The 122,474-nt window shown below is 40.9% G+C and overlaps 3 protein-coding genes and 1 pseudogene across 3 annotated transcripts; 1 reads left to right on the top strand and 3 right to left on the bottom strand.

Annotated features, from left to right (window-relative positions):
• Positions 1–21,351: 21,351 nt before the first annotated feature.
• LOC119731334 (ras GTPase-activating protein-binding protein 1-like) lies at positions 21,352–52,473 on the bottom strand. The gene is made up of 11 exons (XM_038204494.1): positions 52,269–52,473; positions 43,045–43,245; positions 40,598–40,679; positions 39,059–39,160; positions 38,272–38,443; positions 36,949–37,054; positions 35,674–35,876; positions 31,400–31,488; positions 30,193–30,487; positions 28,926–29,053; positions 21,352–27,247 (listed from the first exon to the last, which is right to left on the bottom strand). Exons 2-11 carry the CDS (start codon positions 43,233–43,235, stop codon positions 27,071–27,073), a joined length of 1,545 nt encoding a protein of 514 aa, XP_038060422.1. The 5' UTR covers positions 43,236–43,245; positions 52,269–52,473; the 3' UTR covers positions 21,352–27,070.
• Positions 52,474–54,661: 2,188 nt separating this feature from the next.
• On the top strand, positions 54,662–62,162 carry LOC119731282 (trichohyalin-like). The gene is made up of 3 exons (XM_038204416.1): positions 54,662–54,895; positions 56,907–57,055; positions 61,677–62,162. The coding sequence occupies exons 1-3, from the start codon at positions 54,803–54,805 to the stop codon at positions 61,861–61,863; spliced, it is 429 nt and encodes a 142-aa protein (XP_038060344.1). The 5' UTR covers positions 54,662–54,802; the 3' UTR covers positions 61,864–62,162.
• A 7,079-nt stretch (positions 62,163–69,241) lies between these two features.
• On the bottom strand, positions 69,242–81,664 carry LOC119731160 (solute carrier family 15 member 4-like). The gene is made up of 8 exons (XM_038204206.1): positions 81,248–81,664; positions 76,379–76,586; positions 76,087–76,256; positions 75,672–75,889; positions 72,831–73,017; positions 71,599–71,799; positions 70,727–70,858; positions 69,242–69,616 (listed from the first exon to the last, which is right to left on the bottom strand). The coding sequence occupies exons 1-8, from the start codon at positions 81,630–81,632 to the stop codon at positions 69,360–69,362; spliced, it is 1,758 nt and encodes a 585-aa protein (XP_038060134.1). The 5' UTR covers positions 81,633–81,664; the 3' UTR covers positions 69,242–69,359.
• A 7,549-nt stretch (positions 81,665–89,213) lies between these two features.
• On the bottom strand, positions 89,214–121,166 carry LOC119731159 (annotated as a pseudogene).
• Between the last annotated feature and the right edge of the window lie 1,308 nt (positions 121,167–122,474).

Here is a 122,474-nt window from a genome sequence, read left to right as displayed (position 1 = left end):
GCAACAACAAAAAACAGTTCAGTTTCAACACAACACACAGTAACAATGTTGAAAACTAACCCCTTTTTCTCTGGTGCCTACCTTTTATCGTATTTAGACAAAAACTACACAGTAAATACAGTCTTATTTTTTTAAACAACGGACACACGGATCTACTTGACAGCATAAGTTCCAAATAAAGCTCTTTGCGAAGCTAATAACCCGAGTTACAAATGATTACTGGACAGTTCCGGGGGAGTCCCATGCTTGAGTTACCGATAATTTGCCAGCACAGTCGTTTTCATCGCCAGTCATTTTCTCGTTAGGCGCTCCCTATAGACGAGGTGCGATGTTCACATCGCGTGAATCAAATAACGATCAGCTGACGCCTCAGCTATACAATGAAACAAAGAAACTCCACACACCTTCAAGGCATTCTAATAGCCTGCAGAAAGGGAATCCACATTCCCAAACGACCAATAGTATCCTGGCTTTGTCCCAAAAGACCAATAGTATCTCGGCTTTGTATTCGTTATGTGTTTTTAATTTCGGATTTTCGGTCTACATGTATTTAGAATGCACTGCAACATCCTTGATTTAAGAACACCGGCAGCTCTAACGCACAGTAAAAAAATAACTCACGATTATATAGAATTTGGTAAGATAGCTACCTTTCAGGAATTGTCCGCGTTACCTTAAGTCAGGAGAAAATTTAAACCAATATGGCTGTCATTATAATAATATTACGGAGCCTCTTGCGACAATGCATGCCATTGGAAAGAGCTGATATATCAACAAGACACTGCAGGCACGACGCCAGATTTCCTCGTTCTATCGGCCATTAATTCCCTTTTTTGGTGTGTGTTTCATCAGCGCGTCTGCTATCTACTGCGGCTCATACCATTTAACACCCGGAACCGGGCGGAACTCGTCAGTGTTTTTAATTCAACATATGCGGAGCGCGGGAAACGGTTGACGCTAATCGAGGAAGGAAAATTATCACCGGAAAAGGTCGAACATCTGCCTGTAAGTGGCAACACGGAACGATAGAAAAGGAAGCAATCTTCGTAACAAAACAAAAGAATCGAAGGGTATTGTTGAATATGGATTCAACTTCAATTTTGCTCGTTCCATACGAAGGGGTCTCCCACATTACCGTTAAAACCCTTCAAAGTACCACATTATTGAGTGGAGGCATTATAACACACACACCGTAAAGTCAAGGGTACTGTGTATGGTAGACTTGACGACAAGTCGTTAGATTGTCGTATTTTGTCCGTGAACCTTAGTCGAACTCGGATGCGCGGCTTGTATAAAACTAGTGCGTAATCCCCCGGGTTGCGACAAATCTAACGACATGACGGTTATGTTCTCACACCGTTATTCATATATATGAATATATATATAGTGCATTTTTGCGGTGAGATCCAATCGCTCACCGCTATGCAAATGAGGACTCATTCATTCCGTTACATGGGGAGTTCTTCTCAATACACCAGGGACATGATTGCAGATCTGGCGAATAACGATCAATACACTCAGCTTGGTCAATTGTGTATAGAAATAAAATGTATCATTGGGATATACTTGATTTATTTGAGTCGTGTAGCCTATGCCCTACACTATAATGAATTTTGTAATGTTACACAACACAAAGTACAAACTATCGAGGCAATGAGAAAGATCTTCCGATCCGTGGCGGCCTTCAATACACTCTGGAATCTGAACCAATCAGATTGCTCGCATAGAATTCTCTAGCGATTCAAATAATGTTGGTTACAAAATTGAAAATGTTGTCGCCAAGTCGGTAAGTTATTTTCAGGCATATTTTGCGTGCGTACAGCCAGTAACCGTTCGAAAAACAATTACCGACTTGGCACCAAGTCTATTTGTAAGGAGGTAAATTCAACACACCACATGCAACTATTTGTTTTAAAGGCCAGCATTTTGTCATTCTCGCTCGGCTTAGAAAGTGCATCTGCTCCTCTCACGCAGAGAAAAGTTCAACTAAGTGCAAGGCGTTTCGGAAACAAACGGAAGAAAAGGGAGACCCACACAAAAAAACCTCTCGGTCACAGAGAATTGGGGTATGATCGGGTCAAGCAACTGTATTAGGGCCCGACACTTTGCAATTTGTATTCCGAGTCTCGACTTGTGATCGCTCATGGTATGGTCGGCTCTCGGTCTGTTTCTACCCCGCTGCAGTTGTTGCGAAGTTGACAGGGTGTCTTTGCAACCACAAAGCAGACAGTGTGTTTGTTTGGTATTCCCTGTGAATTTCCCGCCCTTTTTAGTGCGCGGATATCAAAAGGACTGCCGTACATTACCACTTCCACCATACAGGGTGAGTAAAAAAAATTAAAAACCCAAATGTTGGGACTGTTGTTTTAGTGAATTCTGCATGTAGCACTTTCAAAATCTAGGATATGAAAACCCAATTTCATAGGCTTTCTTTTAGTACAACAATCATTCAAATCCGTCATGTTCTTTTCAAGTTACGGAATTTTAAACACAACAACCGTTTTAAAGTTCTGTCCACGGATCAGAAAAAAAAAATTCGCGTGTTCTTTCAGCAAAACGAAAACAATTCACATGCATCCCTATATGAGAATTGTTTTCGTTTTGCTGAAAGAACACTTACTTTTTTGTGATCCGCGTGGACAGAACATTAAAACGGCGTGTGTGTTAAAATTCCGTAACTTGAGAAGTACATGAATGATCTGAATGATTCTTGTGCTAAAAGAAAGCTTAATGACTGGGCTTTCATATCCTAGCTTTTGAAAGTGCTACAGGCAAAACGTCATTCAAAATTTGGTCCTGCCATTTGGGATGCTTTGTTTACTTACCCTGTAGACAAATGACCGCAAGTTTTGAAAAATCAGAGAGTTGTCAGACACAAAACATTTTGTTTCTGTTTGCGATCATAAACCTCTGTGACGTTTACCAGCCAGTAAACTCGTCAGAAATTATAACGAGTATTAAATTGTTTTATAGTCATTCATCAATGGCAATTCTTTTTATTTATTTCACCTGGCAGAACGCCAATTTTTTGTTTTGTCCACGATCGCCAACAACCTTGCAATTGAACAAATATTAATTAATACAGCAACAGAATGTTCTTTATCGGCAAGAGCACAATGGCTCTGTTGCAGCACGCGCACAGAGGCTTCAATGACACCGCACTCTGTTTCTTCAACTTTACTGCCAGTAAGGAGAGCTTATCCAACGTAATGTTGTAAGATGAAATTATCATCAGATTTTGAGAAACACTAAACAGCAGAGCGAGTAATGACAACAACATCTGTAGGTAATCTGACTTTGCCGTGTCTTGGCATAGTACATTCACTAGCGATCAGTGATACATGCACTTTTCCAAGTCATCTGCACTTTTATGATCGTGCACCGTGAACTTTTTTTCTTCTTTCCCATGCAACAAGCAGGATTTAGGGCCACTGAATCAGCGAATTCCCCGGAGGAAAGAATCTATCACTGCTCCAAATTAAGAAAACCGATCCTTGGCAGCGGAACCAGTACATGCGTGCGCTCATTTTCTCACATCCTGACAAATTCTTTTGCTAATTTCATGAAACTTAAAAAAAAATAAAATATGGCAATTCCAAAAACTGTGTACCCGCTAACTGATGTTGAGGGTGAGTTTACCTGTCAAACTTCAACAGACTTATCTTCCAATTAGAGTAAACAACATCTTGGTAAAATATAGCAATGCGTTTGATCTTAGGAAATTGAAGAAACGCTTTCTTAATGACGGAATGCTCTCAGGGTTTTATTATCCAGATTTGCCGTTTAAAGATTGATTGAAATAAGGCATGACTGATTTGACGATTTTCTGGAACTCATAGAGACTTATCATAGATAATGTCCCAAATGTACAGAATTTCACAGTACTTAGCGCACTGTGGATTTCGTCTTGCAGGGGCGGACTCCAGGTTTTGGATCAAGAAGGGGTTAGTCTACCAAGAAAGTGTGTGTGTGTGTGTGTGGGGGGGGGGGGGGGGGGGGGGGGTAAGCACGCATTTACTATGATTTCTGCTCGATTTTCCTAATTTTTTTTTGGGGGGGGGTTCTCACTAGAGGGGAAATAGACCCCCCCCCCCCCCGGCCCAGATCCCACCAACGTCTTGCTAAGTTTTTTTAGTAGGCCATTTTGATCATGTTCGGTCAGTACATCTTTAGATTTCGATGTTTTCCTTCGGTTGAGGCCTTGATATGGGTAGCTTGGAAGGTCAGATCGAAGCAGATGTAAGTACGTACCTCTATAATTTAGGTGTTTTAATTAGAAAAAAAATCTAAGCAAAGGAAGCTCGGATCGAAGCTTCCGATACACGTCGCCAAAAAGACAGGACTTTTGTCAGCTCGGATTGCACCAACACGGCACCATGGAACTATTAATAGCTCCAAGATGGAAGGTTGGGATTCCCAACCAAGGGTCTCACCTCCGCGACTGTCCCTTTTGCACTTGCAGTATCAGGGGGCCGACCCGAGCCGGGGACACGGTGTGTCTGGGCCGCGGCGTCCAGACGACCCTTCAATTTACCCTAATGCAATTAAGGCTCGTAAAGCCCTTTTCATTGGTCTGCTGTACAAGCCGTTGATTAGGCCACCAGATGCTGATACACGACACGGGAGGAATAATCGATGACTTCCTGGCTGTGATTAGGTGATAATTACGGCTGGGGACAAGACAATCGATCGGAATGTCCATCCGTGCTCAACTCCATTGGAGCTGAATATATGAAGAAAGACAATAGTTTTCTATAAGGCTTTAAAAAGGCTTTAAAAAACATGAATTTAATTGTAAAGTTCACACTTCATTTTCATATCTGTACAAAAAAAATGTATTTTTTCCAACCCAACCATGAGGTCTCTAGGGTTGAAACGAGTGCCAAACATTCAAGAATTTACTGACAAATACACAACTCATGTGGTTCGCATAAGGATATTAAAGTCTCGAACGATGATTCAAAGAACTGATGTGACGTCACAAACGGAAGACCACTCGGCAGCCAGCTGTTCAAACTGGCCTCAACAATTCTGAAGACTGCCCGTGTCATGCCTTTAACCTTGGCAAGCAGCCAGTTGACCTGCTCAAAGGTGACCTCGTATCATGGGGGCCAATAAACAGGCCCTGTTTCAGCATCGGGGCTTCCTTGCTCTGTGGTTTCCAAAAGAAAAGCCCACCGCAGCCATCGTAGCATGATCTCAAGTCCCTTCATTTCAGAGGGATTTAGACTCGCAGCAAAATACCATCTTCCAAAGTTCCAGATTGCCTTAAAAAAAATGCCTTTAAATACAAAGCATTACTTCCCAATCCAAAAAGATCCATTGGTTGATGCCACATTTATCATATTTTCTGTAAGACGCACAGACCACAAAACAGCTTCCAAAATTTGTTTGCATATGGCTTATCCGGAAACAATACTTCTTATTAATTAAAACACTTAATTTAATCAGACAAAGATTCCACTTTACCTCACTTGGTGTCACACAAATTGGTTTGTGTATTACATTTACCACGAACGACAAAAGTCATACCAGTTGAAATGTTGTTAAAACATTATTAGGGAAACGTAAGCAAATTGGAAAAGGTATAGGCTAATGGCGAGGGTCCTTTTCGACGCTATGTCTGTTACGTAGCCCTTTGTTTGGTAGTACAACGGCACGATTTTCAGGCTATTTTCCAGACTTTTCGTTCGGATTTGTCCTTGGCCATTGGCTTCAAGTCGAGTGTCATCTCTATAATGCATTATCGCCCTGCATGCAAGGGCCCAGTTTATGCCCCTCGATACCAGCAGTCATCTTTATGCATAAATCACGTCAATGATTCTACCAGGCCTGTGGGCCTGGGTCATAAATCAAGCTAGGTTAGGAAAACTACAAGGTCTGTTCTGAAGCTACTCTTTTCTACCACGTGTATATGTACTGAAAACGAAAAATAAGAAATGACGAAAGATTCTGTAAAGAGAAAAAAAAGACCGTCTCGCGAAGATAGCAAGCTGTAACGTACACCATGCATACACCCAGGATTTGTGTAGAAACTTCAACGTCTTGAAGAACTATTAAGACAGGTCAGGAACTAAAGCAACGACATGGCATCATCCTTGACTTGGCCCCTTTAATAGCTGAGGTTTTTTTTAAGTTGGACCGAAAACCACAGCCTTGCGCCGAGTTGTGCATGTGTTGCTTGAGTCTTGAGCACATTAATCTTGGGTTTACATGAAGACACTGGAGCGGACAGCCAATTTTAGTATCATCGAAGACCTAACGATTTCTGGTCAGTGCCTTCGTTTCATTGTGGATTGCTGACCAAAAAAAAGCATATGAGGGCATGACAACACTAGAAAGCACTCAGAGAGCGCAAACCTCCTCCAAGGATAAACAATTCCCCACCATATTGTCAGTACACCCAAAAGAAATACTCGCATAAATGGTGAAGAATCCTCTCTTTTTTTTTTAAATCCTGGATCAAGGCCCAGATCCGGATCACTTCCAAAATCTAATCGATTTGTACTTGTACCAAGGACCACCCTACAAAAATCTTTCATGCAAATCCGTCCATAACTTTTGAGTTATCTTGTTAACAGACAAATTATTGGTTTTAATGCAATCCTAGAAAATGCACCTTTGTGTCCCATTTAACCTATTTCCAATTTTAGCTTTGCCATTTTCAAGAGTTTATTGGTGCCTTTTTTTTTTATGCTAATGCAAATTTCCATGTTCATGAGCAAAAGTGTGATGTCACTTCAGGCAGAAACCTCCATGTTACAGCTATTGCAGCACCAAAAGTTGCAAGAAGTTTGGATATTTGCCATCGTGAGCTTTCTTTTCTTTGGTGATTCGTTGTTGTTTCAGTACATGGCAGTAAGCCAATGATCCAACTTTTCTCACAAATGCTTTCAATGAGCAACTTGTTCATAATTTGAACAGAAAACCCCCTAAACTGAACAGTGTCTTCATCAAATAACATCACAGCAACAGCGCCCCCACATCCGAAAAAGCATTTAAAAAAAAGTTAAATGTTTCAAGAAATGCACGTTTCAATATTTAAATTAACCAAAAGGAATGTCAAATAGTTTCCATGCATTTATATAAGAGGGGTAGTATATAAAGTAAGGCCGTATACAAGAAAGTTGCACAAATTGTGTTTTTCAGAAAAATAAATCATCTCATGAAACCTTTAACTTCGTAGCCAAACACTTTTGGCAGACGAGCGAATGCTCGTCAGTTGCCTATGCGTCCCTCGATTCCCGCTTCGGGTTAGCAGCCAAGCCTCTTGTTTACACCATACAAAAATAATCTATATCCAGATCCTATGTTTTCGTATTGAACGCACAGCTATAAATAGCTCCCTATTTTGCTAGCCTACACAGCGGCTATACAAATGACCCGTAGGACAACGTCTTGGAAGTTGGACTAAACCAAAAAAGATACTTTGGCACCGACTAGAACTTAATAGATAGTGACACCAAGGAGAACCGCCAACATAGGGCTGGATAGCTCAGTTGGTAGAGCATTGGAACGGCAATCCGGAGGTGGCAGGTTCAAGTTCCACTCCACTCCACTTCATTTCTTTGTTCAACTTAAAAAAAATATATCAAATACAAATTCTGTACAAGGAGAATGCAAAGACGTTCACAAAAGGAGGGAACCACCATTTTTGGACAGGATAGCTCAGTTGGTAGAGCGCCGGTGCGGAATTCCGAAGTTCGAAGGTTCAAAGTCCACTCCAGTCAATTTCTTGTACACCATTTCAATTGACAAAAAAAAAATTGTTCAAACTCGACAGCGTATCAGCGCCCGCAGTTAGCCATATTCAACCTTTCTCGCTGGAAGAATTTTGGCTGGATCTCCCAATTTGCTTGGTGGGACGGCAAGCCACGGGGAGGGATCCAAATTGGTCCGACTCCTGTGCAGCCCTTTGGGCCTAGGGTCGGGGCGATCGATGCCTAATCGCACACGGGTATGGGCCTTAATCCGCTTTGCTCTCTCGCAGAACAAAAAAGTGTTCTGCAAGTTTCCGACCGCACGGTGTCACAACCGCTTTCCCCAAATGTTGCACTTTTGCTGGGAGGCACTTGACTTCGTGCGATCTAAATATCCTCCTCCAGAAAGACAAGATGCTGTTACCATTAAGTTATCAAACAAACATGACGAAGGCAAGTGGCTGGTCGTTTGCGGTTTGTGGCATGACAGGAAAGAGGCGTAATGGAATGTCGGTGGGGCTAAGAAGGTGGCCACTCATCTCTTTTTCCGTGTTTGAATCGATCGCAAAGTTGGGGAGATTTGCGCTGATGAGCGTGAACTTACAACGCAACCTTCCTTTAAACAAAATAATAAAACTGGCGGATGGATATTCCATTAAGAGTTTCTAGGAAGTACAACTTCCAGACGGTTTCCTGCGAGCGCCACACCACCACTTAACCCGATTAACTCACACCAGATCACGCTCTAAATCATTCAGCCGTTTTACAGCAAAAACAAATGTCACTGAAATGAAAGTGCATCAGAAAATAGAAACTAACAAACAAGACGAATTAAAAACAAGTGCGAGTGCCCAACTCTGGCGAAAAATGCGACACCAATGGCACATAATGGAACACCTTCCTTATGTCAATTTTCGGGACAGACAGACAGAACATCCGACCGACCGACAACTAATTATGTACAAGCGCCCACCGCCCACCTTTTGAGGACATTTCCTCCTTCTGGATACCGTCCAACCACTTCACAAAATGGCGTCCACATTGTTCGAGGAAGATGTTGTACAGCGCAAGACTATGAGTGCACAATAAGCTCTGGCCGTGTTGCAAGAAGTCTTGCATGGAAGTCTTGCATGAAATCGATGAAAATGATCCCTGCCAGAGCTTCAAAATACGACGCCGAAAAATGCGACACCGAATGGCACACAATGGAACACCATACATAATTTTCGGGTACAGACAGACTGACCGACCGACCGTCCACCAAGTGACACGTAGAAGCTCCTGCCAGAGCTTAAAAAGGTAAAACACCTGAGAGTTTAGTAACTTATACCAAAGAAAGAAAATCGGTACAGCTGGGAATTAACATTCCGTAGAGGTACGTTTTCATCACCGGACCGTCTGTATAAACATCCAAAATTGAGGAAAATAATTTTTTTACCTTTTGATGAGAAAAAAATCTGATTGACACGGAGGTTCTCAATGACCCGTGCACTATGAGTGACCCGGTCACCGGGAGACACCCCGTGGGGACCCCGTTGGGGGGCTGGAGGGCACCGGGGTCACCTTGTTTGATCTCCTTCCCGACCTTCTATGCTCCCTAGCGTGGAGATGAAAATCAGGATTCGCAAACTGAAGGACATCTTCCGTTGGAAAAAAAATCTTAGGAAGTATATATACGTATAAATACGAGGAAAGGATTAGTAAGCTTCCATGTTGTTAAATGTAAAGGTTTCTTATAGCAATGGGTTTGACATTCACTTACCCACATTTCTGGATTTCTTCTAAATGACGCTAACTAAGGCAGACAGAATCATCATTTCACGGGCTGTTTAGTACCAGTACGATCTTTAATCCAAGTGAGCTTTTTGATAATAATTCGGTAGGTTACTTTTGGGATAAACGCAAAATGATCATGAATATATGCCTTGAAGAATACAACACGGCAGACGATGACAATAAAGACCCACATGATAATTTGAACAGAAATCTTACCTTTTAAGTTGGGACAAAATAGTTTTGAACACAGCCGCATTGGGATAAGTTTGATTTTTTAAATTTACTCCGTGACTCCGTCATCGCGACATTCAACAAAATTAACTTTTGGACGGTGCATCAACTTCCATCCAGTTCAAATACATAGCCTAACATGTGCCCAGGGTCAACAGATGCATTGTTTGTTAAACTCATTCAACTTTATCGTATTACTTCCTCTGAAAAGTTATCAATTTCCCATTTCGCAATTTTGATGGTAAATACTTGTGTGCACTTTACAGTTTACTGTTTCATCTATAACAGGCTCGAAATCATCTAGGAAGTCGCAGGCCAATGCAAGTGTGTTCATGCACTATGTGACGTGATGTGCCATGTAATGTCTATAACAAGGAGTAGGTTTTCAGTGCAAACATCAGGTTTTTGACCCTAGGACCCAATTTTCCAGGACTGCATAAATTGGTAGGTGGTCCGTGGAGACCTATTAAGGAGAGACGAGGTGATTGATACATTGCAAGGCTGTTGCTGACGTTTGTTACTAACTAACTTACCAACCAACTAACAGAGAGACATGAGCATTTGTTGAGCTGCGATCCGCAGCTAACAACAATCAATAGGACAGTATAGGTACAGAGCCCTATATTACCCCATGCAAAACGTAATAGACCGTATATGTATATAGTAGGCTTATACATGTATACAACCTGATTCGATACGCTTCATTTGACGCATTGTTTAACCATAGTTCTACTCTTTCATGCAAGCGTCGATGCTAATTGTGTACGGTTAATTTACTGCTAACCACATGACCAGAAAATCGTTGGCCTTTCCCCAGGCGTCGATGCATTGCATTGCCCACACAGGCTCACTGTTTTAATGCTATGCGAACACACCGTGGAGCAACTTGGTTTGGCCATGTTATTCCAAAGTCTATAAATTTATGAATTCATCTCAGGAATTTCTTACTTTCAGTCCCTTGGGGAAATCGCAGCAGCTGCCGTAAAGACTGCACCTGACGAGGAATAAATTATAATTTGTCGACCTTATGACTTGGCTTTCATGGAGGAGTTGAAGTTAAATAAATCTGGGATCTAGGGCCTGAGTGCACATGGAACAATCGTGTGACAAGGAACGGCAAATTGACCGAAAAGTGGGCACAAACTAGCCTTTGGTATACATGTATGCATTGGGCATGATCGCCATTCCAAATACGCTCCAACGTTATCGTTCACTTCATTTTTTGATGTTTTTCCACAAAATGTTATTATCGAAGATGAACGATATCTTCGCCTTTAGATTTGTTTTGTTACTACATAGTTTAGTTGGCGACTTAGAATGTGAAAAAAAAACAAGTCTGCATGTGTGTTTAAGTTCCAGTTATCCGATGATATTATAAAGACATAATTAGCAAAAAAGTGCACGACAGTGTCAAACGGCGGTAAACTTGACCTCCAAGTATAACTGATAAAGCAGAGTGTATGGTGCGCATGCGTTACCAACATACGGGGATGCCATTATCGGTATCAAACACATTACAAAGGTTGACACCATTTAAAGGTACATCTCATCTACCTTGTAAATTCACTCACTATAATAAAGGTTATTGTTACTCCAATTATGAGGACCGCCGCGTACCAGGGATTCCTACCTCCATGCCCCAAACTAGGCCAAAAGCTAACGGACACCAGTTGTGTAACTTTCCCAATACGAACTTTTCCAGCAAGTCAGTTCGAGCAGATAGTTTTGTCTAATGATTCTACACCAAGTATTTTTTGTATTTTTCAGTTGCTAGGCCTACATGTCTTGAATTAAAAACAAGATTGATGCGCACAGTACGTGAAAGAAGACAACTTTAGACTTCTCTCGAAACGATCTAGTACTACATTTCACGGCCGGCTTGGTATAGTCTTTTAATCTGAACTGTTTAATGTCTTTGGCTCTTTACTACGGCCCATTTAATGCACAAGGACTCCGATGCAACAGCTGTGCAATTTCACCGCAGTAAAGATAATTAGACCACACAAACAACATCCCACGGAGGTCTGGTGTTCAGAAGCCTTGAGATCTGGTGCAGTAAACTGGCACAGACGTTAAAATCCACGCTCCCACATTTTCACATTCCCACATGCATTTTGCTCGCGCCTGTGTATCAAAGTCTAAAAACAATTCACCTGCATTTTACTCACCCCCTTTAACCCGTCCAATTGTCGCTGTCAGATGCAACCACACACTGCGGGATATCCAAAATACCACCAGCATACACGATACCAGGCACGCAAGAACCCAGGCACACAGTCAGGTCGCCTAAAATATCCGTCCGGACACCGCAAACTCACACGCTCACGGCAGAACCTGAGCAAGTATCCCGCGTGAAATATTGACGCCACAGAGCTGCACGACGTATTCCTGTATGCAATCCGTTTGAGCTTGATATTATGTGGCACAGCTGAGGCATTCTCAGGTAGAAAGAGCAGGTCGGAGCTGTCCGCATTAAGTGCGAGTGATGTGGCTGACTGTATACTGCACCTGACTACAGTACACGATGATCATATGTAGCTGCTGACTTCTTTCTTTTAGTCAGACCATCTGCGCGAGTGATTAAGCTCTGGGGCTGAACACGGGTTGTTGCTCCTAGGCTGCGCTGTTGACAAGTCCCATGCAGCTCGACAGGTTCATCGTACCAATGTGCACTTGTTGTAATTCCCTGTGACGGTGAATACAGTCAAGGGCATGTGACCTGGCAGGCCTACCAGTATTTCCTACCGCTTCGATCCTTATTTCGTCTTTCTCGTGAGCGAAATAAAACAGAAGGTGCTCAGCTCGGAACTTGCACGGGTGTGCTGAATGGTTGTGCACGGCTGGCGAGATGGAGCCAGCTGTTGGGTTCGGATTTGTGGTGGTGTTAACATGCTGGATCAGAGTGACCTTTTGGTGAGGTCAATATCTGCGTGTACAGCGGAAGCAAAAGGTGACTAGGAAGACTCACTTCCTTGGTCCTTGCATGGAGGTATTGCCCATGTTATCTAACGAGTTTTAATACTACTTATCTACAGACAAACTCGGTATAGGATCTGTACTTACTCCTTACCACGTGATCATACTACACCTCTCCTTGCCTAATTACACACTCTTACCCTGTCTGATATGAATAAGCTTCAAATTGGCATTTTCGTGTTCAAGTTTACTAATAATCTCCTTGCTGATACGTCTTCCTCTTTCTTTGCTCCAGTTAACGTCATTCACCACTATCACACTAGATAACACAGCAACCTATACAAACCTTTCACGCGCACATCTCAGTACAAGAGCACACTTCGTTTCTACAGTCCTAGTCTTTGGAATAGCATTGACCAATCAATTAAGTCAAAAACCTCCGTGGGCTCTTTTAAAAGCTGTTAAGAACACAATGTTGTCTTTTGCATTCTGTTATGTATTGTTCAGTATGGTAATAAAATGTAAGATTGAATTGAATGGAATTGAATTGAATTGAATTGAATTGAATGGAATTGAAATTCGAACACTAACATTTAAAGCGAAGATGTCTCGCGCAGCCATTAAAAAAAATGCAAGCATTGTCGATTGCGAAATTCGATAGTTTTGCTTATATATTTCCCGACGTCTCACAACATACCAGACTGATACCATCATTTACGTTTTATTTGTTTAATTTGCTGAGGTAAATTAATTGATGTAAGGTAGCCCTCTCCCCCATTTACCCGATTTGTGTGTGTGTGTGTGGTGTTTTTTTTTAAGTAGAGTTCATATTTGAGAGTCTATTTGAAAACGTACATGTTTTATGACTATACTAGCGATATTGAGCGTGGGAGTCTGGCGGGGAAGTCACTTCTTCGATCGGTTACAGCGAGCGGTTGCTATCTACCCCAACTTACGCTTCGCTGAGCGGCTGATCAGAAGTATATACACGCCAAGAGCTATCGAGCTAGAAGCTGGCGCTAGGTAGACGTCCCCTAGAATGACGTCTTACCATGGGCTAGGAAAGAAAAATACAAACATCATCTTCCCCAACAGTGAGAGCACAAGTCGGAAAAGGTGAATAAGATTTTGAATGCAGACAATCATAGCGATGCCAATGGGTTTGTAGAGTGGCCGCGCGGCAGGTGCGTGGTCGGTTAGTTACAGTGTCTATGTGCGGAGGAATAATAAGCCGCCGAATTAACATCACACTTTCCTATTCACAAGCTTGAAATTTACAATTGCTATAAGCAAAAGTGCAAGGAGAACAGATATTATAATCTTACCTTTTAGTAGCGAAGTGTTGTGGTCCGTTCTATGAATCTCGTTAGGAATGTAGGCCTAGGCAATGAAGCGACATCAAGGGCACATCCGTTAGAGGGGTGGCACTCTCGTGAAGTGTTTCTTGACACCGATCTGCCTAGATCTTCCGAATCAATGTACGAGTAAATGGTACGGCAAAGGAGTCTCACTTATGTCCTAACTGCCTGTGTTAAGTCAGAGGGTGGCACCCCTGTATAATGACTCTCATATGGTTCAAGAAATAGTAAAACGTTGGTTGCTAGGATGCCAGATGTCTCTTATTTTCTTTACATTTATTTTAACACAAAAACGTGAACCGTTTCAACTACACTTGGAGAAATTGATTACACCAAAGTGTTTTCACCGAACTCCACAAAATTGTGCGACGATTAAAGACAACAGGAGCAACTATGATGTTACAGAGACCATATATTATAGACACCGCTATTGTTACATTGGCTGATTGACATCATTACGCCATCATTACGACTACGTCCAATCAAAATCGCTCCCATCAAATCTAGATGCATCTCATTGGTCGATATTATCGACTGGCTGCCCCAGTGGGGGAGCAGTTGGTTAATCCCGTCGGACTACGGGGAGCTCTTCATATAGTTCCGGGGGTTTTGTTTTGCTGTTGGAAATGGTGAGATGAAACAAACAATAGAAATTCCATTTTTATAGCTTGGCGTCTGTGAGCTTTCACACTTCAAGGACTTTGCAATCGTCTAATTGCGGGAACACCTTCAGTAACCGAAAGAGGAAAACAAGTGTAGTTAACACCTTGTTTTCAAGAGCCTTTTGGGAATATGAATGCAGCGGTGAACGACTGGAAGATCGATAGAGTTGCAGTCTTGTTTTCTTCAAGAGTCCGCTCCTTCAATAACGATGACATTTTTGTTCGTGAGGTTACAAACCTCACCAAGAGTCGATAGCCTTCGTCTGCCGACGAAAACATGCAACGTACTGAATAAATAATGATTGTTGGTCGGGGGAAGAGGACAGGGCCATGGGAAGGGCACAAGGGACGCAGTTGGAAAGAAGCAAATATAAGTTTTAAAAGGGAGAAAATTGCAATTCATCAAAGTTTAACGGCCAATCGATTCGAAACGGCGGACATCACTGCGAGGTTTCCACGACTCACGAAATTACTTGCTTACAACAATCGACTTAGGTTTACAAGTAATTAACCACGTCAAATGCCCACAGTTGTTGGAACCCATAGAGGACATCCATCGGAACATTAAACAATGCACGACAATTAAAACATTACCTTTGGTAATTATGGTTTGCTCCGAATGCATTCTTACTTTTATTAAAACTGAAGTAAGGTTTACATGAATTCATCTCATACAATGTTAAGCAAGGATAGTTCAAAATTAACGCGAAAGACCATTATCATGTTGCGACCATCACCATCGTGATTTTGTTCCCATTCAACTCAACGTAACCCAAGCGAGGTTGGAAGGAAACATAGTCTGGCTCCTTTTTGCACAAAAACATCATCATTCATTACTGTTATTGGATACAGGGAACATGACTGAAATGGTGGCAGCATGATAAAGGGTCTATAGGGGTCTAAGTGTCGTCAAAATAAACATACAACGAAACACACAAATAACAGTACAAATTAATCCAATTTATAACAGTCATGATGAGTTGTCGCACGAGAACCGTGTAAATGTAAAACATTGTTTGAAACTTCCTTCGAATTCGTCAAAAGCAAATTCGTGGCGCGTCACTGTCTAAAAATGCGACCAAAGTTTTAATTGGTCATCCAAAGAAAAGACATCCGCTGGCTGTCGGTCTTTCTTTGATTTTAAATTTAATTGATTTGAAATTCCGGTCACATTCTCCGCTTTCCGGCTTGGACGAATTCCGTACATTCCCCGTCGCCTTTGGCGCGCTTGTTCTTTCATTGTATTGTTGTTTCTTTTGTCAACCCAACAAACTCCGCCCCTTTTCCCCACCCACCAGGCTCTAGCCAATGGATCGATCGCTAAGGAATGTCGTGGGCGTATCAGTGGTTCAGAGACCCTTTGGAACAACTCATCTCATTGGTCAATTTGGTTTCGAATACTGAGAAAAACAACTCTTTGTAATTCCCAGAACAATTTAGTTATTTCAAAGATTTTTTTTAAAATATTTATTTAGTTCTTTCTTTATTTTGATCTTTTGGTAGAACTTTCTCCTCATCAGATACACATTCTTTCTATTATGAAAGAAAAGAATGCATAGAGTAATGAGATTTCGAAATTCCGAAAAGTTAGTAATTGAATTTTTCACACGGTTATATATAATGCTCTAGACCAACGTTAAGCTATTGTAACATACACATTATTGTATAGGCCTCTAGAGCAATTTCAAAAAGGACTCGAGTTCGAAGAATTAATGAACATGAAATGAGATCGAAAAGTCCACCTTTTTGTGGTTAGTCTCTATCTTTCTTTCAAAATTGATCATTAAAAACGATAATGCTCATATGCTAGTTTGTAAATAAGTTAACTGTTTTTATATTTTGTTTTTAATTCAGCATGAACACATCACATTTCTTACGTGTAACTTGATTGAACGGAAAGTAAAACTACCCACTCTTAAAACAAATGCTAGTGTACACTAAGCTCTGGTCGTCTTCCATCAAAATGATCCCTGCCTAAGAGACTTATAAATGCGACGCCCAAAAATGCGATGCCGATGGCACATATGGAACACCATACTTTAGATGTGACCTAGATTTATAGCGATTTGTGATAGATACCACGTGATGATAATATTACTGCACATATTATGCCTCCATTTACACAGTTTTCATAAACATCTTTCTCAATTGTTACACCCCAAAAAATGCTTGAGTATTTAATTTAGTTTGTTTGTTTATTTTGAAAAATTAAATTTGGTAGTGATATTTTTGGGGGAAACTTAGGGACTTATTTTGGTCAATTTTCCGGGGCTGACAGGAAGACAGACCGACCACCGAGTGACATGTAGAAGCTCCTGTCCTGCCAGAGCTTTAAAAATGAGCTGACGGTCTGTGATCTTTCAAAAGGATTGTGAAGTGGCCAAAAAAGAAACTCAGGAAGGTCTTAAGAGTTTTATCGTCTTGAAAGGACATGTTTACGGTTTGTCATCAAAAGCCTACCACCTGTCGTCCAGTGTTTTCACCTTGTCCAACACTAATACCCTAATCCTAAAGCATTCTTCTCTTTTGGTTGTTGGTTTAGTTCACTTCCGTGTTTTTGAGTGAGATCTTCTAATCGCCTGTAATGAGTGAAGTTGCTTCGCCGAGCGCCCGGGGCGTCAACTTTCACGGTGGCCGTAGGTCGAATGAATTGAGTCGATTACATCGGATAATCTCTTTAACTCCCACTAATCCACCCGTTGACATTATGAAGAGTCTCCCCCTCGATTTATAGTCCTCGGGTAACTTTGAAGTGTCGGTGTCCAGTGTATACAAATGGGTATTCTGTGTTCTTGTTCCTGTGCTTGGCTTCATATAAGGCATACACCCCAGTATTAAGAAAAAAACGTCCGCCGAACTCATGAATAAAAGTTATACAGGGTGTTAAAAAAGCGGAGCCCAAACTCCCAAAAATATATCTCATATTTAAAAAAAAAATTTAGAACCAAAAATAACAATGACTAGAAAGCCAATTTCATAAACCACTTTTAGATGGAAAAAATACTAAAATTGCTCAACCGTTCAAAGTATGTCACCATTTAAACGCGATGACTCTAAAACCTCTCTCGTCCAACAAAAATTCAAAAATCGTCGTCACAATATTGTTTTCAAACATCACCAGCGATAAAACCTTGGTTTAAAAGTTAAAAATATTAAACAAAGTCCCTTTGAAAGCCCCCCCCCCCTTTTTAAAGTTGATTTTATAAATCATATTGTTCGACTAAGCAGGGTTGTTAAAAAAGCTATTATGTTCTACAGTTGTTGACAGTTGTTGAAACAGTTTTCAGTGTCATTTTCTTTGTTGTTCCGAACAGTCAGAACACACAACAGGGTTCGGTTCATTGCGTTTAAATGGTGATATTCTTCGAAAGAATTGAGCAACTTCGGTAATCTTTTCATCCAAAAGTAGTTTATGAAATTAGCTTTCCAGTCATTGTTATTTTAGGTGCTATATATTTTTTTAAATATGAAATATACTTTTGGGGGTTTGGCTGCCGCTTTTTTGACTCACCCTGTACATTCAAATTATTCTGTATTACAGAGATTTGTGATCTATGGAATTAGGGAATTGAAGACATGCACTGCAGCTCTGGCCCGGACTTGGAGCTTCCAATTCTGAGCATTTTGGATGCAATTGGGTCCGAAAGTAGCGCTAATTAGCAGGTATCCTTTGTAAAATTGAGTTTGGGAAATATGATTCGTTTGGTGACTGCTCGATGTTTCGACACACCTATGTTCCGACAACCCTCATCTTCCGACTGCTCAACCTATGTTCCGACAAACCTATAGGATAGCGTTAGGATTAGTATTAGTGTAAGGGTTAGGGTTGGGGTTAGGGTATTATTTTGCAGGCCCGTAGTCCGTATCAGTGGCGTAGCACGGTCATTTTTATTGGGGGGGGGGTAAATTTTTTTGAAAAGGGCACTTGCCCCTCCGTGGTGAAATGTAGACAGGTAGACACTTGGCTTCCGTAAAATCAAAGAGCGGGGGGGGGGGGGGGGGGGGGGGGGGGGGCTGGTACCGTCTGTGGATGGGGGCGCTGTTCAAAACCGACGATTATGCACACAAACGGCCAATATATGGTGCTTTTCAGGGAGATACATGTGCGAAATTCAGAAAAAGGCACCCAAGACGGCAGATGCCACAAAAAGGGCACCACCTTTTTTTTTTACAAAGGGCACTTGTTCAGACAAAAAGGGCACTTCTTAAAAAAGGGCTCTCTTTACAAATTATTGGGGGGTAAGTCCGTTGAAAAAAAAAGGGCATTTGAATGGAAAAAGGCAGTCTTTACAAAATATGGGGGGGGGGGGTAAATACCCCCCTTTTACGAACATAGGTCTGGAGCTAGATAAGTCAACGTAAAAAAAAAAAAATCCCGGAATGTCACGCGCCAACCTATATAGCATCAACCTGTTTTCAGGTTTTTCATTTGAAAAGTGCTTCCGAGGTAATGAAAAAAAAACAATAGGAACTTAATGAATAAAAAGTGTCGGGATTTCCGTAAGTATATCGCGGGAACTTTATCGCGTAACTCGCGCATTATTTTCAGAAGGGAGGCCATTGCTTGTCAAATAGTTGCTTGTTTTATCAGTATCTTACTTCCTTTGCTGCAACCATCTTCTGACTTCCCAGCAACCCCCTTAAAATGAAAACACCTCATGCAATTTTGGAAAATTCTAAAGTAATCTCAGCCAAGCTGAATATGAGAAAGCAAAGACAGCTTTGGTAGAAGGAGAGAGAAGTGGCGAAGACACACATCCCACCTGAAGTCTTAAAGAGGTGCGGACTGGACGACACTATTCTTGGATTCTGCAATAAAGCACTCCTGACAAGGAAACATGCCCGACCAGTGGTCTGTCTTAGACATAGTCCCTATACCAAAGTCAGGCGATATAGAGGTATCAGTTTGAGCTCCGTAGTTGTAAAAACCTTCAACAGGACGATTCTCAACAGAATACTAAGACCTGAATCGAAGTTGACATCAATCTGAGAAACAAACAGAATGGCTTCAGGGTTGGAAGAACTACCGTGGGACATATACTGGCACTTCGAAGGATCATAGAAAGAGTAAGAACCAATCATCTGAGTGCAGTAACAACATTCATTGATTTCAAAAAGGCCTTGGCGCCGTCCGAGGCAAAATGTTACAGATTCTCAGTGCCCATGGAATGCCTAGTCAACTTGTAGAAACGATTGGACTGACGTATTTGCTCCGTTCATAAGTACCCCCTCACCGGCAAAGAAAGTACAGTTGGGGTGACCGAACAACGCCATCTTGGGCCAAGTTCGCGCAAGGACTATAGTTGACCATATGTTAACCATAGTTCGACTAAAGTTAGCCCGAACTCTGTCTAGTCGACGATGGTTGACTACGCTAGTCGACTATTTGGAACCAGCATACTGGGCCTGGTCGCACCGCTGATTACCAATAGCCGCGCGCATTCATAACGTACAGCAGGGAGCCAGGATCCAGAAGTTTTGCGATGACATTTTGACAAGCGTTTGACTAGAGAATTTCGCACGTTGCTATTAGTACGCAGGCTACGGTACGTCACAAATCAACCACTTGTCATCTAATCATCCTTGCCCGAACTTGGCCCTAGCTGGCGTCCTGCAGGGAGACACTCTGGCACCCTATCTGTTTGCGATTGTGCTGGACTATGCCTTGAGAATGGTAATAGACGGCAAGGAAGAAGCATTGGGATTCCACCTGGTAAAGAGGCGCAGCAGAGTCAGTAGTGACTTGGACTTTGCAGACGACATAGCTCTCTTGTCAGAGGAAATTGACCAAGCTCAGGAGCTAACTTTAAAGGATAAAACATCTGTGGAAAAAAGTCGGTCTGAAAGTGAACGCCAGAAATAAAAAAATTCATGACCTACAACCACAAGCAACCAGTCACCATCAAGACAAATAACAGTACAAAGCTTGAGCAAGTCGAAGTAGAAGACTTCAAATAACTAGGGTCATGGGTGGCTAGCACCGGAAAAGATGTCAAAGTTGGGAAAGCTGCAGCTTGGAGAGCTTGTAACAGCCTAGGTAAGATCTGGAAGTCAGCTCTACCTTAGAAATCAAACTGCGGGTCTTCAGTGCAACAGTGGAATCTGTGCTGACATACGGTTGTGAAGCTTGGACAGTCACCTCCAACATCGCTAAAGAGCTTGATGGCTGCTACATCCGTATGCTCAGGAAGGTGCTCAACATCCACTGGAAACAACACATCACAAACAAGGAGCTGTATGGAGACCTTCCAAAACTAACCGACATAATTCGCAAAAGAAGAACACGCCTCGTTGGTCACTGCTACAGGAGCAAGAACGAACCCGTAGCAAAGCTGATACAATGTAGTTTAGAAACCGAAACACGGCTGCAGGAGCAAAGGTCGACCTTCCACCACATACATCGACATACTGAAACAGGACACAGGGCTTGAAGCATCAGATCTGGGGACTGCCATGCAGGACAGGAGACTCTGGTGCACTGTCGTGACTCGGAAAGACTACCCGATATAAGTAGGTACATGTACATCTCGGGTGTATTTTGTTTTCATGAAGTGCTGGGCACCCTGTAAAACTGGAAATACATAGCAACCCAATTAGGTAAAAATTTAATTAGTACAAAAACACACACAACTATTTCAACAACGGAAAAGAAAGCGTTGGTAGGCCTACCATATTCTTCACCGCAGATTTAAGACAGACAACACAGTATTAATGTGTCAATAGATGTCTAATAAGGGACCTGGTTTATTGTTTATACTATCGCAACTCAAATAAAGCACATATGGCATTACATGTCATATCAGTCGGTTCTACACAAAGCAAACACAGTGGAAAGTTTTAGCAAAATCTAACTTCAGATATGTAGCCATGCCAACACGATACTCTGATTTTTATAAGCCTGAACTATGACCCCCAGCATAGTACCCCGGCTTCTTTCCTGTATATTGAACACAAAGTAAGTGGAGTGCCTGTCTACTGGGAAAAGGTTTGATTTCAAAACAGGTCTCGGTAAAATGTCGTCGATACCAAAAACATTTTGAGGAACACACTTGATTTGAATTGGAGTACGATTCGAACCAACTGGAGAAAACAAGAAGGATTTCATGAAAACAAATTTTCCAGGAAGTTTCAAAGTATCGAGCAGACATGTTTTGAGGTAAGTGAAGTTAGTTGCCACAAAACCACCACTAGCCTCACGAGACTGTAACATCATAACTTTCCCCTGTGTTCAAAAAATCCACAACCTAGTGTAAAAAAAGGTCCGGGATTTACAAACCTTTTTTTTTTAAACTCAACTGCAGGAAAGAAAACATAAGTTCAATTTGGCCTAATTATGGATTGCATTAAATTTTAAATACAAAACAATGGGGGGATTTGAGATCAAACGAAAAATTCCACAGTTTCAGTTTTTTTCGTCAGCTTAAAAGGCATTTACAACAAAGAGATACCTTTGATAATGCTTTGTCCATAAAGTATTTCAACTTTATAATTAAGCACGGAATGTCACGGCAAAATAACTGTGATTATTTTTGTTTAGAATCTGCTTGGAAATTACGCCAACTTCTGTCTTTTGTCATTGCTTTCTCTTATATTTTTTTTTTTTAAAGAAATGTACAAGTATTAAATATCATAAAATTGTTGGCAAATTATTTTGGTTATGATCACAAATAACAGTTCCAAACTGGACTTATTCCGTGCTTGTTCAAGAATTGTGTTTTTCTTTTTCTCCTTTAATAACAACAACAGCTAAACAGACATGAGCTCAATCGGAACTTTGAGCTAAAACATTAATGTTAAACATGAAGTGGGCTCCAAAATGGCATCGTGACAACCACGGTGGCAGATCCTTACCATTTTCACGAACTACCCATGTACACATGCAAGTCTGATCATGATTGGATAGTGCTCTTAACCAAGTTTGAACATGTCCAATCATGTGAACTGTTACAAAAGACTGACAGTCTTCAGATGGATATTGACCAATCAGATACGATTGTGTCAGCTCTCATGTGATTGGCTGAATAAAAAACAAAATTCAAGATTTAAACCAATCATTATACATTACACATATGTGAGTTTGTGCTATTTAGTTAATCATTTTGATTGGTCCGTTATCTTCATGTACGCATAATTAAGTTAAAATCCCAACCAATCATTTACAGTTTCACATAACGGTATGAGCTGTTCATGTCCAGGATGTTCGATCATTCACCCATGCTTCACTGCCAAATTTTTCCCGTACTTACACCAGACCACAAAAACGTAAAGTAACAACAGAAATTTAATTATTTTTTTTTAAAGCCAGATGCACTGTTTTATTTGGAAAATGCCGGATGTAAAACAAGATTCAAACTTATTCAGTGTAAAACAAGTTGTTCTATTAAAATAGGACTCATGCTATGGTTCACATATAAAGTTAACATATGTTAACCATAAACATTATAGTTAACATATGTTAACCATGAACACTGTCTGCTTTAACATGTAGTCGAACTTCAGCAAGTTCTGAAGTTTCAAAATCAACACCCCTAACTTTTCTCCACCAGAATTATCGCTGATCATGCTTACAACTGGCAGAAGTTTACCAACAAAACCAGTGCAATTGGCTTGACTTTTCTTCATTTACGAGACAGTGTATCTATAAACAAGTATAAACGAAACAGAAAATACGTCTGGTCATCTTAGAAAGTGTGACAAAAAACAGGTTACTGGTGTTAACACGTCTGTGTGTGTATGCCATCGTTGCTAGTTTGAAGTATCTAAAACAGACTACAAACTTGCAGGTGTACAAAAAAGTCTGTTTTTTTTCTTGGTTGGTTGAAAGCTGTACACAACTGGTTAGGAAACCAGCAGTAACCTTCCAACCTTAACAAGATGTTGCCACACAATCACGTTAACACGTACACAGAATCAAGGCTTTAAAGTGCAACTATCTCATAAATAATATGTCGACCGACGAATCTCTGTAAACAATAAGCGTCCTCTTCACAAGCAACCCGAACGAGGTGGAACCTCACGCTGCACATAAACAGACACAGTAATACCTAACAAAATCACTTCCCTTTTTTTCTTCCTTTTTTTTTTTTTTTTTTTTACAAAATTTAGTGTTCATCGTACTAGCCCCCAAATACGTCTCACTTTGTGTGTCATTAATAACACAGAAGTCTTTACTATTGTCTCAATAGCAAAATGGTTCCCTGGAAACTTGGTTATGATCAATGTCCCAAGAAATACGTCAATAGCGAGATTTCTAAAGTGAAAGTGTTAACCTGACAATGCGAAAAAGTTTGATCAGGCTATAACTTGTTGCAGAACTTTCAACCGGATCATAACTTCCTCAAACCCCTCCAAAATATCCTTCCCTGCCCCGTTTTTGATAAAAAAAATCTCCCATAGCTAGAACACCCCATGACATCCATATCTGAATGTACAAAACTCTTTCCCATATTTTCGTCGATTTTTGCCAGTATGAACGCATACAAATTTTGCCACAAATTTACGTTTTTGATATTTTTCCCCTTGCAGCCATCTGACATCCTGCCTCCGAAAAAATCCTTTTTCTTTTAATATTAATTATCCCGCCCACCCCAAATACATGTACAAGACATACCCTCCCCTACCCCTCCCCCCCAAACCACCCTCACTCCTCTCTCAACCAAAAAAAAATAATAATAATAATAATAATAATAAAAATCTTAGGAAGGCAAAGATCACGCAACAGAATAGTTGCGAGACCTTCACATCCACTTACTGTATACTGTATTCAAAGAAATTGCTACACAATCAATTTCCTAAGCACCAGAAATGTTTCATTTGAGAAAAAAAAAATTGCAGATTCTGAACCGAAAACAAAAACAAAAAAAGGTTTCGACATATTTAAAGATAACTCAAGGATTAATTTTATTGTTTCCTTTTTGGGTGAAATTTTGAACTTTAAACCTAACTTCCCCCAACTCCACCGAAATCCATCCCCTGATTTTTTGGTGGATTTGGGGGACTTGGTCCTGCAGGCCTGGTGTGACTAAATTTGATTGAGTATGATGGGCTTGGGCCTGGAGGCAAAGCATGCATTGGAAACTAGTGATTGATGAAATTTGGTGGACTTAAACCGGTACTTCATAAAAGCCAGTAGGGAGTTAGGGTTAACCCTTCCACAACTGGGCAAGCTTTGTATCTTTTCGTGTTTATCCTCAATAATGTGAACTTGTAAATTTTAATAATAAGAATTTATTCAAGAAATCAGATTTCAAAATAAAAATATTGTAACCTTACCATTTGCTCGGAATTTTAAGTTGGGAAATTTTAATCACAAGAAAATTGTGGTATGACAAAATAAAACATCTTTTTGCCCTTGCTTTTAAAGCCTGGAGCAGATCTTCTCAGATCTTCATTTACAGAAAACGTGTTCACTTCTTTAACAGCTACCCAAAAACTGAAGAAAAAACGATGCTCCCATTTCAAAATTTTGGGGTTTGGGTTTTGCACAAGCAACTACAATTTAGTCAGCATTTTTCATAATCTAAAATTTACATTCCAAAACCAGTCCAGATTATACACGAAATGTTCTGAAAAAAACAAAAAAACAACTAGTTATAGAAAGGTCGGGAGTGGTTGTTGATATAAAAAACAGACATTTTTTAGTGGAAAAAAAATGATTATGAAATTGTAAGTAGTGCTCAACCATTAAAAAAAAAATGGTGAAAAAAAAGGACTTACAGAAAATATAAACAGATCTGCATGCAATTCTGAATGCGGATGAACAACAAGGAAATCTCTGATGAAACCGCGTCAACAAGTAGGATTATTACATATAGACGCTTGTCTTTTGCATTTAGAAAAATAGGGTTTTTGAAAAACAAAACGGGCTTTTAATAATGACGCCATATGCACAAACTGGTTCTGACAAACTGCTGATTTTGGCAATTTTAGACATCGCTGCTTAAGGCCTTTTCACACTAGAGCCTCTAAACTCGGGATGTATTCGACCCGGGTTGACTCGACCTGGGTTGAACTTGACCCCGGTTGAACTTGACCCGGGTTGAATTCGACCCGGGTTGAATTCCACCCGGGTTGAACTCGACCCAGGTTGAACTCGATCAAGGTTGAACTCAACCCCGGGCCTTGGGTCCCCAAATTGACTTTTTAATTTTCAACCCCGCATCGTTTCACACTTGTTTCGTGCAAACCAAGCTTATTTCACTTGGTTACTACTGTTTTGAACCCTGGCGAGAGTTTCAACCTGGGTCGAAAATCCCAACCCTGTTCTGGAGCAGGGTTGAGTTCAACCCGGGGCAAAATCAATCTCAGGGTTGATGTAGGGCTGAAAAATGTCAAGTGTGAAAGCCACATGTTTGCAACCTCGCGCCAAGATTTGTCTAGTGTAAAAAAAGCCTTTTGAGATCAAACTACAGAGGCAAAAATTCAAACGTCACCTTATTAAGTCCCCCAAAATGTAAAAATGTATAAATAAACAAATTGTCATGGCAAAGATTTCCGATCTACTTAGGAAACAATATGTCATTTTATGCCATGTTCTCATGCACAAATCACCAGTGTTTGCCGAACATGCGTCTTGTATAAATATTTTGCAGGTAAATCCATCGATAATACTATACTGGATAAAGAAGGCACTGGTTTTTTTTATGCGTTTAACTTACGGTCAATTTGGTAATTCAAAATAAAAAACAAATATTACACTTAACAGAGCAATTTTATATTGTTCAATCCATACTGTGTTGATGGTTTTAATGTTGAAATTGTGTAGAATAGTCGCTAGAAAAAATGGGGGTAAAAAACAAACTAGGGGTGCTTTCAGAATTGCATACAACAAAAACGACTTCACAGCACAGAATTTTTTCGGTAATTTTTATCCGTTGGTTTGGGCGGAGACCGGAAACGAACACATTTTTTCAACGCTATTTTCATCATCGAGTCTCTGTATTTTTTTTTAATTACCGCACTGTACAGCACAATAAAATAGACTGTGCACGTCGAGATAATATAGTATACTTTGTTAGTGTTCAGCTGCTACAAATGTACATTCCTTCCCAGGATTATAAAATTACACACAAAATCACGTCGTTTCTACAATTTGCTGTTGCCATCAAACTGTTCCTTTCTATAATTCAATGGTGCAATAAACTGTCTTGAAAAACTATTAATGAGTAGATAATAAATTGTTTTGCACAGCTTATAAATTTTTACATTTGCCCCCCCCCCCCGTTTGATTCCAGTCTCCGCCCACTGAACCAATCAATCAACACCAATCACTACCCTCAGTCTAGAAGTTTTGCGAAACCCCGTTTTCATTTCGACTTTGTCTCCAGCCCATGATTTGCCTGACTCTTGTTGAAATCAAACACAACGGAGCCGGAAACTGAAGTCGGGGACAAAGTCGAGGTTTCGTAAATCCCCTATGTACTAAACCTTAGCGTTGTGGGTTGTAACCACGCCCAGGACCACCTCCTTTGTTGATCCCGCCTCCCATGCCGCCTCTGGGACCGCCTCTTCCAGAGGCTCCGCCCCTTGGGGGACCCCCGCTACCGGGCCTCTTGGTCTTCTTTTCTTCCACGTTCAGACGGTGCTCGCCGCGAAGCAGGATGGGCTGAGGAAAAAAGGTTTAAATATGTATAATTATACTGCAAACGAAAAAACAAATTAAAAACTCCCGACAAGTCATAAAGACAAGTCAAAGGGGGATAAATGTCGAAAAGAGTTTCCTTGATGGGTTCATTGTCTGATAGCAACTCTGCAATACTTGGGCGAACCTTACAGGCAGTGTTGTAGCCGAGACAGAGATCAAGGCTTCGAGACCGAGACCACGACCAAGACCAGCTCTTTCAAGACCTAGACTTTCGAGACCGAGACCAAGAATTCCAAGAACGAGACTTTTGCAGGTGGGGACCAAGCATGAATATAAATGTATAATGTTGAATAAAGCCCTATGTAGATGGTGCATTTTGTTGTGGTCTCGACAGGTCTCGTGGGTAAAACCCCAGACCTTGGCATCCGAGACAAAGACACAGACCGAGACCAGCACTTTCAAGACCAGCCCCCCCGAGACCAAAATTCATGATAGGAGACCGAGACCGCAAAAAAAAAAAGGTCTTGAGAGGGCCATTAAACAAGGGTACTTTGGTGCCTTTTTGGTTTTTATGTTAATATGTGAATTTCCATATTCATCAGCAAACATGTGATGTCCTTTTCAGTAGAAACCTCACTGTAACAGCTATTTCAGCATCAAAAGTTGCCAGACTTTTGGACATTTCGCTGTCGTAAATTTTCTTTTCTGTAGTGATTCGTTGTTGTTGCAATATATGACAAAAGCCAATGGAGCAAACTTTTCTCAAAAATGTTTTTAATGAGCAAATTTCTGGGTTCACAGTTTGAACAGAAAACCCCCTTTAGCTGAATGGTGTCTTCCTAAAATGACATCACAGCAACGGTGCCCTTAATTGTCAGGAAAAGCATGGACAATTTTTAATTTTGAAAAAAAGTGCACTTTTCGAATAAACTTAACTTAAAGGGAATATACAACATTTGCAAACATCGAAAAATAAAATTACCAAGTTTTTACGAAATACCTTAATAGGATGTTGGTAAATGACAGTCTAAAGCATCCTGTAAAATTATGGCACCTGGTATACTGTCATTTTCAAGAAAAGTGGTATTTTTGTATCAATTTCCAACGCTGATCGGCCGATCAGCGTTGGAAACAACTGGCTTTTTTTCAAATACTGGCCCCAATTGACCATTGCACTTGTTTGCAATCGATTGCAAATCTATGAACGGGTACGAGCCAGCTAGACTGGTTCCCTGACCTTACAATTCCCCAATGTATGTAAACTGCTCTGTTTCTTCTTATATGGAGTCAGGGAACCAGACTACAGGAAAATGATCGTTTTTCTTGGTTTTTATAGCATTTTCGAACCCAAAACCTCCAAAAAGTCAGTGTAACTATATTTGCTTTATATTTCCAACCCCCCAATTCCATCCATTTCTGAAAATTACAGCAAAAGCAAATGATGTATATTCCCTTTAAAAGGGATGTCAAATAATGTTCATACATGTAAGAGGAGTAAAAAGTTGTACAAAATTTGTTTCCAAGTAAAATTCATTTTTGGTCACTTTAAATAACAGTGCACTTTACAAAACTTTAATCCAAAAAAAGGGCGTCTCATAGTTTTCACTACACAGAAATGGATATTTGCCTAAAATATGTTCCAGTGAAAAGATCACATTATTGCGTCTTTTAAATTACGTGAGTTGGAAGTGGGCCTTACCCCTTTCGTCTTCTGTTTCAGGATGGTCTGAACCGGAAGGCGGTCCGAGAACACGATGAAGCCAAAGTAGGGCAGAGGTTTGGGACCAGTGTTCCTGTTGATACGCATGTCCAACACCGTGCCAAAAGCTTCAGGTAAACAAACAAAAAGATAGTTTATCAATACAGTCGGCTCCCGTTATAACGAGGTCCGATGGACTTTCACAATACTGTCGTTAAAGCCGGAACCTCGCTAAAACCGAGGATCTATTCCTTACAATGTTAACACTCAACTCCTGAGCGCCCCCTATTGTTAGTTTGTAATAATCTAGAAACGTGGTACCGCAGTCGTAAGCAAACTTCAAACCTGGTCACGCTAAAGGGAAACCGCAGTGGGGGATTAGCGACTAGACCAGCCGTCCACTGCGCCGATTATCACAGTCCCATTGAATTTATTTGAAAAGATCGGCGAGATGAAATAACGTTGGGTTGAAGTCTTTACAAAGGTACATTGATGGGTGAAGCTATAAGTGTGTTGCTTGAATTGGAAGACGGGAGCATGATACCCGTTTCGGGACAAAAGGTCTGTCGTTGACAAGCTGCAATGCCCGTAGTTTTGAAAAGATGTCGTTGTAAATGGGTTGAGAACAATGCTTTTCCTCGCATTGGGTCAGCCAAAATCGTCTTAATAGCCGAAGTCTCGTTATGTCCGTGCACGTAATAACCAAATATTTCCCCATAGTAATGTACACAAATTGATCGGGACTGGGAGAATGTGCTCGTTACATCCGGGTTATCGTTATGACCGAGCTCGTTATAACGGGAGTCGACTGTATTAGGTTTTGCCCTTCACCAACGTATAAACACTGTTTACTCGGTGTGTTATCTCCCGAGTGAAAGTTGGAGAAAAATCGCACTGGTGGGACTCGAACCCACGACCTCCTGCTTTCTAGTGCAGACGTCTTACCACTCGACCACCGAGCTTGCGAGATCGTTTGGGTAGTTAGTTATTTTCAGTGTTTAACAACAGCAACTATGTGACCATTGGCATTTTGTGAGGTGTTCTGGCAAAATGAGACAGAAGTGGCAAGAGGTCGAAATGAGGGGTTGCGGGTATTAGGAAAGGGAATAAAATTGTCCTTATAGTACTGTTTGTTGCACTTCAATCGGATATTCTGTTGATAAGTTATGGCTGTTTGTATTTCTAGCTTTTTAACGAACTTCCCTAGCAGATTTTCTCTAGTTGAACCAAAAAAAAAAAAAAAAAAAAAAACTTTAGCCTTTCTTACTTGAGAAGAATTCTCTCAGTTCCTCATCGTTGACATCCTGGGGCAGATTCCCCACGAACAGCTGATGACTGTCGGGGTTCTGCGGCGCTCGCGGCCGGTTGCCTTGCTCCGGGCCCTCCATCGGTCTCCGTCCCCCGGTAGGGCGCCCCCGCAGGTCCCGCTGACCCTCGCGGTCACGGTCTCGCCGGGGTTCCCGCTGGGGGAGTGGCTCCATGCCCCCGCCCCGGGGAGGCCCCCCAGGGTTGCTGGCTTGGGCCGAGGGTTCCGACGGCTTCTGGTTTGGGACCGGTTGAGTCTGTTTGTAAACAGCAAGAAAAAATGTTTACTAATTGCACTTTCAAAAGCAGTGATGTATACAAGTATATAAGCCAAGTAAAAAAAAAAAAGTTTGTCATCCAGTTTAATTTTTCCTGCCAGTCTCTTTTTTTCACTTTTTCTTTTAAATTCATATACTTGCAATATATTTTGCAAATTTTGTCAGCTTTTTATTTGTTTTCCAAAATTTGTTTTGCTATGTAGAAAGGGTGACAGCTCCTTTGGACAAAATGCCATGAACAATAATTTAACCAGGTTTAACCCTAGCCCTCCTCAATCCTCCAAAATCCTCCTGCCGGTTTTGAATGATTTTAGAGGATTGAGGATGAATGGCAAAGATGTATCGCTATTTTTGTGGAGGATACATTACATCAAGCCAGTAGGCCGTATCCTGCATTGGTTATGTTCAGCCATGCATAAATCATCCCTGTGTTTTTCTCTTATTTCATCCGCACTGCTTCTAAACGCCATTTGCACTGCCTCAAATCATAGAAGTAACTGGCAGAGGATTTGGCATCTCACAACTTGGACACACAGCACAAGATGCACATACGCCACACTGGCAAAACCTTTCCCTTCTGGGTCACTGTCAAATTTCCCCCAGTTTTCCCTGAGTTTTGGTGTCTTTCCCAAATTGCCTGGGTTTTCCCTGACTGGAAAACAATGGAAACTCATATTCAAGGTTTTCCATGATTTCAAAAGAGACTGGGAACCCTTACATCAGGGTTAAACTCATGAGTGCCTGTACCTCCCCAAACAACCCTGACTATACACGCCCCTGACTCTATACCCCAGCATTGTACGCTTGTATGTATTCATCAGGATATAAATACAGTGTACTACAATGTAGTACAGTTGCTCATTGGTTAATATGGCATTTGTTCAGTCTTACCTGCATGGAGGGATAGTTGGAGCTAGGAGGAGTGGAGGCAGCCGTGGGGACATTCCGAGCTTTGTCAGCCCATGACGGCACCTTGGGACCTGCAAAATCAGGATCAGATTCCATGTTAATGTTGGTTACTGTTTGGCAAAATCATTTACCCGCGGTTAAAATAGTCAGCCCACACAATACAAAGGTTGCTTCCTGCCCTACTGTGTGTGTGTGTGCGTGTGTGTGACTCATGTATAGGAGAGGCATGGCTCATTGTTGATCTTTGCCCGGTGCTATATTTAGAACACCAAACGCACACAATTCTATGTAATCATTATGTATATCCAGTCATTCCAGTTGACTGCACTGGCCCGTGTCATGGACGTTATATTGACCCTAACTCCCTAGCGTCTTTTACTAGGAACTGGACCAAGTCCATCAAAATCCATCAATCACAGTGCTTCCAATACAAAACTGTACATGACATAATTAAATCCACCACTGACGCATTGGTTGACATTCATCGACTTGCTAAAAGAGGTTGTGGAATGCTCGAAGACATTTCCGTCATTTTTCGGGTATATGTAGCCTAGGGTGTGATGAAATAAAAACGGCTATTGTTTCTGTCATGAAATGAATACAAAAGGTACTTTTGAGAGCTGTTTTTCAGGTCCTGTTTCGACCCGAACGTGCAATTTGTGTAAAAGTCGTCGTTGGGGGCAGCAAACAAAACATAGTAAATTGTGACGTAATAAACAGGACTCCCGATGCAGCGTAGTTCCAGCGAAACTTTTTGCAAATCACTCTGCGCAACGACATGACTTTGTTTATAATTACGCTGAGCGACATTTTGTATGGGCAGCCACATGCTCCATAAATTCACTTTCTATTGATTATTCAGTGTTTTGATAGTTACACATCATTTTATTTGTAGATCGGAGATCATTCTTTTGTGTTTGCCCTAACGGCCAACCATAGTAAGAAATGTCTGCGTACATCAACATCGTTCGATCGTTCACATGCACATCGCATCACGCGTGACACGCGCTATGTATGTAAAGGTGGCTGGAAATTCACGGGTGTACTTGTGCCGCTGGCCCGGCCGCTGGGACCGTAGATTTTAACACCGGTAAACGGTGTTGGAATTTCAAAATAATTCGTTGTTGATACGTGTACGGGTAGCGAACGCACAAGGCCAAGGCAAACCTATATGCCTATAATTGTGTCAGTCGATGGCTGTAATCACACCACATTTTGTTTGCAATAAATTTCCAGCTTTCCCGTCCGGGTGTCAGCATAGCTGGAGGAATAAGAATCCTCCGTAGCCATGCAGTTTGTCCGAAGGGTACCGTGCGAAAACACGAGATCGGATTTCAGCCAAATTAACGGATAGAGCGCTGATCATGCACTGTACATTTCGTACAGCAAGAGTCTTCTTTTCTCAAGAGATTTGTTGAAATTGCATGGACAAGAAATAATAGAGATATGATTTGTTAATGATTTATAGGGAAGACTGTTTTGGACCATTTGTCCATTGCCAATCTTGAAGAACCGTAGACCCGTTCAAATGTATCCTCGACCCTCCATTATCTGCGCAGCATACGCGCACGCGTTGTCACACACAAATTGAAGGTAAATGCGTAGAAAAAAGGACCGCGTAGTTTTCCTTACGTTAGTGCTGATTAATAATGTGACGGGCCTCCATTTTCCCTAGAACTTCTTTTGATCGAATGACAAATTCTCTGCCACTGGAATTTCTTGAATAAAGTCTTAATTAGGTACTGAAAATAATGATAGTGCTCGTTAAATTTCGGGACCAGTGAATTTTGTTTTCAACCGGGATCCCGAACATGTCGTGAGTCAAGAGATTTTTGTTTTATGAACGGGGCATGACTATGATTTATGAATTGTACTTTTTTTTGTAGCCACGTTTACAGGCCGAGGTTTACATGGTCTCCTGGCGTTGTTTTACGGCTTTTTTGGGGTAAACAATAAAGTTAACAATTTCAAAATTCAAGTAAATTCGTAATTATCGTTTCAGGATGTTAAAACAAGGGTTAAAATTCACAAGGAAAGAAAAGAGAAGAGGACTATTTTTTTTGTGGCGAACGTATACATAAAAAGCACCAGGCAACGCAAGGAACTTGACCGGGGCCCGCGACGCTGCTAACCGTACAACATTAGTTCTGGACACGGTCGACCACATCCACCGCCGTGATGCGTTATGCGTGCCGTACGCGTATAATTCGAAAACAACCTGACGATTTGTCGTCTCTTTGGACTGAATATTTACCAGAATAACGTTTGAGATTGTCTGTAAAACACGAAGAAAGTTGCGATAGGACTGTTGATGCTCATCTAAAAATGTTATCATGAACATAATACTTTGAGTCCTTGGATAAAACGCAGCTGTTTTTTTCACGCCGAACGTCGCAGACCTACCACTCATCAGAGCCGCGTTGCCTGGCGTTTTCAGCTGGCCAGTTGCAGTATCCGTGTTTTCGCGGGTCTCTTTTTCGGGCAGTTGGGGCTCAAATTTATACGGAAGAACAGCTCAGAGGTCACCGTGTCCTTGTTCAATATACTCATCCAAAAATTAAGCAATGGGAAGGAATATCAATCTCCTTGAGTCTTTTACAAAATGTTGATTTTTCACTGCTTGACTGCGAGTCACACGTGCTGACGGGGCGGGTTGGGCAGCAGTAAACAGTCGTTGTATAAACGAGTCCTGTTTATTACGTCACGCTTTTTCTGATTTTACGAAGAGTTCGACGACTGTTGATCTCAATAATGCACTCGCCGACCAACAAATTACTCGATGAATTTCAGTTTTATAAACATATAAACGCACATTAGAAAAGAATGGGAGTTTGTCATTATGCTATATATGGGTCTACTCTACAATATAAAAATATAAAAAACAAAACAATTTTCAGCATTCCACAACCTCTTAAACATGGCTTTTATCACAATAGCAGTACAGGAAGCTGGGCAAAATCAATCGGATACCCCTAGCACAGTTTCAGGCCATTAGGCATAAGTCCATCATACTCCATCAATATTTAGTCACGCCAGGCCTTCTGGACCAAGTCCCCCAAAATCCACCAAAATGGGGGGATGGATTTTGATGGAGTTGGGGTGGTTAGGGTTAAGTAACGCACCTTTGTGTTCCATTTATCTTTATTTTGAATCTTCATTATGCCATTTTCAAAAGTGTTTTACTGCTTCTTTGGTTTTGCTCCTAAGCAAATTTCCATATTCATGAGCAAAACTGTGATGTCACTTGAGGGGCCATTCAGAGTAGTCAATGTTAACAAATTTCGATCTTTGTTTTGACCCACCCACCCACCCCACATTTCGATTTTTAAATGTTGAATGACTATTCAATATATCCTATACACTGAAAAACAAAGCAATGCTTCAAATGAAGCAGATAGTTTTTGCGATCAATGCTTTCCCAGCTCAGGACTTTTCAATGGCTTTTTACTTAGACGGTTAGGACACAATGAACAAGTGTTGTAGGTGAGCACTTTTCCACTAGTAGGAGTATGAGTTTGAGTACTTTTCCGTGAGTATGGGTACGAGGCAACAATTTTCAAAGAGTACGAGTAGGAGTACTACAAAAGTATGAACGCGTGTTAAGTTTTGTGAAATCAATCCGAAGTTAAAGGGAAGATACAACATTTGCAAACATTGAAAAATGAAATGATCAAATTATCACGAAATACCTAACTGGATTGTTAGGCAATGACAGTCTAAAGCATCCTGCAAAATTGTGGCTCCTGGTGTGCTGACACTTTCAAGAAAATTGTATTTTTTAAAACTGTTTTTTTTTCTTCTCAAAACTGCTCCTTATTTTTCATATTCAGTTATTAGGCATTGACTTTGTAATTGATTACTAGTGAAGGGGTACAAGCCTGCTAGACTGATTCTCTGACCTTACAATTCCCCAAAGTCTATAAATTGCTTTGTTTCATCTGAAGTGGGGTCAAGGAACCAGACTACAAGAACATGACAGGTTTTCTTGGTTTTTCCAGCATCTACAAGCCCAAAAAGTGGCACAAGTCAGTTTAACAATATTTGCTATAACATACTAATCCTCCAAATCTATTTTTTCTAAAAAATTGCAGCAAAGCAAATGTTGTACATTCCCTTTAAGACCACAAGCTCTTCCTCAGACCTATCTTAGCATTTCATGAAATGGCCTCAGGAAACAAGAAATCTGTCCTTTTGGTTGGGTGTCAGATGTGATGTTATCCGCCCGAACCCCACTGCAGTAAGAACAAACGTCTTACCCTTGTCAACAGGTTCCTCCGGCTCCGGTTGCTCCTCCTCCGGTTCTTGCTCATGGTTGTCCATGGCCGGCGCCGGCGGTTGGGCAACCTCCTCGCTTATCGTCGGGGGCGACTCCTGGGTGATCTCCATGCCAACCGGATCGCTGATCTCCGCAGGCTTGGTCGGGGTCGTCTCGGGTGATTCCAGATGGGCCGTGCCATTGCTGTCACCAAAAAAAAAAAAAACCAGTTTAAATAGTACCACGACTCAAGTATGGATGTGAATCCACATTTAACTCATAACTTCCTGTACCGCCCTAAATCGCCCTATTTGAACTGCCCAAAAGCACCCAAGCACAATCTTGTAAATTGAGCAAAGCGTTCACACACAACAAATCACGGAGTCTTATTCTGGTCTTGTTCCTTAATTGAGGGGACCACATACCTGTTTAATGATAGTTATTATGGGGACCCAAGACGCTATTAGCCTATTTGAGATATGGGAGACACAATAGCAGGGCGCTGTTTGATTTGGGTAAACTCTTTTATGGGTGCGTTCGCGTAGCTCACCCGGATCGACTCAGGTTAGCCCCATGCCGATAGATTAGCTCTGTCTTCGTTCTCAGAGCTCACCTGGGTGAGCAACCACAGACCCTGCTCGTGGAGCAGAGTCAGCGGTGGAAATACGTCACACGCATGCATTGTTCATTCCAAGAAACTGGCAAAAAATATGGCGGCCGGACAGCGAAAAACTAAAGTGGACTAAAAAATAACTTTAAGTCTAACTGTTAGGTAATTATTTACGTAACAAGTATGTTAAATACGGACTAGGGGCCTGGTCGCCAATAATGTCCCTTAGCGTCCAGGCCGCTTGTCCAGTTTTAAATGTACTTGTTTAAAACAGGCCAAGCACATATTTATTCCCTTATTCCAAATACTATGAAGTTAAATCTCTAGGATGTGATAAAGCGCAGACTTGCTTCTTACCATGTTTGCTAAAAAAAGGTTCACGGAATCCTTGATCTTTCTAAAATGAAAATGGAAGGCACATCACATGAATACCAATTCTATCTTTATTTAAAATTTGAGTTACGTTTCAAGGTTTTGGAAAATTTGTGAACCGATGGATTGTTTGTTCTTTTAAACATTTTAACATGTGGAGGTATCATCCTTAGATTAAACTTCCGTGAACATTACTGGGGAAGTTTCCTGGTATCAAATGTGCTTGTTATGAAGCGCATGATCCAGCCTCAATTCCAATTTAAGGGGGATAGTTAATCTGATGATTTTTCTCACCTGACGACGGGCTGATGGGGCTCGTAGTAAGAACTGACCGTTGCATCCTGCACCGAGATGTCAGTGCTGATGGGCTGCTCAGCGGTCGCCTCCTCACCCTCAGACACTAAGAAAGAAAGAAAGCACCAGGGTTAGGGCACGTTCACCTGTGTTATGATGAGGAACTGAATTTTGTTACTTGGGTCAGGCTGATTTGAGTTATTCTTGGGCAGTGACTCGAGACAAGACTTACAAAGGCAGAGACTTGAATTGAGTCTTTGGGTCAACAAGGTCAAATCAAGGCACGTTCTTGCTCCAGTCACTGACTTTATAACGCCATCTTATTTAGGATCACAAAGTTCCAGATTTGTTTAATTAAATGTTCCGGTTTAGGGATGCTCAAGTTCTGTAATGAAAGTGCGAGGTCCAAAAAGTAGTAATTCATATAAGACCAAGATCTTGTAGTTTAGGAATATCTTTTAACAATTCCAACATGTCTCTTCAATTATAAGAATTATTTGCCTCTGAAAAAGTGTAACCCTGTACAATCGGTTACAAAAGTACAAATCAAAATGAATATAAATTGATAACACGACCATTTGACTAGATGAAATGTGAAATATCAAATGCAGGATTTGACAATTCAAATAACACACTAACAATTTTAATAAAACACTAAACCCTTTAGTCTGCATTATATAACACCAAAGTAAATCCTTGTCATTGGATTGGAGGATTGTAGGTCACGCGGCATTCATTAATCGAACCATTGCACGGCCTACGTCATAACCGTGCATTTTTGGTTTCATTCAGCGTGCATTTTCGTCCCATCCCTTTTGATCTATTGCACGCTGCGCATACGCTAAGACACGCAGTGGCCCAGCGCTATACGATCTTTGTGCTATTTAGACTTTATCATGCTTTTTAAATAGCAATACAAAACTTGTCTTTCAAGTTGATGCAGTTGAAAACTTTGTTTGCATTGTTTTAAAAACTTACACTGTTTATTGTCAATGATTTTAAGCTGAAACAATGTAGTGGATATGATACAATTTTTGGAGTTTTGTTTGTTCTTAAAGTTTTATCCTCCAATCGAATGACAAAGATCTACTTGGATGTTATACAAAACAAATAATGAATGTTTTGCATTCGTGCAATGGTGAGAATATTTTCATTCGTTGAAAGATGGAGTGTTCCATTCAACTCGGCTTCACCTCGTTGAATGGAGCATTCTATCTTTCAACTCATGAAAATATTCCCACCATAGCGCTCATAAACATTCGTTATTTGTATGATAGTCCTAGAAAAGCACAGTTGATGACAGTAACGTCTGCTCAGACTCACCACTGCCGCATCCGTCATTCTCCGGCTCCGAGTCGGTGTCGTTGAAGACCTCGTCCTGGTAACGGAAGATGTCATTGCGTACGTAGTACTTCTTAGCAGACTGAGGCGCCAGCACAAAGGTCTGCATGAAGCGACGCATCGGCTCTCCGTTGTTGGACAACTCTCCAGTCACCTGTTCATAGCAAGAGATAAGTATAAGAACAGTATAAGAAAGGCTTTCCTATCACTTGCATTTTCATGTTTTTCTTTTTAGCAAAAGGCAAAATTTTCTGGCCAACTTCTGGTACACAGCCAAACGCCACAAAACCTGATTCGCTAGAGTCATTTCAACAGTATTTGTACGATATGTCTTGCTGAAACCTTGTATGTTTCAATACTCTGGGGTGTGCACTGGAGTGTAAAATGTACAACAATAGACCTTGATCTTGCTGCCCCATTTCAGTCATGTTCCCTGTATCCAATAACAGTACTGAATGAGTCTGAAGGGTTAAGGGACAATCTTACCTGGACCACCACCCCTTCTCCCAGCGTAGTGTGACTATTCCCGTGCCTGATCTTAGCATGACAGTCACAGAAGTTGAGGGACCCCCCACCCCGAGTCTGAAGGGTTAAGAGACCTACTCTTACCTGGACCACCACCCCTTCTCCCAGCGTAGTGTGGCTATCGACCTGCCTGATCTTAGCATGACAGTCACGGAAGTTGAGGGACCCCAACCCTCCCCCTCCACCCTCCCCCTCCACCCTCCCCCCACCCCCGAGTCTGAAGGGTTAAGAGACCTAATCTTACCTGGACCACCACCCCTTCTCCCAGCGTAGCGTGGCTATCCACCTGCCTGATCTTAGCATGACAGTCACGGAAGTTGAGGGACAAGATCTTCTCATTGATGTCCTACAGAAAACAGAATCAACGTCAACATGACACAAAACCCCAACAACTATTTGTACCTAACAAAGCAAATACAATTTCTACATCCCTTGTAAATATTGCTACATGTTTAGTGTTTTTTTTGTAATGAATGGTTAAAACTGTTTTTATGGGCTCCGTGCACATATACCCTCTCAACGGTAAGACAGGGAGAGTTGGGGAGACCACCGAGAGAGACCATTGACCGCATCGCCGACGATGTCTGACAATCACGCAAAGACACTATGGCTTTGTGCCCATAAGGATCAAATCAGTCCTGAGTACTCTGCGCTGTACCCGCGTGAACAAGTGGTCTAAAAGCGCCTTCTCTTGTTTGTGCCCAGAGCCCATTTGTTAAATATAAACAGTAGAATACATTTAAAGCCTTATGCCTTTGGTATTTTTGCTAGTTTGGCAAATTATTTGCGTCTGGTCAAAAGGATAAACGGTTCATGTTGTGCATCGGGTCGGGTTGACCAGGCCAAACTGACCTGAAACATTACAGATGTAAACCGAATATGAACCAAAACCGATCTGAACTCCCCTAATCCGACCCTACAAGACAAAAATTCAAGCAAAACCGACCTGAACCCAAACCAACTTGACTAAAACTCGATATCTGGTTTGGGAAACTGTGTCCACTATTTGTGCCTAAACTTTCCAGCGCCGAGTGAAAACCATCGTCTCTCAGTAACAGCATCATACTGTACGGTACAGTACAGAATCGTAACGTGACTGATTGGTGGGCCTACACATTATAGACTGTGCGTGATAGACCGCAAACCGTATGCACATTCACGCAGTGGGCTGACATTGGTCGTACGGGCACAGTAACTCTAGTGACATGTACAGTAAACTCCGGCTAAACTGACATCGTACAACTCTTCAAATCGCTCAAGTCTACTGCTGCAGTCAATGCGTGCGTGGTATATACCGGACCATGCACGCATTTAATTCGTTACTGTGCACGTACATATGTATCGTGGTCTCCACTATCAATACCCCAAACGTGATGATACAATTCGAGGATTAATTTGCTGGATTCAACTCGAGCATTAAGGACATAATCCAGGGTAAATCGAAGCCAATTAGTGCAATGAATCATGTGTGCAAAAGACCATTCATGTAAGTCGGGCAAAATGACGACTTACAGCAGATATCGGCATTCGCATAAGTCGTCACAAAGTCTCGGGTCCCGAGAGTGCCGACTTAGCCGGAGTTTACTATACAATAATATTGTATTGCTGGAATTTTTGAATGTTTCCGTTATTTCGGTTAATTTCAGTTTATGCACAAGGGTGACCCTGGGTGACTCTGAGTGACCTTTCTCATTTAAGAAAAACAAACACAGATAGACGGCTTCCTTTCACTATTTGCTAGTAATAAGATGTGCTTGATTCCACTATAGTACAGACAACTTACCATCTGACCATAGACAGGCTCCTCAGGATTACCATCAGGGTCCACACCACCATGCACAAACGACGAGTTATTCAAATAAAACCTGGCCAGAAAAAAAAAAACAAATACATGCAAATTATTCACAAAAATGTGGCTAATATTCAAAAAACGGCAATACAGATAAAGGTCTTGTAGAACTTTTACCGCCAGAATTTGCTGCAAATACACAAAATGGTAAGCGAGAATTGGTTTCAGATGAATAAGCCTACATCTTGTAACGTCGACTGTGATTGGTCAGTCTCCCTTCAGGGGTTAGCAATGGCATTTGCATATTGTCATAAAAACGTCAATTTTTATAAAGAGACATTTTTTTCCCTTATCACGGTCTTCAGCACAATTTCAGCAGTTCATCCAAAAGTGGTCTGTTCACAATTAAATTATCTGTATTCAAATATCTCAAAAGCTCATATTTCTCTTCAAGAATACAATATGAACCATGTGAACTATCTTACTGCATTTTCGTAACCTTGCTAAATTTATACAACTGAGAGCAACAATGGTAGGAACTTGCTGCACATACGTAAATCTTAAACATAAACATTTTGGCGATTTCAGGACAATGTGCCCCTTTAACTTTCCCATGGCTTCAAACATTAGAAAGTTTGACTTTAATTTTTTTGTTTATAAAGAACAAGAAAATCAAATGCAAAAACTGCCAGAAAAAGTCTGGGGAAAATGTTTGGACAGACTGATGCATACATGTTCTAGAAAATCAACAGGTGTTGGGAAAAAAGGAAACAAAGACAAAGAACATATAATGAAATTATAATGAAATTATGAACTGTAATGTGTAAAGATGAGGATACACTATAAACAAAGTGTCTAATTGGGTGGGGCGTACGTGTGCAACATAAGGCTCATGTTCCGGTTGCTACAAACCGTTTCCTTTCGTTTCCCACAACCACAAAATCACCCATTTCCCCCGCTTGACTCCCGTAAGACCCATCAACGGTGAGTCAGCCAAAGTTTGGGGTATTGAAAAGGGGCGAAGAAAGTCAATGACTCGGAACTGTCGCACACTAGGGTTCTTAAACGTCCGGGGGACTGGCAAGTCTTGAAGATTGCAACCAGTTTACAGCAAACACAAACCGAGCGCGAGACTTTTCATTGAAACTTGAAAGACACTAGACAGCAGTGTTTTTGGACAGAATATCTCGCCTTCAAAAAGTAATTTTTGAAAACAAATTGAAAAGTAATTGCACAACTTGAATGAACAAAATGTGGAAACAAATGCAATTCGCCTAGAACATGATACTAAATTTACGTTTCATGTTATTTTTCTGTGTTCAATTTGCAGTTTATGCAAAGTGAAACTACTTTGTCCACTTTGCTTGCACAGAAAGTATTACTACACCGCATAAATATTCATGAGAGCTGAATTTTGATTGGGCCATTCACCATCATGTCAGATAGTTTTGCTATTTAACCACTTTATGCCAGAATTATTTTGCTGAAAATTTTTCACAAAAGCAAATTTTCCAGCCAACTTCTGATATACAGAGTCATTTCAACAGTATTTGTACAATATTTCTTGCCAAAACCTCACATGTTTCAATACTCCGGGGTGTGCACTGGAGTGTAAATTGTACCACAATAGGCCGTGCACAGTGGCAAATTCAAGATCAACACACTGTCTGCCTCCACAGACTTTGTGTGTGTGTACAAAAGGCACGAAGGATTATAGCTTGGTTAGACGTCACACGGAGGCGAGTCAAGGCAATCTTGAGGTCTTAATCCCTCAGCTGTGCCTTTGTATAAAAGCAACCAATGCGTGTTATCACGTCCTCAGACGCGAACTGGTTAACAAGCGCGCATGCATGAGGACTCTCACACAGCAAATATACATTTTATATACGCAGCACAGTCAACTATAGTCGTGAACTATCGCACCAGTGTAGTGCGCATGGGCTAACATCGCCAAAGCTACATCAAGTACATGAAAAGATGGCACCACGAGGAATGTTTGGCTGAGATAACAGATGCATAACTTGACAAAACTTTGGTGAAAAGCAAAAGTGAAACAAATATAATGATTTTTGGATTCACCTCGGAAAGTAGTTTGTCAACTTCCAATACCTAAGGGAGCTAGTATCAACTATCCACCCTTTAACCATGTTATATTTGTATACTATGGACCTTCAATATGTCTTGAAATACATCTATACCCAAAATGTATTTGCTCAGGAAAATAAGACAACTTTCAGATACTAACATTTTTTTGGAGTTATACTTTGATTTCAAATGATCGATGAACAACATTATTCCTAGGTAAATGTCGTAGTAGTACACGTTTTGGGCCACAGGGCCGATCGATGTCCATGTCCCCCAAATCATCGAAAAATAAAATAAACCCATGATGTACAATTGAACATGAAAACACAAAGAAACAAAGAGTTATATTTCCAAACCTGTGTAAGTGCTCGGGCCCTCGGTTCAACAGCGTGTAATACTGACGCACGAACTCTCGGCCGACGGACTCGGGACTGACCACGGCGTTGTTTCCTGCGATATTGGCGTCGGACGTGTTGGGCGCTGCAGTTCTCTGCGCACCGGCCGGCGCAGCTGAGGGCGCAGACTGAGGGTTGGTGGCCATTACCATGACTGTCCAACTATGGGGCGCCAAAAAGACAAAACACAAAAAAGTGAAATTGAGGTAAGTTGAAAAATTTCGCTATTGAAGTTTTTTTGCCAGCTGATTGTCCTGACTGACTGAGTACAGGTTGGAGAGGGCCTCCAGGAACTTCACAGCTGATCTACATGTGCTGCATTGCCCTATAAAGTCTTAAAATGAGACAAGTTTATCAACTTGCAAAACCCTGGAGGATTTCAGGCGATTGAAGCTGAATGGCAAACAAAATTTGTCAGTTGATTTTGGAGGATGATTGTGTCAAGGTCCTAGGCTGTATCTTGTGTTGTTTATGCTTTGCCAAGCTTTAACCCTAACAACCCTGAGCCCATCAAGCTCCAACAGCGGGTTTTGCTTGATTTTGGCAGGGTTGGTACCGAACACTGGCCAGTTGGTGTTGGACTTTGATTGACTGGGTACCAAAGGCCCAGGGAGACCCTGTTGCATTTTGTGAGGTTCGGGGCAGAAGGGCATGAGATTTGTGAACACGTTGGAGTTCACTGGCATTTCTTCGTGAAAATGCTCACCCACGGTCCTCAGCACAGCTTGTGGTCAAATGTGCATGTACATATTGCTTTATTTTGTTAGGTTTGGTACCATCCCTATCCAATCACTCGACAATGCATAGGCCCATCCATACCAAGTCAATCATACTCCAACAGTTGGAGTTTGGCAGGTTTAGTACTGTTCCCCGTACAAGGCCTGTTGGAGTTTGGCAGTTTTGGTACCAGTGCTTACAGACCTGTATGCAGCTGTTGAAATTTGTTAGGTTTGGTATACTTTCTAGTGCAAGAGCCTAGGGGGTTAGGGTTAATTTAGGTCTAGATTATACTTGAAATCATCCACACTGCTTCTGGATATCATCAACACTGCCTCAAGGTATTAACGGTGATTTTTGGAGGATTTTGCAGGATTGATGCAGTGGTCACCCTCCAATGAACACATTCAAGAAATATGGGGGGCATTTTGGAGGATTGAGGCAGTATCCAATGTTTACCTAGTGGCAGTTTGAGGAAGAAATGAGGATGGCATCCCATCAAAAAGGCCTAAAGAGTTAGGGTTTGCTTAAGGCATTTTTGCTAGGAAGTAACCTGATCCTGCAAAATCCTGCAACTGTGCCCATGTAAAAATTGTATACAGCCTTAATCCTCCAAAATCATCCATTATTTCTTAGATGTGGTCCTTGGAGGGGTGACCACTGCCTCAATCCTGCAAAATCCCCTAGCAATCACTGTCAATATGTTGAGGCACAGCCAGTGACATCCTAGAGCTTGCTGAGGATTTCACATATAATAATCTAGGCCTAAATCTATGCACGACTGAGCATAAACAACACAAGGTCCGGCCAAGACCTTGACACAGTGCATCCTCCAAACTCAGCCACACATTTTTGCCATTATAACAGCCTCAATTCTGCAAATTCCTCAATTTTGCAAAGAGGATTATGGAGGATTGGGGAGGTTAGGGTTAAAGAGAATGTGCATAGCACTGGGAAGCTCCACATGAGAATCGATTCGGAACTGTGAAACAAAACATTGAAGAAGTTAATTTTTAGTTCTGTGGGAATCAATGTTTCGACACTTTGGAACACACTTTACATAGGCCATCAGCCTGGTGGTTTGGCAAGTATCAAATCGGGGCATAAATGATTATAGTGCGCATGCGCAAGGTATACCGCCCCCAGAGTGGTAACAAGCATTTTGATGGACATTTTGAAAAAAAGGGTGATAACACCCAAAAAGCTGCCACCGATGCAATGCTATCACATATTTTCCAACTCTGGAGGTGTATACCTTGCCAAAAATCGCTATGACGATTATTCCCCTCATTTGATACCGGTGGCCAAAATTTTGGACCGAGGCTGATGGCCTAACACAGTAAATTAACAATGTAAATTAACATGGTTTTTTAACTGATAAATTGGGAATCAGACTCAGAAATAATCCAAAAATACAATGTACATGTATGTACAATGTATGAAGTTACACACTCATTCTTTCAAGCCAATATAAAGTTTACATGTAGACAAATGAATTCCACAATTCGTAGAAGTGTACAACTGAAGAAAAAAAGTGTTCAATGCTAACAATAGAGGGCGCTTTGCATCACGTCCGAGAGCTCATATGGAGGGACACACCAATTGCGCATACTGATTTGTGCATGTTTTGCGCACAACTAATTTGATTTTGCATGTTGGCAACCAATAGCGTCTGAGCATGAGCTTCAGGCGTCGTCAGCAATGCGTTCCAATGTCCTTCCCAGTGGTCTGCCCCAACTTTCCCCTTGCAACCATTGAGGGGGTACTTGTTCATGAAGCCTATAGCTTGATCTAGGACCAAACAATTCAACCAATATTTATAATGGTGTCTTTCCAATGATGGCAATTAAGCGTGCATATCGTAAACCTTGCATGGAAGTAATTCATCCTGCATTTATAATGACGTGGTATGAACTGTTGCCATGGAAACCATTTTATCCAGCTTATGCGTATGATCAACATGTACGTGCAGGTAATTATCATGATGTACATTATACATTGCACTGTTATGATGTTCATATAACGTATGTTGATCAACAGCAAAGCTGTATGACGTATACAAGGAAGACGTATACAAGGAAGACGAATAAACGAAAGTACATGTTGTCAAGTGTACACAAAACAGAAAAAAAAAAATTTCATGGCAAATTGACAGCCCCTGTGACAGTTATAAGAGACGTCACAAAAAAATCTAATATCTATGGCCAAGTAAAAAAAAATAAAAATAGTTTCTCGTACCCTCCCTCTTCCTTTTTCCTGACCACCTCCCTTTTTTTCCATCAAACATTTGCAATAGACAGAGATGCCACAGGGTCTGCTTGAAAAAAACGGAACTGGGTCTGCTTGAAAAAAACGGAACTGGGTCTGCTTGAAAAAAACGGAACTGGGTCTGCTTGAAAAAAACGGAACGGCTGCTTGAAAAAAACGGAACTTCTGTGTGTGTGAAAAAGCCACTCCGTGTCCGACACAAAGTCCCCGTTGTCAACTTTATCTTGTAGCCAAGCCAAGTTCTGTTTATTTTTTAATTTTGCTTCTATGGCCTTTAAAGCTGTCAGTTCGTTCAATCACTTTGACTTTTTCCATATTCCTAATATTTATTCTGCCTACCCCAATTTCCAACGTAATATTCGACACGAAACGTGCATGATTCCACAACACTGCTGTCGGTGTACATGATCCTTGCATGCACTACGCGATGCGCTCAACGAAAACATGGTTGGTACTCGCATTTTTTGTATTCACATATATAACTACGATCGGAAACCACCGATAGCTTAAATGATAGACTTGATTTCCAGGCTGAATGCTACGTGTGCTTAGCACACAACACGCCCGCACGCGGTGAAGCACGCGCGAGGCGCCGTTGTATACTGCGTGCAAGTACGTATGCAGGCTCGGCAACAACATACACAAAGACTGTTTTTAAGACTACTTCAACGTATGCGTGCACCTAAATGTACTAAATCGAGGTAAAAATCAACGCAAGTTTTTCTTTCTTTTTTTTAAAAACCGGAATTCCGGTTAAAACCGGAAAAGTGGCATCTCTGAATAGATTTTGTCAGATTTAAAAAAACTTTTGCTATGTATTTGAAAAAAAATAAGTTTAAAATCTTGTAGAAAGGGTGACGGCTCCCTTGGACACAAAAGTATCACCAAAAGAGGCAAGAAAATGGAAGAATCCATCCGCCATCTTGGAAAACCCACAATCTCGGGAGGGAAAAAAATGGACGCCACCTTCCTTTTAAAAACAAAAAGCTCAGACGAGAAACTATATATTTTTTTTTCACTTGGCCTAAGTAGACTGAAAAATGTTGGCGTAATTTTTATTCCCAAGACGGTTGGGGCCAAGTCAGGAATAATTCGGTAGTTTTGACTGGGCCAGTATGTTTATTCATGAGAACAGTACAATGATATCAAGAGCATTGTTGTTATTTAGTCAACCAGTTACATTAAAGCATTTCAAAGTACGGTCGTTGTCGAGCTACCACACAGTAGCCTAGTGGATAGCGAGATGAGCTATGGATACAAAGATCCCTGGTTCAAACATGTCAAATCCACGTGGTCGCTGCTCATCGACTATTTCTCCTCTCTAAACTTATCATTGAGATAATTTTAATACCCTTACTTCTTATGGGGTGTGCAAAATCATATTAGAATTGGAGGATTCAGGACTGTTAGGGAAAAAGAACAGGAGGAAAGATTTCCATATACGAAGTTCACTGATTTTCCTCTGTATTGACTAACAAGCCCCCAGATAGCAATTTCATGTCATCAAAGTCAATTTGAGCAGTGAGAAAATACAAGCATTTTCTTAGAAAACAATTAGAATTTTTCAGTCCAATCTCATAGGTTTTGTACACAGGGTGTTGAGTGAACTTTGTATATGAAAATCTTTCCAGAACGGGAACCTAAGTGTCTTGCAATGATTCAAAGGAAAAACTGAATTATGCATGACTTGGCACCAACCCAGCTAGGAAAAAAAAATAAAAAAATACGCGAACTGTTCATTAGATTTCAACATTTGCACAGTCTTTTCTCTACACATGTACACTTTTTGTATTCGGTTATGAATCATGAGTCAGGTACTGCAGCAGTCACTGTACGAGCTGTAAACTAATATGACTCAGTTTGATTGGCTGGTGACATCACAGTGTCAGGTTACACGTGTACATGAACGTGTACCAACTACACATGTCTGTACACATGTGCTCCATTCACGTGAAGAAGATCACCCTTAATTTATGTGCAACTGGTGGCAAGACGCACACAGTGTACGTATAAAGGGAAGGGGGGGCGCACAAAGAAGGGCACAAATGGGAAACCATGAACATTACAATTTCATGCAATGCACAGTATGCATAGAATCAGCAAGCATTGTATTGTTTTAACATAAATCAACATAAATGCACATGTGCATGCAATTAAAAAGAAAATACAACAGACATTTTGTGTTGGGAATTTTCGCCCAAGACATATTTAGTCAAAGCTTTGCACTGCTTTCCACTTCCAGAAAAAAGGTAAGATCTGCACCAATATTAATCCATCATAACATTCTTCGAAAGAATGCGGGGTGTTAACCAGGCTTCGGTGGTCTGCAGATCAGACGTTTACATGCAAACGTCTGATACATCCGTGCATGTAAGTTGTGTGCGACTCCACACACCAGCCAATCGGGGCCGTCTTTAGAAGTTGTCACGTCATTTAGAGCAGGTATATTCAGCCAAAGCTGTTGATTGGTCAATAGGTGCCACTTTTTGTTTCTCATACCACATTGGATTATTACCAAAGGCACGATAGCAGGGGCCTGCTGATTGATAAGAATCTGGGTAAACATGAAGTGTTCATGTAGGGCCCCTCTTTAGTTTTGATCAAATTAGTGTCAAATGCAGACAGGGCTCTGGAGTGCTCTGAAACGTGCAAAACTAAATCAGGCCAGCAAATTTCTCCAAAAATTCCACTGGGGCAAAGAAAATGTCCTCAGCATTTCACCTACCAAGTTTGCAGACTCAATTCAATTTTTAAAGGAGACTTTTCTTCAATATTTTGCACATGAGAGGGAAGTCAAGTGATATCAAAATGGGGCTAAATACTAAGGCCTTTTCACACTGTCCAAAATCTCCGGGTTGGAAACGGTTCCAACCCCGAGATTTTTTTCAACCCTTTTCCCACTTCTAAAATTTCAACCCGGTTCCGACCCGGGTAGAGTGCTCTAGCCGGATCGAAATCAACCCTGGGAGGGACCAGGGTTGAAAATCTCAACCCGGATCGAAATTACATTTTTCGGCGTGAACCGTGTCGAAAATGATAGTGTGAACCGCCCCGGGTTGAGTCACTCACGGCCGATCCGTGTTGAGTTGAGGCCAACATTTTACCGAAAATCTGACACGCCGTGCATAATATTTCCCTCCACCACTATCGCCGTCACAAACACCGATCCCGAAACAATCGCTCCCTAATTATCATCCAATAATGTATCGGTGTATGGAGCATCCTTTACCGAGTCTGGGCTTGTATTAGGTCCGCAAAATGTACCCCAAAAATGTACATTTCTAATGTTAAATAGAACGAATCGTCTAACGAAATGACCGGAGCCATTTTGGAAATATTGCACACAGCTGCGCTGGTGTCGTACAAAAATCGGACTCCCAAATTGGATTCGTTTACTCTCTTATTATTGGTCAAACCCTTTCACGTGACAGGTCCTTCTCCTAATAGGCATGCGCAATACTACCAATGAGTCCGTATTTCACAGAGTAGTAAATTCACGCTGCACACCGGCCTGTCCGGCCGTAAGCGCAAGCCTCGTGCGCGCAGCAGCCGCGTGCGTCGCAATGCATTATGGGATTGAGAAAATCATCGCAGCGCCCTGTGCCGAATGCGATCCGTGTCGAGAATTTGTAGTGTGAATTCACAGGGGCCGTAGCCGGATTGAACGTTACACGGTTCACGTAGCGGCAGTTCCCGTAAAGGACAGTGTGAACGTCGCGTCTCTCCGATCCGTGTCGAAAAATACTCGGGCTGAACCGGGTTGGATCCGGGTAGGTTTCAACACGGTTCGAAACGGAGATAGTGTGAAAAGGCCTCTAGACTGGTACATGTCCATCCATGGTCCAACTATTTGAAAAGACTGACCTCTTCAATCAGTGTCAATAGTCTGGTGGCCTGACTATGGAGAAATGTGTAGTAAATTGAGACTAGTTCCCACTTCATGCCACATGTTTCTTAAATTCTTTTGGCATGGTTGATTGATGTAAGCTGTGTTGGACTGGTTGTTTTAGGTGCCAGTCTATTTTCTTGTTTTACATGTTTTCAATAACTTAAGTTTTGGGACTCTCATACACAGTATTGAGAGTCCCAAATTTTCGGATTAGAGTCAATGGTGTTTTTTATCATTCGAAAATGGCCTTTTTAACCTAAAGCAGACTTCTCTCTATTGTAATGACACCTTTCTTTTTGTAATTTTGAACAGTTTCTTAGGGTAGAAATTGCGATTTTCGTATGCGGTTTATGGTTGGTGCTGTGCGACTCAGCGCATTCAGTATTACATGTTCCCGGTACATCACAGTGATCGCTTTATTTTCGTGTTGCGTTTTGTTGTCGTCATCGTCGTTTTACCCCCAAATTTCCCTCAAAAATTCAAAACCCTGCCCTCTATCTATGACATGCCTGCACGTTCTTAATGTCACCAACTCCTATGCAAGTCAAATGAATTAAGAGTGGGTTTTGTTCTCTTATAGGGAACAGGACCCTACACTACACAATCGCCAAAATCTGTGTTGTTTTGCATATTCTGCAGTCTGCACGTATATCATACTAGACGTTTGGCGTACAAGCACCCATTCCATAGAATAAGTCTTTGGTGGCATGTTCTAACAAAATTGGACACACTCCTTACTCCTTAGTCCAACATCAATTTTTTTTATTTTAAACATTCAATTTCAGTTTTTCCACCCATTTTTATGAAAACATCAGCACAAATTCAATCTTAAGGGTGTTGTTTTTCAAAACTCACACATGTTTTTCTTGTTAATGTTAGGCCTACATGTAGTTATTGTTAATAACTGCATATATTTTTTTCTTTTCTAATTCTGTCAGGATCATTTTATCAGGATGTGGGTAAATTCACAGACAAAACTCAACAGTCTTCAGAGAATCGAGTTGATTTCAAAACAAAAATACATTTTTAGACCATTTCTACCATGTCTACTAAATTCGGCGATCGTGTAGTGTAGGGCCCAGTTCCTAGTATAAGGGAACAAAATCCACTTTAAAATTATTGGACCTACCAAACTAGTTGGCGATATTCTCAATAAACAGGTACGTCATCATAGATAGAGGGCAGGGTTTTGATTTTTTTGAGGGAAACTTGGGGGTAAAATGACGATGACAACGCGGCGACAACACGTGACCCAAAAATGAAGATGGCGATCACCACACAATGTACCGTGAGCACGCACGGCGCGCTGAATCGCAAGGCACAAACCGCGCAGGAAAATTGTGATTTCTACCCAAAGAATCTGTTCAAAATTGCAAAACGGGTGTCATTAGAATTGAGAAAAGTCTGATTTTAATTGTAAAGGTGATTTTTGACCAATAAAAAACATGTTTGACTTTAATTTGTTCAAAACAAAACAGGGGCCCTATACACTTCACGATCGCCCTAAATTCTAAAATGTCTAGAAATTGTATGTTCAGCCCAAACTGTCAGATGAGAAAATTTACAAGTTATTTACGAGCGTTCCATTGGAATTTTTGTGAAAATTGTAGCTGCAAACTTAAGGTACATTGTACTATGCACAAGTTAGTATTTCAATTGAATGATCATCATGATTTTGTAGAATGGAATCACGTGATGTATAATTTGTAGGGCCGGCCAGTTCAACATGTTCCTCCAATAATGACATAGCTAGGCCTAGGCCTAAAATTTATAATTATTTTACATTGCTCGTTTTGCGCTGATACTTAAAGCAACCAAATGCTTTAAAAACCGTCAAACATATTGATTAAATGAACAAACATTTCCCGTTGTATGGGGTTGGCTTTATAGTTTTGTTGGGTCTACAACAAAAGTCATCTGACTGTACCGTACTGCACAAACAAACGCACCCACACAAAACACATGTGACATGCCGCTAAAAAAAAAGACGAGGCCTAGTCTCGATCAAAGAAAAAAAACGACGACACGCAAAAAAAAAAGGCTGGCTACATATTCTGAAATTTGCAGGAAAAATATCAAATATAAAAAGACTAACATGATAGATATGGAGCAAGGGGTTATTCTGAAGGATAAGACAATGATTTGGCGCGATTTTGTCCCCGTGATCGAAGAAAAGATTTTCGACAGATCAACAATTGAGTGTAGGAAGTGCTCGCGTTACGCAGTACAATTTCATTGACAAAGTCGTTGCCGTTGTTAGAGAAAAAACTTTGAAAAGCTGGCAAGATCGCCTCCGATGAACACCACCTACCTTACACAAGTAAATCAGGTCCTTCTTTCCCCTACTGTTTTAAAAATTCATCAGCAAATGAGAAGAACACTTATCTAAAAATGAAGTAAAAAAACTTTCTGTTGTGTTTTCTCTCAGTTTCAGTGGGAATCCCGCGTGCACATGCACACACATAAAATAATGCATGACATGCATGTGCGTGATGTCAAACACAATCGGGTTCGTTCTGCGCAGTTATGCTCCTGCGATTCCTTTGAGAAACCCGTCTTCTAAAGCGCCCTCTCTCATCACTCATCGGGGTTTTTTTTCGGGGGGGGCGGTAAGTGAATGCTCAAAAAAATGGGGGGGGGGATGAAACAATAATAATATTCTATCAAATTCTGCTTCACCGTTGTAAAACAACCCTCTTCTATACTGTGCATATAATATTTATGTATTCTTCATCATTGGAAAACATTATTTTGAATAAAATAGGGTCTATGCCTAAATGTAAAACTTATAACTATCCACGAGTCTGACACTGTGACAGAATTCTTTCAGCCTATGATCAGCATTGTAAAAATTCATCTGAAAACGAGGAAAAAACTTCTACCTTGAAAAATGAAAAGTAATAAAGTTATGAATTTCGACTTGCTCCTGAACCGCAAACTGAATATTAAGTGCGATATTCATAATGATATGGTCATTAATTTTGCAAAATTACCCAAAAGTTATATCCCAAAAGATTAAGACCAGCGCAGCCTATTTACTGAATTATTATTATTTTAAAAAAAAGGATTACCGTGGAGTTGTGGAGTTATTCCATCTGGTTAGCTGCCATTAGACTGTACAGTGTACGTGATTTCCAACGACCAGTCGACTGATTTTTTTAATTAGGGGTGCTAAAATTGACGAAATTTTCCGCGTGCTTCGTGTTGATAAAAACAGTAGGTTGTGCATAAAAATAATTCACTGTTTTCTCGAAAGTGACGGGTTTTGAGCATCTTCTTTAGATTTTGAGTGTGAGTGGTATTATTCGGGTAGCGAACAAAATTGAACAACGGGGTAAATCTGTGTCGACAATTACAAGTGGAGGTAGGCCGGGGTACGGGTGCGGGCCTGATTAGTAAAATTGCCCGGCCGCCTGAAAATTCGAATAGCGGGATCGGGGTGGCCGGGGGGGGGGGGAGTATGGGGGGGGGGGGGGTCGCTGGACACCACATTACACTAGGACCGCCGGACGCCGTTCATGATACATGTACATGTACATGTACATGTAATTACTATACACGTAGTTACCGTCAAAACGGCGCATTAAAAGCGTTTGTACTTAAAACAATACATCAAAACACGCATTGTTTGTTTCTCATCACAAAAAAGCCATGAATGAGGGATGATCCATCCAGTGGCCCACACGATCAAAAAATGGGGAGAAGTATATATTCTCCCCCACCCCACCTCCCGATTTACGCCCCTGAAAGCACCAATATTTATGTCTTGAAAGTCAGTTTTAACGGTTGCTCTTATATACAGCCCACTTGGAGCTCACTGCGAAACAATAGTATTTTTTCAATTGCTGTATTTCCTAAAGTTATACAGAAGTTATGAGATATTGTGTATACTTGCTCCAAAAGTATTTAATAATGGGACCATGTGCGGTGATTGTTTTTCGGGCGAGTCATTACTCGCACGAAAAAAATCCCCGCATTACTTAAAAGTAAAACTCGGTTGCGCTTTTAACATTCGTGATCATAATTATTACTAAAGAAAGTAGCTAGTGTAGCTCTCGAGAAACCGCACATAATCGCACATAGATCCTAAACCTTTCATCGAAGTATTCTGAAGGGCACAATACCCGTTTGTGTTTTTGCAGGTGGGCCATTCCCCTTTCTTTGTCCAATAGACAGTCCCTTTGTCATCTTTGCGTTTTTCAAGAACTATGGTGCGGGCGGGATCCCCCCCTCCCCCAACTGGCTGAGCTGAATCAGCTGTAATTAGGATCCCCCATTGTAGATGCGCGTGCCTCATTTTGCGTTGACAACATTAACAATCAAGCTGGAAAAAAGTGTAAACAAAAGCCACCAATTAGGTGACATTTTACTTTCGAATGGAAAGCCCCACTGTAAGTTCTCGGAGCACGCCCCCCCCCCCCCAATCGTCTCCATGTGAAATTGCAAGTGCGCCCTCAATCGGATGTATTAACTTAATTAAAAACGTGTATTTTATGTCAAATATTCAGGTCATTGATTTCCCCTTTTGCTATCATACTTTTTATTAATTTACCAAAAATTGTGAAGATTTAATTTTGATTTTTACCACATTTATTGTTTTAATTTTATCAATAGCAACATGGAGGAATTTATTCCTCCATGATAAGCAGTGAGCTCAACTTTGATTGACATGTACTGTACGTTGAAAATACTATTTAACGTTACCATGGAGAAGGTCGCCGACCCGGCGCGCGCTGATGTGTATGTAAAGTTGGTGCCTAGGCCCTGGCTGACTAGTGACTCGATCGACTCGACAGATTTTGCTATAGATTTCCTCGAAGACGTCGTCGGGAAAAGATTTTCAAGATGAGTAAGAATGCATATCATTGGGAGGCGAGATTTAGACAGCGTCAGGTGGACAAGGCGAACGCTTATAGGCAGCGAATGGCCGAACAAGAGGTACTTTTTGTTAATAAATGAAACTTGTTTTTGACATTGCTTGATCTTGATGAACTTGAACTTCACTTTTTGACACTTCCATTTCATTTCATTTCATTCATTTCATTTATTATTTCGCAGGTCAAATTTACAATGGGTAAAACAAAAAAATTAATATTACAGACAGTATAGACATAAAAAAAGACATATATAGTTTCAAGCTTACACATAAAACCTTATTTGCGCCTATCAAATATTCAGTTGTGTTTTTAATCTATTTTCCAGTTAGATTTATAGAAACTATTAAAACTAGTGTAATTTTATCCCTTACAATTTACAAACTGAATTTGTAAATTTGTAATGACTGCATCTGAAGTAACGTCAGGCTGAAAAAGTAACATTTTAGTTTTCTTGCTTTGAATTGATATCAATTATCATTCTGAAAATAAAATCAAACTGAAACTTTAAAGGCATGTCTTCCTTTTTTCCGTTTTTAGAGTGTTTTATTATGATAGTGGATATTTTGCCGGAGGTAATGACGGCAAACTAACGTTTACCAAAGGTTTGCCGGCGGCAATCCATATCAACAGAGGGCGCTGTACTCTTCAAGATAGAGCTGAATTATAAGATGTATTAAATTCCCACCAAAAGTTGTGTAGCACGTTTGGTGTAGTGGTTAAGCAAAGGCTCTAGTAAGCGGGATGACTCGGGTTCGATTCAGACCGCATCACATTTTTTGAGTTTTTTTTTCTCATCCCCAAATAAATAAGAATATTCTTCTTTTATTATTTTAACATGTCTCAAACATTTTTTTGCAAAGTATTACATTTTCTTTTTCAGATTTGTGGCTCTGGAGGATTTTTTTTAAAAGGGAAATATAGTCCGAAATTATAAAATGGTCTGAAATCCCATCTTGTGAATACGAGGTTACAACGATAATTTTGGCATGGAGCCAGACTAAAATTTGTCACCGGAAAATGTTTAGAGTACAAAAAAACGGTAACTGCGCATGTTCAGTGCATATCCGGCAAACTAACGTTTACTAAAGGTTTGCCGTCTCCGGCAAAATATACACTGCCTTTTATTATCATTTCAAAATAAATTCTGCAACCATTGAGCAGTTTCATTTTAAGGTAGTTTTATTAAGCAGTTTATAAAGCTTCTGACATATCTGATGTGATGCCGCAAACTGTTTCATGGAAAGCGCCATCTTGAAATATTTTTGCAATCACGTGATCTCTTGGCGGGCTCACATTACACTGATGTCCCGGATGTCTGAGTGTGTAATATAGGATTCACGCGGCAGTACGCAATTATCTTTGGAACATCATATTTTTTCCTATTCCAGGATAGGCCTAGGCCCTACATATTTTCGAAAAAAATCTGTAAAATGGAAAGATGAGGTTTATTGCCGGGCCTGTGTGCGCACTGGCCGGTCAACATATGGCCCAGACAGGGCTCTGGAGTGCTCTGAAACGTGCAAAACTAAATAAGGCCCACTTTACTCACAGTTTAGCCAGCAAATTACTCCAAAAGTTCCACTGGGGCAAAGAAAATGTCCTCAGTATTTCACCAACCAAGTTTGCAGACTCAATTCAATTTTTAAAGGAGACTTTTTTTTCAATATTTTGCACATGAGAGGGAAGTCAAGTAATTTCAAAATGGGGCTAAATACTAGACTGGTACATGCCCAACCATGGTCCAACTATTTGAAAAGACTGACCTCTTCATTCAGTATCAATAGTCTGGTGGCTTGTCTATGGAGAAATGTGTAGTAAATTGAGACTAGTTCCCGCTTCATGCCACATGTTTCTTAAATTCTTTTGGCATGGTTGATTGATGCAGTACTGATGTTGGACTGGTTGTTTTAGGTGCCAGTCTATTTTCTTGTTTTGCATGTTTTCAATAACCTAAGTTTTGGGACTCTCATACACAGTATTGAGAGTCCCAAATTTCGGACTACATATGGCCGTACCATGCACGGTGTTATCGTTTCAAAATAAAATCGTTGTCTTGGCACACTACATTGCAGGCAGAAGAGGAACGAATAAGGAGCGAGTTAGCAGCGAAACAGGCCCGGGAGAGACAACAGCAAGAGCAGGCCCGTAAGGCGGCCCTTCAAGAGCAAATCCAATCCAGGGATAAGAGTGGCATGAATAAATCCTACAGGGAACGTGAGCAGTAAGTCATCACTAAACACTGAATAAATAACATTAATCCATGCATCTGGTACATGTATTCAAGGAACTGTGACATTTAAGACACTCCTTCATTGTTGTTCGTCCTCTGTTATTTGTGACAGGACTTGTGAATTAATTTATGATTTCACAAGATCCGTTACAAAGTACCTCCGGTGTAGCATGAATTGAGGTTTTATGAAATACGGACTCATTGGTGGTATTGCACATGTTCATGAATAGATAATTAGGAGAGGGACCGGTCACGTGAGAGGGTTTAACCAATAAAAGGGAAAAAGAGTCCGATTTTCATACGAGTCCGATTTTCATTTGACACCGGTACAACCAAATCCATTTGGCTTTTTATTTGGTCAACTAACATCTTCAATTTTCATCACTCTAACACAAGACATTATCATCATCATTTTTTTTATATTGTAATCATTTGCAAATCACACTTAACTTCATCATCTTTGTCTGTCCACCCAAATGTAAATACCTAGCCTATAGAAATATAGGTTCATCATAAAGAAAAAAAGGGAGTAAATCCTTTTTTAAAAGCAAATTATGGGCCCCATTTTCAAACATTAAAAAGCTAAACTGCCATAATTTATCCTACCTGATTGTAAATAAATAATAGGATCAAGCGTCCTGTGAAATCAATGCGCATAGTGTGCTGTCATTTCCAAGAAAAGAATTACCATCGATTCCTCGCGCTGAATAGGCCCATCACCAGGGGTATGAAATCTCAGCTTTAAAGCTGATTTCAGTTTTTGTGTGTGTTGGATTTCAGCTTTTTTTCAGCTTTTTCCATCACTTGCTGTGTACAAAAGTATAGGAGATTTCCAAAGTTCAGTTTTTTTTACACCTTTTTCAGCTGTTTTATTCAGCTATTTTTATCAGTGGTCACTCACCCCCCTGCATCACGGCGGTAAAAAAACCCAGTTTTTTTTCCCTATACTGTCCCAACTGAATGAATTTAATTTAATTTAGTTTGCGATTGATTGCATATCTGTGAATGAGTATTATTTTTCCCATGTGACAAACTTGGGAGCAATTTACAAGAGGGTGCAAGTCAAAACGTATTAATTACCATTTTGGAGGGGGGGGGGGGCTTTCAACTTAGCGTCAAGAAAAATAAAGCTGCATTTCCACACTTTCTCATTTACTGAGCTGAGGCCAAAAGAAAAAAACTTCTACTTCCGGTTTCCCTACCTACCCTATTCTGACAGCCCCTACCCTTATGGGAACAATGACAAAAAATATGATCGTACACATGATCGTATACAAAAAAAAATTGGCAAAAAAACAAAACTCCCTACCTACCTACACTATTTTCAAATGCCATGTAATCGGAAGCAGAACTATTTTTTTCTTTTTGGCCTGAACTGTTGACTGTTTAGTTTTTTAATAACCTGCTTCACATTTATTGTATCGTTGTTCCTTGAATCGGCATATATTATCATTTTTTGAAAATGGTGTCTGTTTACTTTATTGGAGGTGGGTACTACAATGGGGAAAGGGGATGCGAGGACAATATGTCCAATAAAAACAGACAATAAAAACAGGAACTTTAAAGTTAAAATTGGCTGTTCCATGTATACCTCTCGCTTGTGCATAGTTCACCCAAGTTGCACTGTTTAATGGCAGCTTTTTGGCATTGTAAATCACTCACCCCCATCATGGCTGCCCACATGCTTTCCACACTTTTAAGTCCCCCATCCGCCACCCTCCTTCCCCCCCCCCCTCACTGCATCCCAGATGCACACAGTGACACACCCACATTTCCTTCTTTCTTTTCCTCTTCTATTTCTTTCCTCTGCTCTAGGTCCAAGTCAAGTAAAAAGACGTACCATTACCAGCAAGGGAACAAAACACTAACGGTGGAGATGTAACACTGTTGTGAGATCATCTAAAAAACCTTACACAAACCCTAAAAGTTACATGTGGAATAAAGAGCTTTAAACTCATGCCTCTTCAGAAAGCAATGATATCAAAAAGTAGGGCCCAATCAGATACCGGTACATTGACTTCAATAGTCCTCTGTTATAAATACATGTAATTAAATAGGCCATTCAATAAATTTAGGGTCCAAAGTGTGACATTTTTCCTGTTCCTGCTTTAGTAAGAATGATTTCATACATTTGTTTTATTGGTTTGGTAGATACTTTCCTATTCATTGCCACTCCTGGGGGACTATAACCCCAAAGAGTTCATTTGGGGTGAAGTACCACTCATACCCTGAAGTAGTGCATACTACAGTTTACAACTAGTAGTATTTTGTAGTTTTAGGTGAGGTTCCCCCCCCCCCAGGGGCTGCCCCACCCAAGACGTGTTGATTGTCACTTTTGAAGCAACAAAATCCCCACCCCTCGGGCAAAATTTAAGTGACAATCCCTGACCATGCCCCGACATACATACGTGGTTCGCACTCAATTGCCTTTCCATGTAGTACGCCAATGTTAACAATGTAATTTGAGTGACCAAAATCCCCACCCTGGGGCATGAAAAACGTCGGACATCAGACCTGGGAGGGGGGGGGGTATTTGATAGGCGCATTAGGGTTAAGGAGTGCATCAGACTTATAAAACCATACCCAGATGTAACACTAACAGAGACAGGAAAAAAGGGGACCCAAATTTATAGAATGACCCATATTTGTTTTATGAGATAAAAATTGCATATAATTATTCAATCATGTCACAATGCCATTTTTAAATCTAATTGATTTTATAAAATGTTGATTGTCAATTTCAAGTGTCGATTTCAAATTTGCGGTTAAAATTCATGAGCAGCAAATGAAACTGGTGTATCTACAGAAATCAATCAGCTTGTTTTGTAGCCATCAGATAACTGGAAAACTGAAGTACAAGTTCAGTAGTTTTTCCCTGCCTTTTAACATAAAAAAACTTGCTATTCAGTAAAAACATTCTTCAGAACGCAAGCTTGAAGTTATGATAGGCATTTTCAAGAAGACCACGAATCTAACTAAAAAATAATCAATGCAAGAAATAATATAGGCTGTCCTTTGTTTTTCTCATTTATACATTTTAAGTTGCATTTAGTTTTTCAGTGTGATATATATTGTACAGATAATTGTTCATGAAATATATTTTATACTGGTTTCCATCTCTCATGATATTTTTTATTAACTCCAGTTCGCCAGTTTCCATTTGTTCATAAGGGAGATTTTAAATATTGTGTAATATTTTAAATATTACACTAAAAGAGAATGCTAACGTATTTTTAAACTTCTGTTTAATTTGGTAGTTAGAGGTAGTACACAAATCATGCTAGTCGTTAAATGCTGATGTTTGACAAACATTTAAATTTCTCATAACTTCATAAAAAAAAAGCGGTGAATGCTGTTTTTATAATTGAAGAGCAATAAACTATGCCATTCGTTCTTCTGTAATTTCTAGCTTGGGAGATTTTCATTATTGCAGAACTGTCCTTCACTAGTTCACTTGTGTCAGTGCTTTAGATTTTTCCCACACCAGACCTAAAAGAGCTTAACCAATTGGTATTGATGTTGGTTTGTATGGTCACATTTTTCGCAAAACACTCCACAAGTTTGCACGATCATTTCACAACTTCTGCTGTTTGCATCACAGCCACTGGTGAGTGCTCATTTCATTTTATTATTTCTCCCTTGATATTATTGCTATTATTTTTGTTGACACGGTTATTTCTGTCATCTCGCTTCCACACCAATCATCTTTCCTGTGGGCTTCAAATGGTAACACTAACTCATCATCTGGGCACATCCTTAATCACAATTTATGTTCTTGGCAAGTTTTAATGAGATGTTGCCCCATGATAACACACTCAACCAAAAAGGAAAGTCCCCCTTCCAATACCTTTTTGTCTAACTCAAAAACTACTGAGCACCTCTTGCTCAAATATCGACTAATCAGCACAGAAATTCCTTAGCAATGCAGCCATAATCTTTATTGGCCCAAAACAGTGAGTATGGCTGGATTGCTAAGGAGTTTCTGTACTGATCAGTCATAATTTGAGCAAGATGTGCCCAGTAGTTTTTGAGTTAGACTAAAAAGTATTAAGGGGGACTTTCTTTTTTGGTTGAGTGTTTTTTAAACATGGATGCTCAATCAAGGATTCATGTGAGATACTGTGTATATAAAAACAAACTTAATAGCCTAAACGCCAATGTTGCCAAGTCACCACCCTTTCCCTTTAAGTGTAAGTGTTCTTTCAGCAGAACGAAAACAAATCACATAGGGATGTGTGTGAATTGTTTTCGTTTTGCTGAAAGAACCCTTACCTTTTTTGGTGATCCGTGGACAGAACTTTAAAACGGTGTTTGTTTTTAAGCTTCCGTACTTTGAGTGATTTGAATGATTCTTGTAATAAAGGAAGCTTATTAATTGGGCTTTCATATCAAAGTGCTACACGCTGCCCATCATTTAAAAAAAGGTCCTGACATTTGGGTTTCCTTTTTTTTATTACTCATCTTGTATTACAAGAAAGGAAATTGAAAAGGATGGGATAAAACTGACACTAGGAAAATATGTACACATTGTCTCCCATGAGGAAGTCATCTCAATTGTTAATAAAGCAACCCGACTCTTCGCTACATTTTGTTCATCTTGTTTTTCCTGCAGGCAACTACAGCGTTTACTGCAGGAGCGACGCTGGCACAACGACATGATCAAGCGAATGGAGGAAGGCGAAAGAACCCAACTGCACAGCGACGCCCTGCGAGACCACCAGAGCAAGTCAAAAGTCTTGCGGGACCATGGATTGTACCGCGGTGACCCATCGTTCTTCCTAGATCCCGAATACTCTTGAAAAACACTAGGACTTTTACATGTACATAGAGGGCGCTATTTCGTTCCACTGGGTATATACCCCCGTTTCATTTCTCAAACTTATTAAGGGTGCAACCCAGTAAATATGCCCAAAAAAATCCATCCGCAGAGCTTATGATAGAAGACAGGTGCATACCTATGTTCCCCAATACCGATGTTCCCCAACCCAAACCCTATTCCTAAGGAGTTTGGGGTACACACCTCTGGCCTGGATTTGGGGCTTTCAATTCTGAGCAAAGTGGCGCTATTTAGCCATGTTGTCAAGGCCGGGGTCCTTTTTCAAAATGGCCACTTTTCCAGTTTGGGAAATATTCGTTTTAGGGGTGGTCTTTTTTGGTTGAGAATTTCTCAAAAAGTCATTGTTCAACACACCAAAAATTGAAAAAAAAAAATTAAGACGACATGTTGATCATCATTTTTTCAGTGCAGACTGAACTCCTGTGAGAGTTTTGAGTATTTTTAGAAGAATTTTGAAGTACCGGTATGGGGATTTATCACTGCAGGTGTCGATGGGAATTTACTTACTTGGTTGTACCCTTAAGACAAAAATAAGTCATAAGAATAAAGTACATGTACATAGAGGGCGCTATTTCATTCCACTGGCTACTTAATTTCATTTCCAAAATTGACCCTAAAGGGGGGGGGTCCCCCCCCTTCAACTTTTTTCTCCCGACCCAAGCTTTCCTGACTTGTAAGCCTCGAGTCTTGCGCTTCTTTTGATGCCAAATACATAAAATTCCGACCATGGGTTACTGCGCAGCGAATTTTTTTCCCCATATATGTGTTGTACACGAAAGCAAATTACCATTGGTGCATAATTAATTAGCCGATAACTCCAAAACCCTTCAACCTATAGTCATGAAAGTTCTTGGGTATGTTCATTTTGAGTTGCTCTATGCATGCACCAAGTTTCATAATTTTTCGTCACTCGATGGCCGAGATCCGAGTGTGTGGGGCGGACCCCCCCCCCCCCCCCCCCCCCCGCCGGCTGTGAGATGGTCAAAATAACCCGGTCCTTTTAGGGTTAAGACACACATTAGTCATAAGAACCATGGTATGCAGTCACACCTGGATTTTTTTTGGCAGCCTATTATTGGTTCCCGACATAGAAACACACAGGGTCCTAGTCTTGAAACTGTAAATAAAATTTAAACAATAATTTGGAAAATGAGATATTAATTTTGGTGCACTTTCGTTTGTCTTACATTTTTGAACAAAACAAATCACAACAAAACAAAACCGCACGAAACAAATCAAAATAAAACAAAATAAAAACGAAATTCCCCGAAAAACGAAGAAAAAATGTTGAAAGTTAATAAGATACTGGCATGCTAAATTTGTCATGCCATAAAACCCACCCAAAAAGCAACCTGCATGCTAGCTTTTAATGTTTTGTACAAAAATTTAGAACAAAGTGATAGCTTGATATATTTTTGTTTGCATATCCTTTTACACATACATTGTTATTTTTTGTAATAAGTGTGTTATTTTGTTGCGGCTTTGCCCAATTTTTTTTTTCAAGTTTGTAGAATGATATAACAGTTAACAAAGCCTTGTATTTTGGGTGTGCTGAACTATTGAATTTTATTTATGCAAACTGTTTTAATTTGTTTTTCTAAATTAAAGTCATCGGCATTGATCATGTTTTAGAAGTGAACATGAAGCACAAATATTTAGCTCAGTGTTATCGAGGCTTTGGGTTCAAGTGCATCCCGCCGAGTGCCTTGTTGTTTTATTCATAAATTTGCTTTCCTTAAATATTAAATGTTTTGTTGTAATTTTTGTAATCACACCGAGCTTACCTAAATATGTATGCATTTTGTTTTACAATGAACTTTGAACTACTAAATATCAACATTTCCATTAAAAAATGTTCTTAAACAAATGTTGTTTTTATTTTGTAAAGCCATCACTGTTTCCCCCTATGCTTTCTTTAGCCAGTTTGTTTTCATGTAACCTACAACATACCATGGCTACTTCTACGTATGTTCTGCCGAAATAAGATATGCTTGGGAAATCATTTTTCATCGAAAAAAATATTAACTTTCAAAATGTGTGATTCCAACTATACAATGCGAGTGTGATTATGCACGGTTTAAGTGTTATTAAAAAGAAATCTTGTAAACCTGAGGTGGTGTTAACTCCAATAGTTTCTTGTGATGTTGATGTATAATATTCATTGTCTGTCATGCTTCATAGGCGTACAACCAGCCGGGGGGGGGGGGGGTGAGTGAAGGCTTGCTCCCAGACCCCTCCCCGGAAAGTTTTGAAATATCTCCTGCATTCGAAGGCGATAACAAGTTGAGAATAAATTCAAGAACATTAGGCCAAATAAAAAAACAAACATATTTAGCGTCCTGCCTTTTTGGAAAATAAGGAAATGGGAGGCCCTTTTTAGTCCCCTCCAAAATGGCCGCCCAACCGGGCTATTTTTCAAGATGGCTGCCAGGTGTTTTTTTTAATGGCCGCCATTGGACTCGGGGAAATGACATACTTGCAAAAAGAGGCCAAAATGATGTCACTGTTTAAAATCGGTTAAAAAAAAGAAAAAAGAGGCTGCCTCCAAATAGGAAGCGGGCGGGGACGCTTAACATGTTTTTGGGGGGGTTTATTTGGCCTTAGCATGCCCTTTATTAGTTTTTGTCCCATTTTAGTTAACGACTTTTGGGGGTGGGTGGGGGGGGGGGGGGTTACACACCTACAACACATAAAGGTCAATAATGTCCCCCTTTCTCGTCGCTTATAAATGACTTTGTATTATCTATGGGTAAATTTGTGCCAAAAGATCAAAGATGATGGATATTGACTAAACGACATGATACTTACTGCACATGGCAGTAGTGTTTATCTTGTTCTTTGTGGAACTGCCATATTTTTTTAGTTGGGGAATATAGAATTTTATGGGGGGGCCTCATTTTTTTTTATAATGATCGTTTAAGGTAAGTTTTTTTAACAGATGTGGTAAGCAGTTTGCCTTTAATGACAAACAAGTTCTGCTGCAGATTTCTTTATTTGGTAGCCTAAGGTGAAATGTCTCGATGGTTACTCTAACTTTATTCAATATATTTAAATGTCATTTATTAAGAAAACTAAAAAAATCATAACCACTTTGATTTACAATGAATCAAAACATCAACAAAACCAAACTATATTGTACAGGGTAAATACTGTCGGTTGCTTCTTGATCATTTTTTTTCTTCAAAAGTTAATTTAAATTTTACCATTAAAAAATAGATCTCTGCAAAATTTACCTGAAAAAAGTATATCAGCCTCACATACAAAATGTGTCACATTATTAATACTGTTATTAAGGCAGACATCTGAAGGGTTTCATCCCAAATTCAATAACAATTACTAAAAAACGAATTAAAAAAGTGTAAATTTCCTGAGTTTAATTGACAAAAGGCTAATTTCAGATAATACTGCGTCCTGGTTACATATTCATGAATATCAAACTTTTTCTATCATAATTATTTTCTACATAATTATTAACTTCCTCAGTACATTAAAATACAATACCGATATGTACAAATCAGTATCGGTTAGAAAGGAATTAGTGAATTAATAAATAGCTTTTGTTAACGTTTGTTACAGAATTTTTTTTGTACTTCTTTTTGAAAAATCTAAGGTAGGCTCATGAAAAAGACGAGTACATTTAAAACACAAAAAAATTGTGTTGTCTAGTTTGCTTTGGAATTCAAACAGAGTGACAATATTCATATTGCATAGTATTTTCCCTGTGAAAATCAAAGTCCTTTTCAATTATTGTTTGTTGCCAGCTGCTGGCGTAGGCAGGGTCATTCTCACCATGGGGGCGAAGGGGGGTGGGGGCGGTTGCCCAATTTCTATTTAACCCATTCACCCTGGTCACTTATAGGTCTAACAAATTTCCAGTGGGGGTGACAATTCTTTTAGGGGGGGGGGGGGGGGGCTGTGCCCCCACGACGTTCACACTCCCCCGCCTACGACGCACTGTTTGTTGCTCCCATATACAAACAAATTTCCACTAAAAAAATGGGGTCCATCTTATGATCGCTGTTGATAATTTCCTTAAAACAGTAAACACAATTAACATGAATCACTATGCAGACACGAAATGCGCTAATGTGTGTAATTAAGTTGTGATGTCATTCAAGGCAGAGTTCCCGGTACATCTGCTTCACTACTGAGCAAAACAAATCACATGAATTTGTGTTTTTTGCTGTGGTTGCTTTTCTATTTTTCGATGATTCATTGGTGTTTCAGTACATGACAGTACGACAATGACAAACCTTTATGTGCAAATATTTTCAATGAGCAACATTTTGAGTTTACCATTTGAAGAGAAAACCTCAATTCAAAGAGTCTGTTCCTAAAGTGACATCACAGCAACAGCGCCCTCGGTTGCCAGTAAAAGCATGAAACATTTTAAACATTTAAAAAAAGTTTACAATTTTACCCAAAAAGGGAGGTTTCATAGTTTGTATACATTTTCAGAGGAATGCATATTTGCAACACATGTATGTTCCAGTGTAAAATTCATTTCACTGGTCCCTCTAATAATAATAATATTTTTGACTAAATAATATAAGCACTACTTTCAAGTTTTGAATACACAAGTAGAATTACGGATTATAGACAAACTGGACCGGTACAGCTTTCACAAAAGTAACAGTATGGTCAATATATAACTCTTATTTCACAAAATGTTTAGCACTTGATTTTAGATTTATTCGAGCACATGCTTGTAGCACTTAACATATTCTTCTTTAAAAAGTCATCTTTGGTCCAATATTTATATCAAGCTTTGGCTTAACTACTTTGCCAGCAAAAGAAAGCAACCTCTATAAGCTGTAAACTTATACATTAATACTCCATATTATTATTTTTTTTTTACGCTATAGCACTGTAACATTTCTGTATATTATTTCGAAAAGTACAATTTCTTGGTTCTTGAGGGACTGTCTGCCAATCACATTCCTCACTAAAGAATATCTCAACTGTTTGAAAACCGTTATTTTGTCAGTGTTTCTCAAACATAAATTCAGAAAGACTGAAATTTTGCAGCCATTTCAAACTGGCTTCAAGAGTTCGGCTGAACCAAATAGTATTAAAAGTGACTCAGATCGACCCAAATAAGTCTTGGTTTCAGACAGGAATTATTATTTTTTTGAATTTTTGTTTTCCTGAACAAATTTCCAAACAATATACGATGTCCTTGAATGAACAGTTTTTTAAGGATTTGTAGGCAAGATCTCTTTAAGTCCGACTTTAGTCAAGTCTAAAAGCAGAATTGAAAAAAAAATGATAATTTAGCGTAGATCGATTTTGTTCTTTGTTTATAATATCATTGGAAAGTTCATTACTTCTGCTATGCTACCTAATGTTCATATGAATTTTGAAATTACTTTTTCAGGGTGCCACACCCAAAAAGCATGGGGACCCTCCCTTTAATTAAAATCTTTAAAACAAAACTGGTTTAGCGTGACTCTGAACATTACTATGAAATGGGTGTTTTTTTCAGAACAAATTTCAAACAATATGATGTCCTTGAATTAACAAATTTTTTTAAGGATTTGTAGGCAAGATCTCTTAAAAAAAAGTTTTGTTGCGCTTGTTTAAAGGGAATGTACAACATTTGCTTTTGCCGCAATTTTCAGAAATAAATGGATTTGGAGGATTATGTTATAGAAAATATTGTTAAAGTGACTCGTTTCACATTTTGGGTTTGTAGATGCTGGAAAAACCAAGAAAACCAATCATGTTCTTGTAGTCTGGTTCCCCGACCCCACTTAAGATGAAACGGAGCAATTTATAGACTTTTGGGAATTGTACTAAGGTCAGAGAATCAGTCTAGCAGGCTTGTACCCCTTCACAGGTGTGTAATCAATTGCAAAGAAAACAATGAATAACTAATTATGAAAAATTAGAAGTAGGTTTTGAAAAAAGCCAGTTTTCTCAAACGGCGTTGGAAAAATACCATTTTTCTTGAGAATGATAGCACACCAGGAGCCACTATATTACAGGATGCTTTAGACTGTCATTCCCTAACAATCCAGTAAGGTATTTCATGATAATTTGATCATTTCGTTTTGTGATGTTTGCAAATGTTGTATCTTCCCTTTAACAATCGAGCTGAAGTTAGACTTGGTCCGAGTCGGGCGCTGCGCTTGGTCTGTGCAGTATGCGTACACGTAGGCTACACACACTGAAGTGGTACGCGTGTTAATATGGCACTTATTGCACGTTGCAGGCAGGACATTGCTGATGGAATTCAGGCCTGGGTTGTGATGGCAGAGTGTATTTATGGGTATCAACTTAAGTCCGACTTTAGTCAAGTCTAAAAGCTGAATTGAAAAAAAATTGATAAGTTATGGCAGACTGATTTTTTTCTTTGTTTAATGTCTCATTAGAAAGTTCATAACTTCTGTTATGCCACCTGATGTTCATCATTTCAATTTTAAAATTACTTTTTCGGGGTGCCACACCCAAAAAGCATTGGGACCAGAGTGGAAGCTTTTGATGATGTTAACTACTTTGGTTGGGATATGAATCTTCAGGAGGATGGCCCATGAAGTCTTGGTTTACTGAGTCGAAGGCTTTGACAAGGTCTAGGAAAACCAAATGGGGCTGGTGGTGTTGCTCTCGGACCTTTCCTTTAATTAAAATCTTCCAAAAAAAGTGGTTTAGCGTGACTCTGAGCATTAGTATGAAATGGGTGTTACAGGCACAATGACAAAGCGCATTAACATACAAGCAAACACATACAGGGTGAGTCAAAAAGAAAGTGACCAAATTTGAAAAATAGTTTAAAAATATTTGGCTTGCTCCATTTCATAAAAAGAAAAATAGGGATGACGTATATCTTATTGACTTTTAGCTATGGAAATTTTAACGTTATTTGCATACTCTATTCTACAGTTATGTTCATTTCAATAAAAAGATCACAAAACTCCGCTGTCCACCACTGATCATTTACCGTTCTACGAACTGATGAATACCCATGGAGTACAATGAAACATGAATGTTTTCCCACCGCGATAAACGAACGAGAACTTGCAAAGGAAAACATACAAAAATCATCTTCAATATTTCAGAAAGAAAGAGTCGACTTTGTTCCTCACATTCAAATCACAAAATCTGATGGTATCAATAATGTTGCATTCTTGATTTCAATTACTAAAATCTCATTTCATTTGAACGCGTGTGTGAATCTGTAATTCTCACTCAGCTCAATAGCTATAATGGGATTCCACGGACAGCTATAAAAATGGGTTCTTTTAGTAAAACCGCATAACGTCTGACGTATGATTCAATTTCAGTCATTCTTTTGTTTTCAGATGAGTGAAAGAACATGCTCCTTTTAAGATATACTTCATTGGTGTATCAAATGTGATTGTAGTTTAAGAAAAAAACCTTTCATCCGGGTCACTTTTTTTTTCACTCGCCCAGGCAGAAGGAGATGATAGAAACAGGAAGACTGTCATTCCAGAATCACTAAAAAAAGGGCGTGTTTTCATCCTGACTGCCCCGCTTTTTTCCCCTGCTGGACATTGGTTCTCCATTATCCCCAGGGTCCGGAGGTTGGTCGCTGTGCTGGTCGTCATGCTGTATCTCGGCATCCTTGACATAGATGTAGCCCCTCGCGATGAACAAGAAACAGCCGAAGTCAATGGCCATGATCACAGCCAAGACGAGGAAGAAGAACTCAAGGTGACCGTAGTTGACTTCATCTGGAATCCACTCCCCACTACCTGCATCCAATTAAAAGTAGCGTCCATCATTTGCAATTTGTGCATAATTATGTTCGTTTGAAGCAACAATAAAGTGCTCAAAATCTGTAAAGAAGGTTACAGGCCATATGCTGAACAAATTAATCGATGAAGTTTAAGCTCAGCGAATGCTGTATATTCCGAGAAAACAATATTGTAGTATCAGGATTTCAAATCAAAAGTTGCTGAGTCATGTTTTGAATTGGGCCTGAATTCAGCGTCAGAGACACATACGTTCTGACTGAGCCGATTGCAGCTACCATGAAATCCAGTGCCTTTTACTGTTGTATTGGTTAAAGCTACAGTCCATCATTTGCAGCTATCCAAAAAGTTACTGGCGTAATTATTGTTGAAAAACCTACTTTAATGGTTGAAAGATAGTAAGGGGACTAAACTCCCTGTGAAATTATTCTCTCTGGCAAGCTGTTTTGAAGAAATCAACAAAAGAAGGCCTTTCTAAAGACGCATCGTTGGAAATTGCCATTAGTAGTTCGTTTTTCTATTCGGCGAAGTGCGCGCAAGTGTTGACATGACGCACATGGGCCCGCAGTTGCTATAAATCATCGGATCAGCGCGACATCGCGTAGCTGTAAGTTGCATCTGCGTGCCAACGCCGACGCAGTACACATGGCGCATGCGCCAACCTCCATTTATCAAAAAAAATAAAGTAAAGTTAATTGTTGATAAAAATTGGTTGGAAATTTTTTATTTTTGACTTGTTGTGACTTTTGGATCGAAAAGTTTTGATTTTTTGACCGAAAAGGTTTTTATGAATGCTAATAATAAGGTGTTTCACTGAAATATGCGCCTTCTTGCCCATGGACGAACAAGATGGCGCATATAACCGTGAAACACCTTATTACCCTTGGCTTCGCCTCGAGTAATTATCAGCATTCCAGACTCCGAACAGTCTTAAGCAAAGTGTTTATAAACCTCCCAAGCACACATTCATTCACTTAGGAGAGACCTGACATATATTCCTGATGCTGTCTCTAGCTGGATTCGTACCTAATCATTGCATGATACTATTTAGTGTGGTTAGTAGGACTAGAAGTGTGCAACTACTTTGTTATCAAGAATTACCCAACTTACTTGAGGTAATTGCATTGACGACAATGACCAGCAGAGAACCAATGTAGCTACCAAGGCCTGTTGTTACCAGGAATAGCCCCATGACCACTCCTTGCATTGATTTGGGAGACTGAGAGTACGCAAACTCTAGGCCTGCAAAGAGAAAAACAGAACTTCACAAATAAAATTAATAAAATATTGGGAAAAAAAATACCTTCTTCGGGATATTGTCCAAAACAGACCCGGCCTACACTATCAATCGGAAAGTGTAAATTGACCAATCAGTTCGCGTGTTTTTTGTCAGGTGACCACATACAGCAGCTATGTGGAACTTGGTCAGAAGAATGTGAGAAACCTTGGTGGCATGGGGTTTGAACAATTTTGGATTCTAGACGCTCTGTGATGCGATCTGAGGCAACTTCTGACCACTTTAACCAATTTTTTTTTGTGGTTTCTTTGTTCTCTCATCCACCCTCCCCTGCATCTTTCCACACCTTTCCCACCTAATCCTCCTTTTGTGTTTCTTCTTTCAGCCCTGCATGTTTGTGTGCACCCCCATGTATGTATGTACCTCTGTCATTTCTGTTTTAGCCTCTGAAGAAGAACTTGCTAAGTTCGCAACGTCAGGCCACATTAATTTTTAATTTTTTTTTTACACAAAAGATCATATTTGAATATAATTTTGAGTTTGGAGTCATTGAAACAACTATTCTGAGCTACAGCATCAAATATAGGCCACAATTTCTATTTTGAGACGAAAAACGTGGGGGTGGGACAAACGTTACGATATCCCGGCACTTTAAATATGGGGGGGGGGGAGAGGCGTGTCCAACTTTCTTAAGAATCAGGCAGCATCTTTCAAAATTGTTAAAGGTATAAAAAAAAATAGCTACCTGTAATACTTGTGAAAATCTCACTGGCTCCAATAAAAGCGTATTGAGGAACCTGTGCAAAGACGGACAAGTCCGAGGCATTGAAGGTCTGGCCAGCAACTACCTGCGGGAAGTAGCCATACTCGTTGATGTTTGCTTTCCGGCCAAATTCAACTCCAGCTGCCAAGATCATGGAAAAGACAGCTAGTACCATGCCGATACCTGATAAAAATGGAGACAAAAGAAGGTGAAATTCAGCATTCTACAATCCTTTTGCCCTACTTTGGAGTTAGGTTGGCGTTCAGTGGACTTCTCAGACAATAAAGATAAAGGATTTAAATATGCTAAAACTGGAATGTGCTACACATTTCAGTTTTGACTGACACGAGACATTTTTATGACAAATTTTATCCTGAAAATGAATAAAACTGTGGCAAACTGTTTGCTGATTGGATAAACCTGAAATATATAAAACAAACAAAACGATGAGGCGCGTCCTAACATTTTGGTCCTAACAGAATCCTTGCTTTCAAACAAAATAAGACTTAAATAACATTTTTATCGGGAATTTTTCAAAGCGTATTGGCCCGATTTCCTATTGTATGCCTGGCTGAACACTGTTTCACCTGTCAAAAAGCTATAGAATATTCAGTTCATGCTCAAATGTTTGAGTATATTCGGAACAGCTTGAAAAAACAACAACAAGCATACAGACAAAACACAAATAAACAAAAAAAAACCACAAAAACAAGAGACAAACAACGGAAGCAAAGACAAAGAGGAGACAAACGCACAAAACGATATTGTAACACAAACTTATTGGGCTCTTGTCCTCCGCATCCGGCAAAACGCAAGAAAAGGGGACAATTAACCTCTTATTTATTCAGCTTAAGAACTCTGTGGTCAACCTGCCACACTGCTACCAGTACCACACCTGATCATTCCCAGCATAGAAAACACACAGTCTGAACAAATGTATACAATTGTAACAACATGTAATGACCCCGGCATCTTGCCAAACCTTTCCCGCAGACAAAAGAAACCCACTTAAGCAACCTATGTATGGAGCCCATTTCCGGAGTGCGCGCCAGCCAGACCCAAAAAACAGGTCGGGTGCGCGCCACCGGAGCCCCTCCGCCTGAGCCCTAGCAAAAGAAAGCAACGACAGCAAAAGTGCTGCATAAACTGTCCGTTGCGCTTATGCATGAGGAAAAAATAGGCTCGTTGTAACAGAATGAGGAGATACAACTCACCTATTCGCTTCAGTTTTGAGAGAGGATATCCAATTCTTTCCATGAATGGGTAGAGCAGACGGTCAACAAACGGAATCATCACAAGAATGATTGCGGCATTGAAGAGGCTTAGCGCAGCCACGGGTATGGTGAAATCGCCGTAGACCAGACGCATACGCTCCCCTTGCAGCAAATAGGTGGTTGACATCTGGAAGCAATACAACACAATTATTACTAGATGAAATACAATAATGAATGTGTATGAGTGCAAAAGGTAGGAATAATTTCATGAGGCATGTTCAATTCGCTGTTCAAATCTGACGATTATTAACACTATATCACAGAATAGTGTACATATAGCCCCTAACCAAGCTGGATCTGTCCGTATTTTGTGCAAAGGCAGACATTATTGCCAGTAAAACAATTGTGGGTGTCAGAGCAGGGGCGGGGGGGGGGGGGAGGTTTGGGGTTCACAAGTTTTGTTTTCATGAATTTCTATGGAAAAAAAAAACCAGCTGTTTTTTTTTTTTTACTCCCCCCCACCCCCCTCCCTCTGGATCCGCGCCTGAATATAGAACACGGGCAGCTAGGATGTGGGTTGGCACCAATAATTCAATGACATGATCAACAACCTAATGTACTGCAATCAGATGATTATGTGTTGTATTATTCAAAATGACACGATGTTGCATACATTAATTGATGAACAAAAGTTACCGCGTTATCAGTATACATTGTATTTTCAGCTAATTAACTCTTCTAAAAAGATTAATTCAACAAATCCAGTCTTGGAAACTTTGACACTTATAAGACCCAATCATTCTTGGGCAACCCTCACGCACACCTTAAACAAGGACTTGAAATCAAATCGGTAAGTCGCCGATTAGTCCGCCTGCCCCGCCGTGATTACCGGCGTTGACTACCGCATGCCGTCCCAGGGTTACGTGAAGCACACGGTATGACAACACGCAGAAACGATTCCTGCATCCTCGGCCCTATGCGTGTACGTTGCTTCCAATTACAGTTAGGCCTGTCGGATGCCGGATGTAAACATGATATAGGACGCCAGCTAGTACGTTGCTAGCAAATATTGGGGGCCTCGTCAGACAAAACGCGACTATCTAATGAGTTATTTGCAAGTCTAGGCTCATTAACTCAACTGATTCAGCCTTCATCTGGGTCTGGAAAGTCAGCACTCATGTCACACTCATGTAGTAGCAGGGTCACACTCAGTTAGTAGCAGGGTTGCCAGCTCTGTGGGCTCCACTCCATAGACTCCCATGCAGAGCAGCTGCGCCGGCTCCACTCCATTGACTCGTATGCGGAGCAACTCCATCAGCTCTGCTCCACAGACTCCCGTGTGGAGCAACTAGGTCGGCTTCACCGGCTCCGCTCCATTGACTTGTATGCGGAGCAACTCCATCAGCTCTGCTCCACAGACTCCCGTGCGGAGCAACTAGGTCGGCTTCACCGGCTCCGCTCCATAGACTCCCATGTGGAGCAACTGCGCCATCTTTGCCCGAAGTCTCAGAGCGGAGCAACTCCATCGGTTCCATTGGCTCCGCTCCATAGACTCCCATGCGGAGCAACTGTGCTGGCCCCACCCCAATTAAGTCTCCTGTGCGGAGCAACTCCATTGGCTCAAACGGCTCAGCTCCATAGACTCCCATGCTGAGCAACTGTACAAGCTCTGCTCAATTGACTCGTGCGGTGGAGAGCCGATCCACAGGGGAACATGTATCCGGTGTATGGATGTGAGCGGAACGGAGCTATTCCGGAAGGAAGCATGCGTCCGTCATATAAATGTTTGTGTTATGGGGCTGATCAGGCAGAAAATATGCAGCCGGTGTATGGATCTGTGAGGAACGGAGCTGTTCCGGAAGGGAACGTGCGTCCGTCTTATGGGTTATGGGGCCGATCGTGGGCCCTGGCACCAGGTATTGGTGTAGAAGACATGGATGTCTCCAGACGAAGCCACACCCCTGCTGCATCGACAGGCATAACTTGGCAGTGTTCCAAATGGAGCGGAGCGGAGCGTCAGTTGCAAGGCCGTGTACAGCGTGGGACGATACCCCGTGGGACCTGGTACTAGGCATACTGGCAAAATCATCCTGTGGCATCCCAAAACAAAGCCCTGCCCCTGCTGCATTGACAGGCACAGCCTGACAACTTTCCATGTGGAACAAAGCATCTGCCATGTCGCCATGTAGAGCGCGAGGCAGTTCCCGTGGGACTTAGCATGTACTAGGCCCTGGCTCCTTGAAACCCTGAACAATTCCAACGTACTCTGAGTCATCTAACGAGATGAGCATTTTGCTGGCCAGTCGGATGCCAACCTATTCGACCTGGTGTATTCATAGCGAAAAACATTGAAATTCTACTTCCTCCGTCAGACATCTCACCGCTGCCACCAATGTAATTTCGACCGGATCCTGGGTTTTCACACGCCCGACGAAGGAAACAACTCACAAGTCACAACAGAACGCGTTATACCAAATGTCACACTACAGTGAGTCGGCACAGTCTGCAATGGGTCTCCCTGACCATGCAGCAGGGGTCCCAATGCTACGGCTGCACCGTGGGTCCGTGCTGGCACCCTCTGCCAGCAGCCCGGCACAGTCAACGTTACACTATATTGCACAACTACAATCAACTACGACCACGATCAGATTGCTATTGCGCTACGTAAACTGCAAGACGCAGTGCTAACCAAATGAGTATTTCTCAATTAAGTAAAGACTATGGAGTTGATTCAACTTGTTAACAGCACTCTCTGCAGCAGCTCAACCGAGCTTGCCAGGCATGCAGGACCGCGACTGCATCAAGGAACAAAAAATCAGTCTTGAAGCAAGACTCACTCACCTGGTTGTAGACAGTCCAGTAGAAGACGATGACGATAAAAACTGGTATAATTCTTCCCAAGGACCTGACTTCGTCCACTTTGAAGTCTGGGAAGTGACCACCAAAGCTCTGCTTGGCGCGATCCAGCCAGGTTGTCATCTCACATTTCCTGGCGTTGGGCTGCCTGATTCGTGACAGAGCCTCCCAGATGATTTTAGCGACAGTTGTGAACACGCTCCCTAATGGCCAATAAAAAAAAAAAACTCAAAAATTTAACGCCGCATTCGCAATTAAAAAAAGAAAAAATGTTACCACTTGTTATTAAAATTCCATTGTGGTTATTCTCGTGGTGGGATAAACGGATTTGGTTTGAGTTCCACTTTTCGCAGTTTTGATTTTGGAAACCGGATATTAAAAAAAATAAACGTGTGCTCACCTTGGGGCGGTTTCATACGATACCACCTTTTGCCAATCATAAGCATGGAGATCGCCACGACGATGGAGACTGCTGGGATAGCATATCCCACATCGAATCCGATCTGCTGCTGTACATAGACCACAGCAGAGAAGGCGATGGCAGAACCCACGTTGATGAACCAGTAGAACCTTCACATGAAAAAGTCCAAAATTATACTTTACAAAAACCTGGAGAATCGAAAATTCGATTTTGAGTTTGGCTGGCCATTTTATTACATTTGACACAAAGAACAATTTGACCATGATCTTACCAATTGAAGAAAGATTTGACTGGACCCTCTCCAAGATCATCCAACTGTTGAGCTCCGAACGGGCCCACGTTGGATTTGATGCCGCCTGTACCGATGGCAATGACGGCTAGACTGAACATGAAGAAGCCTCGCTGTTGGCCCACGGTCAGCCCTAGGTGGGGGCCATAATGGGTAAAATCTATGGAGATGATGGGCAACATGGTCGTGCCTTGATCAAAGAAATAGAGAAAGATAAAACAACAACAACATTGAGAATGTAAAAGTTACTCTCGCAATGTCACAGGGTGCAAAACACAACAAATAAAACTCAAAGCTTCCTTTTTTTACAGCTTTGAAAAAATAAAAAAGTTTGAGGAGTTAGTTCATTAGCATTTCAACGATGAAAAATACCTTTCCAATTGGGCAAATATTTATTGAGTTATAAACTTATTGGCAATTAAAAATAAGCACCGATTTTGGAAGTAATGGTAGTCCAGAATTGGGCTGTTTGGTTAACTTCTTAGATGTTTACTGTGCTGCTCTGTGTCTGCCCTCTACTTGGTAGCCTTTTTCACGGAATGCAAGTTTCGGCGTATTGTTGCGGCAGTCAAAATATCAGTCGCCGTAGACAAAATGAAAAAGCGGCGCTTATTTTCAATTGGCCATAACTCAATAAATATTTACCCGATTAGCAAGAGTTTTTCGTTGTTGAAAGCTAATAAATGTTACTCTCTAAATATGTATCCATATTTGCGATGTTTTTAAAAGCTGTGTAAAAGAGAGCGTTTTAAGGGTTCAATATCTTTTAGACACCCTGTATTTCTAAAATTCAATCTCAACTATATGATTTTTTCAAATTGTTATATTTCTTACAATACGAAAAGAAATTCACTTTTGAATGAGACATTGAAAGAAAAAGTCTGCATACGGTTTTGGGAATATAGATTTTTATAAAGTGTAGATTTTGTTTTGTGAAATTCCTATTTTTCTAACAATACAAAAGTTATTCACTTTTGAATGTACTGTAGGCTAATGTGTGCTGTAAGTTTAAAGGGAAAATACAACATTTGCAAACATCAAAAAATAAAACTACCAAATCATTTTGAAATACCTTGCTGGACTGTTAGTGAATGACAGTGTAAAGCATCCTGTAAAATCATGGCACCTGGTATACTGTCATTTACAAGAAAAGTGGTATTTTTGTATCAATTTCCAACGCTGGTCGGCCGACCAGCGTTGGAAAAAACTGGCTTTTTTTCAAATACTGGCCCCAATTGACCATCGCACTTGTTTGCAATCGATTACACACCTATGAATGGGTACAAGCCAGCTAGACTGGTTCCCTGACCTTACAATTCCCCAATGTATGTAAACTGCTCTGTTTCTTCTTATATGGAGTCAGGGAACCAGACTACAGGAAAATGATTGTTTTTCTTGGTTTTTATAGCATTTTCGAACCCAAAACCTCAAAAAAGTCAGTGTAACTATATTTGCTATATATTTCCAACCCCCAATTCCATCCATTTCTGAAAATTACAGCAAAAGCAAATGATGTATATATTCCCTTTAAGTAATGGATATGCATTGCATGGATTTGGGGTACGTATTTTATGGAAAATATTGTTTTACTGGCAGACCTATTTAATGTTTTGTGTTCATAAAGGCTGAAAAAGCCAAAAACAAAAATGCTGTTCTTGCAGTCTGGTTCCCTGACCCTACTTCAGATGTCGGGGAATTGTCAGCTTAGGGAGCCAGAATTTAGCTGGCTTCCACCCGTTCAGGGATGTGTAACCGTTTGTAAACGAAATGTCACCAAAAAAGAAAAGAAAAATTCCAACGATGGTCGACCAACCATCATTGGAATACAAAAAATCCACTTTTATTGCAACCAGGTGCCGTGGTTTCACAGGATGCTTAAGATTAGGCCCACAAAAATTAAAATTCTGCTTCCGTTTACCCTACCTACCCTATTTTTTTTACAGCCCCTAGGCCTACCCTAATTTTTTTTTTGGAGGGGGAGCTGGGGGGAAATGAGGAAAAAAACTCAAAAACCATCAATTACTCCCTTTTACCATTTACTACACGCAGACACCTCCAAATGATCGTACAAAAAAGTGCCCAAAAAATGTCCCTACCTACATGTACCCTATTTTCAAATGCCATGTAATCGGAAGCAGACCTATTTTTGGCCCTATTATTCTGCACATTACAGTCAAGTAAGGTAATTTGGCAGTTTTTTATGTTGGCAAATGTTGTAAATTACTTTCAAGAGATTTATTAAAAAACACCCAAAATAAAACCTTTTTATCAGGTGGCGGACGCTGATAATAAATGTAATAGGAAGTGTTTTTAATAAAACATGAATTGTGAAAATTTGTTAGTGGCGAAAAAAAGTCATTTGTTGAAGAGCATGTGGACAGAAACTTCAAACAAATTCCTTTGTCCAACTAAAGGTTTTTTCAACAGGGTGAGTAAAAAAAAAAAAAAAAGGAACCCAAATGGCCCCCCCCCCCAAAAAGTCTCCGGTTTCTGGTATGGAGCTTGCCCCAAAAGTGGTGCGGCGACGCGGCTTTTTTTTTTTTTTTACCTGATTTTTTTGCTTCAAATGTCGGCTAATGACCGCAAATGGTGCCCGACTAAACTTAGTACAAATAGGCCTATATGGGATTGGGAGTCCAGAGAGGCCACATAAAGCTTATTCTCGACCATAACCCCAACCTAAAAACACGTTAAAATTGTGCAGCAGCAGAATTCCAGTCAAACCAGTGAGTTTGGCGGTTTTGAGACATCATCTTTCATTGAAAAAAAAACTTTTTCATTTTGCCGACGCGCATGGCTACGGCGCCGCACGCGCATACCAGAAACCGGAGACTTTTTTTTTGGCCCAAATGCCAGGACCATTTTTTTACATGAAGTTCTGCATACAGAACATTCAAAATCTAGGATATAAAAGCCCAATTAATAAGCTTTCTTTTAGTACAAGAATCATTCAAATCACTCATGCACTTTTCAAGTTACGGAATTTTAAACAAACACCTTTTGAACTTTCTGTCCACCGATCACCAAAAAGCAAGTGTTCTTTCAGCAAAACAAAAAACAATTCACACTATGTAAATTGTTTTCATTTTGCTGAAAGAACACTAACGGTTTTTGTGATCCATGGACTGAATTTTAAACCAGTGTTTTTGTTCAAATTCTGTAACTTAAAAAGTACATGAGTGATTTGAATTATTCTTGTACTGAAGGAAAGCTTATGAATTGGGCTTTCATATCCTAGATTTTGGAAGTGCTACATGCAGAACTTTATAAAAAAAAAAGATGGTCCTGACATTTTGGTTTCCCTTATTTTTTGACTCACCCAGTAGAGTTGTGCTTGTGGCACAACTCCCTCCCCAAAAAAATTAAGGCTGTGTTGAATTTGCAGAATATTGGAATATATGATCATCAACCAAATATCCCCCCCAAAAACTTTGAGCTCCTTTTTTTAAATTCAAGTATTTAACCCCAAAAAATGAGCAGTCTCGATTAGCATGGGCGTCGCCAGGATTTTTTCTAGAGGGGGGCAAAAATGTATTTTGCCAAAAAATGCTTGTATTTCTCAACACATTCTCGATTTATCAGTTTTAGAGGGGGGGGGAGGGACATTTTGCCCCCCCCCCCCACACTCATTAAATTTACACCACTTTGTCTTCGCGCTTCTTTTTCTTTTCTTTTTTTTCCTTTTTTTCCCTTCCTTTTTTTTTTTTTTTGCTTTTCCGGGGGGGGGGGGGAAGTGCACCCCTTGCCCCCCCCCTCGCAACGCCCATGTCGATGAGATGATGTGGTTTCATACTGTTTGTGAAATGCCAAACTTTTGTTAAATGCCACTTTCGCACATGATTTGACAGCGTCCATGAGGACTAAGCCTATATTTTAGCTCAAATTTCTTCTTAAGATTGGTCATTCTGCTACCTGTTCTTTACATTATTTTTAGATGCATGTTCATGGGCGTGTAGCCTTTAGTCAAGGCCCGCGTGTCTATATACATGTATACCCGAACGTGTGGCCGGTGCCCCGGATGGCACGAAACAAGACTGGTCTTTTTTGTGCCAGAATCCGGGGCGCCAAGCATCTGGGTAGACACACGCGCCTTGACTAAAGGCTAATATGCGTGTGAATCCAGATCGGTGGCCAGTTTAGGCTTAATTCGCATGTTTAAGGGGTCCATGCAATGTAATTTTTTTAATGTAGTTCTTGCAAATACAAATTTTTAACCTTATTTTCACTTTTCATTTTGCCATTTTCCAGGGTATTTTGGTGCCTTTTTGGTTTTTATGCTGATGCAATTTTCATATTCATGAGAAAAAGTGTGACGTCATTTCAGGCACAAGCATTTATGTCACATCTATTTCAGCACAAAAAGTTACCGGAATTTTGGATATTATTTGCTGTTGTAAATTTTCTTTTCCTTGGTGATCTGTTGTGTCAGCACACGGCAGTAAGCCAATGAGCAAATTTTGTCACAAATATAATTTCTATGAGCAGATTTTTTTGGTTCACATTTGAACAGAAAACCCCATAACTGAACGGTGTCTTTCTAAAATGACATCCCAGTTTCCGGAAAAGCCTCTGAATAAAATTAACCAAAAAGGGATGTCAAATAATTTCCATACATTTAATTTGAGTAGAAAGTTGCACAAAATGTGTTCCTTAGAAAAATTCATCGCATGGACAACTTAACTCAATCAGTCATTTTCAATTCAATTATTCAAATATTATTCAACAAGTCCTAGTTGGAAAAATCAGATAATAACTGAAATTTGGAAATTCACAGCCTAATTGCTAATACGTCACCTTGTCATGGTCGTTTGTAATGACAATAAATGAGGGAAAACAAATTCGAACTGATACCTATGCAATAAATGAGGGCAGCTCCGAGGATAGCATTGTATTTTCCCGACACGGTGTCAGCAATCCACCCACCGATGACCGGCACAAAATAAGACGTTCCTGTGAAGATGAAGGTAACGGTGGTCGCGTCGGCACTCGTGAATTTCAGCTCGTTGGTGCAGTAGAGCACCAGGTTTCCAGCAATGCTGTAGTAGGTCATCCGCTCGCACAACTCACAGACCAATATACACAGCACCACGCCGAGACGGTCGCGCTGGATGCCGAACAACTTTCTCCCTTGGGCTGGGGAATCTGTCTCTGCCCTTGATGTCATCTCGTCCGGTATGCTGCCATTCTTCACTGGAGTTTTCAAACTCTCGTCAATTTCATCGTAAGCGTTCGACATTTTGGTGCAGCCAGAAAAAAAACTCAGTCAAGACAACATCTGTGAAGAACCATGGAGGAAGAACTGAACAGCAAATCTGTCAAAAAGAAAGAAACAAACCAAATGTAAATTAGTTTCAAAGTCACTCCAACATGTTTAAATTGGGCTTCAAATCACTCCAACATGTTTAAATTGGGCTTTAAAAATCCTTTGGTCTTCGCAGCTTGCAAATAATTTCTAAGACCCGGTTTTCCAAACTCCACTCTGACAGCACAACTTTCACTCTTTCAAACTTTCACAGGAATTTTTGGGGAAAATCAAGCAACATACATGGTTTTGTCTAGTAAAACAAAGGCAAAGAAATCGGAGGAACTTTTGAACAGCACTCACATATTGTATCAATCCATCAAAAAAGGAACCAGCAAAAAAAAAACGCCCTACCATAAATAAAATGAACTTTAGACAAAAATTAGCAGTGACCCGTATGTACGCAAACACTTCAGGAGAGAAAAATACAACAAATGTCAACAAAACAGCAGTTGGAAGATGTAGAGATTGAGTGTAAACATGATAAACAAGATTGCATGACAATCGACTGCATCATGTGATATAAGCTGGAGTCACGAGATGACCACAAAATATTACGAGAGTAATCAATTCCCAAAACCACAAGCATGAGAGCTTGAAAACAAATAGGCTACCATTTCAGTCCAATCAGTACACTCTGCTCTGAGGAAACAAGGCATTAAATGTGCACAAGCGGCCAGTTTAAAGTTTAAATCTAAAAAATTTATTCACTTTGGAATGAGACCTGGACCCTTAAACAAATAATCGGCCCACATTTTTAAGTTTAGTTAATTAATACTTGACAAATTTTCAAATTATTGGCTGCCAGACAGTAGGCTGGTTCCCGCCCCACAATCAGTATCAGTAATGTACAGGATGTACGGTAGTCAGTTTGGTTGCAAAGCAATTAAAATTTTTGCCAAAAAAAAAATTGTTTTCAGAGCGTTGCGCAGACTTCTAAAACAGAAAAAATGGTTATTTTGGTTGCAATGAAACACAAAAAAAATAGTGGGGATCGACTGTTTAACTTTCCTCTCCTCTATTGTATGAAAACTATGATACATCTCTTTTTTGGTTGATTTTATTGAAAAATGCACTTCTTTAAACATTTAAAAATTGTCCATGCTTTTCTGGGCATCTGAGGGCACTGTTGCTAGTGATGTCATTTCAGGAAGCCATGCCATTCAGTTAGGGGTTTCCTGTGCAAAAAGCCCCAAATTTGCTCACTGAAACATCTGTGAGAAAAGTTTGCTCGTTGGTTTTACTGCCACGTAATGACACAACAACGAATCACCACAAAAAAAGGGAATTTACGACAATAAAATATCCATTTTGGCAACTTTTGGTGCTGAAATAACTGTAACACGAAGGTTCCTGCCTGAAATGACATCACACTTTTGCTCATATTTTGGCATTGGCATAAAAACCGAAAAGGCACCAAGTAAAAATACCCATAAAAATGGCAAAACAAAAAATAAGGTTAAATGGGACAAAAAGTTGCATTTACAAGGATTACAATACAAAAATTCATTACATGGGCCCTTTACTCGTAATATCATCCAGTTAGTAAAGAATTTGCAGCAGCCAAGATAATAAACTTAAAATTTACACACAAAACTATCGGTACAGTTTCAAAATTCATATCCAATTTACACAACACTCACCTTTAAATATTGCAACAACAAAAAAATGAAAATCAGTACTCACATTATTTCAGCACATAAATTACAACAAATAGTAATCTACGGGCCCGAATGCAGGATTTTTATTGTGATGACAAGAAGTGCGTCAAAATGGGGACTAATTGATATAATTTTGGGGGTGTTGAGCTACAAGCAATGAAACCCCACTGATAATTTGCTGATCTAAAACCTAAAACAGAAAATTGTTTATTTGATTAATATTATCACGCCACTTCTTCTGCTGTGTGAGTCTATGCAGAGTCGATTGCATTTTCAAATTATTTTGTAACAAAATTGGAAATGTTTCTCAGTCCCAAATTCATTCATGTCCTTTTAACATTTTAGTTGCAATGACTAAGTTCGTTGAGGCGATGAAAAAAGTGGTGTCATGATGCAACATTCTTAAATTTCCTGATGACACACGAATCACGAGGGACAAACATAATATATGTTCAAGGTAAAATGAAAAACCGGACGACACTTAAATTCAATATATTTTTTGAGTCATTTGGAAATCCCAGTCTCGGGATCCTTGGTATTTCCATTGAGCAAAATTTACAAATTAAAGTTCGGGCTAGCTTGGGAAGTCCCAGAAATTCTTTTGGAATTTCCCAAATGAGCAGTAAAGGATTGGGGTTCGGGGTTTTCCAAAATAGAGTGAACATGATCATCAGCCGGGAACCGTACTGACACTGGCAGAGACAATTTGCACTTGCCACTGTATAAGTTTTGGGGGCCCGGGCCAATGTTAGGTAACTTCAGCTGACATGCTCATCAGGAATTCGACATCGCGACATGTACCGTAACGAATTCCTGATGAGCATGTCAGCTGGAGTTATTTACCGGGTATTCTAGCACTGCAGTGCAGTCATATTATAGCAGTGTAGTGAAGTCAATCTGGCCGCGCGTATAAACTGTGCTAGGCCGGCCGGGGGAAGCAGATCATGCTCAGATCGCGCGCCAGAGGCGTCAGACAACGAGCAATAACAATGCAGTAAAATACTCCTAAATTATGTATGAAAAACAATGTAGGTCTATGTAAAGTATAACAGACTTTACCTGAAAATACAGCTGGCATAGACTGGCAGTGGCACATGGCCTGTCGATGCGGACGAGTACACGTGTTAATGTCATCGCCAAAATACATTTGCATCATGTGACGAATCATGTGATGACGAGTACCAAAAGTTTAGACCAATAATGGCCGAGGTCGAACTCACGCATACTCTCACCCTCATGACCCTATTCTTAGTTTGGGCACGGAGCTATTATAGCTTCATGGTTTGGGCACCTCCGACGGGACGACAAGGGATCTTAGGGGACTCTCGGTAAAAATTACTATCGAGTAATTTAATTCCAGCCCCAAGGAGGTTGCCCTCCCCTTCTATTCGCTCTCCTCCCCCTCTTTTTCCCCTTTCTCCCCCCCCCCCCCCCTTTCACTCAATTTGACGGGGGCACGTGCCCCCGCGGCCCACCCCTGGATCCGCGCATGTTTTGTGCATTTAAAATGAAATAATCAGGAACACCTGTTAGGGGGGGGGGGGGGGCATTCCTGGCCTTTAGGAAATAGGGGGGGGGGGGTATATAAGAAAGGGGGTGGGTGGGGTTTGATATGAAAGGGGGGCTGAAATGAAGGCTTGCTGCTGGACCCTGCTTTCTCCTGCATTAAAAGGCAATTTGAGTACAAATTAACAATCCGTTTATTACTTTTTGTCCCATTTTACTAGCATCATAACATTAGTCAGCGGCTGGACGGGGGGGGGGGGGTTGTTTGAAAACATCCGCCACTGACCTGCAACACAAGGTCAATCCCTTCCCTCAATACTTAGAACAAAATAACTTTTATATATAAAGGGTAAATTCATTTGTGCCAAAAAGATCAATGTTGGATGCTGACTTTCGACATGATAGTAGTACTTACTACTACACGTGGATGTCGTCCTTATTTTCTTCCTTGCGGATGTGCCGTTTTTTTCGAGGGGTATAGAATTTTATAGAGGTGGTGGGGGCTATTTTTTGGCAACGATCGTTTATGGTTTAATTAGTTGTTAAAAATAACATTTTCTGCTGCAGATTTCTTTATTGATATTTTATTAAGGTAAAAATTCTCAATGGTTACTCAAATGGGCGGGATGAACTTTTTGATGTAAAAGAAAATCTTCTTCAGTCTTTCCTTTTCCACTTTTCCCTCAATTTTATGATTTTCTTTCAGTAAACTTCAAGCAATACACTGCATGTTATTTGTTGAGAGAGAAATAAAGTCAACATGTTAGATTTACAATAAATCACATCACCACAACACAACTATTATAGACACACAGTAAACACTGTCAGTTGAACCTCGATTATTTTATTCAAAAGTTAATATAAAATTGTACCATTAACAAATAAATCTCTGCTAAATTTCCCAGTGAAAATGATATCAGCCTCATGATACCGAATGTGTCAACTGATTAGTACTGTTATTTAATGGAAAAATTACTTCAGTTAGACCAAAAGGTTAATTTTACATAATGTGTCTTGGATGCATATACAGATATTCACATTCAACCATTTTTCTGACCGGTAACTTTCTTAGTATATTACAAAACAATAACAAAAAAGTACAGATTTACATAAAGATGGTTCAGAAAGGAATCAGTAAATAAATATTTTTACAAAAATACATTTTTAGTATTTTAGTATTTTATACTTTTTTGAAAATTTCATCATACATGCTCATGTAAAATATAACAATGAGTTTTATCATAGTTTGCGTTGTATTTCGAAAAGTAATAACATTCACAATTTCATATTGCATAGTACTTTTCCAGAGGATCAAAGTCCTTTTCAAGCATTGTTTGTTGTTCCCATACAGGGTGAGTAAAAAAAAACCAACAATGTTGTAGTGAAGTTCTGCAAGAGCACTTTCAAAATCTAGGATATGAAAGCCCAATTCATAAGCTTTCTTTTAGTACAAGAATCATTCAAATCATTCATGTAATTTTCAAGTGACGGAATTTTAAACGCAACCACCGTTTTAAAGTTCTGTCCACGGATCACAAAAAGGTAAGAGTTCTTTCAGCAAAACGAAAACAAATCACATAAGGATGTGTGTGAATTGTTTTCATATCGCTGAAAGAACGCAAACTTTTTTTGTGATCCGTGGACAGAAGGGGTCCGCTCATAAGTCCGACGCCTCATCAGTCCGACAAAATCGCATACCCTAACCAAATAATGGCCCATATGTCCGACGCCTCATAGGTCCGACGCCTCATAAGTCCGACACCTCATAGCTCCGACGCCTCGTAAGTCCGACAAATTAAACGCCTTGTTTTTCCGTTATCGGACTTATGAGGCGTCGGACCTATGAGGCGGAATAAATAAATTTTGTGCCTCATAAGTCCGACGCCTCATAAGTACGAAATGTCGGACTTATGAGGCGTCGGACCTATGAGGCGTCGGACTTATGATACGCCCCCGGACAGAACTTTATTAAAACGGTGTTTGTGTTTAAAATTCCGCACCTTGAAAAGTACATGAGTGATTTGAATGATTCTTGTACTAAAAGAAAGCTTATTAATTGGGCTTCTACGTGCAGAACTTCACTAAAACAATAGTCCCAACATTTGGGTTTCACTTTTTTTTGACTCACCCTGTATACAGGTGATTTTCTACAAACAACCTGTCCATTTTATGGTCACTTTTTGAGGTAGAATTTCCTTAAAACAGTATTTACACAATACAAATCACTAAGCAGAAACAGAATGTGCTTAGTGCGTCTATTAAAGATGTGATGTCATTCAAGGCACTAACTTCAGCCTAACATCTGTTTCAACATGAAAAGTCACCAGAATTTGGGGGTTTTGCTGTGGTTATTTTTCTGATTTTAGTGGTTCATTGTTCAATGAGCGAAATTTTGAGTTTTACAATTCGAAGAGAAAACCACATTCAAAAAGTGTATTTCGAAAGTGACATCACATCAGCAGCGCCCTCATTATCAGGAAACGCATGAAACATTTTAAATGCTTAGAACAGATTGTTTGCAAAACTGTTAACCCCAAAAAGGGGTGTTGTTTCAAAGTTTGCATGCATTTCAGAGGAATGGATATTTACAACACCCCTGTGCGCAATTCATTTTACTGTCTCTCTAATATAATATTTTTGACTACAAGCACTACTTTCAAATTCTGAATACAAAAGTAAAAATATGGATTGGTTAGCTAAAACATATTTTTTTTAAACTACAGACAAAATAAGCCTCTAACTGTACTAATGACGTCACACTTTGTTTACATGTGCACTTTCCTATGGTGCCAGTGGGCGCCCACGGTCCACTGAGCACCAAGTCAAAATAATGTTCAAATATATATTTGCGGTGACTTACAGTACAAATTTATTTATTTCTGCTTATTTGCGTTACATGGCGTTACTGCCATGTTGTGGCTGCTTATCACGTGACCATACGTACATTATCACTGCCTCCCACCTCTTGGTTTTATAATGTAGCGCACAAAGTACTATCCCGGAACCAGACTTTAACCGCATTTCCCAATTCTTGTTTTCATTATCAGCTTTTTTTAAAGTCCTTAGGGGATTTCTTAAGCCCTTGTAGGAACTCCGGCTTGAAACAAAACAAAAATATATCTATTAAATCAGAAATACTATGTATGTTGCAATTTGGTTTTGATGTTGTCAGCGTAAAAATGATTCCAGACCCGAAGAAATACCATGCAGAGATAAAACCGAAGTTTCACTTCTTTTCAACTGTTATGTAGATCTTTGGTAGACACGTCCAACAGAAGTTGTAGAATATTGGGTACCATGCAGCATAATTTAAGTCTTTGGATCTTTATAATAAACTGGCGCCTTGTGTGCCTTCTTCCATTCTGTAATTTATTAGATGGTTTTTGATTTGTGTTCAAATTATCAGGGACTCGAATTGACCCGAACATACATTGACTCAAACATACATTGCTTCGACTTGACCAGAAACTGTGACTCGACCTTCTTGACCTAATGAGTCAACTCAACTCGAGTCACTTCCTCAAAATGAGTCGACTCGACTCGACCGTCACAAAATTCAATGACTTGTTACAACTCTGACATACAAAAGTCATCCTTAGCTTTGTCCTGTTCTTATATCAAGCTTACAGCAATAACAGCTTTGTCAGTAAAAGAAAGCAAGTATAATCTGTTAACTTAAATGCATTGTTACATACTCCGTATTAATTTTGTTAACGCTGTAGTCTAGGACAAAAAAATATATATACAAGTACAAAAAAATATATTCAGACTTATTGGGTGGCACTATCCCTCTTCCGTACTATGTTACATTTCTGTATTTTTATTTCGAAGCCAATACAATTTTTAGGTTGTTGTGGGACTGTCTACCAAACACATTTCTACTAACGAATAGCTCAACTGATTGAAAATATTTATTTTGTCAGTATTTCTCAAACATAAAGTCAGAAAGACTGGACATTTGCCTTAGTAGCAGAATCTATTTACAGCCATTTTAGACTGGCTTCCGGAGTTGGGCTAAACCAAGTAGTATTAGAAGTGACTCAGGTCGACCCAAATAAGTCTTGGTTTCAGATGGTGAAACCTTCTTTATTTTCTACTCCACTGACTATAGACGCTTGAGTTGGTTTGAATGACAACAGTCGATATTTCAATATAGTCCCTTCTGTTTCGAATGTCAGAATACAGTGATTTTCCAAGTTTCGCCTTTTTTCCCCAAACCAATTATTTTCAAACAATATGATATCCTTGAACACATTTTTGTTTGGTTTTAGCATATTGAGGCAATGATTTCTTTGAAATAAGAGAGCACGTCGCACTTCTTTCATGCTCGAGCTAAATTTAGACATGGTCCTAGTCGGGTGATGCGCTTGGTCTGGGCAGAATGTGTACACGTACACACACTGAAGTGAAGCGCATGTTAATATGGCACTGGTTGCATTTTAGGCAGGACATATTGCTGATGGAATTCAGGCCTGAGTTGTGATGGCAGTGTGTGTTTATGGGTATCGACTTAAGTCCGCTTTGAGTCCGCCAAGTCTGAAAGTTGAATTGAAAGAAATTGATAATTTAGTGTAGACCGATTTTTTGTTTGTTCAATGTCTCATTGGGGAGATTCATAACTTTTGTAATGCTAACAAATGGTCAATTCAATTTAATGTAACTCTACATGTAATTTCATGTTTTGGATCAATACACTATTTAAAAGATTTAGTTGAAAGGAAACTAACCTAATGTCTTACCGTTCCCGAGAAAAAAACACCGATTGTTTACATCGACACGACGGAGTACGCATATGTTTTCCTGCCGTTTTTATTCAATGTATGATACAATTGTGTGTGTCACATAAATTACACACAGCACCAATGCACAAATGTGGTTTCTTACACGTCCGCAGAAGGAAAACACTTTATAGCTGGAATCAAAAATATAGCACGAACAGCCCCATTTTTGGGGGTTGCAAAAGTGGACCCCAAAATTTGTTCTCGCACAAGAATAGCACAAAAACGCACAAGGATGTGTTGTGTAGATGTTTATATCCCACTTTTAAATGTTCTTTCCGAGTTTAAACAGCATTTCACTCAAAATGCGTTTTGTAGCCCAATTGGGCATATTCCAGGACGTAGTGCTCTTTAAAAAAATACTCAGTGTGCCAAAACCAAAAAGCACTAGGACCCTCCTTTAATTAAAATCTTCAGAACAAATTGGTTTAGAGCAACTCTGAGTATTAATCTGAAATGGGTGTTACAGGCACAATAACGCAAGCTCGGTCCCACACAAGCAAAAACGTACACATGTGAATGAAAGGAAACTCTCACGGGAGAGGCAGTATACAAATATAACATGGTTTGAGGGTGGACAGTCGATATTCCCTCCCCGAGGTATTGGAAGTTGACAAACTAGTTCCCGAGGCGAAGCCGAGGGAACTAGTTTGTCAACTTCCAATACCGAGGGGAGCTAATATCGACTGTCCACCCGAAATAAACCATGTTATATTTGTTTTACTATACCTCGTACATATTCAGTTGCCGAATTTTGTTTTATTATTATGCACCTAAAACAAAATTCGGGGAAACTTGTACAGCTCACCAAAAGATTCAACTTCAATTACTAGTTCGGTTCGTTTGCAATATAATACAGTTACTACAGTTGTAAATACAGTTGTTTGCAATGTGTACAACTTTCTTTTGTACAGGAGACATCTTTACACGGTCTATACATTTTCTCCAGTACGGCATCATTGAGCTCTGGAAATTAACATTTACGCGAACCGTGCAACCATGCATCTCTCCTGTGCGATGTTCGCGCGTACGTACTGCACCCGTGCGACAGTTCCTCGATTGCTCTGTAAAGCGCATGCGTAGTAGACTGTCGCACGGGTAACCCATGCGACAGTCTACTACGCATGCGTATTTACAATGTGCGTGAATCCTCGCGCGCGCGTTTGGTAAACAGCAAGAATAACATCTGGCACGTGATGGTGAATTGACCAGTGAACGTTCGGCTCTCGATCATGAATATGTATGAGGTATAGTAATAGGTGATGGCAGAAACAGAAAGGCGACTCATTTCTATATCAATCCAGTATCACTTAAAAGGGGCGAGGTTTCAGACTGATTGCCCCTCTTTTTCCCCCTGCTAGATCTTTTTCCTTTATCCCCAGGGTCAGGGGGTTGGTCGTCATGCGGTAGCTCAGCATCCTCGACATAGATGTAACCCCTCGCGACGAGCAGAAAACAGCCGAAGTCGATGGCCATGATCAGAGCCAGAAGAAGGAAGAAGTACTCAAGGTGACCATTGTTGATTTCATTTGGGATCCACTCGCCACCCGCACCTAGAGAAAATGAAAAATCCTGCAAGTAAAACTTGCGCAATCCCCCTGGCATCCTGGCAGTTTGTATATATGTACAGGCTGTTAGTAAGGACAATTTTCAGTGACGGCCTTGATTGTCCACCCGGCAGGTACCAGTTCTCAGTTGAATGGGGAGTTTGGGTTGAATGGAGAGTTTGGTCGAGACACCGGACAAACATATGTTAGAGACATTAGTAATACTGACTGAGCTGAGCACTCCAGAGACCTCGCAAATATCCATGTTGGAAAGGATTTTTTTTGACATCGGCCTTCTCTCCACAGACCACCTTTCAAGTTTGGTTGAGATTGATGACTGAACTAAGTTACAGTGAACTGGAACACACACACACACACACCCAGTCATTTTTTGCTATGCTTCCGAGGATCGGCTTTGTGTTTTCCTTTGTTCCTGTCACGCGTCCTGCGATCCATTTCACAAAACACGTCGTAAGTGCGACTCGTCGTAGGTGTATTTATAGCACAACTCGGTGACTGTAATTATATATTTAGTCAGCGTACAGTAAATAGTCGTCGGATGTTCAACAAGGAGTCGTCAGATCACAGCTCGAAATATGTCAAAACATACAACAAAAATGGCGGCCGTGCGATACAATTTTGAAGGAAAACAAGCTCTCAGTGGACTGTATAGCTACTTTGAAATTTCAACTGCAATATACCAGTCTAACTCAGAATTATTCAATGAATTTTTTATTTACAACTGTATACACATTGCCTCGGTATTATAATCTCGTTTATGTCATGTTTATGGCATTAAACGGGCTAAGAAAGAGACTCTTCTTATTTTGCGATGACCACTAGACACGTCGTAACTTGCGCCGTGTTATAAGCCATTGTCAAGGAACTTACGGCGCGTTCAACACATCGCAACTTTTGTGAAATGGATGATACGATGCGTTGCGAGTTGCGACGTGTTACACGTCGTAACTCAAGTTGTGACGCATCGCAGCGCTTCATGAAATCAGGTGCAGGTCTACCTTGCGATGACACAGAACAGTCGGCGACTGAGTTTTCAGGATCAAGCTGCGCCCGAGCTACGACCGTCGGGAAACATTTATTTGGGACCTGAGTGTAACTGCGACGATATTAAGGCAATCGGCATTACTTGGCACTAAAAAAAATCATCGACAGTGATCGCAAGAGATTTCAACTTTTGCAACACAACGAAATGTGGTACGTCCGAAAAGGAGGGAATCAATCGCAGTCAACCCATGTGAAGTTATGATGTTGTACGCGCAACCAGAATCATCTGATAAGTGATACTGTGATGAATAGTCATTGCGTTTTGGGTGACGTGAGCATGGCAAGGATTATTCTGTGTCGAGATGCCGCTCGTTCCAAGATTAATCACGCAATTTCTCAGTTTTGTGACCCAAGCACTGTGATGAATCGTCACTGCGTTTTGGGTGACGTGAGCATGGCAAGGATTATTCTGTGTCGAGATGCCACTCGTTTCACGATTAATCACGCAATTTCTCCGTTTTGTGACCCTAGCATGACTTTTCTGCTTGATGTTGACGGTTTCACCACGGCGCAAGAAAATCGCAGGCTGACCTCGAACCAGCTTAAGATTTCCAATTATAATGCAGCATCACACAAATCAAGGCTCACTTCAATGGTTGAACCAAGAAAATGGATAGAAGCACGATTCAACGCCATAAACTAGAGATATACCTGGGGTGCTGTGGTCCAATGGTTACGGTGTTCGACTCGTGTGCCGTGGTACATGGATTCGAATCCTGACCATGGAAACATGGTGCTTGTGCTCTTGAGCAAGGCACTTTACCATTATTGCTTCGTCCTTCGGATGGTACGTAAAGCTGTAGGTCCAGTGTGTTGTGTAATGCATGTTAAAGAACCCAGTAACGTTTATCGCTAAGAGAAGGGGTTTGCCCCGGCGTTGCTGGCAGTGGCTGCTTAATGCGCTGCAGCACCTTGTAAAAAGGTGCTTCATAATGGGCCTCATATTTCTCAAGTATTTCATTTGCCTGTCTCTAATAATAGACATAATTTCAAGCGCCTTGGGTACCTAATTGTTGGTAGATACATGCGCTATATAGTAAGACTTCGGTATTACCTAATACCGCATCTCGGACGTCCAAGGTTCGAATCCCATTTCAGATTTTCTCATTCAACCAAAACCGAGGGAAATAAATTGAGTGTCAATGTTATCCAACTTCAACTTACTTTTGGAAATCGCATTGACGATAGTGACCAGCAGTGAACCGATGTAGCTACCTAGGCCTGCTGTTAGCAAGAAAAGTCCCATGACCACTCCTTGCATTGATTTGGGAGACTGAGAGTACGCAAACTCCAGGCCTGCAATGAGAAAATGTGCAAAATTAAACATAAGAACAATAGAGCTTAAACTGTTAGCAAATTCAACAAATTCAAGAAATTCAAATTTTCTTTTCCTGTGAGTAACATTTCAACTTGCATGTTTTATTCCAACAAACCCTCCAACTATGTCATATACCCGATGGAGCCTGTTGGATTGAGCAGTAAACCCCATGTGTGCATTCCTGATGCAAAATGTTGGATTCAGCAGGCAACTGAACTGCATTATAACGCCATGTTGGACTCCGTTGGATTCAGCAGGAAATGAAAATGAGGCACAGTGGATTGAGCAGGAAACTCTGGTTGGATCTAGCAGGAACTACTAGGTGCTTAGCAGTATTTAACGGAATGAATTTGAAGTTTATCAACGAGGAAGTTTGGCAACACTCTACCGGTATGAGAAATATTGGGAAAAACGGCAAAGGGCGCCACGTTATTTATAAGGCTAATGATTGGTTGGAATTAAGTTCAAGTGTTCTGGATGCTGATTTCGGGCGCAATTATTCAAAATGTGAGTTAGCAAAGTATGTACCTGTAATCATTGTGAAAACCTCACTGATTCCTATAAACGTGTACTGAGGAACCTGTGCAAAGATGGACACGTCCGACGCATTGAAGACCTTGCCAGCAACTACCTGCGGGAAGTAGCCATACTCATGGACGTTTGCTTTCCGGCCAAATTCAACTCCGGCTGCCATGATCATGGAAAGGATAACGAGTACCATGCCAATACCTGCAAGGTTTTAAAAAAAATAGGGGAAAAAACCAGAAAGATGGGTATTGAACTATTACTTTGCCCTCAATTACCTGTTTGCAAAGTGGCTCTCCTGTGCACTTTAGCAAACGTTTGGAAAAATTTTGACCGGAAAATTTCATTTTGTTTGCAATACAGTAATAACTCCTAAGAGTTTATACCACATTGATGACAACCATCGTTGTAGTCGAGTACTTTTTTCCGAGTACCGAGTACTGCCGAGTACTTAGGTTGCCGAGTACGAGTACGAGTACTTGTACCTCCAAGTACAAGAACAGGTCTCTGAGTACAAGTACTTTTACTTCCGAGTACGAGTACGAGGAATGTACTTCCGAGTACGAGTACGAGTACTTGTATTCTGAATACGGCCATATGTTTATTGTGCGTAATTGGCCCAGGCCTAGTAAGACCGATGTGCAGACCCAATCACGGCTGGCTATTAAATGTGTTTGTCTGGACGTGCACAGAGGAAAATCAGGAAACTTCGATTTATCCACATGCCAATCAACCATTTCAAACTAAAAGTATCGATAAAATAAGGCCATGGTGTATAACGTCATTCGAGTACGAATACGAGTGCTCCAAAAAAAGTACTCGAGCAGTACTCGAGTACGAGTACCGAGTACGAGTACTACAACACTGTGGACAACTTTTTTTTAGTGCAGGAGGCATCTTTATTGTCCACAATATTCTCCAGTTCAGTATCATTGGACTCGGAAAAACCCTTATTAACATTTACGCGTGCAACCATCTTTTCATGTGTAGCTAGGGCAATGTTCCCGCGTGCGTACACCCGTGCGACAGTTCCACAATTGCTTTGTAAAGCGCATGCGTACTAGACTGTCGCACAGGTAACCCGTGAGATTTAAGCCTGTGCGTGACCACACGCGAAAGCTTGGTAAACAGTAAAAATAGCATCTGGCACATGATGGTGATGGACCAGTCAAAAAGCAAAATTTCAATACGTATTTTTATCTCCTAATTTGGTTGTCAGGGTTTTTAGCAGTTAATCCTTCCTCCTAGCAGAGTTGTAATGACTCGAGTCAATGACTCGACTCGAGTCCGACTCGAGTCACATTTTTTGGCGACTCGACTCGACTCGAGTCCCGACGGGTAAATGACTCTACTCGACTCGAGTCACTGCGAGCAAATGACTCGACTCGACTCGAGTCCCTCATCAGAATGACTTGACTCGACTCAAGGAAGGCTAATAAGACTCGAGTCCCAAAAATAAAAGCAAAACTTATTTGCGAAAAATATTTGCAATGACTTACGCCGCGCCGTTCGCGTTGCCAGTTTTTGTTCACGTCACGTTAATGTTCGCGAATAATGTACGTTCATAAACAGCAGCCGTCTGTTTCCTTCCTCCATAATGAAACAACAAACATACACCGTGTCGCAGACTCCCACCTTGTGGTTCTATAGCATGTAATGCTAAACCCGGAACCAGACTTAAAACGCATTTCTCAATCCGTGGTTTCATCATTGGTTTCGGGCGATTTTGAAGTTCGGTGGAACGCTGGCTAAATTTATGTCCCGATTTCACAAAACAAATGGATACGGACGGGCCCACCTTTAAATAATCAGAAACAGTTTTGTATAATGCAATTAGGTTTTGACGTTGTCAGCGATCAGCAAACAACAAAATCTAGACCCGAAGCCAAACCAGTTATAAGACCGAAGTTTCACATCTTCTTATCAGTGACGTGAGCTAGCAATGGAAACTGTTGGTTGGGTACCATACAGCATACTTTATGTCTTTGGATTTTCGTAATAGACTGGTGCCTTGTATTCTTTCTCTCTTGTGTTGTTGCTTTTTATTGTAATTTATTATATAGTGTTCAAATATTTGTGACTCGAATTGACTCGAGCTAAATACTTGACTCGACTCCACTCGACTCGACCACACTGTGACTCGACTCAACTCGACTCGACCTTGTTGACCTAATGACTCGACTCGACTCGAGTCACTTCTTTAAAATGACTCGACTCGACTCGAGTCACAAAAATCAGTGACTCGTTACAACTCTGCCTCCTAGGCATGATAAGGTTCTCAGTGCCTACGAAATCATATATAATTTTGAAGCTGAAAACCTAAGAAATTTGAAAATGCCAAAACCTAAAAATACTGCAAGTAAAACTTGCATGATCCCCTGGCATCCTGTTAGTTTGTATACGTGTACAGCGCCTGAGTTGCGTCATTACGGCGCCCTGGCCAGAGCGCAGAGGTGTTGCGATTTTTTTGAGCATGTTCAAAGACCTTTGCGCTCATCGGAGACCATTAAGACCCTCCGGCGCCCATCAGGCGACCTATGTAGTTGTCGCTGCGATCTACCGGCAGTAGTTGTTGTTGCGCCTCAGCTATTTTTCAAGGCCACAGTGAGAGCGCATATAGGATCGCAAACAGTGTGACAGGGCCTTTACTTCGTGAAAACAAAAATTTGCAGTTTCGCAGCTTTATCGGTTTCACAAACTAACACTCATCCTTTTTCTCTTATTTCTTGTTTATTCAAACGGGCGAAAAACAGCAGATTTAATAAATTCAATTCATCAAGTGTCTACAACGAGAAACCCAACTAAAAAACACTCTGTCGTTTTGACGCAAAGTGTTGTTTTAGAATAATTCAAATCACTCATGTACTTTTTAAGTTACGGAATTTTAAACACAACCAATGTTTTAAAGTTCTGTTCAAGGACAACAAAAAGGTAAGCGTTCTTCAGAAAACGAAAAAAAAACACGTCTAGGGATGTGTGCGAATTGTTTTCGTTTTGCTGAAAGAATGCACACTAGATGCATCTGATGAAGTAGTTGTAGCTTCGAAAGCTTATGCACACTTTCACTCTAGTTTTTCATTCAGAGTGCCAACTTACTTTTATATATTTAATTTTGCCTGACTGACACGACTTTCCACCACTTTTTCTTTAACAAAGTTAATATGTAAATTTTCTAAGGACTTAAGTTGGGAAACTTTAATGACAAATTTCTCGATTTAGGAAAATAAAAAAACTTTCCGAGGCCCGACGAATTGGAAACTGAAAAAACCTGTCACTCCTTCACATTTTTTCAGACTCCCATTCTGTATAGTTTAAGTATCAGCTGTTGTTCAACGGAGCCCGCAAGCTCAGCAACAAAGTCCGATATAATTATGTGAGCATAGAGACCCCACGCGCCAGCCAACCGGAGTCCACTTCACAAATTGCAACGCCATTGCGAGCAGAAAATTCGGCCTAATGTTGATTGGTAAATTTGCTGTTATGTTTTTGTAATACAACATTTGGTTACCAAAGATCCAACAGAAGGCGGCCACTGAATGGTCGGAATCTTTTGGTCAAAACGCAGTCTTGTTTTGCAATCACCAAAATCTGCTAGCGTTATCATAGACACTTGCTTAGTAAGCGGCTATCCCTTCAACCATATTCTGTAGGCCTACATCATTGGAAAGCTTATTAAATGTCCTTTTCAATGAGCCCAAATCCCAGCTTTCAAAATTTGTCCAAGCGGCTGGTTTTGTGCTGGAGTGTCAAAAATAAAGCCCCAAATCATGGCCAAAATATTATAGTGTTCACGTGATGACTTTGTAACTATAAAAAACTTTCTGAGAATAAATCGTTCAACATATGGCTGTGACCAGTGTGTGAACGAGGAAACACAAGCGTGTTTCGATAATGAATTTTTGGTATCACTACTATTGTCTCAAGCAAACCAGAAACTGTATAAGAATATGCTGGGTTAAAAAAGAGAAAGGAAATTGAAACTTCTGACGTCCAGGAAATGAAATTGATTCCGAAAAAAATTGGATCAAGGTTGATGTTTAAATTGACTGCAGGCAATACATTTGTGCACTCTAGCAATTTTTATAAAAAATGCAAGTTATCATTATTTAATTAAGAGCCAACATTGAAGTTCACGACGTCGCACCCCAAACTTATATCAAGGTGTTTGTAAAGTGGGACAGAACAAAATTAGGATGGGAGACAATTCTCTTTAATGGCTCATTTCTGTATAGACCATGATATTTTTCGTCATATACCAACGGACAACAGACAGGCGACCCAAATGTGTTTTTATTAATGCATACAAAGCATCTTTTGCATGTTATTTTTGCCCACATAAAACAGTTTACGTCACCACTTTTACAAAAAACCCATTCAAGGGATACACATGCAGTGCGGAACAGACTATAGTTAGCTAAAAGTTAACATTATTTGACCACAATCTGTAAATAAATGAAGCATGGTATATAAAGCTAACACACGGGAGTTTAGATTATTTAGAAATATGTATATAACTTTGGCCAAACTTTGGGGTAGGGTGGGATCGGGTGGGGTGTGATGGGGCAACGTGGGAAATGCAGGGTGTAATTAGGTTCAACAACAAGATTAAGATTGCAAGACATTGTTATTGTTTCTCGTGCTATCAAACATCCAATAGGGGCAATTTGAAATGCACAAACCCGTGCTCTAGAAGTTCGAGCTCACCCTTGGAGTGCGTTTAGAAATATACCATTCACGCAATAGCGCCTTTAACTTTATTGGATCTGCTGATCGAAATGGAAACTAAGTATTCTGACATTTCCATTTAAGGCGCGAAGAGTGAGTTGGTTATAATGCATGCCAAGTGTTTGTCGCTTTCATTTCTCTTTTCTTATTTCATATTGCTCTTCCCAAGACGAGTTATAATCTGGCTGTAAATGTAGAGCATGTACATATAGACTTCTGAACCGGCCTGTAAAGACATCGTCCTTAAAGAAAGATGAATGGGACAATGAGACATAGCGAAGGACTGACACCTGATGAGAGGCAGCTTTTCCGTGATGCGGAAACTCATAGGCAAACCTACGACGACATAATCCGTCAGTTTGCCACAATCATCGCTCCTATCGGAATTCTACTGAACTCTATTTTTCTCTTCATATTAATTCGAGTGAAGTCCATGCGCACAATCATAAACATCTATCTGTCGAATTTAGCAGTGGCTGACGCTGCCTTTCTGATCATATTCATGTCAACAACATGGGTTGCCGAATACACACACATAGCTTCAGGTGCTTCTCTAGTTGTAAACATAGCTTCTTCAACGATGCAGATTGCTTCGTATGGCTTCGTGACTGTCATAGCAGTCGAAAGATTCTCCGCCGTACGTCAACCGCTAACCCAGAGAGCGCGAGCGACCAAATCACGAGCAGCCAAGGTATCAGCAGGCGTCTGGGTTGTGGCACTTGTCACTGGCGTTTTGGGCGGACTTGCGTTTGATACCAATTATGCCAGGAGTGTGGTTTTCTCTCAAGTAGGTGCTGTCATCCTTTTAGTGATTTACCTGGCAATGTTTACTATTACTATTTCCTCGTATATTTTCATCGTTATCAAATTGTGCCAAAGTGACCGAGAGCGTCAAGCAGGCCAAACACGTCGAGTTTACCCCGTCGTACGCATGCTGGTCATCAACACTGCTGTTTTTTTCGTTCTCAATTCAACGGACATTGCCGTTACTGTCATTGACATCAAACTCCATTTCTCCATGCTCTCAGCCGCAAAAGCTGCCGATATGTACTGGACCTTTGTCGACGTAGCCTTATGCGTAGTAATTTTTCGCCTCATCAACAGCTCCATCAATACTCTGGTGTACAGCGTGACGAACAGTCAGTATCGAGCGGCGTTCTTGGAGGCTTTCCCCCCACTGGCAAAGCTCCTTCGACAGTGCCGCCGCTGCCGTCTATCGCAGCAGACGGAGCAGATAGAACTCCGAGTGATTCCACCAGTGAAGGCCGCTCAAGAATCACCGGCCCAAGCGCACTGAACATCGACGCCAATCCAGACTTTTAGTCAAGTCGATCACAAGTCAAGTCCAAAGTCAGACACAAGTAAGACCACAAATATCAAGGATGGAGACTATCCAACCTGGTTCCTCCAATCAGAGTGTTTGAGAGAAAAACTCTGACTTTCCGCCTGTTCTCATCCATTCACTGTTGCTAATACCTAGATGTACCGGTAGAACAAAATGATATTCCAATAGCTTTTTCCCACGTGCACGGTGCTGCATCTCTTTGGAATTCCTAACCAGTTTTCCTGAGTATTTACTCTTCTTTTTATTTTTCTCGTGTAGCCCTGAACCCGGCTATAAGTCCTGTTCAGGGAAAATATTCATACAAATCACGAATCATAGTTAAATTGCAATAGTTTATTTCGTGATTTTGATCGAAGGAATTTAATTTTGGCTGACTAATGTGAGGATTTTGTGAGGTCTTGACTAAAAGTCACACATCGATGAAATATCCTGTGACGGTAACTGGATTGAAAATTCTCCTTAAAGGGTCCATTTTGTGTTTTTTGTTTTTAAATTAAATCCCTAAAATGCATGTTTGCGTCCAATTTAACCACGTTATTTCAATTTTCAACATAATACATGTACCATTTTCAAGGGTATTTTGGTTTATATTCTGATGCAAATTTCCCTCAAACGTATCAGCATAAGTGTGATGTCATTGCAGGCAGCTCAGAAGCATCCACATTACACTAATTTCAGCATCAAAACTTGTCAGAATTTGGATATCTTGTTGTCGTAAATTTTCTTTTCTTTTCTCTGTCGTCCCTTTACAACACAAATCAATCGTTGCTTTGTAAGTACATGGTAGTAAGCCAGTGAGGAAACTGTTCTGAAATCAATCTTTACAATGAACCATTCTGTTGCCCGACCTGTTCCAATGTGTTATCGTACCCTCGCTTTTCACCCTCACCCCACTACCCTCGATCCTACCCTACCCTATACCTTACCTGACCGGTTCCAATGTGTCCTTTATCGTACCCTCGCTTTTCACCCTCAACCCACTACCCTCGATCCTACCCTACCCCACACCTTGCCAGACCTGTTCCAATGTGTCCTTTATCCTACCCTCTCTTTCCACCTCACCCCACTACCCTCAATCCTACCCTACCCTATACCTTACTTGACCTGTTCCAATGTGTCCTTTATCCTACCCTCTCTTTCCACCTCACCCACACTACCCTCAATCTTACCCTACCCCACACCTTGCCAGACCTGTTCCAATGTGTCCTTTATCCTACCCTCTCTTTCCACCTCACCCCACTACCCTCAATCCTACCCTACCCTATACCTTACCTGACCTGTTCCAATGTGTCCTTTATCCTACCCTCTCTTCCCACCTCACCCACACTACCCTCAATCTTACCCTACCCCACACCTTGCCAGACCTGTTCCAATGTGTCCTTTATCCTACCCTCTCTTTCCACCTCACCCCACTACCCTCAATCCTACCCTACCCTATACCTTACCTGACCTGTTCCAATGTGTCCTTTATCCCACCCTCTCTCCCACCCTCACCTCACTACCCTCAATCTTACCCTACCCCTTGCCAGACCTGTTCCAATGTGTCCTTTATCTATATAAAGTGAGAATTTGTGTATAATAATGGATACATTTTGTTCTTCATTTTAACTGTAGCATAGTTTTTGTTTTCAGTGTATTGTATTTTATACCTACATGTACTTCTATATAAATAATGAATGCTTATGAGTGCAATGGTAAGAATAAGGTACTAGGTGCAGATGAATGTTCGATGCCACGATGCGAAGCCAAGTGAAATGGAACATTCGTCCATCACCGAAAGAAATTATGCTTTTCATTGCACGAATGTGAAACATTCATTATTTGTTTTATATAGCACCTGAATTAATCCTCGTCATCTGATTGGTTGACTTGTGAACTGGTACTTACATCAACGTTCTATTTCTTAGACGAACTGGCGGTCCTTTCTATATATCCGATTTATTTCAAACTGCTCGACAAGTTCAGAACTAGCCAGCACATTCAATTTATTTCGGTCTAATACTTTTCAACAACAAAGGTCATATCAAATTAATGTATTTTAAAAACTGTTTTCGACAAGTTCAGAACTACCATATTCAAATTCGTCTAATCATAAAGTTCCGATATTTCTTTGGAGAAGTCCCTCCGGACATCTGGTGGTGCGATGCCAGAGAGTATGTACAGGCTGTCCGAGTTTGTAGGCTTAAGGCAGCCGGTTATACATCTACAACTTGCGTTTAACGCAGAATCTAGCTTCTTGGCATGTGTCGATCGTTCCCACACTGGCCAAGCATACTCTGCTGTTGAAAAGCAGAGGGCGAGTGCTGTGGGTCGTAGTGTAGTAGGGCATGCTCCCCATGTGGAGCTGGTGAGCTTGCTGAGGATGCTGTTGCGGGCGCTGATTTTCGCTTTGGTTTTCTCAATCTGGGCCTTTTAGGTTAGGCTTCTGTCTAATGTAACTCTGAGGTAAACTGGATTAGTTGTGTGCTGTAGCTGCGTATCAGACCATGTGACTTTGAGTTGTCTGTTTGCTTTTTTGTTCTTAAGATGGAAAGCAGACACTTGTGTTTTTGATAGATTTGCTCTAAGCATGTTCTCTTCGTAGTAGCCACATAGTGCAAAGAGGGCATTGGATAGCACGTTCTCCACCTCTTTGAAGTCTTTACTTTGAGTGGTAATGCACAGGTCGTATGCATAGATAAAGCGCCTGGTATGGCCATCTCTCGGTTGGTCGTTGGTGTATCTATTGTACTGAAGACCGCAGTATAATAAATACACAACAACCGGCAGTAATGAAACCATGTAATGGAAGTTCTATTCACTGTGCAATAGAACTTTAATCTTTGTGGTGCGGCCGCGCCGTGCGTTGGGACGAAACATTCAATGACATGTGATCAACGATCCAGCAATCAGATGACGGGGATTTATTCAGGTGTTGTAAAATAATTAATGTCCACTGGGAAATCAATGTTCGTGTAATTTTTAAACATGCATGACAATAAATATATCATGAAAGTTGAATCTTGAATCTTGACTAAAAACAACCGGGAAAATCTATTCCACCTGCATTTAAGGGCAAGTTCGCGCAAGGACTATAGTTAACCATTGGTCGACTAATGCTTGCCCGAACTCTGTCTTGTCGACGATGGTTAACTACGCTAGTCGACTATTTGGAACCAACCTACTGGGGTTGGTTGCTTCGCTTGTAACCATAGCCGCGCACGTTCATAACGCACAGCAGGGAGCCAGGATCCAGACTTTTTGCAATGACATTTTGACCAGCGTTCGACTAGAGACGTTCGCACTTTGCTATTACTAGTGCGCAGGCGTAAGGTACATCACAAATCAACCACTAGTCGGCTAATGGTCCTTGCCCGAACTTGGCCCAAGCTTCAGTATTGTTAATTTTTGTCTAGCATTTTAGTTTAAAACCTGTCAACTTTGTTTTTAACCCTAAAAGGGAAGGGGGCGCCCCCAACTTTTTTTCTGCGATACTTTTGCATTTTTTTTTAAAATTTTTTTCGCGATCCGAGCTGTCCTGACTTTTTAGCCTCTAGTCTTGCTCATCTTTTAATACCAAAAACATACCAGCGAACATTTTTTTTTTCCCGGCGCTATGCGCCGTGAAAACTGAATTTGCATATACGCAGTTTACACAAAGCAAAATTTCCATTTGTGCATATGAATAATTATTTTGCCATAATTCCAAAACCTTTTGACCTACATGTATAGTCATGACATTTATTGGGTATGTTTATATTAATTTGTTCTATGCACGTACCGAGTTTCATTACTGTTCGTCACTTGATGGTTGAGATCTGAGGGAGGGGTGGGGTAGGCGGAAACCATTCGGTGGCAGCTAACACACCAGTCATTTCGAATTGTTCGCGTCATGTTAAGCTAATGTGCGCATTTTCAAAATGAAGCAAACAGGAGAAATGGACCAGGTGTGGTTTCTGCCACCAAACGCTTAACGTATCCCACCCTGTGCTTAGCAGTGTTTGTAAACCCTGCTCTAACGTTTTATATACTATTTGTGTACCTGCGAACAAAGAGGTCTACAGGATGAGTGAGCGTTAACGCTTGTGGACATACACAAGTCCACCCTAGGTTTCCTTCTTTCTAGAAAACAGGCTTGGAGACAATTTTTGTTAGATTTATCCGTCGCAAATTGAAGAGGAACACTTTATTAAGGACATTACCAGACATAAAATGGTTCAGACTAGGTTTTGTTCCGGAGGGCAATGGCCAAAATATGAATTCACTTGATGACTTTGTACCTCTCTGAGAGTAAATGTATTCAACATGTGACTGTGACTAGCGTATACGAACGAGGAAACCCAATCGTGTTTCGATAATAAACTTGGTATCGCTACTATTGTCTCAATCAAACAAAAAAATGTTTAAGAATATCCCGGGGGAAATGAGTAAGCAAATTGAAACTTCTGACGTTCAGGAAATTAAAGGATCTAGTAAAATGGATCAGGGATGAGTTTTAAATTGACTGCAGATAACATAATGTTTGGGTAGTCGAGCATTCAAGCAAATGTTTCATCGTTGAAATCAAAAAGGATTTCATGACACCGCATGCAAAACGTACCGGTATTGCAAGGTGTTTGTAAACTGTGACAGAAAAAAACCCAATAGGTGGTTTAGATCTAATAGACCATGTTACCAGTGACGTCACACCAACGGGCAACAGACAGACAAACCAAACATTTAAGATTTCCATGTTATGTTTATACCACATTTAGTAGTTTGTCACGAATTTGGCACCAATCACACTCCAAGAGAAACACAAACAGTGCAGAAGGGTACAGTTTGATGAAAGTTGACATCACGTGACCACAACATCCTATTAGTAAACAAATTGCAATGGTGTGGACAATAAAGCTAACACTTTAGGTTTTGGATCAATTACATATTGTGTGTGCTTAACGCTTGCCAAGATGTACCGGCACATGTTGACAAGTGAACAAAAAATGTCCATACAGTGCAGGTAGTGAAGACGGTGTGGACTGAAGCCTGCCGCACACGAGAGCTAATTGTTGAGGGAAAAATCAGTCCAGGTCGTTTGCTCAGCAAGTACTTCAGGAAATGTCACCGTGTGCGGTTAAATTTTGCTTCGTTGTATGACTCGCGATGCCGTGAGGCAAATATCTGTCCTATTTGATGTTTTTTCCAGTCGCCTCACGATGTGAACAACTCACCACTAGTGGGCAACCCGAGCTACGTACTGAGCCTAAACAATTTAGTTAGCCAATCAAACCACATAGTCTGATCACGTGATTTCAATATGGCGGTCCCCAACGAAAGTGTCAGCGACGGTGTCAGCCACTGTATTATTTTAGAGGACAAACTGGTTGATTTGTGGCCAGATTATTCACGTTCGCCGGTCGCATGATTTCAAAAGCGGCGACAACCGCAAACAGGCTTTAGAAGAAATTGAAAACCAATATCTTGAAATCACGTGAAGGAAGTATGTGCTTTCATTGGCTAATTATTTGTTTGGCTTAGCTTGATATTTTCTGATCTACGTGCTGAGCAAACGGCAACAAACGACTTTTTGCTCAGCAGATAGCTCTTGTGTGCGGCAGGCTTTAGCCACGTTCACACACACAGACTTACCTTACATACCTACTGTGGACACTCATTTGTATTCGTGAAGAAATAACTCACTTTACTCGCACTGAGAAAACTCTTTTAACGGTTCGTACTTCCTTTTGGTTTTGTACACGTTTTCTAATCGAGGTCTTCCTCAATTTGGTTCCTGTCCTCGATTCACCGATGATGTTGCACGGGTGTGTCCTCGATTTACACCATAAACAAACTCAAACATACAGAAGGAATACGCGATCGCAATATAAGAACAACATTTGTCAACTTTGTCTGGGTTTTGTGAGAGCAGGTTACATTGGAGTCTCTCTGGTTTTTTTTAACCAAATAAGGAGATACATGTACGGTCTTACCTATTCGCTTCAGTTTGGTGAGAGGATATCCAATTCTTGCCATGAATGGGTAGAAGATACGATCCACGAAGGGAATCATGACAAGAATGATTGCGATATTGAAGAGGTTGATGGCAGCCACGGGGATAGTGAAACCGTTGTAGACCAGACGCATACGCTCCCCTTGCAGCAAATAGGTCGTTGACTCCTGGAAACAATTCAACACAATGATAATATTAATAATAATAATAAGTACCCTGGATTGGACATTTGGGAGACATCCCCATAGACTTGTGCACAAAATTTTTCAAACTTCAATGTGCCCTATCCCAATATTCCCTTGTCCTTTTTCCACGAATTTCGGTATGTTTACTAATTAGACCACGAGCAACAAATATAATCTAATTGCGACTGTAAAAATTTGCCCCTAAAGGGGGGCTGTGACATTAGGGAGACATGAAACTGTCTACCTAATGACCGATGTCTCCCTATTATTGAAAAAATAACGATAATGTGTCTCCCTAATGGTACATTTAGTATTATCTTCAAGCAAACTTGAATCCTCGATCCTGATTGGTCGATCCATGGCAACAAGCCGTGCTACATATAATCATACCGCACGGCCACGATCCATACCGCACTCCGCGTATTGCGCTATTCTAAGCCTACGTGACGCGATTAGTGCTGCACAATTCATTGTGAATTCAAAAGTTGCACGTAGGTTACAGCATGCGTGTTCCAACTTTACTGTGCGTCAAAGTGTGCTTGAAGATAAATTCGTTATCACGCTCGCAGAACACGGAAAATGTAGTACGTTTGTGTCCCACATACCACTCGGCCTTCGGCCTCGTGGTATGTGAGACACAGACGCACTACATTATTCTGTGTTCCACTCGCGCTCGGGCTGGGCCATCCTCATTGGGCCAATGAAAAATTCCAAAGACATTCTCAGCAACCTGGGGAGTATACAGCTCAAAGTTGCCGTTTCGGTGTAAAGCAATTAAAATCAATCACAATAACCATCTCTGCCCTCACAGGTACCCATTTAAACCTGGGTAGGAATAAGCAATGACAAAGTGCCTTGCCCAAGGGCACACACACCATAGTCACAGGCTGGGCCAGCCCCAATAACTCCATGAAATACAGTTCAAAATAAGCCAGTTCGGTATGCCAAGTGCGTATGTGCACATCAAGATTTGACGATTTTCCTTTTGGGATAAAGAATTGTCGTATGGGTGATTTTAGGTGTTTTGCATATCTTACATGTGCTCAATTGACCTATCGCGGTAGAATAGTGTTAAAATCGCGTCAACGCAGCTTGTGAAATATTGTCCAATTACATGATATACAAATGAACGCGGAATGCACAAAATCTGAGGCAAACAAAATTTAGTACAAAAACTCCATAGGGTTGTCCAAGGAGCGTGGCTAACTCTCAAACGGTGATAGGTCAATTAGCATGAACGCAGCACACAAGGACGTATTGGTCCAAAGTTTCAAGACTAGATTTCATGAATCTTATTAAAAGCGCCCTCTATTCCCGAGAGGCTACACTGCAACTGTCAGGAATTAGGACCAGTGCACTAGGAGAACAAATACATTTAAACTTGAGGCAAGACTTACTCACCTGGTAGTACACAGTCCAATAAAAGATGATGACGATAAAAACTGGTATTATTCTTCCCAAGGACCTGACTTCGTCCACTTTGACGTCTGGGAAGTGACCACCGAAGCTGTGCTTGGCGCGATCCAGCCAGGTTGTCATCTCACCTTTCCTGGCGTTAGGCTTCCTGATTCTTGATAGAGCCTCCCAGATGATTTTGGCAACAGTTGTGAACACGCTCCCTTGAAAGCAAATAAAATACTGCAAGTGAGACTAGCACAATCCCCCTGGCATGCTGGCAGTTTTTATAAAGTCAGTGTCCCTAAAAACCAAAATGGGATGATTTTTACTGATTTAACGATAGTGACTTTGACCTTTGATCTGTTGGCCCCAATAGCAATAGGCTTGATAAAACTACCAGTCTAGGTACCTGTACATACCAAGTTTCAACCCAATTGGACCCATAGTTCTGAAGATGACGGGCTTCAAAAGATGCATGTACAGCGGTAGGTGCTTACTTGGTTCTTGGTTGGTTCTTCTCCTAAGGACTTCCACAAGGGACTACAACTAGGAGGCCAGAAACACCGGGGCAAACCCCTTCTCTTAGCGATAAGTGTTACTGGGTTATTTACGTGAGTTAGGCCTTTTACAACACATGGGACCACCGGCTTAACGTCCCATCCGAAGGACGATGCAATAATGGTTAAGTGCCTTGCTTAAGGGCACAAGTGTCCAGACCCAGGCTCGATCCAATGCCACTGTTGCCTTTGAAACACCTGAGCATGAGCCCGGTGCTCTTAACTGCTAGGCCATGACACTCTGTTTCATCCCCTTTCTTAACTTGCTTCCTCCGGGAGCAATGGAAAAGAAAACAGGGCAATATATCTCTTTCACTACGGAATTTAATCTACCGATTTTTTCCCGTTTGGACGTAATAAATCGCTGGAAATTCCGCCGTTTGTCGATGTGGACGCCGCCATCTTTAAATGTATCTCTGTAAACAAACCGCTCACAATAACCTGCAGCAGACCCCGGCGAGACGGAGAGCCGCTGGCAGCGGCTCAAACTAGGGTCAGAGGTTATACGATATACATTATGTACATAATTTGGGATACCCTGTTTATTTACAGCGACGTCACCGAGCCGCTGCCAGTGGCTTGCCGTAGCGAAAGAGATATAATAGCCCCAATTTTTTTTTTAATACTTGGCAAACATCCGAGGCATTTGGAATTGCTGGCTAAACATGTAACCTGACCAAAAAGAGGTCTTGGATTATACATGTACTAGTCTAAGTGTGCTAAAGTACAAAAGGCAATCAGATTGATTTTTGTGTCCAAAGTGCCGGTGTAGCATGAATTTAGGTTTTATGAAATACGGACTAATTGGTGGTATTGCGCATGCTCATGCATAGATAATTAGGAGAGGGACCGGTCACATGAGAGGGTTTTCATACAAGTCCGATTTTCATATATCACAGGGCACGATGAAAATGTGTACCAATGCTTTGGATAGAAGTGTAAAAAAGAAAAAAAATATTGGAAAAAAAACCTTGAACGAAAACAAAGGCTGTTTTGGCCGGATGCCGAAACAGCCAATTAACAAAACTTGCTGACCTTCAGGTGGCCTCATGCGGTACCACTTTCGGCCAATCAGAAGCATGATGATTGCCAGGACAATGGACACGGCCGGGACAGCAAATCCAACATCAAATCCGATTTGCTGCTGTACGTAGACCACAACAGAGAAGGAGACCGCCGAACCCACGTTGATGAACCAGTAGAACCTTCACATGAAAAAATTCCAAAATTGACAATTACATGTACAAAGCAAGGTACGTGTAAAACCAAACTGCAAACTTGAACTCTACTAGAACTCAACTCGTCAAACCCCGAACGGCATGTTTTGTTGGAATCTGTCAGGATGGGTACAGTACCCCTAAACTGACAGTCTTTTACATTGGGTTGGCCATGGCACACCTCCAGAATCAAGGTCATACATGTATGTGTGTGCAGTTTCCCATATGGTGTAGGAATTTGCCAGGATGGGGTGTGGTTTTTAGTAAATCATGCGAGGGAGTTAGGGTCAATAAGCTGCAAACACAGAAACCTCAGCAGGAAATGACATGGTTGTGTTCATAAATATTGGAAATCTGTATAGGGTACAGTACATTTCAAAATTGACGATTCCGCAAACAATTTTTTTAGGAAGACATGAATTCCATTTCAATCGCGATGTGCAATTGTGCAAGGTAGTTGGTTTTACATGTACATGCATACATGTATGGTTCACTATGAATGATGTGATTTTGAATTTGATTTTGCAAAAGTTTAGCAAAAGAGCCGTTTTCAAGGTTAAAGGTTAAGCCACATTCACACAGGCTGACTCGAGTCAATGAAATGTTGCTGAGGGGGGGATCGCCAAACCTCCTCAGCGAGTCTGTTACCTTCCCAGCACTGAATAATGCCGGTACCAATTTAACGCTTAGGTTGGGAGGAGTAATTGAGGTAAAGCACCTTACTCAAGGGCACAACACACATGGCCACGGCGGGACTCAAACCCACAAGCTCGCGATCATGAATCCTGTGCTCCACTGCTAGACCACACAGTGCATACATGTATAGCATGCGGCTAACTACTACGACATGTATTTGTTAGGGGGTCTACCCGATTTTCACCAATACCTATGTTCCCCAATACCAATGTTTCCCGAAATCCTCAGGATTAGGGGTAGGGTTAGGGTTATATGATAAGGATTTCGGGGAACATCGGTATTGGGGAACATCGGTAAGGGGGAACATAGGTATGCACCCATTGGTTAGCGGCAGTTAGTGGCATTAAATGAACCCATCAAAATGGTAAATTTCCACGTCACAATCTCACCAATTGAAGAAAGATTTGACTGGTTCCTCTCCAAGATCATCCAACTGTTGAGCTCCGAACGGGCCCACGTTGGATTTGATGCCGCCTGTACCGATGGCAATGACGGCTAGACTGAAGAGGAAGAAGCCTCGCTGTTGGCCCTCAGTCAGCCCTAGGTGGGGGCCATACTGGGTAAAATCCATGGAGATGATGGGCAACATGGTTGTACCTTGATAAAAAAAAAACAGAGAAAAGACACAAAAAAATATTTTTCAAATTGCTGTTTTTCTAACAATACAAAAGTTATTTTAAGATGGAATTTTTTTGCGCCGGGGTGATATAAATCAAATTAGGTTTTGCCCTTCACCAACGTTTAAACACTGTATACTCAGTGTGTTACCTCCTGAGTGAAAGTTGGAAAAAATCACTCGGGTGGGACTCGAACCCACGACCTCCTGCTTTCTAGTGTAGATGTCTTACCACTCGACCACTGAGCTAACGGGATCGGTTGGCCGGTTCGAATCTGATGTACATAGCAGCGGGTACCGCATAAACTATTTTAAGATGGAATTTTTTGCGCCGGGGTGATATAAATCAAATTAGGTTTTGCCCTTCACCGACGTTTAAACACTGTATACTCAGTGTGTTACCTCCCGAGTGAAAGTTGGCAAAAATCACTCGGGTGGGACTCGAACCCACGACCTCCTGCTTTCTAGTGCAGATGTCTTACCACTCGACCACTGAGCTAACGGGATCGGTTGGCCGGTTCGAATCTGATGTACATAGCAGCGGGTACCGCATAAACTATTTTAAGATGGAATTTTTTGCGCCGGGGTGATACGAACCGGCCAACCGATCCCGTTAGCTCAGTGGTCGAGTGGTAAGACATCTGCACTAGAAAGCAGGAGGTCGTGGGTTCGAGTCCCACCCGAGTGATTTTTTCCAACTTTCACTCAGGAGGTAACACACTGAGTATACAGTGTTTAAACGTCGGTGAAGGGCAAAACCTAATTTGATTTATATCACCCCGGCGCAAAAAATTCTTATGTGTAACAAAAGTTATGTGTACCTTGTACACTTTTGAATCAGACATCAAATGAAAGTCTCCGTATGGTTTAGCTATGGAATTGCTTTACAAAATTTGAATAATTGCAGTTGGGCAATTAAAGCATCACGAAAGAACATGCAATGTCCGTGACAGAGCTTTAAAGAGCTTACACCCTTTTAAACTTGACAATGTTCTTTTTCAATCGTATACATCTATCATTTAGTAATGGTCAAGGAAAAAATGCACAAGAAGTTTTGAATCATTTCTCAGAATCAAAATTAGATATCACGGTTCATTGATATTGATAAAATGCATGTTCTTGTAGTATGGTTCCCTGACCCCACTTAAATTGAAAGGGAGCAATTTCTCATTGGGGAATTGTAAGGTCAGGCTGTACTCGCTCATAGGTGTGTAATCGATTGCAAACAAAATTCAGACTAACTACATGTTGTAAATATGGTAAATTGGGGGCAGTATTTGAAATAAGTAGTAGTTAAAATTGGTACCTATGCAATAAATGAGGCCTGCTCCAAGGATAGCATTGTATTTTCCTGATACGGAGTCAGCAATCCAGCCACCAATGACCGGCACAAAATAAGACGTTCCTGTGAAGATGAAGGAAATGGTGGTCGCATCGGCACTCGAGAATTTCAGCTCGTTGGTGCAGTAGAGCACCAGGTTTCCAGCAATGCTGTAGTAGGTCAGCCGCTCGCACAGCTCTAAGACCAATATGCATAGAACCACGCCCAGACGATCGCGCTGGATGCCGAACAATTGTTTAGCAGGGCCGGGTAGTCAATCTCCACACTTGATGTTGTCTCGTTTGGTACGCTTGCATTCTTCATTGGAGTTTTCAAACTCTCGTCAATTTCTTGGTAAACGTTTGACATTTTGGTGCGTGTGGCTGGCGTTGACGCGCACACACTTCGAGACAGCGTTTGTCTTATTCAGTGCAGCGTAAGCTTAAACTCAAGACATCGGTAAAGAACTTAACAGCAAATCTGTAATATACAAACAAACAAACAAAATGTAAATTAGTTTCAAAGTCATTACATCACGTTTAAATGGGGACGCCTCTATAGTCCGAAGTACCATTGGTCCAAAGTATCATTGGTCCGAAGTCCCATTGGTCTGTTGCTCTATAGATCTACATACATTGTATGTTCCATTGGTATAAACGTCCCATTGGTCCGATGTCCCATTGGTCCTATATACCGGTAAGTCCCATTGGTCCGACGCCCCATAGGGTTAGGGTTAGGGTCAGTCAACCAGAACCAGTGGAACTATACACAGTATTATGTTTCGTAGGACCAATGTGACGTCGGACCAATGGGACTTCGGACCAATGGGACTTCGGACCAATGGGATTTCGGACCAATGGGACTTTGGACAAATGGGACTTGGACAAATGGGACGTCGGACCAATGGGACTTCGGACCAATGGGACTTCGGACCAATGGGACTTCGGACCAATGGGACTTCGGACTATCGAGACGTAACCATTTAAATTGGGGCTGAAAATTCATTTAGTCTTCCCAGTTCGCAAACAAATGTCAAAGAACCAGTTTTCAAAACTCCAACAATAATGTGACAGCAAACTTTCACTTTTTCAAACTTTCACAGCTATTTTTTTCTGGGAAATGATCAAAGCAAGATACAAGCATTTATCTAGTAAAACAACAGTAGAGACAAACATAGGAAAAGCTGGCAAGTGCTGTATTAAAACCCTAACTCCCTAGGCCTTTTCGCTAGGATGTAGCCTCAATCCTGCAAAATCCTCCAATTGGCCTCATGAAAAAATAGCATAGCCTCAATCCTGCAAATTCCTCCGCTATTTCTTGAATACATGTATGGTGCATGGAGGGGTGACCACTGCCTGAATCCTGCAAAATCCTCCGGCTATGACTGTCAATAGGCTGAGGCAGAGGCAGTGACATCCTGGAGCAGTGAGGAGGATGTCAAGTATAATCAAGGGCTAAATTTATGCACGGCTGAGCATAAACAACACAAGGTCCGGCCCAAGACCTTGACACAGTGCGTACTCCGAAATCAGCAACCCACTTTTGCCATGTAACCTCAATCCTGCAAGTTCCTCCAATTTGCAAAAAGGATTTTGGAGGATTCAGGGCGGTTAGGGGTAATTACTAATCCTTCTTCACAATAAGAAATATAAGCATGACAAAATGACCAAAAAAAAAATGAACTTTAGACAAAAATGAGCAGGTACCCGTATGTACAGAATCACTTCAGAAGAGAAACATACAACAAATGTTAACAAAATGGCAGTTGGAAACTTGTACATGTAGTGACTGGGGCTGTGTGCACACGACAAACAAGATTGCATGACAAGTGACTGCATCATGTGATACATGTACAATGTACGTATTAAGCTTCAGTCACATGAAGATAACCAGGAAGTAAACAATAGTCAATTCCCAATTTAACCACAAGCGCCAGGCCTTGAAAACAAAGACGATTTCAGTGAATAACTTGTCAGTTCAAAGTGCATGCACCCATGTGGTTTACTTCACTCAGAGGAAACAACAAGGCATTAAAAAGCACTCAAACGGACAAGTTTAAAGGGAATTTAAACAACATTTGCTTTTGCTGCAATCTTCAGAAATAAATGGATTTGGAGGATTAGTATGCTAAAGAAAATAAACTGGCTTGTTTCACAGTTTGGGTTCGGAGATGCTGGAAAATCTAAGGAAACCAATCATGTTCTTGTAGTCTTGTTCCCTGACCCCCCTTAAGATGAGACATTGCAATTTAGAGACTTTGGGGGATTGTAAGGTCATAGAATTAATATATCAGGCTTGTACCCCTTCACAGATGTGTAATCAATGCAAAGAAAGTGAAGTGCAGAATCACTAAATATGAAAATTAGGAGCAGGCTTTGGAAAAAAAGCCAGTTTTCTTTAATGCTGGTCGGCCAACCAGCATTGGAAAAATACACGTTTTCTTGAAAATGTCAGCACACCATGCAGGAACCATGATTTTACAGGATGCTTGAGACTGTTATTCACTAACAGTCCAGTTAGATATTTCCTTGTAATTTGATCATTTTGTCAATCCAGGATTCCAGGATGGATGGCTCTGCCTCAACATATTGACACTTTTTTGACAGTGATTGCCGGAGGATTTTGCAGGATTGAGGCAGTGGTCACCCCCCCCCCCCCCCCCCCAGGGACCACATTCAAGAAATAACGGATGATTTGGGAGGGTTGAGTCTGTATGCTATTTTTACACGCGGAGGCAGTCCAAGGATTTTGTCCGAGGATTGAGGTTACATCCTAGCAAAAATGCCGAGGGGGAAATAGAAACTGCCAGAAAATGCTATAAACCATTTTTACTGAAAAGACTAACGGTAGGGCAATTCTTCAGAAATTGAAACTAAATTAATTTTTTGGGGAACCTTTTTATGTGATGTAAATTACAAATGATTTTTGTTCACTATAGTGTTGCTACTAAGAAAAGACGCACATTTCTTAATAGCATGCTTCATAAGTTGGTCTTTCTGTACATAAATAAGCATACATTTAAATACAAAATGCCACACACACACACGTGACCCATCAAAATGTCACACACATGACGGCAGAACAATTTCCATTAAGTAAAACCAGAGGGTGTACATTGTAGATCGCAAAAGACTAGTCTCAAGTGCTCCAAAACTAGTATGGGTGTGTGTGTCCTTAGACTTTTGGAGGAAAGTGGGAATTTTCGATATGAATCCAATAACAGTTTTACGTCTGATGTCACACATGTGACCAAACTTTGATGACCCATCCTAATATTTTGACACAATCTGTGAAAAGTAGAAACTATATCTTGGGTCTACAGGGAATAAAAAAGTACTAACCTGATGAATCAGTGAAAGTAATATGTCAGATGTAGTTTACAAGGAGTAAACCTTCAAAAACCGGGATGAGCCCAATTTTATGTCAAACAGTGACCAAAAAATGGCCCAGTAACAGAATATTAGGCCTAACATTTAAATAGCAGTTATTCTTGTGTAAAAAGCAGCCTACAGCTTGTTCCTTGCCACATCCATTATTATTAATCATTTCTGGTAATGAAACGAAGGATTCCTCAAAAGCGCCCTAGGCACTGTAGCTCGCAAGCCTGAAGAAACCTGTGGAGAGAAGACAATGAGAAGAAGTTACAGTTTGAGAGGTGGGAGGAAAAGCCCAGAAGAGTATTCTGGGGAAAACCCACGGAATCAGGCAGGGACTGAAAACCCAATCCACTTATTGGCCCAGGCGGGATTCGAACCCGGGTCACAGCGGTGGAAGGCGAGGAAAGTGCCACTACGCCAACCTGACTCCCCCTGTTAGCATTCCTTCCCACGCTTGTTTTAGGATCACCGCATCTGAAGTTATCCCGTCTGTAAGACTTTACTGCGTTGGAATTATGGCCCTGTGAAGTCTCCGTTTTTCTCCATGCTCGTTGTTCAACAATGCTCGCGGCCTGATATCCCTTGTGTAATACAGGGTTTAGTGTTTGGGTAAATCTTCACTACTCTCTCTGGTGTGACCTTGCTTTCACTTATTTGTAATCACTTATTGCCTCAGTAGCTTCACTGAGCGTGTTTTAAAGCTGTAAGTTTGCCCCATGACAGTCCTTTCAAAGCAGCCTTGAAGCTAACTCTAGCGAGTGGAGCGTTGAACTATGGTACCCTTGTACGGAGGGTACCGTAGTTCAATGCTCCACTCAGTAGAGCTACCTTGAAGCATACAAATTACAATGTATCAATGCTTTTCTTAGTCCAGGTAGGAACTTTCTTGACAATCAGTTTCACTTGCTTCAGTTTCTGTTTGTAAGATGAACAATCTCTTGATAATCTGATAATCCCAATTAAACCAGCTTTCCTGTGAGCTGTATACATATGCATTATTATTAACCTACATGTATTTCTGTGACTTCACACTATTGTTAAAAGTGTAAATTATTTTCACGAATCTACGCTGTTGTGAATAGCCTCTGCAAACAACTCCACATGGCACTTACTAGATTTGTTTTTAAGTTTTCAGTCCATTTTAATGATAAGAAAAAGAACTGTTAATGGTACTCAAAAATGTATGAATTTTGTTGTGTTTTTTTTCGAAAGAATTTGACGTGTACCTGATTTTAATAAATACCCTACTATCTTAGTTCTTTCATTTTTACACAAAATGTTCTCGATTGATTTTTAATTTGCCATGCTGATATTTTAAATTTAATATACGGTGGCAATTACAAATTTTAACCTGAAGTGCAGCGTAAAATATTCCTCTTTTTAATTTAATCAATATTTCGTCTGTTATTGAATTACTGGCCTGTGCAAAAAAAATCATTATCAAAATGACAATCATAAATAGATTGGACGAATAACTAACGAAATCAAATGAAACTTACCCAATCATAGGACTCAGAATATACTCCCAAGTAATGTATATTTTTCCAAACAAAATTATTTCCTTTGTTGAGTGAGATGGTCATATTCCGATGCGTAGCCTAATCCGTAAATATCAAGGTGAACAATGTGGTTCTCGATTGAATGGGCAATGATATGGTTCCAAAGAGCTCTATGCACAAGCTTGTTGCTAGCCTTGGTCAAGGCGCTAGTTGTTATTTATCCGGCTGTAACGCGGTAAACGATATCTTCGCTAGCGCTATGCATGCAGTCATATGTCTATGCATGCAGTGCATTAAAAATACAGCGCGAACAGCGACCTCATGCGGCCACTATTTTCATGCAAATCAGTTGGACCCAATCTAGCGCCTTGGTTCAATACTCCATGTGAGGTTTTGGGGGTGGTGCTCATTACGTTAATAGCCTTAGCTGACCTTAAATGTCGTTTTCCTATTGGTCGAACGTTGCGTGGAAACTTGCATAGTGAAACGTGGCACCGTACATACACGTACACGTTGTGTGTCTCTGCACACGGCACCAATCCACAAAAACTGTGGTTCCTGTCACGTCCGCAAAAGGCGAATAGCTGCAAATAATTTGCTGACGTCCGGATTTACCAAGGTGTGATAGGACACTCCACATATTAGCCCCGCCTACACTTATCTGTATTCGCATATGAGGTCGTGCGCTAGAAATCCAGCGCAAAATAAAGAAAAACATAAGCTTTTGCCGACGATTGAACCAAGGCGCTAGATTGGGTCCAACTGATTTGCATAGAAATGGTGGCCGTGTGAGGTCGCTGTTCGCGCTGTACTTAGCACTGCATGCATAGCGCTACTAAAATCCTGGGGAGAACCCTGTAGGGAGGATATCGTTTACCGCGCTACGGCCGGGATGAATAACAACTAGCGCCTTGACCAAGGCTAGCTTGTTGCTTGCCAACTTTTTCTCTTGTGGTTGGTAAAAACTCCTCTGATCGATCCCGTAAAAGACAGCATCAAAGTAGTTTCCAGTTTAATCCCCTAGCTGTAACATACAAGCGCAAACTCCATTTGGCTTTAAGGAAAGACAGTGTGTTCGCACTAAGCATGTGTGGGTGTAGCCCGACTGCGTCTGGCCGTACAGTACTATCGCAAGCTCTGTAGTACGGCCAGACGCTGAATGCTTCCAAAAAGACTGAATTTTTTTGGCCGCTGATGTAGCGATTTTGCTACATCTTTTGATCGAGATTATCTTTTCATCCAGGCCAAAAATTTCCACAGTTAAGGTTCTTAGTCGTAGAGCAACTCATACCTTTTCGAAAAAACGTTCTTTCGTCTCAATATTTTCATCCATCTGGCCAAAAGACGACTTTCAGTCATCATCTTCCACAAATATCGTCCCGAAAATGCTCCCCCATGCGTTTTCAAAATGGCGGCCGCGCTGTAACTCATGAATATGCATAAACAGTCTGTGACGTATGACCTCGTGTTTTTTTGACGTGCGTGCGGCGGCGCCGTACGTACATGTACGTACATGTACATTACTTGTAGACAACAGCCCAGTACGTGCATGCACACCGCCGCGCGGACTTACGTGTACACGTACGTACGGCGCCGCCGCACGCACGTCCAAAAACACGAGGTCATACGTCACAGACTGTTTATGCATATTCATGAGTTACAGCGCGGCCGCCATTTTGAAATCGCATGGGGGAGCATTTTCGGGACGATATTTGTGGAAGATGATGACTGAAAGTCGTCTTTTGGCCAGATGGATGAAAATATTGAGACCAAAGAACATTTTTTCGAAAAGGTATGAGTTGCTCTACAACTAAGAACCTTAACTGTGGAAATTTTTGTCCTGGATGAAAAGATAATCTCGATCAAAAGATGTAGCAAAATCGCTACATCAGCGGCCAAAAAAATTCAGTCTTTTTGGAAGCATTCAGCGTCTGGCCGTACTACAGAGCTTGCGATAGTACTGTACGGCCAGACGCAGTCGGGCTAGTGTGGGTGCATGTGTGACTTTCCATGAGGACAAATGTATTGTGCATATATAGCCCAGGTTGGACGAAGTCTTCATTGCAATACGACTAACGTCCAGGACAAGACTTTTCTACATGAAACCATCCCAACATTTTTACCAGAGTTTTGTATGTTTTACCTCGTTATAGAAGCTTATTTCACGCCTACATACTCTATGTATCCTTATCTATTGGCCACTTGGTTCAGGAATTCCATATGCGATGCTGACTGACGTTAATCAGGAAAATAAACTCCAAAGCAACGTTAAACTTGTTCGTGTTTGTAGTCTCTTTTCATCAGTTTATTCACAGAGTCGTACGTCATGTACAATGTACATGATATGTACAAATGTACGTGCGTACGATCCGAAAGCGCGCACGCACGCTAGCGCCCTCATTTGTTTAGTTTTGGTTGAACCGTGACGTCACTCCAGCCAACCGATGTCACGAAAACGCTCAACCAATGACCAAAGCCGAAGTGTGTTTCTGGTAACTGGCGCGAAAACACACTCGGTCATTGGATTAGCGACCGCGCCTTCAAGTAAGTGCGCGTGCGTATGAGGGTGGTTACTAAGCAAATCGCGCGTGCGCACTGCATATTCATGCCGCATAGTCTGTCCCTCGGACCAGATGTGATATGAGCGTCGAGAATAATTGTCCGGTCTAGGGAACCAGACTACACGCTGCACAGACGTTCATGGTATGATGTACGACTAGAATAGACTCGGCGGTGAGAAACTGATGAAAAGAGACTAAACACGTACAAGTTTAACGATGCTTTCGAGTTTATTTTCCTGATTGACGTCAGTCAGCATCGCATATGGAATTCCTGAACCTAGCGTACTAACAGATAAGGACACATAGAATGTACGACGTAAAAATTAGCTTCTCCAACAAGGTAAAAATATTGAAATTATTGGTAAGAAATGTTTTCGTTCGGTTGTGAGCACATGTATACTCAGGACTCCCTCCGTAACGTAGGGAGGAAAGGGAGTCCACCAGGGCTATGTGCATATAGTACTAATAATAGTAGTAGAACACCTGATGTGCACCCATCCGAGTTTGACATGTTTTTGTACATGGTGGAAGTGTGGCCTTTATTTACGGAGGTAGTCCAGTAAATTGGCCACATTTATGGGGCTAGACACTAGTGGACAGTGCGCTCAATTAATTTTTTTTTTAAAGGTGAAAACCGGAGGTAGGATTGCCCGGTTCCGCAAATAAAATGGAAATGGTCTGTGGCGCCAGGCAGCAAAACTTACTTTGATGGAAAGGTACTCATCCAGGGATCTGGAATTTATTCAGTCACTTCACACTCCGTTTTGGGACACAATTGCAGAATACCCCGTCACTCGATCTACATGTATATGCACCTCGTAGCCGGCTACGGAGTCACGGTTGATTGCCCAGGCTCAATAAACCTTCTTTAGCGCTAGCCCCGTAATAATGCGTCGATCATGCTCCACTGCACTCCCACTCCGTATCCCATGTATCCACGTAGCCAGCAATTGGGTATTTGGTTTGGACTGGTTTCAGCAACTCCCATTACTTTTGTGTTGCTTCGTTCTCAAGCATTATAAGGGCTCTGCAATTTTGGGCAGCCATTTTGAAAGAAAACTTCTAAGGTAGCAGACCAGTAAATAAACTTCCATAGACCCCAATGGTAAATTCTCCCACTTCAAAAATTCGGGAAAAATACTCACAACTCTCCAAGGTGTTCGAGACACACATCAAATTAAAGCTTATTTCATCATCTTTCATTTTCTTTTCAATTTTCGGGGGGGTCAACTGATGACTTTTAGGAGAAATTTCCATCTGAAGATGAACACCCCTGAAAATAGTCCTGAAGCCCATCGCCATTTTGAAAAACGATGCCTACACTCCATTGCAAAGTAGAGCGCTTTTAGGGTCCAAATTACATCAAAATTACACAGAACTGCAAGCTCCAAGTCCTGTGCACGGTTTCCACCCATATTTTTTACAAAGTTCATGGCCCACAGCATGCTCAAATACCGAAGATTTTGAGGGCATGCAAATCGTGATTTGGCCGGCGCAGGCAATTTCGGACCGATTTACTGGTCTGCACCCTCTAACGAGCTTTTCTCAGAGCAGATGAATAAAGACTAAAGTTCCGAATTCCGCAAACATTTGCCAGTTTCCCAAATAGCATCAAATGTCATCTGGCAGCCTCGCGGCATGGCATGATTTTTGAAGGGGTCTGGGAATTTCTTGCCGCCCCATAAATGTGGCCAATTTACTGGACTACCTCCGTAAATAAAGGCCACACTAAACATATGTACCCGAATATGTAGACCTTTGTCAAGTTTTTAATTTGCCCCCCCCCCCCTCCCTCTGGATCCGCGCCTGAGAAGCACACTCACCGTCTTTAACCCTAAAAGGGCCGGGGCGGAATCCCCCCCCCCCCCAACTTTTTCCGCAATAGCCTTAAACATTATTTTTTCGCGACCCGAGCTGTTATGACTTTTTAGCCTCGAGCCTTGCGCATCTTTTGATACCAAAAACATAAAAAAAATTCCCATACACGTCGTGTACACAGAGCGGAATTGCCATTCCTACATATGAATAATTATTTAGCCATAATTCCAAAACCCTTTGCCCTATAGTCATGACAGTTTCTTGGGTAAGAGTTGCTCTATGCATGTACCGAGTTTCAAAATTTCACTCGATGGCCGAGATCATGCCCCCCCCCCCCCCCCCCGGCTGAGAGATGGTCCTTTTTTAGGATTAAAGCGATAGAAAGTTATTTCCCCCTTTTTCAGACGTTTACACATTGTGTCATTTCCAGGTTCATTTTGCACACGTTAGCGTATCTTAAACACGAAATTACACGAAAAATAGACGTCTGAAAAGGGGGGGGGGGGAAATAATTTTCTATCGCTTTAAAGAGGGTGGGTAAGTGTGCTTCTAAAGCATAAATAAACTACAAACAAAGTCTAAATGTGAAAATAAAACCGTGACAACGTTGTACATATTCGGGTACATGTTCCAAGTGTGACCTTTATTTTCGGAGGTATAGTCCAGTAAATTGGGTCACATTTTGTGGACAGTGGCGCTCCAGATTGTTTCCCCCACATTTTTTAGAAGTTAAATCTTTTGTCGAAAATCTTGCCAAACATTTTTGGCCGCAGAAAATAAAAATTGGGGGGGGGGGGGGGGGAGGGCAGACTATTTTGACGTTGGTGGCGCCACTCACAACCCTATTATACTACTCGAAAATATGCCACATACTATCCAAAAAACAAACAAACAAACTAACAAATTCACAACCTCTGGGGGGGGGGGCTCAAGCCCCCCCCCCCCACCAGGCGCCCCCCCCCCCCCCCACACACACACACTTGGGTGCGCCACTGTTTATGGGGCTATAGGATCCTGTAAACCTAGTCATCTCATTTTGCTTTGGCTACTTTTTCAGTTTATGAGCATAGTTAACTAAATGCTCATTTAAAGG

The sequence above is a fragment of the Patiria miniata genome, unplaced genomic scaffold (assembly GCF_015706575.1).
Source record: "Patiria miniata isolate m_02_andy unplaced genomic scaffold, ASM1570657v1 HiC_scaffold_23, whole genome shotgun sequence".
In the NCBI taxonomy this organism is placed as follows: Eukaryota; Metazoa; Echinodermata; class Asteroidea; order Valvatida; family Asterinidae; genus Patiria; species Patiria miniata.
This window is presented reverse-complemented; position numbering and strand designations above follow the sequence as displayed.

What these genes read in the sequence shown, in the direction of transcription:
- LOC119731334 (XM_038204494.1), bottom strand. Translation starts at nt 43,235, where the DNA reads ATGGTAATGGCCACCAACCCTCAGTCTGCGCCCTCAGCTGCGCCGGCC. An exon ending in AGCCTGTCTATGGTCAGATG is followed by an intron (nt 39,161 to 40,597) that starts GTAAGTTGTCTG and finishes TGTTTTCTGTAG; the next exon opens with GACATCAATGAGAAGATCTT. An exon ending in ACTGAGAGAATTCTTCTCAA is followed by an intron (nt 29,054 to 30,192) that starts GTAAGAAAGGCT and finishes GTTTACCTGAAG; the next exon opens with CTTTTGGCACGGTGTTGGAC.
- LOC119731282 (XM_038204416.1), top strand. Translation starts at nt 54,803, where the DNA reads ATGAGTAAGAATGCATATCATTGGGAGGCGAGATTTAGACAGCGTCAG. An exon ending in AGCGAATGGCCGAACAAGAG is followed by an intron (nt 54,896 to 56,906) that starts GTACTTTTTGTT and finishes ACTACATTGCAG; the next exon opens with GCAGAAGAGGAACGAATAAG. An exon ending in TCCTACAGGGAACGTGAGCA is followed by an intron (nt 57,056 to 61,676) that starts GTAAGTCATCAC and finishes TTTTTCCTGCAG; the next exon opens with GCAACTACAGCGTTTACTGC.
- LOC119731160 (XM_038204206.1), bottom strand. Translation starts at nt 81,632, where the DNA reads ATGTCGAACGCTTACGATGAAATTGACGAGAGTTTGAAAACTCCAGTG. An exon ending in GATTTTCACAAGTATTACAG is followed by an intron (nt 70,859 to 71,598) that starts GTAGCTATTTTT and finishes TTCTCTTTGCAG; the next exon opens with GCCTAGAGTTTGCGTACTCT. An exon ending in CGTCAATGCAATTACCTCAA is followed by an intron (nt 69,617 to 70,726) that starts GTAAGTTGGGTA and finishes AATTGGATGCAG; the next exon opens with GTAGTGGGGAGTGGATTCCA.